General features: G+C 43.7%; 2 protein-coding genes and 1 pseudogene across 3 annotated transcripts in view; 1 reads left to right on the forward strand and 2 right to left on the reverse strand.

Annotated features, from left to right (window-relative positions):
• Positions 1–8,671: 8,671 nt before the first annotated feature.
• ypel2a (yippee-like 2a) lies at positions 8,672–63,686 on the reverse strand. Of its 2 annotated transcripts, XM_087977214.1 has the most exons (6): positions 63,550–63,667; positions 59,025–59,082; positions 53,693–54,084; positions 22,966–23,009; positions 15,650–15,758; positions 8,672–12,445 (listed from the first exon to the last, which is right to left on the reverse strand). In XM_087977214.1, exons 3-6 carry the CDS (start codon positions 53,807–53,809, stop codon positions 12,356–12,358), a joined length of 360 nt encoding a protein of 119 aa, XP_087833340.1. In that variant the 5' UTR covers positions 53,810–54,084; positions 59,025–59,082; positions 63,550–63,667; the 3' UTR covers positions 8,672–12,355. The 2 variants fall into 2 exon arrangements, with proteins under 2 accessions (XP_087833340.1, XP_087833339.1); XM_087977213.1 differs by lacking the exon at positions 59,025–59,082 and having other exon boundaries at positions 63,550–63,686.
• Positions 63,687–94,621: 30,935 nt separating this feature from the next.
• Positions 94,622–144,179, reverse strand: part of gdpd1 (glycerophosphodiester phosphodiesterase domain containing 1) — a 58,961-nt gene continuing 9,403 nt past the window's right edge. Inside the window, exons 3-11 of the mRNA XM_043718145.2 lie at positions 139,526–139,568; positions 114,010–114,145; positions 111,635–111,680; positions 110,270–110,391; positions 109,210–109,299; positions 108,209–108,342; positions 105,296–105,355; positions 104,574–104,625; positions 94,622–98,365 (exon numbers count right to left, since the gene is read on the reverse strand). Of these exons, the coding sequence (XP_043574080.1) occupies positions 98,234–98,365; positions 104,574–104,625; positions 105,296–105,355; positions 108,209–108,342; positions 109,210–109,299; positions 110,270–110,391; positions 111,635–111,680; positions 114,010–114,145; positions 139,526–139,568 (815 nt within the window). The 3' untranslated portion in view covers positions 94,622–98,233. The remainder of the gene's footprint in view (positions 98,366–104,573; positions 104,626–105,295; positions 105,356–108,208; positions 108,343–109,209; positions 109,300–110,269; positions 110,392–111,634; positions 111,681–114,009; positions 114,146–139,525; positions 139,569–144,179) is intronic.
• LOC122564242 (U2 spliceosomal RNA) lies at positions 121,320–121,494 on the forward strand (annotated as a pseudogene).

Below are 144,179 nucleotides of genomic sequence, written 5' to 3' on the forward strand. Positions count from 1 at the left end.
TCCCACTTCCTCCAGACCAAAGGGGTAGCCATGGGCACACGTATGGGCCCCAGCTATGCCTGTCTCTTTGTTGGCTACGTAGAACAGTCGATCTTCCATAATTACACCGGCACCACTCCCCACCTCTTCCTCTGCTACATTGATGACTGCATTGGCGCCACCTCGTGCTCCCGCGAGGAGGTTGAGCAATTCATCAACTTCACCAACACATTCCACCCTGACCTTAAATTTACCTGGACCATCTCTGACACATCCCTCCCCTTCCTGGACCTCTCCATCTCCATTAATGACAACCGACTTGACACTGACATTTTTTACAAACCCACCGACTCCCACAGCTTCCTGGATTACACCTCTTCCCACCCTACCTCCTGCAAAAATGCCATCCTGTATTCCCAATTTCTCCGCCTCCGCCGTATCTGCTCCCAGGAGGACCAGTTCCACCACAGAACACACCAGATGGCCTCCTTCTTTAGAGACCGCAATTTCCCTTCCCACGTGGTTAAAGATGCCTCCCAATGCATCTCGTCTACATCCCGCACCTTCGCCCTCAGACCCCACCCCTCCAACCGTAACAAGGACAGAACGCCCCTGGTGCTCACCTTCCACCCTACCAACCTTCGCATAAACCAAATCATCCGCCGACATTTCCGCCACCTCCAAAAAGACCCCACCAACAGGGATATCCCCACCTCATTCCGCCTTCCGCAAAGACCGTTCCCTCCCTGGTCAGGTCCACGTCCCCCTACAACCCACCCTCCCATCCTGGCACCTTCCCCTGCCACCGCAGGAACTGTAAAACCTGCGTCCACACCTCCTCCCTCACCTCTATCCAAGGCTCTAAAGGACCCTTCCACATCCATCAATGTTTTACTTGCACATCCATTAATATCATTTATTGTATCCGTTGCTCCCGATGCGGTCTCCTCTACATTGGGGAGACTGGGCGCCTCCTAGCAGAGCGCTTTAGGGAACATCTCCAGGACACCCGCACCAGTCAACCACACCGCCCCGTGGCCCAACATTTCAACTCCCCCTCCCACTCTGCCGAGGACATGGAGATCCTGGGCCTCTTTCACCGCTGCTCCCTCACCACCAGACGCCTGAAGGAAGAACGCCTCATCTTCCGCCTCGGAACACTTCAACCCCAGGGAATCAATGTGGACTTCAACAGTTTCCTCATTTCCCCTTCCCCCACCTCACCCTAGTTCTAAACTTCCAGCCTCAGCACTGTCCCCATGACTTGTCCGGACTTGTCCTACCTGCCTATCTCCTTTTCCACCTATCCACTCCACCCTCTCCTCCCTGACCTATCACCTTCATCCCCTCCCCCACTCACCCATTGTACTCAATGCTACTTTCTCCCCACCCCCACCCTCCTCTAGCTTATTTCTCCACGCTTCAGGCTCACTGCCTTTATTCCTGATGAAGGGCTTTTGCCCGAAACGTCAATTTCGCTGCTCCTTGGATGCTGCCTGAACTGCTGTGCTCTTCCAGCACCACTAATCCAGATAGAACATAGAACAATACAGCGCAGAACAGGCCCTTCAGCCCTTGATGTTGTGCCAACCTGTGAACTATTCTCAGCTCGTCCACCTACACTATCCCAAAATCATCCATGTGCTTACCTAAGGATTGTTTAAATCTCCCTAATGTGGCTGAGTTAACTATATTTTCAGAAAGCCAGTTTCTAATCCAAACTGCTAAATCACCCTCAATTCCACACCTCTGCATTTTCTCCATCAGCCTACCATGTGGAACCTTATCAAAAGCTTTACTGAAGTCCATGTATACCACGTCAACTGCCCTACCCTCATCTACATGCTTGGTCACCTTCTCAAAAAAACTCAAAGAGGTTTGTGAGACACAGCCTGACCTTGACGAAACCATGTTAACTATCTGAAATCAAATTGTTGCTTGCTAGATGATTATAAATCTTCTCTCTTATAATCCTTTCCAAAACCTTTCTTACAACAGAAGTAAGGCTCACTGGTCTATAATTACCTGGGTCATCTCTGCTGCCCTTCTTGAACAAGGGCACAACATTTGCAATCCTCCAGTCCTCAGGTACTAAACCTGTAGACAATGACAACTCAAATATCAAAGCCAAAGGCTCTGCTATCTCCTCCCTAGCTTCCCAGAGAATCCTCGGATAAATCCCATCCAGCCCAGGGCACTTGTCTACTTTCACTCCTTCTAGAATTGATAACACTTGTGCGTAACTAAACTCGATCCTTTCTAGTCTAATATCTCGTACCTCATTCTTCTCTACAATATTCTCCTTTTCCTGAGTGAACACCGATGAGAAATGTTCATTTAGTACCTCTCCGATCTCTACAGGGTCCACACTCAACTTCCGACTTCTGTCTTTGACTGGCCCTGTTCCTATCCTAATCATCCTTTTATTCCTCACATACCTACAGAAAGCTTTAGCTGATTTGCGGCCTGACTCCATATACCTGCCTTTGGTCTCTGTCCTTTAACAGCTTTGCTTAACAAAAATAATTTTAGATTTAAAATTAACAACTAATCTAACATCAATTACCATTTGTGGAAGATAGTTTCAAATATCTACCACCCTTTGTGTAGAAGTGCTTCCTAACTTCTTTCTTGAATGGTCTGGCCTTAAGTTTCAGACAACACCGTAGTTGTAGAATGTCCTATCAGAGGAAATAGTTTATGTTCATCTACTCTATCTTTTCCTCTTAATATATAGAGTCATAGAGATGTACAGCATGGAAACAGACCCTTTTGGTCCAACCCGTCCATGCTGACCAGATATCCCAACACAATCTAGTCCCTCCTGTCAGCACCCGGCCCATTTCCCTCCAAACCCTTTCTATTCGTATACCAAGCCAAATACCTCTTAAATGTTGCAATTGTACCAACCTCCACCACTTTCTCTGGCAGCTCACTCCATCTTGAAGGTCAGATTACCCCTTACCTTTCTACATTTTACAGAAAACAGGCCTCTTCTGTATAATCACCCCTCATAACTTAAATCCTGAAGTCCAGGTATCATTCTTATAAATATATGTTGCATTTCCTCCAAGTTCAATATATTTTTCCCAAGGAGTGGTGTCTAGATCTGCTGACAGTACTCCAACTATGACCTAACCAGGGTTTTATGCTTCTTACCTATTTTGGGGTGGTAGGCAAATAACACACATTAAATTGCCTTAAGGTTTTTGAAGGCAAGGAAGTGGGGAGAGGAACAGGTGGCAATAGAAGATAATTCCAAGGGAGCATTGAGGAAAGATATCTTTTGAATGTTCAATTGACTTGAACTCACTTCTTATTAATGTGCAGGATCTACTTGTGTTGTTCAGGCAGGTCAAAGTCAGTACTCAGCAATAAAACAGAGCCTGGCAGATATCACAGCTTCAACATAACCGTTCCTTCTGTGCAAATTCCACCAGAACAGTTCACAGAACTGAGCACAGCAAGAGAAAAAATGAATCAGATTCCCACATTCTCAAAGCTCCCGCTGGGGAAGATCTGACCTGCTAACCGATGTTACCAAACAGTTGACGGGGCAAGGGACATAGATTGATTGTGGTGGTTGGGGGGAGCTACAACCATTATTTAATTTTTGGTTGATATTTAATATCAGCTCTCTTCACCATTCCTTACGTCCCCCATTGCCTCCATCTCTCCAAATCACAAAAAGAAAGACAGATATTAGTCTCAATTTGACACATTGTAGTGTGTGCCTCATTACTCAATCAGAGTTTTCCAGCTGAGGGAGATGTATAACTCTGGAGTCTGGGTGGTTTGCCAATCTGTCTTCTCAAGGAGACATTTGTTGAACTCCACTCTGCTGTTCAGTTCTCAACTAATTTAATGACCTGTCCATTTGGAAAAAAATTGTAAGGTAGTACAAGGAAGTAACAGGAACAAGAGAATACCATTCAGCCCCTCCAATTTACTCAGTTGTTTGTGGAGATCAAGGCCTCTCTTACTGTATGGTCTCAACTTTATTTTCCTGTCTACTTCCCCCAACACCCCATACCCGCTCAGCACATAACTCTAGACTCCCTTGATGAGTAAGAAAACTAACCTTGTTTCCAATCCAAGAGGCATAATTTTAAAGTGAAAGGCAGGAGGTTTAGATGGGATTGGAAGGAAATTTTTTTCACTTGGAGGGTGCTGAGGGTTTGGAATGCATTACCTGAGAGTAGTTGAGGTGCAAAAACCTCATAACCTTTAAACATTACTTGGATGAACACTTGAAACATCAGAACATTCAAGGCTATGGGCCCAGTGTGGGAAACTGGGACTAGTGTGGATAGTAATCTATTTTTGGCAGTACACACTTGATGGACCAAAGGGCCTCTTCTGTACAGCATGATTCTATGACCTGTATTCAAAGACCCAGCCTTCACTGCTCACCAAGGAAAAAAACTCCACAGATTAACCACCTACTGACTGGAGAAATTCTCAGGAGCTATGGGATACAGGGAAATTTGGCTCTCTGGATTCAGAATTGGTTGGCTGACAGAAGACAGAGAGTGGTTGTGGATGGAAAGTAATCTGCCTGGAGATCAGTAGTGAATGGTGTCCTGCAGGGTTCTGTTCTTGGGCCTCTGCTCTTTGTAGTTTTTATAAATGACTTGGATGAGGAGATTGAAGGATGGGTTAGTAAATTTGCCGATGACACAAATGTTGATGTATCGTTGATAGTATCGAGGGCTGTTACAGGCTGCAGCACGACATTGACAGGATGCAGAGGTGAGCTAAGAAATGGTAGATGGAGTTCAACTTGGATAAATGTGAAGTGATGCACTTTGGAAGGTTGAACTTTATGCTGAAGACAGGATTCTTGGCAGTGTGGAGGAACAACAGGATCTTGGTGTTCAAGTGAGTAAATTCCTCAAAGTTGCCACCCAAGTGGATAGGATTGTTAAGAAAGCAGATGGTTTTTGGGCTTTCATTAACGGGGGATCCACTTTAAGAACAGCGAGGTTTTGCTACAACTCTACAAAACCCTGGTGAGACCACACTTGGAATATTGTCTCCAGTTCTGGTTACCCCATTATAGGAAAGATGTGGAGGCTTTGGAGAGGGTGCAAAGAAAGGTTTACCAGGATGGTGCCTGAACTGGAGGGCTTCTCTTATGAAGAGAGGTTGACTCAGCTCAGACTTTTCTCTCTGGAAAGGAGGAGGAAGACAGGTGACCTGATCGAGGTGTACCAGGTAAGGTGTATGGATAGAGTCGATAGCCAGAGACTTTTCCCCAGGGCAGGAATAACTGTCATAGTTTTGAGGTGTTAGGAGGAAGGTATAGAGATGTCAGAGCTAAGTTCTTTACACAAAAGTTCTGACCACATAGGATGAGTTGCCAGTGGTGGTGGAAGCAGTCATTAGGGACATTTAAGTGACTGCTGGACATGAACATGGACATAAGTGAATTGAGGGATGCGTAGGTTAGGTTATTTTATTTTAGATTAAGATTAATACTCGGCACAACATTGTGGGTGGAAGGGCCTGTTCTGTGCTGTACCTTTCTACGTCAGTGTTAAGTGGGAGACCCCTTCTTTTAGAACTGCATTCCCTCATTCTAGAATGCCCCAGAAGGAATCTTAGCATCCTATGTTCAGAGCCTTATATAGTTCAATTATCTCAAATGCCAATGGGATCTTAAGACAAGTCAGTGCAGTATTAAAGGGCTGAAAGACCTTTTCTGTGCTGTATGAGTCCAACATACCAAATTCAGGAATTTACCAGAATGATGTCAGGGACAGCAGACATCACTTTGCAGAAGCTGGTTTGCTGAAAAGAGAATTGGTAAAAGGAAGATTTAGCAGATGCACTCCAAATAATTGTGTTTGTGATACCACCTCCTTATTCACTCAGTCATGTTGGGAATTAGAGGATACAGATTTAAGGTAAATAGCAAAAGATGTAGAGTGGGGTTGGTTTTATTACCACATAGTGGTTGCAGAGGCCTGGAGTGCTCTGGTGAAACAAATTCAACAATATTTTCTGAAGGGAAATTAGATTAATGACAGTGAAGGAAAATGCAGGACAATGGAGGAAACAATAAGGGTAGTGTGACCAATTGCATTGCTCCAAAGATCTGTGGGCTGAATGGCTTTCCACTAAGTTTATGGTTCCAAACATGCAGCAGGACAAGTAGGTCACAGCATTGGATCCTTTGCAACAAAGGTTTGCAGATGAGAGACTCAGCCTGGCTCACAACTGGAGTTCCAACTATCTATTCTGCCATGACTGCACAAGCTCAAGGTCATATGGACTGTTCAGAAATGTACTGTTGAATAAAGAACGACAAACTTACTGCCACCGACATATAATCCTGAATGGACCTTGTCTTAGCAGCTAAATGATAATGCATCTTTGAAAAGTAGGCTTCAAACAAGGACACAACTGAACTGCAAGGTTGATTATGGCGCAGTGGTAGCATCCCTACCTCTGAGCCAGGAAGCCTGGGTTCAAATCCCACCTGCCCCAGAGGAGTGTCACAATGTGTCTGAACAGGTTGATTTAAAAATAACTCCAACACCTTGGCCTATGGCTGTAGTCTAAAATAGTCTGATCTTAGAAGATAAGCAGACTCAGATCTGGTCATTACTTGGATAGATTGCTTGGGAATACCAGGCACAGTAGGCTTTAGGGCTCTTATGTAGCAATGGTAATGTCTCTAACTTGGCTGCAGGTTTCAAGTCCCATCTCCTCTACAGGTATGTCATAATATCTCTGAACAGATTGATTAGGAAAATACCTGCAGCTAATTACCAGGGTGGTCTTGGGTTCAATCGTCCTTCTTTCCTGGAGTGCAACAAAAGGACAGGTTTATAGATGGAAAACTAAAGGCAAAACTAAAGGTCTCTGACCTCATCACTCACTATGTGAGACTGAAACTGTAGATGAAGCACAAGGACAGACTAAGAATGTTGGAGAAACTCAGCAGATCTGGCAGCATCTGTGGAGAGAGAAACAGAGTTATGTTTTGAGTCCAGTGACTCTTCTTCAGAACTGAGGACACACTTGTCCAAATACTGAATGGCTCACATTAAAGATGGTCATCGAAAACATGTGACAGACAGCAGCTGATGATGGTGACTCAGCATCCATGACAATAGAACCTAACAGATGATAAAAGATGGGAGATTTCAACTGATCTGCCTTTAGCTGAGGCCAACCTTTTACATTGCTTGGTGAGCTGAAAGCAAGAATGGGTATAACTAAATTGCACAGCTCTCCAGCTCCTATGACTAGTTTATGAGGATAGATTGAGGAACACATGCTAAAATCCAGAAGAGAGTGAGAGGTGATCTCAGTGATGCTTACACAATCTTTACAGGGCTTCTAAGGATGCGTCCCCTGACAGGGGCCTGTCTAAATCCCACAAGGCACTAGTCTCAGAATAAGGGAAGTCTGGAGAGAGATGCAGTAGTTTTTGAGGTTCGTCCTGAGCAGTTCTATGACGCAGGACTTTGTGCTCTACAGTTTATTCCCTGGGATGCACACAGAGACAAACATTGACTGCGCCTGGAGGACCATCAACTTGGTGAAAGATGCTCTTTGGTCTGCCCGAAACTTGTTCCTCTTCCAGAGCAAGGGGTGACCTTGACCAGTGGTTGCAAACTGGCACATTCCAAGATCCAGGACTTGAGGGACACACTAAAGCTTGGGGCACCTGCCACCAAGTTGCAGTGGGGAAAGACCACTATCTCAGGTTTTTCTGCAAAAGTTAAATGGGGGTCCATTCTGTTGTCAGACTCTCCTGGTGTCTCAAACTTACATAAATAAATTCTGTAAACTTATGTACGAGAAACACCTTGGGCTTGTTTGTCCTACATATATTAAGACTGTGTACAGAATCGAACTGCTCTAGTGACTCTACGTATGTAAACATATTTTTATGAATAAAGTATATTTTTGAAATTAAAAAAAAACTAAGTCATTTGAGACTGAGATGAGGAGGAATTTCTTCATTCTCTGTCCCAGAGGGTTGTGGAAACTCAATCATTGAGCATGTTCAAGACCGAGGCTGATAGATTTTTAAGAGATCAAATAAAGGGGGGATAGTGTGGGAAAATGGAATGGAGATAGAAGATCAGCTAATAATCTTACTGAGTGGCAGTGCTAGTTTGAAGGGTCGCAATTGTAGACTGAATCACAGAATAGTACATTACAGGTGGAGGTCTTTCATCCTGTGCTGTCTATGCCTGCTCTCTACAAGACAAATTTACCTAGCATCAATTCCCTACCCTACAATTTCTTTCCTCTTTCAGATAATGATCCAATCTTTTCTGAAAGACAAACTGGATCTACCTCTACCACATTCACAGGCAGCGCATTCCAGATCTTAACCCTTGCAGCATTTAAACAAGATATTCCTGAGGTAATGCTGACTCTTTTGCAAATTACCTTAAGTCAGCAATGACAAGGTTAGGTGACTGTGACTATCTGATCCTGAACAATCATTGACCCAATACTACCTTGAGAAATGGTGTTACTTTACAGTATCTGCTAATTCAGATCAGTATGGCACCCCAGATAAATACAGAATACAAAATGTAAAGAACAAGAATTGTTGCGTCTCTCCCCTTGATGAACTGAGATGAAACAAAAATATCCTAAAATGAAAAGAAAATATTTCAGCATAAATTAATACAAAACCGGAAAAAAGGTGCTCAGTCAAAGATATGGGTCAGACATTGTTGAATATATTTATTATAAAAAATTATTTTAAATACGAATATTTACAAGAGTACACAATATAAGACAAATTCTGTATATATTACCAATTTGTTGCTTAAATAGGGGGACAGTACATTATCACTTAAGGAGATGATCTAGCAGAGTGTACATCTTCTAGCCAATCGCAAGAGGCAATGTGACTGTATCAGGGAATTGGCAGTGGTCGCCAATGACTACTTCAGATCAAAGCGGAATCCAATTAGAAGCTAGCTTTGGCCGCGACAAAACAAAGGCTAATTGGCTGCTTGAACCAAAGGGCTTGTTGGATGTACAACAGGCCACTCAACCAAGAGGCTCTGTGACGTTGCTTTGGACGTATTATATTCCATGCGAGGGAAAACACAAACCATGATAACAAGTCAACCACCATGTTCATGATATAGCCACTAACCCGTAATGCAAAGTTCTGTTTTTACTCTCTCCCTGCAAGCATCTAAACTGACTGTGTTGTCAGCCACACCGTGCGTTTGGTCTTTGTGTTCCAGGATCTTATTCACTGCAGGCCCTGGCTCAAGCGGGGACCAAACGTCATTTCTGGACAACAATACTGATGATGCCCTGTGAGCGTTGGGCAATAGAGTTACTGCTGGGATATTTGTGGAATCCACATGAAGTGTTCACAATCTGACTACCAGCAAGAATTGAGGAAGTCCCACAAAATGACCAGATGGCAGGGGTTGTCCTTTCAAAGTTGATGTGTTTGGATGGAGCTTTTTTTAAAAAAAGCCAAACTCCAAACATTGATTTCGCTTGCTGAAGGCTTCAGATTATGGACATGACTGACACATAAAAGGGAGATCTCTGCACCAAGTAAAAGACAGTCCATTGACAGTTCATGGCTGATAACTACGGCTGGACTTGCTACCTGGCTCATGTGACTGTGCAAGTGGAGAGGTGCTTTGGTCGATATTTGGACATATTTGTTTGACTGGCTGCACTGTTGACTCACAAAAGCCCAGAGGTCTACTTACTGGTACCAAGGATTTTAGCAGCAATACCCAGCCTTGCATTTTGGTTACACTCTGGGTGTAGGTTGTACAGAGTTGCTGCAGTCTCTCTGTCACTGCAAAAATGGTAAAGTGAAGAAAGCCAACAAGTGTGACTTGATGACAAATCCGGTATGTGGGCTCTTTGTAACAGCCAGCAGGATGCAAATACACTTACCCCAGGAATAGGGGCTGGGGGGAATGGGGTTTAATTTAAATTCGGAGGCAACCTGCTGAGCTGCCTGAAGATTATTCCCAAATAATTACCCATCTTTACTGAATCAAAATAAAACGTTTCATTACAAGGTTCAGAGCTCCATCCTGCCCCAGCCTGAGGGCAACAGAAACATGTCACGTCTGGTTACTAATATGTCAAGTAGGTAAACAGGAACAGAAGGAGGCCATTCAACCATTGAGCTCATTTCATTGTTCACTTAGGTCACAGCCGATTTGTTAACTATCTCCCTGTCCTGATCCAACATCCCTGAACACTGTCGCCTGAGGGAAGAAACTCTATAAAGGTCAGTCTAAAATTTTCAATCAATCCTCATAGCATTTTGGTGCAGAGTTCCAGAATTCCAAGACTCCTTGAAATCCTTCACATCAGCACTCCTTTCCTGAATGGTCTTGCTCCAAGTTTTTAAGGTGTTGCCCCTTGTTTAAAACTTCCCTCACCAGAGAATATAGTCTATCTATCTATCCTTCAATTAACTTAATATTTAAACTTGATCACATGCATACAAAAGGATAGTCAAGTCTGAGTTAATTGTCCCTTATAATCTAACTCTTTCAGTCCCCAGGTCTTATTAATGAATCTCTGCTGCACCTCCTCCAAAATAAAATGCAGGCAATCGGGACTAGTTCAGTTTATGAAACCTGGTCAGCATGGATGAGTTGGACTGAAGGGTCTGCTTCCATGCTGTATGACTCTAAATACATTCTTTCTGAAGATGCAGTGTCCAGAAATGAGTCCCTTTTTCTAAATGGGGTCTAACCAGAGCTATGTTCAACTTTAGATTGGTAAACAACAGTCTCTGACATTTTCACAGTATTTCCCTCTTACTGATGAAACACCCTCCCATCCTGGTGTCCCTCGAGATTATAACTGTGTCTGAATGAGTAAGAGGGACCAGTGTCATCATTTGTCATTCACATGACCAACCTGGCAACTAGGCAATGTCTGCTTCTCCTTTGCTGACAGCTTTAGAAATGAAATTTGAGCATTTCTACTGGGGAGCTGAACTCTGCAGATTTAGGTAACCCTCACCCGTCCAGTCCCCAATCCCACCATCCATCCGTGTGAGGCTTTGTCCTCATCTTACCTCTCAGACTCAATGATACTGTTCATTCTACCTGGTCTGTAGTAGAAGCTTGAGTGCCCTTTCCTATTGTACCCTGGCAGGTTATCAAAGGGACACCGGTTCTGCCTTTCATCACTCACTGTCTCTTTGCCTGTCTCGTATGTGCAGTCTGTGTGCTGGCAACACTCCCATGAAAGTTAATGCTGAGCTACAATCAGCTGATCCATCACTCCCTCTCAAAACTGACTCATTTCCAGGCATCGTGCATCATCATTGTTTGAAAGGAACCTGTTGAAATGGACTTAGCTGACAAGAGCCTGCAATTCCAGGGATTACTTTGTCTGACCGGTGGCACTGCAGGGGATGGGGCCTCCTGGAAAAACCAATAATTTTCAACCTAGATTGTTGGAAAGACACACTTTCATATAGGCTCCCTGGAAGCATATTTTATCAGCATTTTAGTTGGATTGGGGCATTCCATTGGAGTGATATTAAAAGGGACAGGTGATTTTTAATTTCCTTTTAAAAATAACATGACCATGAGGCAACTGGGAGCCATCAAGGAAACTGGGATGGAGGGGGGCAGGAGGAGGCCCACCTGCTCCCAGTGCAAGACTGCATCCAAATTGAACACATGACCACCAGTATGGGTTATGCCAGATGCCAGGGTAGGGCTAAATGCCAACTCACAGCAGCAAGCTGGTAAGAGGCCGATTTCCTTCATCTGGGAAGGGAACATGCATCTCCTACAGGCCCTGCCTGCTTGTGGAGGGAAGTGTCTTTAACCTCCCATCAGCCAAAAGACCAACTGGGTTCCAAGTATCTTTTTTTTGGGGACAGTTTCACCTCTTGACCAGCCAAACAGATGAGGCACTGTGACACATCGAAGCACCACCTACCGTCAAGTGTCACGGCCTTCACTTTGAGCTCTCCGCCTGCATTTACTCTAAAACACAAAGAGTTGCCCTCCTTCACCTCCCCATCATCCTGAACAACGCTACTCTCCAACAGAATTCACGTCACTAGAACAGCTTTTCAGGTTAACCTAAGGAAGGGAAATTTCAGAAAAAAAGCAAACAAATATCCCCGAGCTTTGGTGCAGTTGTTCAGCCGCAACGACAACGGTGGAGAGCGGGAGCCAGGAGATGTCTGATTGCAGGAGGTGAAACAAAAAGATAATCGAGGATAAAAGACAATAAAGAGAAATGCAGAGGCAGATGGCTGGGAGGTGGAGCCTCTGGCAGCTCGGCTCCCCCCACAACACGTACAACCAAAGCCTTCAGTTACTCCTCTTTTTCCAGGATCAACAGCCCAGTGATCAGCTCCAGCAGGACTTTGTGTTCACTCCCAGCCATTGTCCTTAATCATATGAGCAAGTTCTATAATGTACTTCCCTTCTTTGTACTTTTGACTGCTCTCAAAGGCGTGTTCCTGTGGACAAACAGCAGCACTGAGCTCAACAGCAACAACAACAACTGCAACTTGCATTCATGTGGCACCTTTATTGTGGCACTTATGTCCAAAGGTGCTTTATTGGAGGTGCTATCAAACAAAAGTTGACATTGAGGCACATGAGATATTCCTGGGACCAAAGGTTATTGTGAGAGGAAAAGTTGGATAGGACCTATGTCTACTGGAGTTCTGACAAATGAAATGTGATCTTACTGAAACATATTCGACCAACGGAAATAGATATGGTTGATATTCAGAGGATATTTCCTTGTGAGTCATCTTTCAGTAAGAAACAAGGATGTCTTTTTCCTGTAATTATACAGGGCATTAGTGAGGCCTCACCTGGAATATTGGATTTGGTCTCTTTATCTGAGGAGGGATACTCTTGCGAAGGTTTACCAGACTGATTCCTGGGTTGGCAGGACTAGCATATGAACAGCGATTGAATAGGTTAGGATTATGTTCACTGGAGTTTAGAAGAATGAGGTGAGATCTCACAGAAACCCATACAATTCTAGACAGGTTAGTTATTTCCGATCGATGTGGAGTCCAGAACCAGGAGTCGTAGTTTAAGGATAAGATGTAAACCTTTTAGGACTGAGATGAGGAGAAATGTCCTCATCCAGAGAGTGGTGAGCCTGGTGAATTCACTACCACAGAAAGTGGTTGAGGACAGAACATCATGTGGTTTCAAGAAGGAGGCAGATCTAGTTCTTGTGGCTAAAGGAATCAAGGGAGATGGGGAAAGGTTGGAATTAGGGTGTTAAGCTCAATAATCGGCCAGATCACTTAGTCTCAGCTTCTATGTTGTGGGGGAGATTAGAACTAGGTAACACAGTTTAAGAATATAAGATGTCCCTTTTAGAATTAGAAGTGCTTTCTAACAGAGGAGCAACAAAGCATGGAATTCCCTTATCCAGGATGTAGCTGAAACTGGGTCTTTAAAAGCATTTAAGGCTGGATTATTTAGATTTTTCAAAGACAAGGGAATCAAGAATTATGGGAGGTGGCACAGACCGGAGAATGGAGTTGAGATCATCAACCAGAGCAGCCATGATCTTATGGAATAGTGGAGTGCAGTTTGATGGGATGAATGGCCTCCTCCTGTTCATGTGTTCCTATATTGCGATTGGTGGTGAAAACGTCAGTCGAAGAGATAGGTTTTAGGGAGCATTGTAAAGGGGAGTTAAGAGAAGTGAAGAAATGTGAAGAAGGAATTCTAAAACTGAAGCAGCCAATGGCGGAGAAATTAAAATCAAAAATGCACAACTGGAACTGGAAGAACGCAGATGTTAGAGTGTTGGGGCTGGATGTCTTTACAGAGATGAGGTGGGGTATGAATCAGGGTGATCATTGAGGGATTCAAAAAGAGCAATAGGAGCTTTTCATATTGAGGTGCTGCTGGACTAAGGGTCAATACAGTGAAGAGTACAAGAGCATTAGGAGAATGGGACTTGGTGCTTGATTAGCATACAGGAAAAGGGGGTTTAGCTTGAGTTCCGGCTTATAGTTAGGGAGGAGGGATCTAACAAAATGCAAGGTTGATGATTTTATCACTAATGGGCTGAAGAAGGGACAGAATTGGGCAAAGATTACAGAGGTGGCAACAGGCAGTGTATACAGGACAGATTACAGAAGGGCACAGGACAGATTATAGAAGGGCACAGGCAGATCAGCATCACCCCATCAACAAGCCCAGAGTCTATTCTTGATGTGTAAGAAACTGCATCTCCTTCTCAGGCTGACAGAATCCAGACTGGATTCCTGGCTTGTTCTGAGTTAGCTTGACTGAATGGGACTTAGCACACGTGCATCATAGTACATCCTGATATTCAATTTAACACATCATACCCACTAAAAAGTCCTTAGTCTTGAGTGCGCAGTAGGGATTATTTAATATAAAGAATCCAGAAGGACAGGACAGCAGATACACAGGAACATCACCATGTGCAAATTCCCCTCCAATTCATCATCCTGACTTGGAAATATTTTTGTTCCTTCAGCATCACTTGGTCAAAATCTTGGAATTCCCTCCCTAAGGGAATTGTGGATCTACAAGGACTGCAGTGGTTCATGATGGCAGCTCACCATCACCTTCTAAAGGGCAACTAGGGATGGGCAATAAATGCTGCCCTGCCACCAAGAACTACATCCTACAAACAATCTTAAATTACCTTCCCTCTGGTTGTGAAAGGGAAAGAAATTAATGAAAATAAAAAAAAACCTAACAATCAGGATTTTCAAGTGCTGCAAGGCCAGATCAGAACTGGGCTCAAATGTTAGAGTTTAAGACACCGAGTAAAAATTAATTTCCAGACATCCCACAGATGTGGGGAATATTGTGTGTTTGCTGTTTATCACTTACAAGCATTTGACTGTAAGTGTTCATATTTACATTCAGTTATGATTTGAGGCCTAGAATCACATAACATCTTGTTTTTGGTTAAGTGCAGTTCACTTTAAGTTCAGCAGATGGATCCCATTACTGCAGTGTTCTGGATTGAGGAGATTAGACCTGTATTCTCTAGTCTAGAAAATTATTTTAATTTTGAGGTGGTAGTGAGGATGTTGCAGTCTAAAACCAGAGGACAGAGTCTTGGGATCAGGAGAAGACCATTGAGGACTGAGAGGAAAAGGAATCTCTTCACTTAGAGGGTGGTGAATGTTTGGTATTCTCTACCTCAGAGGACTTTGGAGTCTCAGTCACTGATTAGGTACAAGACAGATATCAATAGGTTTCAATGACAGTTAAGACTTCGTGGGATATGAGATTAATGGAGAAAATGAGCCATGTTCAAACTAAATGGTGGAAGAGGCCTTAGAGGCTGAATGGTCTACTCCTGCTCCTAATTTCTATTTTTCAATGCAAATATAACTGAGTCTGCCTGCTGGAGGATTCCAGTGTCATAACTGAGGACACATACATATATGTAGCTTTATATGTTGGCTGGGGTGGGAGGAGGTGAATTGTCAAATCAGTGGGTAATAATGTTGCATGGAAATAACATCTATATAGTGCTTTTTATGTAGTAAGACATGTTAAGTATTACCAAACAAAATTTAACACATATGCACAGACACGTACAAAAAATATAAACACAACACAGGCAGAAACACAAGGAGATATCCATACATACAAGGAGGTACACAAACACATAGCAACACGCACAACCATCAACTTACGTATTTCCAGCCCAGTGTGGTTTTGCAGTTTTCACAGTAAATGTCGGCCACTGCATGCAGGCCAGTAAGTAAAACCCGCTCCTCAGCTGGTCCACAGCCCACATTAACTCTGCAAAGAGATTTCAGACAACACTAGCACTTAAACATAGAAAATAAAGACAGAATGTACATTTCTGTGGTATCTGTCACAACTTCAGCACATCTCAAAACACTTTACAGTCAAATTTGACTACTTGTGAAGTGTTAACATAAGTGATATAAGTGCAAGTTGTTGACCTGACTGAATATAAAAACAGACTTGAGGGTTTGAATGAGTTAAGATTAGAGTGGTGCTGGAAAAGCACAGCAGGTCAGGCAGCATCCGAGCAGCAGGAAAATCTTTGTTTAGGGCAGGAGCCCTTCATTCCAGATGAAGGGCTCCTGCCCGAAACAACGATTTTCCTGCTCTTCGGATGCTGCCTGACCTGCTGTGCTTTGCCAGCACCACTCTAATCTTGACTCTGACCTCCAGCATCTGCAGCCCTCATTTTCGCCTTGAGGGTTTGAATGGCCTACTCCTGTTCCTATGTTGCATCATGGAAAGATAAGGAAGCTCCAACCTAGTAGAAATATCATAGAGGGGGTGAGAGTCAAAGAAGAGGCAGAACCGAGTCTTTAGTGAATGGGGCAGCATATGGAAAGCTACAGGTAGAGAAGGCTAAAAGTGAAGATATCTCAAACAAGGCTTCTCGGGCAGCTCAGTGTTGTAAGGAAAGAGCCGGAGGCCACAGCTTCAATGATTGGATGTGCTGAACAGTACAAAGGGGGAATCAGAGGGGGAACAAAATACCCTATAGCCTGTAAAGGGACCAGGGAGAGAAGGGGAATACAGAGAGAGATGAAGAAAGAGAGAGAGAGGAGAAAGGAGGGGAAGAGAGACAGGGAAAAGACAGAGGGGGGAAGGGGGGTGGAAGAGAGATGGTGTTGGGGGGAGGAGACAGAGAGATAATGTGGGGAGAAGAGTGGAAGAGAGGTGTGGGGGTGGTGAAAGAGAGATAGTGTGAGGGGGGAGAAAGAGATACAGACGGGGGCAAGAGCGTGAGAGATTGACAGAGATAGGGAGAGAAAGAGAGAGGAGAAAGTGAGGTCTGCAGATGCTGGAGATCAAAGTTGAAACTTTATTGCTGGAACAGCACAGCAGGTCAGGCAGCATCCAGGGAACAGGAGATTCGACGTTTCGGGCACAGGCCCTTCCTCAGGAATGAGCAGAGAGTGTTCAGCAGGAGAAGATAAAAGGTAGGGAGGAGGGACTTGGAGGAGGGGCGTTGGAAATGTGATAGGTGGAAAGAGGTCAAGGTGAGGGTGATAGGTCGGAGTAGGATGGAGGCGGAGAGGTCAAGAAGAAGACTGCAGGTCAGGAAGGCGGTGCCGGGCTGGAGGGATTCGGCTGAGACAAGGTGGGGGGAGGGGGAATGAAGAAACTGGTGAAGTCCAAGTTCATCCCCTGTGGTTGGAGGGTTCCCAGTCGGAAGATAAGACGCTCCTCCTCCGACCGTCGCGTTGTTGTGGTTTGGTGGTGGATGAGTCCAATGACCTGCATATCCTCGGTGGAGTGGGAGGGGGAGTTGAAATGCTGTGCTACAGGGTGGTTGGGTTGGTTCGTCCGGGTGGCACAGAGGTGCTCTCTGAATCGCTCCGCAAGTAGGCGGCCTGTCTCCCCAATATAGAGGAGGCCACACCGGCTGCAGCGGATGCAGTAGATGATGTGGGTGGAGGTGCAGGTGAATCTGTGGCGGATATGGAAGTTTCCTTTGGGGCCTTGGAGAGAAGTGAGGGGGGAGGTGTGGGCCCAAGTGTTGCACCTCCTGCGGTTGCAAGGGAAGGTGCCGGGAGTGGAGGTTGGGTTGGTGGGGGGTGTGGATCTGACAAGGGAGTCGCGGAGGGAGTGGTCTCTACGGAAAGCTGATAGGGGAGGGGAGGGAAATATATCCTTGGTGCTGGGGTCTGTTTGGAGGTGGCGGAAGTGACAGCGGATGATGCGCTGTACATGGAGATTGGTGGGGTGGTAGGTGAGGACTAGTGGGGTTCTGTCCTGGTGGTGGTTGGAGGGGCGGGGCTCAAGGGCGGAGGAGCGGGAAGTGGAGGAGATGCGGTGGAGGGCACCGTCGACCACGTCGGGGGGGAAATTGCGGTCCTTGAAGAAGGAGGCCATCTGTGTTGTACGTATTTTGAACTGGTCCTCCTGGGAGCAGATGCGGCGGAGACGAAGGAATTGGGAGAATGGGATGGCGTTTTTACAGGGGACAGGATGGGAGGAGGTGTAGTCCAGGTAGCTGTGGGAGTCGGTTGGTTTGTAGTAGATGTCCGTGTTGATTCGGTCGCCTGAGATAGAAACAGAAAGGTCTAGGAAGGGGAGGGAGGAGTCCGAGACTGTCCAGGTGAATTTGAGGTCGGGGTGGAAGGTGTTAGTGTAGTGGATGAACTGTTCAACCTCCTCGTGGGAGCACGAGGTAGCGCCGATACAGTCATCAATGTAGCGAAGGAAAAGATGGGGGGTGGGGCCAGTGTAGTTGCGGAAGATGGATTGTTCCACATACCCTACGAAGAGGCAGGCATAGCTGGGGCCCATGCGGGTGCCCATGGCTACTCCTTTTGTTTGGAGAAAGTGGGAGGATTGGAAAGAAAAGTTGTTCAGGGTGAGGACCAGTTCGGTCAGTCGAAGTTAAGGGTGAGGACCAGTTCGGTCAGTCGAAGTCAGGGTGAGGACCAGTTCGGTCAGTCGAAGGTCATCCGCCGTCACTTCCGCCACCTCCAAACAGACCCCAGCACCAAGGATATATTTCCCTCCCCTCCCCTATCAGCTTTCCGTAGAGACCACTCCCTCCGCGACTCCCTTGTCAGATCCACACCCCCCACCAACCCAACCTCCACTCCCGGCACCTTCCCTTGCAACCGCAGGAGGTGCAACACTTGCGCCCACACCTCCCCCCTCACTTCTCTCCAAGGCCCCAAAGGAAACTTCCATATCCGCCACAGATTCACCTGCACCTCCACCCACATCATCTACTGCATCCGCTGCAGCCGGTGTGGCCTCCTCTAGATTGGGGAGACAGGCCGCCTACTTGCGGAGCGATTCAGAGAGCACCTCTGTGCCACCCGGACGAACCAACCCAACCACCCTGTAGCATAGCATTTCAACTCCCCCTCCCACTCCACCGAGGATATGCAGGTCATTGGACTCATCCACCGCCAAATCACAACAACGCGACGGTCGGAGGAGGAGCGTCTTATCTTCCGACTGGGAACCCTCCAACCACAGGGGATGAACTTGGACTTCACCAGTTTCTTCATTCCCCCTCCCCCCACCTGGTCTCAGCCGAATCCCTCCAGCCCGGCACCGCCTTCCTGACCTGCAGTCTTCTTCTTGACCTCTCCGCCTCCATCCTACTCCGACCTATCACCCTCACCTTGACCTCTTTCCACCTATCACATTTCCAACGCCCCTCCTCCAAGTCCCTCCTCCCTACCTTTTATCTTCTCCTGCTGAACACTCTCTGCTCATTCCTGAGGAAGGGCCTGTGCCCGAAACGTCGAATCTCCTGTTCCCTGGATGCTGCCTGACCTGCTGTGCTGTTCCAGCAATAAAGTTTCAAAAGAGAAAGAGAGAGACAGACAGAGATGGGGATTGAGTGAGGGGGGGAGAGAGAGAGAGAGAGAGAGAGACATGGGATAGACAGAGAGAAAGACGGGGGATAGAGAGAGGGAGAGAGATGTGGGATAGAGAAAGGGAGAGAGACGTGGGATAGAGAGAGAGAAAGATGGGGGATAGAGAGAGACCAGGAAAAGAGGGAGAGAGATGTGGGATAGAGAGAGAGAAAGATGGGGGATAGAGAGAGACTGGGAAAAGAGAAAGAGAGAGAGAGACATGGGATAGAGAGAGAGAAAGACGGGGGATAGAGAGAGAGACTGGGAAAAGAGAGAAAGAGAGACGGGAGGTAGAGAGAGATGGGAGTAGAGAGAGAGAGAGAGACACACGGGTGGGAGAGAGACACACGGGTGGGAGAGAGACACACGGGTGGGAGAGAGAGCGAAAGAGAGAGAGAGAGAGACGGGGTGGGCAGACAAAGAGAGTCTGGAGAGGAGGGGGAGAAAGAGAGAGAGAAGTGGGGTGATAGAGAGATGGGGAAAGACAGCGAGAGAAGGGAGCTCAGGAAAAGGGAAAAGAGAGGGAGGCAGCGTGAGAAGGGAGCAAGAGTAGTAAAGCAGAAGGGAGGAGAGAGAGAGAGAAAGAAAAGAATGAGAGAAAGAGGGAAAGGCTCGAGAGAGAGAGAAGGGGAGGAGTTTAAACTGACACAGCGGCCAGCAGACTGAAAAAGGTGTATCCAATGGCCCTTTAAACTGCAACTCTAGACTCAAAAACTCTCTGTAATCATGTAAAAGGCTGGCCTCTGGAATTAACTGCTACTCCGTGTAGCAAATACATGCAGACGTCACAGTGAAACTAATGGGTAGAGTGGTGGTTAACAGAAGGGGACTAGCTAAAAGCTCCAGTAACAGGGCAGGATGGCAATGGGAACAATAATAACAAGGGGGTAGGGGTATAGGGCCAAGGTGTAGAAAAGAAGAACCTTTTTTCAACCTTCACCTCACACAGTCTGTGAGTTGGTCGGTGAATTGTAAACAGACCCTCTTTCCGAAAGTTATAACAGGTGACAGTGAATGGAAAAAGCTTTTGACAAGTGATATAACAATATTTAAAGAACTGAGTTTATTGACTCGCTCCTGAGAGTAACAGCAACTGGTCTGAGGCAGCTGCCCTTACTGAAGAATAACTGCCCAACAACATGTCCCTATCTCCCACCTTCTGTCTGTGCACACACTCATTGGATAATGTTAACTCAAGAAACTCAACACCATCCAGGGCAAAGCAGCCCATTTCATTGGCACTCTACCCACCACCTTCAACATACACTCCCTCCACCACTGATGCTCAGTGGCAACAGTACCATCCATAAGATGCACTGCTGAAATTTCCCAGGCTCCTTCAACAACACTGCCTCAATCAGCTAAAAGGACAAGGCCAGCAGATAGATGGGAAAACCAGCTGCAAATTGTCCTGCAAGCTGCTTAACATCCTGACTTGTAAATATAATTGCTGTTTCTTCATTGTCACTGGTCAAAATCCTGGAACTCCTCCCATAAAAGCACTGTGAACCTACAGCCCATGGGCTGCAGTTGTTCAAGAGATCAATTTGACATCACCCTTTCCGAAGGCAATTAGCAATGGCTAATAAGCGCTGGACTTACCAGCAACATCCATATGTCCAGTAAATAGAACTCAGTGAATGTCAAATCATAGAATAGAATCCTTATGGTGTGGAAAGCAGGTCATTTGGCCCATCGAGTCAATAACAAACCTCTGAATAGCATCCCACCCACTCCCTATCCTATCCCTGTGACTCTGCATTTCTCATGGCTAATCGACCCAGCCTGCACATCCATGAACACTACAGGGCAATTTAGCATGGCCAATCCACCTAACTTACACATGTTTGGATTGTGGGAGGAAACCGGAGCACCTGGAATCCCACGCAGAAACGGAAGAAAGTGCAAATTCCCCACAGAAAATTGCCAGAAACTGGAATTGAGCACAGATCCCTGGTGGTGTGAGGCAGCAGTGCTAACCACTGAGCCACTGTGCACCGTAGACATCAGGCAGGGATACTGCTGTTCTACTGTCTGACCTTTCATTTAGACAATTACAGTCTTCAGCCTGAAGTACGTACAAGAATGTGCTGGTAGCAGATAATCCTCACCAGGTTTTTACTAAATTCTCCACTGACCTGATTCGCAACATAGAGTGAGACAGGACAACAGGATAAGGAAATGGGACAGTACAGATCTACATAGCTTACTAAAACTGAAGGAAAGTATTGTGGATGCTGGAGATCTGAAATAAAAATAGTAAGTGCGAGAGAAATTCAGTAAATCTGGGAGCATCAGATTAGACTCAAAACGTTAACTCTGTTTCTCTCTCCTCAAATGCTGTCAGGCTGCTGAGTTCCTCTAGCACTTTCTGGTTTTATTCGGTAAGCGACTATTAATCTATCTTGATCAGTCCGTCGGTGTAACATGGCAAGGGAGGGTGCACGATCAAACTGGTAAAAGAGCCAGTTTCAGTAGTGCTGTATAAAGGGAGGATCTGCATTTTCATAGCATCCTTTCATGATCTTTGCAAACAATAAGTGTAGTCACTGTACACAATGACTCTGCAAACAGCTCATCATCCTCTGCCATTTCCGCCATGTACAATCAGACCCCACCACCAGAGATATATTTCCCTCCCCACCCCTACATGCATTCCGCAGAGACTATTCCCTCTGTGACTCCCTTGTTAGGTCCATGCCATCCACCAACCCACCCTCCACTACCGACACCTTTCCTTGCTGCCGCAATAGATGCAAAACCTACGTCCACACCTCTGCCCAAGGTCCCAAAGGAACCTTCCACAACCGGCGGAGATTTTCCAGCACATGCTGCACATCTATTGTATCTATTGCTATCGATGTGGTCTCTTCTACATTGGGAAGACAGGATGCCAACTTGCGGAATGTTTCAGGGAACATCTCTGGGACACACGTACCAAACAACCCCACTGTCCTGTGGCCAACCACTTCAACTCCCCCTCCCACTCCACCAAGGACATGCCAGTACTGGGCCTCCTCCACCACCAAATCCAAGCCACTGACGCCCGCAGGAAGAATACATCATCTTCCACCTTGGGACCCTCTAACCACATGGCATCAAAATCAACTTCACCATTTACCTCATGTCCCCTCTGCCCTCATCTTATCCAACCCTCTACCTCGGCACCGCCCTCTTGAACTGTCCTACGATCTTCCTTCCCACCTATCTGCTCCACTCTCCCCTCTGACCTATCACCATCACCTCCCACCTGCATCTACCTATTGCCTTCCTAGCTACCTCGCCCTCAACTGCTAGTTATCTCTCAGCCCCGTTCCCTCCCCCACATTCCTGATGAAGGTCTTATGCCCGAAATGTCAATTCGCCTGCTCCTTGGATACTGTCTGACCTGCTGTGCTTTTCCAGCACCACATTTTTTCAACTCTGATCTCCAGCATCTGAAATCCTCACTTTCTGCTGGTATACAATGACCGGTCAAAGAGAAGAAACAGGAGGAAAGGACTGTGCAAATATTACAGAGTGAAGTAGGACAGGGAGAATGGGAGGGATAGGGAGTGAAGATAATTTTAAAGTGGACGGGCTAGGATGGAAGAAAGGAGCTACCTGATCTGGCTTTGTCCTGTGATACTCACACTGAGTTGAACAGGTAAGCACGACCTTGGCTCCCTTGAAAAGACTGAAAAGGAGAAAAGAGAATAAATCAATGCCAAACCTCGCACACATGTACAGTAATAGTGCCTGTGCCTGGAGGATGATCAACTTGGTGAAAGACACTCTTTGGTCTGTCCAAAACCTGTTGGTCTTCCTGAGCAAGGAGTTGACCGTGAATGAATGTTGCAGTCTGCATTCCAAGATCCAGAACTACATGCTGAGGGATGCAATAAAACTTGGGGAAGCTGCTGGGAGGGTGCAGTCAGGAAAGACCATTGTCCAAGGTCTTTCTGCTGAAGTTAAATGGGGGTCCGTTCAGTTACTGGACTCTCGTCATGCCTCAAATGCATATAAATATAACCTGGATCAAGTAAGAGATGCCTTTGGTTTCTTTGGACAGAGTCAAACTCCAATGTTTGCTTGCTTTCTTGATATGCTACTGTACAGCACTGAACGGAGTTTGTGACTATGTATATATAAAGATATTTTTTATGAATAATGTCTATTTTTAAATAAAAAACACTGATGCACACACACATACACTCCAAAGTAAATTAAAAAACACATGGACACTAACACACACATACATACACTATTATCCACAAACACAAACATAGACACAAACACGTACGGAATAAAACCATTAAGGAAAGATCTTGCAATTTTACATCATCTTCCACAACCTCAGGGCATCCTAAAGTACATTATGACCAACAAAACACTTTTAAAATTACAGTTACTAGTTTTATGGAAAGGAAGACGGAAGTCAATTTGCAAGGGGAAAACACCACAAACAGATCATTGCTCTTAGGAATAATCATTGACTAGGACACCAGGCAGAGAGCTCCTCAGCAAATTTGTGCTGTCAGATACACGGCTCCTCACCCCATGAGGGGGCAGACAAGGGGTTTTGGTTTAACCACCCACCCAGATAAGAGTGCAGGAGCAGCAAGGGGGAGCAGCACAAGGCTCAGGTTTCTGCAGTGTGAATAGAACACAAGGACCTTTTATCCCAGAGCGTTACCCTGTCTCAGCTCAGAATTTGCTGGGAGGTGCCAAAACAGTGGGTGGCCCTTTTGTGCCCATTTCTCACAGTTCACTGTCCAACCCTCCCACGATGATAGAGGCTTCAGAGCTGGTGGTGTCCCCACTTGAGTCATGTCGCCTCCCTCTGCACCTTGGAGGGGGCATCAGAAAGTACTTCTGACCCCAGCAAATGCCAGACTCATTCGTTGAGACTTCCCAACAGAGCAGGGCTGAGAGGAGAAGTATTACAGCTGGCCCACCAAGGCTGCCTCATACTCCAGATGGAGAATCATTGCAATTTTCTATCAGCCCCCACTTTCCTCACAGTACTACTGCCAAAAAAGCCTTATTACCATCCATAGGTGGAGGCAAAGCTAAAACAAAACCCAGTCCTGTTCTGGTGTGACTGACTCCTGCAGTGACTCCAAACCATGGTTTATCTTCAGTGACTTTAAACTCCTGCACTGAAACAGCACAGTGAGTGACCTAGCTATGTTCACAGTTCTGTCACCTCACCTGGGTTTCAGTGGGGGGCTATTTAATATGGGGTTGGCAGGGGAGCTGCTGACGGACTGTGACAAAGTTGGACTCATCGCATACTGCAACTCTGAAACAGCTTTCCTCAATGATGTCCTTTAAAAAGATCTATTTCTGTTCAATTGTATCATAGGTACATACCACTTGTACAGTATTATGTCTATTAAATTGTTTCATTCTGAACTTCATATCTTTCACAACTTTTAGGTTTAATGACTGGACTATTATTAAACTGAGCTATCATCTGAAATGCACAAAGGGCAACTGAAGTATGTTCAGTTAAAGCCATCAAAAGGGAACCGGAGAAGTACTTGCAAGGATATGAAGAAAGGATCTACAACTCACTGACTTCTTCTTCCAAAGAGCTAGAACAGGCACAATGGGATAAATGGTCTTCTTCTGTGCTATCCAAAATCTAAACTCACTAGACAGAGTGGATGAGAGAGATGTCCAACTGCAACACACCCTCTGAATTCCTCACCTACCCTGTGGGAGTGGTGCTAGGTAAAGTAAGTGGGGACGTTAAACACTTACAAACCTTTTAAAGATTTTGAGGTTTCCTGCCTCAACTACCCTCCCTCCCTGGCACTGCATTCAGAATTCCACCATCCTCTGGATGAAGTTATTTTTCCTCAAACACCCTTATGATTATATCCCTTCGTTGCAACAAGTTTCTGAGACTGAACCACACTTTTTTTTAATGGGCGAGGGTCAACAAAAGTACTGAAAAGATGTTGATTGGATCTCCCTCTCCACTCCTTAGTGATACTAGCAAACTGATCTCTACTTTCACATTGCATTGAGTAAGGAAGTGACTTAATTAAAAACAAAAGAGGGATCCTGTATCATTAATAAAATCAAACTGTGCACACATTTTTAAAAGTAATTTTGACACAATTCATTCACAAGTTTGGAAAAAAAGACAACCTTTGTGCTTCTCTGTGCTCAGTGTCTCTCTCTCCCTCTCTCTCATGTTAAACCCGACAGTAATTTTTTTCACTATTCCTGCTTGTTATTTCAGCAAATACCACTGGTGCTGATGCTATTTTTGTGAAACGCCTGAACAGCTTCTTTCACAGAAGGAGCTGTTTAAAGAAGGCAGGGGCTGGAAAATATTGGATAACGTATTCCATGTGGCTCACAAAGGTTACTTCAGGCAAGTAACAAAGACTCATTTAAGTGGAAGCTGGATAAGGGCAAGAGGGAGAAAAGATCTGCTGAGACAGATGAAGTCAAGTGGGAGGAGGCTGCTTGGTGTAGAGCAGAACTCCGAGCACAGACCAGATGGACCAAATGGTCTGGAAATTCACAGGACGCATTAACCATTTGAATGCCCTGCTTCTCCCAGAAGCTATGTGTTTTGAAAACCTGCAGTTCACCATGGGGCTGAACTCTTAATGATAGAAAAATTCCTTGCATATTGGTTTGGAGTCTCAGTCAAAAGATCCAAGCACTTTGCCACAGAGATCTCCTGTTGAAACAGAGCGCCCATGGCTGTTATCGAGTTAAGAATTCATCTCTGGATTCTCCCAATGATGTGACTGCGTAAATTATTTCTGGCTTGTCATCTTTATTCTACTTCAATCTTTTCTGTAACGAGCACCCGCTGAACACAATTAACCCCCAAGCTCTTGCATGCCAACTCTCTCTCATGCACACAGACTGCCACTCCTCTTCCTCAAACAGCACCACATTCAATCCAATTCTATCCTTCTTTTCAAACCCCTCCCCAACCTCTGCCTTGTTTGGCCTCATGTCCAGCCCCATGACCTCCCAGAATCTCTGCACTGCTCTAATTCATCCTCTTCGCTTGTCTGATTTTCTTCATAGCTGTCTTCAGTTACCTGGGCCCTAAACTGGAATCCTCTATATAAAAATCTCTCTCCACCTTTAAACTGCTCCATATTTCTCTGACCAAGGAGATGGCTATCTGACCTGCTTTTTTCTCACGTGGATCAGTGTCACATTATGCCCAGCTGCACTCCTGTTTAGGGCTGTGGAATATTTTACTGTGAGAAGGGTGATGTTTTGTGGATATGATTGCTAGTTCCTATTGGGTGACCTTTTTTTTAAATTGGCTCCCGAGGGGCTTCTGTAACCTGGGTTTGTATTTAAATGATTTGACATGTATCATTGAAATAAAAAGGCATTCCAAACCAGAAAATGAAGTTGCAAAGTAGGGTGAGGATCAGTCCTTCATCTATGGTGGCATTGAGAGAATGTTGGCCGATCTTCCAGGACTATTAAAAGCTATTGTGATTGTGCCAACTTTTCTCTCTGGCAACGCAGTGGAACACTGCACTGCAGTAACTCAGCCTGCTCTCTCCAAACAGACTCCAGCCGTCAGCACGTGGTGCACCTTTTCTCCACATCACTTTAACCTCTTGGAGTGGGGCACACCCAGCCCACTTCCTCCACCCCCACTCTCCCCAACACACACTTCATTTGAAAAATAACCTTCTGTTTAAAACAAAAGAAAACACCTTAATTGAATAGTACAGAGTTTAGAGGGGTATATAGAGAGAGAGATTAGGGAGGGCTAGACAGGGAGGCAGGTGGAGAGCACGGAGGGAGAAAAAATAGATATGGGGTAGAATGAGGGTAGAGAGTAGAGAAAGACAAAGACAGAGTAGAGAGAAAGTCTCCTCTGGCTTTCTAGAATTGGAACACAGCTAGTCTGAGTCCCTCCACCCTCTCCCTGTATGCCATGTTTTCTGTCCAGGTAACAACCCAAGTCCCTTTTGAAGGCCTCAACTGAATCTGTCACCAGAGCATTCTCAGGAATTGCACCCAGAACATCATAGAACACTTTTTAATCAATGATATTTTGGAGTGCAGACAGTCTTGTAATGTAGGAAACACATCAGCCAACTTATGCACTGCAAGATTCCGTAAACGCCTATGAGAGGATCATTTGCTTTTGAGATTTGTTGGGGGAAGACAACTCTCCTTTTCTTCCTTGAACAGGCCCATGAAATATTTTAGACCCACCCAAGAATGCAAAGGAGGCCAGTTCTGGCTTCACCAGGATGCTGGCAGCTCCAGCAGTACAGCGCTCCCAGAGTATTCCATTGGGCTGTTAGTCTGGATTATGTATCTGGGGTGGAATTGAAAACCACACCCAATTGCGAGAAGGGGTCAAAGCATTATCTACTGAGTCACAACTGACATGGAGGCCAGAGTCTATTCCAAGTTCAGATCAGATACACAGGTCAGAGTGTACAACAGTGTGCCCATGATGGTGAGTCTACACTGTCTTCTGCCCATTCCTGATGCCTTCAAGAAGGGGGTAGTGAGCCATCTTCTCCTTAAACCACTGCAGTCCACATGGGAGATGATGTTCCCATTAGCAGTGGAAATAGGCCATTTGATTCCTTGAGTCTGCTCCCCCATTCAATCACATCATGGCTGATCTAATAATCCTCAAACCCACTTTCATATCTCTTCTCTATCATCCTTGATTCCTTTGCTGATTAAAACTCTATCTCAGCCTTTAATACACTTCATGATGCAACCTCAACAGCCTTTTGTGGTAAAAGAAAATCCAGATTCATGACCCTCAGAGAAGAAATTCCTCCTTGTCTCTCTTGAATGTGTGACCCCCTTTTACCATTTGGTTCTAGACTCTCCCACAAAGGGGAATAACCTTTCTGCAACCAGCCTATCAGCTCATTTCTGACTCTACCAAGTTACCCTTAATGACATGGAAATTCACATTCCATAAATGTAAATATAGGTGACACCAGATTTGCCAATTGTGGATGGATATATTCCTAGAGATTTTATTACCCTGTCTCCTCATGCTCTCACAAGTGGTCACCTATCATGCCCCCATGACCTCCCACCTTCCCTTAATAAAGAAGGTATTTGTTTTCTGGTCATTATGTGATTAGATGACTTCATACTCAGTCCAACAGCATTTATTCCCCAAACCTAATAGTGTTAGAACAAGCAAGACAAGTGCACAAAAAAAAAATTCTCAAAGATGTATTTGTTACTTTCCTTTCATTGCTCCTTTTTGGTGGTGTCTTGTAAAATTGTTCATTAAGCCCTAGTGACTCCAGGCTGATGCTTGGGGTGGGGGTGGGGGTGGAGGTTGGCAACTACACACAAAGATTATACAAGGGAGGGAATTTCCATTTTGAGGTCAAAGAGTGATTTTCTCTCAGGGTTGCTGGACAGAGCAGTTAATGATAGAAGAGAGGCTCGTGTGATATGTTAGTGCATTGCGATGTTACATAGAGTTGGAAGGGGTGTGGATAGATTTCTGAACCTGGCAATTGCTGTCATATTATCACATCCTCTTCCTATACCATGCTGGAATGTTAGCAAGAAGCAGTCCCTTCCTGGCTGTCCATGCTGGTCATGGTAGGCTTAGTCTGGCTTTTAATTCAAGGTGGATGCCACATTCATACCAACTGTTGATTGCTATGGCAAGGGAGAGAGTAGAGTAGCTTTTTTGTTATTTCTACCATATACAACTGATATGGTAAATATGAGGACAGCATTCCTCCATTACCGAGGGTGCCATATTGACAGCACAAACTACACAACTGTACATGGCATAAAGTGCAAAACACGCAACTTACGGTGTAACAGGAAAATGATGAATGATAGATTTTTTCTAGCAGCAATTTGAAAGAATTTCAGATGGAAAGAGAGCCCAATTATCTGTGTTAAGGAACCCGATGGCTTGGGGGAAGAAATTGTTGCAGTCTGGCCACGAATGATCATACACTCTGGTATTTTCTGCCAGATGGCAGGAGGGAGAAGAGTTGGGGGGGTGGGGGGTAATATTGAATATTCCTCAATGCTCTTAGCCTTTTGGATGCAGCACGTGGAGTAAATATCTGCAATGGAGGGAAGAGAGCCCCGATGATCTTCACAGCTCTCCATTGTAGGGTCTTACGATCTGAGACCGTTTGACTCTCAAACCGGGCAGTGATGCAGCAGCTCAGGATACTCTGGAGCCTTCAGGAGGTGGTGTTGCCTCCTTGACTGTTACTGTGTTGAGCAGTGGATTCACTGACTACCAGTAACAGTTCATCTGTGACAACACAGTCCCTCCATAAACCAAAATCCCCTCCACACCGAAACAAATCATTCAATGTTGATAAACCCCCCTCCAATTATAAGTGTTTCACTGTTAATGAGAAACTCTGATTCATAAAATAAAAGGAGCCTATTCGGCCCATTGTGCTAGGCTTAAAATCATACAGCATAGAGTTAGACCCTTTAGTCCAAGTCTCCTATGCCGATCAAATTTCCCAAACTAAACTAGTCCCACTTGCCTGTGTTTGGTCTATCCTTCTAAACTTTTCCTATTCAAAGTGGAGCATGTTGGTTATCCATGATAGGCCATAGCTGGTAGGTACTGCACAGGTGGGAAAGGGTGCATCCTCACTCAACACAAGCTAAAGTTTCCTTTGTAATACAGAACTTTGTTACGTCACCTTTAAAAGGCATGTCACATTAAACTTAGGGTTCATTGTTTTAATTGATTAATCCAGTTTAAATAATGGGAGATTGTTTGATACAGTACCCCTGTAAGGGCCTGGCACCCGTTTCTATACTTTAATGCACTTTAATGAAAGTAGAATAAAGGGAGGCTGCTGGGACACTATTGGTAGAGAGCACATATGACACTGCATTTTGTAACTAAACCAAAATGGGTTGAAACTGGGCATTACCATCAGCAGCTGAGACATTCACACCAAAAGCATTTTTTGTTGTCATTGCTGCTTTAATACAATCATTTACAAAGAATACGTTAGTCATAAGATTTATCCAAAAATATCAAATATAAAAAGACAGACCATTACATTGAGGTAATATTTTATTTTCTCAGATATCATGGTGGCTCAGTGGTTAGCAGTCCTCACTTTCTCCTGGTTCAGTGGTTAGCACTGCTGCCTCAGTGCTGGGGATCTGGGTTTGATCCCAGCCTCAGGCAACTGTCTGTGCAGAGTATGCATATTCTCCCAGTGTCTGCATGGGTTTTCTCAGTCCATAGATGTGCAGGTTAGATGGACTAAATTGCCCATTGTATCCAGGGACATGAAGGTTAGATGGATCTGCGATGGGAAATGCAGGATTACAGAGATAGATTGGGGGGAGGGATGCTCTTCGGAAGATCACGGTGAACTCAATGGTCCAAATGGCCTGCTTCTGCACTGTAGGGATTCTATGATTCGACGATCCTTTCATCTAAGAACTTCAAATCATTTTAATCATGGGGCAAACAATCACTAGTTTATAACTGTTGTACAAAGTATCAGATTATCACCTCATGATCTCCAGAACAATTGAGGCTTTCGTCAACAGTCTGAAGAAAGCCATTGGAGATCAGCCTATTTTACACATCCTGTCACAACAATGAAGCCGATCCACTCAACTAATCAGTTCATGCGCTCAGTTCAGTCATGGCTGAGCTTTACCTACCCACAAGATGAAACAGCCTTTGACAGCCACATCGGAGTCCCCTCATTTACTTCTAAAGAGTCTCTTATTTGGTGAGACCACCTGCCTTCACTTACATGACACTGCCCATCTCTACCCTGGTCACAGAGCCATGCCCATACTCCTGTTAGCACTGGTATAACCTACTTCAGAGCTAGCATGACAATCTTCCCACCTCCAATATCTAAAACTCATCCAAAACTCTTCTGCCCATATTTTGTATGAATGTAGATGTCACTCGTCATTCTCGCATTTGGTGCTATCCCTAACTGCCCTAGAATGGTGTAACTTTCTAGGGTCATTTGGCACGAATACCAAGATAGGAGCAGGAGTAGGCCATTGACCCATTGAGACTGCTCTGCCATTCACTATGATCACGCTCACCAGTTGCCCCCCTCCCTCACATAGCTTGAACCCTTTAGCCACAAGAGTTATATCTAACTCCTTGAAAACACTACTTTGGCCTTTGGTAATTAATTTTCTGGCTCAATCAATTAATTTCTGGGTGAAGAAATTTCTCCTCATCTCAGTCCTAAAAGATTTACCACTCATCTTTAAACTATGACCCCTGGACTTACCACCCTTTGGGATCATCCTTTAATTTAACCTGTCTCCGTTGACGTGGATCTGGAATCACATGTAGGGCGGACTGGAGAAAGGTATCAGATTTCCTTCGCTAAAGGACACTTGTGAATCAGAGGATTCTACAGCAAATCAATGATTAAGGGTGATACAGAGACTGGTTTTCCAGATTTGAACCCCACCTAAAGTAATAGCCTGGGGCTCTGGATCACTCATCCAGTCACATTACCATCATTGCCTTAACTTATCTCCGCATACCTTGACACCGTCCTGTCCCCCTTAGTCAAAGACCTCCCCACCTACATTCGGGACACCACCCATGCCCTCCAGCTGCTCCATGATTTTCGCTTCCCCGGTCCCCAACACCTTATTTTCACCATGGACATCCAGTCCCTGTACACCTCCACCCCCCATCACGAAGGACTCAAAGCCCTCCGCTTCTTTCTTTCCCGCCGTACCGACCAGTACCCTTCCACTGACACCCTCCTTCGACTGACTGAACTGGTCCTCACCCTGAACAACTTCTCTTTCCAATCCTCCCACTTCCTCCAAACGAAAGGAGTAGCCATGGGCACCCGCATGGGCCCCAGCTATGCCTGCCTCTTCGTAGGATATGTGGAACAATCCATCTTCCGCAACTACACTGGCCCCACGCCCCACCTTTTCCTCCGCTACATCGATGACTGTATCGGTGCCGCCTCGTGCTCCCACGAGGAGGTTGAACAGTTCATCCACTTCACCAACACCTTCCACCCCGACCTCAAATTCACCTGGACAGTCTCAGATTCCTCCCTCCCCTTCCTCGACCTTTCTATTTCTATCTCAGGCGACCATATCAACACGGACATCTACTACAAACCGACCGACTCCCACAGCTACCTGGACTACACCTCCTCCCATTCAGCCCCCTGTAAAAACGCCATCCCATTCTCCCAATTCCTTCGACTCCGCCGCATCTGCTCCCAGGAGGACCAGTTCCAAAAACGCACATCCCAGATGGCCTCCTTCTTCAAGGACCGCAATTTCCCCCCCGACGTGGTCGACGATGCCCTCCACCGCATCTCTTCCACTTCCCGATCCTCCGCCCTTGAACCCCGCCCCTCCAACCGCCACCAGGACAGAACCCCACTGGTCCTCACCTACCACCCCACTAACCTCCATGTACAGCGCATCATCCGCCGTCATTTCCGCCACCTCCAAACGGACCCCACCACCAAGGATATATTTCCCTCCCCTCCCCTATCAGCATTCCGTAAAGACCACTCCCTCCGTGACTCCCTCGTCAGATCCACACCCCCCACCAACCCAACCTCCACTCCCGGCACCTTCCCCTGCAACCGCAGGAGATGCAAGACTTGCGCCCACACCTCCCCCCTCACCTCCCTCCAAGGCCCCAAAGGAAACTTCCATATCCGCCACAGATTCACCTGTACCTCCACACATCATCTATTGCATCCTTTGCACCCGATGTGGCCTCCTCTATATTGGGGAGACAGGCCGCCTACTTGCGGAGCGTTTCAGAGAACACCTCTGGGATACCCGGACCAACCAACCCAACCACCCTGTAGCTCAACATTTCAATTCCCCCTCCCACTCCACCAAGGATATGCAGGTCTTTGGATTCCTCCATCGTCAGACCACAGCGAAACGACGGTTGGAGGAAGAACGCCTCATCTTCCGGCTAGGAACCCTCCAACCACAAGGGATGAACTCGGATTTCACCAGTTTCCTCATTTCCCCTCCCCCCAGCCTGTCTCAGTCAAATCCATCAAATTCAGCACCGCCTTCCTAACCTGCAATCTTCTTCCCGACCTCTCCGCCCCCACCCCAGTCTGACCTATCACCCTCACCTTGACCTCTTTCCACCTATCACATTTCCGACGCCCCTCCCCCAAGTCCCTCCTCCCTACCTTTTATCTTAGCCTGCTGGACCACCTTTCCTCATTCCTGAAGAAGGGCTAATGCCCGAAACGTCGATTCTCCTGTTCCCTAGATGCTGCCTGACCTGCTGCGCTTTTCCAGCAACACATTTCCATCATTGCCTTAACTTATGCCAAACCCCATTCAATGACCTGCCAACATTGCTGTTCAAACTTCTACAGCAATCTCTACAATTTCAAGACCCACCATCCAAACTTCCTATAAATATAGCCCCTTGCCCATCCATAATGGGAGTCACCCCAATCACTGTTGGCTGTGTTTTCAGCTGGCTGAGCCTGAAGCTTTGGAATTCTGGAACAGATGCCACCACTTCTCTCATTCCTGCCTCTCCTTTAGATTAGATTAGATTACTTACAGTGTGGAAACAGGCCCTTCGGCCCAACAAGTCCGCACCGCCCCGCCGAAGCGCAACCCACCCATACCCCTACATTTACCCCTGACCTAACACTACAGGCAATTTAGCATGGCCAATTCACCTGACCTGCACATCTTTAGCCTGTGGGAGGAAACCGGAGCACCCGGGGGAAACCCACGCAGACACGAGGAGAACGTGCAAACTCCACAGTCAGTCGCCTGAGGCGGGAATTGAACCCGGGTCTCTGGCGCTGTGAGGCAGCAGTGCTAACCACTGTGCCGCCCACACTATCAAATCTCTGACCAAATGTTAGGCCACCCTATCTAATATCTCCTTGTGGCTTTGTGCTGAATTTTGAGATAATACTTCCAGAATGCACCTCTACTACCTTAAAAAGGCAGAACACAAAAGCAAAGTGTTGTTGTTGTGAGGATAGTTTTCCTTGACTGCACAGCTATCTAAAGCGTGCAAAGGGACAATTCCTGTAAGGACATGTAGGATTTGCCAGTGTATTCAGCTTAAGTGGAGCGTGAAAGCTGGCAGTGCCCAACAACTATCTGTGAGCACGAATCATCTACTTTAAAATAGACACACTTGGGTCAATGGACTGGATTGAGCAGGACCCACCCCAGCTTCCAGTAGACTTTCCAACTGGATTTCAAAGCTGGGTAGCCAACCAAACAATAGGTAAGCAAAAATAAAAAGCAATTATCAAACCACAAGTCCACAGCTAAACAAAAAGTAAATTTAAAGCAAAAGTTGCTATATTTTTGATTATCAGTGGTGTAAAGGTTTCTCTGTTTAGCGTAGGTAAAAGACATTGAAACAGTCAATCAGCCATGATTATATTAAGTGATGGAGCAGGTTTGATAGCCGAATTGCCTATTCAAGCTCCTATTTTCCTAATCTGGGACCAGGTGACAGTTTTTTTCTACATATTTTACAGTAGCAGTCGGATCAGAGGGATGCTCAGCTGGTACGTGGTTTGCAGTTGTGTAATGCTGAGGCACATTGGCTAGAGGGTCAGTTTCTGAGGAGTTTAAACAGTTTCACTGTATAAGCACAAGTGTTAGTGATGGTTCAGGAGATTGAATAAGAAAAATGGCTTTCACTGTATTGCTCTACAGAAAGCCAGCAGAGACTCGTCAGGTCAATTGATCACATCACTGCGATGACAAAAATCGGTTCAGGGTTAGGGCACCACATTGGCTGCAGCAAGCATCAGAATTTGCATCAGCAGGAAACAGATGTACAAATTGTCACACACAAATTAGATAAATAAACTCTTGTTGCATTGCACACAGGGTGTCACCAAGTAAAATCTTCCACTGACTCAGACTGAAAGGGACAAATAACTGCACCAGGTTGTGCAGAGGTAGCCCCATGGTAGTTGAAAGTTTCGCTGAAGACCCTCGGGAAAGATGTTACATGTCAGGTGCAGCTGTTACCAAGGCACAGTAGAGAAAGTTCACCGTTTAAGGTGTTTCTGCTGAAGTTAAATGGGGGTCCATTCAGTTATCAGACCCTCCTGATGCCTCAAATATGAAACAATCTCCAATAAAAAATGACTTTGGTTTATTTCCCTAAGAGTCAAACTCCAGTGTTTGTTTCTTCATATGCTATTGTACAAAACCAAACTGCTTTTCAGATTATATACTTAAAGGTATTTTTATGAATAAGTACATTTGAGATAAAGTCAGATGTAGCTCAGTTAGTAGCAGTGGTACCTCGGAGCCAGAAGGTTGCGGGTTCAAGCCCCACTCCACAGATTGGTGCACAGGGTCACACCCTACTAGCAGTGCTGAGGGAGTTCTGACAGTGTCAACAGTGCTGCCTGTTCACAGGCATAGTAAATACAAACAGGGGAAGGGGGGGGAAGTCACTGAACTACAACATGAGATTAGCATACAGCTGTAAAAGCAAGAGTGTTTTGTTTTTGGTCTCTCAGAGCTGCATATAGTGGAGTTTAGGCTCTGTCAGTGGTTGCATTAACAGCAGAAATAATCCTGGCTCACCACCCCACTGTGTGCATGCTTTACGTCAACAAAGAAGTGTTCTTTCTTTTCAGTCACAAGGCCTTATACAATCACCCTCTTTAAAAATGCACTAGCCCCCTTTGAAGATAGGGCAGCAATGTTTCTTTAGCAAGCTCTCTCCAATCAGCTGCTGTGCTCAGGCAATGATGCTCCAACGTTGAATAGGAGAGAGAGCTGGGAGGTGCAGGTGGGTGAGCAGGGTGGCTGAGTACAAGATGAGAAGTAGGAAAACAGATAATGATTCAATTTCATTCTCCAAAATAAAACTTCCCCTCTCCTCCCCACATCAAACCTTCTGGCGAAGTTTACAGGTGGTTCCTGGTAATGTAAGACCATTAGTGTGCGCATGTGAGGGGGTTAGGGTGCACATGTCTGTTCATATGCTTGCTCTCCTGCCAGAGGGGAATCAGAGCCCTTGAGCTACCTACCGCTCCCTTTCATCATCCATGGCTGTGTTCTGATCTAAATTCAGTAAAAAGGGGAAGCAGGGATATGCACGAGAGATGAATCTATGTCATACAGGCCAAGATGAGTGGGGGAGGTTTGAGCTGAGCTTATGCACCAGACTGGACTTGCTGAACCTGCTTCTGTTGTGTACTCTCCAAGGATAAAGTTTACTGTAGCAGTTAGGGCTGCCTGTATAACCAGGAGGTAAAAACAATGACTGCAGATGCTGGAAACCAGATTCTGGATTAGTGGTACTGGAAGAGCACTGCAGTTCAGGCAGCATCCAAGGAGCTTTGACATGGACGTTTCGGGCAAAAGCTATAAACAGAAGCCTATAGACAAGCAGAAGGCTGGGAGAATACAGTAAGCCAGACATCAGGAGGTGGAGAAGTCAATGTTTCAGGTGTAAGGGGAGCTGCAGAAAAGGGGGGGGGGGGCATGGGGTGGAGTGGCGAGGTAGGGAGAGGTGAACACAGGTGAAGGGTACGACTTGGTCTATTGATGGGAGGAAAGGATCCATTTGGTAGCTGTAAGGAAGGGCTGATCAGAAGAACTGAAGGGAGGGAGAAGGGCTGATAAGGGAATCGGGGAATGGGAAGGGAGATTATTTGAAATTGTAGAACTCCAGGGGGGTAGCTATGGGCACTTGGATAGGCCATAACTATACCTGACTCTTTGTTGGTTATGTCAAACCATCGTTCTTCAGTGGAGAAAGTGAGGTCTGCAGATGCTGGAGATCAGAGATGGAAATGTGTTGCTGGAAAAGCGCAGCAGGTCAGGCAGCATCTAGGGAACAGGAGAATCGACGTTTCGGGCATTAGCCCTTCTTCAGGAATGAGGAAAGTTGGTCCAGCAGGCTAAGATAAAAGATAGGGAGGAGGGACTTGGGGGAGGGGCGTCGGAAATGTGATAGGTGGAAAGAGGTCAAGGTGAGGGTGATAGGTCAGACTGGGGTGGGGGCGGAGAGGTCGGGAAGAAGATTGCAGGTTAGGAAGGCGGTGCTGAATTTGATGGATTTGACTGAGACAGGCTGGGGGGAGGGGAAATGAGGAAACTGGTGAAATCCGAGTTCATCCCTTGTGGTTGGAGGGTTCCTAGCCGGAAGATGAGGCGTTCTTCCTCCAACTGTCGTTTCGCTGTGGTCTGACGATGGAGGAGTCCAAAGACCTGCATATCCTTGGTGGAGTGGGAGGGGGAATTGAAATGTTGAGCTACAGGGTGGTTGGGTTGGTTGGTCCGGGTGTACCTACACAGGCACTATGCCCCAATTCTTCCACCATTACATCAATGACTGCATCGGTGCAGCATCTGCACCCAGGCTGAACTAGAGCAGTTCATCAACTTTGCCCACAATTTTCACCCTGCCCTCAAATTCACTTGGTCCATCTTGGACACCTCCCTCCCCTTTCTTGACCTCTCCATTTCTCTCTCCAGCGACAGTCTCCAGATGGACTTTTACTATAAACTCACAGACTCCCTTAACTAACTGGACAACACCTCCCACCCAGTATCCTGCAAGAACTACATCCAGTTCTCCCAATTCCTCTGCCGCATCTGCTCAGACAGGGAGACCTTCCACTCCCAAGCATCCCAAACATCCAAGTATTTTGAACAATGTGCTTTTCCCAGTCATCCAAGCAGCCCTCCAATGCACCTCCGCCATTTCCTGCTCCATTGTTCTAACCACCCCGCCCAACTCAACACATAGACAGGGTGCCTCTCCTCACCTACCACCCCACTAGTGTCCACATCCAACACATCCTTAAACATTTCCACCAATTAGACCCCTCCTCAATGTCTTCCACAAGTACCATTTCCTTTGCCAATCCTTGGTTCACACTGCTCTCCCCACCAACTCCCCCACCCCCAAACACCCAGGTACCCTCCCCTGTAACCATACAAGATGCAAACCCTGCCAGCACCACATCCCTCACCTCCATCCAGGACCCCAAACAGTCCTTCCAGGTGAGACAGAGGTTCACTGCCACTCCTCCAACCTCGACTACTGTATCCGATGCTCCCCATGTGGTCTTCTCTACACTGGGGAGAAGAAACGTAAACTCAGGACACATTTTGCCGAACATTCAGCCATGCCTGCAAGGGCCGACCTCACCACCCAGTCACTGCCCATTTTAAATTCCCCTTCCCACTCCTTTCCAACATCACCATCCTCGGTCTCCTCCATTGCCACAGCGAATCAGACTGCAAACTGGAGGAACACATCTTCCACCTGGGCAGCCAGAGGACTCATTCTCCAATTACAAATAACTTCCCCCTTCCATCCCCAGACTCCCTTCTAAGCACCACCCCCTCCCTTCCATTCCTCAAACTACCAGCCTGATTCTTCCCCCCGCCCCCCAATCAAGCAAGTTGTAACCCTCCACTTGTGTTCATCTATCCCTACCTCTCTCCCCACCCCCCTCTCCTCTATCTGCAGCTCCCCTTACACTCACCCCCAGTCCTGAAGGGTTACACCTGAAACGTTGACTTCACCTGATGCAGCCTGGCTTGCTCTGATCTTCCAGCCTTCTGATTGTCTACCCTGGAATCCAGCATCTGCAGATTTTTTGTCTTTTTGTACAAACAGAGGGACTGTCTTATCCTCAAGTGAGAGTTTGATGGCAAGTTCTAGCCTGACCTATGTTTGTTGTTTCCCCTCCAACACTTTTCTAACTTGTTTTGCCCTGAATCTGTGTCAAATCAGAAGGATATGCTCTGGGGCTCAGACAACGTTCTCATTCTGCACAGAATTATCTGAACACAGGCTCTTACTTTGACTGTAGTCAGCATTCACCCCTAGGTCCGAAAGAGGTTAGATAATTTCTATTAGTCGTTCCTCCAGCACCATCACCTCCAATTGACTTTTTCTTTTTAAGAGAAAAATACAGAGTGCACTGAACTGACATGTGGATGGTATTTTTGATCAGAGACTTCTCAAATACTCATTGCCTCAAGGACAGAGACTGACTGTATCCACAGAGGAAGACAGACACCATGTGCCGAAAAAGTTTTAAGTTTTAACACGAATGCTGCATCTGTATAGCACCTCAATGTAATAAAAACTACCTGAGGTAATTGAAAGCAGCTCTCAAACAGAAATCACTGACTGAGCCATGTAAAGGCTAAAGGGTCATTAACTAGTGGATAAATTTAAAAGGAATCAGCAAAAGCATCAGACTGGGACATAGGGAGGTAAAACACAGTCATGCAGCACTGAAACAGACCCTTTGATCCAATTTGTCCATGCGGACCAGGTTTCCCAAACTAAACTAGTCCCATTTGTCTGTGTCTGGCCCATATGCCTTTATTCATTTACCTATCCAAATGGTTTTGGAAAAATGTTGTAACTGTACCTGGATCTACCACTTCCACTGACAGTTCATTCCACATGAACCACTGTGTCTGAAGCTATCCCTCAGGTTCCTTTTAAATCTCTCTCCTCTCACCTTAAAAATACGCCCACTAATTATGAACTTGCCTATCCAGGGAAAAAAACCTTTGCTATTCACCTTATTTATGCTGCTCATGATTTTATAAACCTCTTTCATCCTCTCAACCTCCTACATTCTGGTGAAAAAGTCCCTGCCTATTCAGCCTCTCAAACTCGTGCCCTCCTGTTTTGATCTCACCCAGCCTCAGGAACGGGGAGCTACAAGATTTGTATATACAATATTACCAGAATTTCTCAAACCCTTAACTCCTCCATTTTGAATGAAGGCAACCTGAAGTTCAGGGTGTTTATTTTTCTGACATCCAGTTAAGCTGAGACTAGAAGTAGGTAATGCAGCCCTTTGGGCCTGTTGTGCTATTCAATATGATCACGTTTGCTGCTGAACCTGAATGCTATTCCTAATTTATTCCCCATATCCCTTGATGCCTTTACAATCTAAATATTTTTATATCCAAGAAAGCAATTACTCTGTGACCAGCCTCCACAGCTTTTATGGTAGAGAACTGTCCAGGTTAAGTCACTGAGTGAAAAAACCTTTCCTCATGTTGGTCCTAAATGACCTACTCAATATAGTGAGACGGTGCACCTTAGTCCAGGGATATCATCCTCCCTGCATTTAGTTTGCCCAGGCCTACTGGAGTTTTATACATTTCAATCAAATCCCTTCTCTTCTAAACTAGTGAACACAGGCGCAGTCAAACCAATCTCTCCTCACAGGACAGTCCTACCATTCTTGATGTGAGTTGAGGGAAGCTTTGTTGCACTTCAATAACAAGTGTATTCTTTCTTAGGTAAAGAGACCAAGACTGCGCACATTAATGCAGGTTCAGTCCTAAGAAGACTCTGAACAACTGCAGCAAGACATCCCTACTCTGAACTCAAATCCTCTTGCAATTAAGGACGACATACAAATTGCCTAATTACTTCCATTAACTAGTATGGAAGAACACCCAGACCCCTTCATATATTCACAATATAGCACCATTTTAATAATACTGCCTTTCTATTTTGCACATTCTATAACTTCACATTTATCCTCATCTGCACCTACATGCTTTTCCCCCCTCTGGAGGAGTGTTTACAAACAGATGCATTAGAAACATTCAAAAGGGAAAAGAATGTACAATACATGAAGGAAAATTACAGGGATATGGGAAAACAGATAGGAAAAGGAATGGACCAGAGTGCTCTCCAGAAGAGCTAAAGTAGGCTATGAGGGCCAAAAAGGCATCCCTACTGTCCTGTGCTGTATTGGATAATGAGGTGTTTTAGGACTACCAACCAAAAGCTTTAAAAACAAGCAAGACAGAAGCAATGGTGAAGTTTAGAGTGTGGGAATTCTAAAAAGCAAAATTCCAGGAAAGCTGCTGTTTTCCCTTAAAAGGCCGAAACATCACTGGGGTGAATTGTATAAATAAAAGATGTACAGCAATTATACATGCACAGCGGAGGCCTTTAGACTCTCTGTTTATAAAGGTGACAAATAATGTTTCACTCAAAAGATGCAGCAACAGATAATTGATCTTTTCTAGTAAGATTCTGCCTTTAGCTCCCATCCTCTTTGGTCAACTGGTCTGAGTGTCCCAGACCTACGGTACTGAATAACCTTTGCTCAGTATGTAGCATTTGCATCCGAAACAGGAAGTTATTGGCTCAGATCCTACTCCTAGTTCAGATCCTACTCCTAGCTGAGGAGTAAACAGTAATGAACGACTGCTGCACTGTTGGAAGTGCCATTTTTCAGATGGGGCGGTGAAATCAGGACCATCTGTCCCTCTGATAATTTTAAACCACCCCTTAACATTTTTCCAAATAAGCGAAGGTGTCTAGTCAATATTTCCCTCAAACCAACATCATAAAAACAGATTATCTACAAACAAGGGTAGGCCACGCAGTCTTTCAAGCCTGCTCCATCATCCAATAAAATAATGACTGTCTGATTTGAACTCAACTTTTTATTCCTACATATCACTGGTAACCTTTCAGCTTCTTGGTAATTCTCCCACAAGAGAAAACATCCATTCCACACCCAACCAGTCAAGTCCCCATGGGATCTTGCGTTCAAATAACTCATCTCTCATTCTTCCAAACTGTAGAGCATACAGGCCTCGCCTGTGTAGCCTTTCCATAAGACTCTAAGACATAAGAGCAGAAATTAGGCCATTAAGTCCAAGTCGGCTCCGCCATTCAATCATGGCTGATACGTTTCTCATTCCCATTCTCCCGCTTTCTCCCCATAACCCTTAATACTCAAGATCCTATCTCAGTCTTAAATATACTTAATGACCTGGCCTCCCCAGCCTTCTGTGGCAATGAATTCACTAGGAGGTAATCTGCTCATTCCAGGTATTAGACTGATAAAGAAGCCTAATCTAGGAGACTGGCACTAGATTAAAGAGTCACTTGTAGTGCAATAGGCCTAATGGTCTCCTTTTACACTGTAAAAACTTTGATTCTGTAAAATTTCTCAACTGCTTCCAATGCATTAACATCCTTCTGTAAGTAGTGACCAGTACTATATACAGTATTCCAGGGTTTCACTAATGCCAGTATAACTGAAACAACCTCCCTACGGTCTCATTTAATTCCCCTTGCAATAAACCATAACATTCCATTAACTTTCCTCACTGCTTACTAATCTGCCCATTATCACATTGGTATTTTTGGGAGCTTGCTGTGCGTAAACTGGTTTTTCTATTTCTCTCAACACTGAACTTCAAAAACTAACCAAACTATAAAGCACTTGGGACATCGAGATCATAAAGGACAATCTGGTTTCTCATTCTTCTGAAGAGTCATATCAGACTGAAAAGACCTGCTGCGTATCTCCAGCACTTTACTTTTACTCTTCATTCTTATCCACAAACTCACCCACATGCATGTAGAGTTTGGCCTCAGGTCTTCCTGGTATCCATAGTCTGATCTAGTTTCAGTTTAGCAATTTGCCATTCTGAATATACACTTGTGTTACTGGATGTAGTGTCAGAATCACAGGTCAGGAGCAAAGAATTACAACAAGGGATCAGCAAACAGGAGCTTAACAAGACAAAGGAAAATAATTGTGTTTTTTAAACTTTATATATAGAAAGATTGAAGGAGGTGGGGTGTCGCTTTAAGGGACGAATATAAACCAGAACCACACAGAGGAAAGGCCAAGTACTAACTGATACGTCATGTTCTGCTGTTATTGAGTTATTAATAGAGCAGAGATCAGAAGACAAATACTGGATATCCCAGTGTATCCATGTGTTTATTTTCTCTTACGAAGCTGGGCGTGCAAAGCTGGTAAAATCCTCTAGAACCACCTCTGACTCACCAACAAATAGACAGCAACAACAGTTTTATTGAAAGCTAGCTATTTTGGGTCATAAATTTGCAACCAGCAAATTTTTTAACCTGATGACTGAATGCAAAAGTTGCCAGAATGCTTAATATAACTTGCCAAACTTGTGGTTCAGTGGGTAGCATTTTCAAAGGGTTGTGGGATAAAGTCCTACTTCAGGCACTTAAACTCAAGTGCACTACCACAGCATCACCAGAACTCTCGGATGGATGTAAAAGATTGCACTTTGAAGAGCAGAGGGGTTCCCCTGGCCAAAGATTAATCCTCTAAAAACATTAAAGACATTTTCAAAGCAGCTTCTACAGAGTTATTACACATCTGTAGAATCAGAATCCCTACTGTGTGGAAACAGACCACACGGCCATCAAGCCCAGATCAACTCTCCAATGAACTCCTCACCCATGCCCCATATCTATCCCCATAACTCTACATTTCCCATGGATAATCCACCTAGCCTGCACACATTTAGACTGTGGAGAAAATCAGAGCACTTGGAGGAAACCCATGCAGACATGAGAACATGCAAAATCCACAGACAGTTGCCCAAGGCTGGAATCAAACCAGGTCCCTGGCACTGAGGCAGCAGTGCTAACCACTGTGCCAGCATGCCATTCTAGAGCATGAGAGACTTGAAGCTGGTCCTCCTGACTCAGAGGTAGAGACACTACCACTGCAACACAAGAAGTCTCAATAAGCAATTCAGTCATTGCTTTATAGCAGTTTTCTGTAAAAATTGACTGTGTTTCTGACATATGGACCAGTGGCTATAACTCCATTGTACCTAAAGGACAAACTAAATAGTCCCTTTCTAAAGGAAAGTGGATAATATTTTGAAGAGAAAGGATCTGCAGACCCTCTGGGCAATGGTATTAGAGTAAGATTAGCCAATTTGCACAGATCCCACAGGCTGAATGCCCAAAAGGAACTTTTGTCTTGCTCTGCCTAGAACCCCTCTGCCTCATGACTTGGTGCACTTAAACCTCTTTACCTCTTCCCTTCCCACTCTCTGCCCACCCCAAAAAGAAAACAATGCGGAGTTAGATCAGAGATATGACACAGGAAAGAATGTCTGGATGAGGGAAAGAAATGGGAGATAAAAAAGAAAAAAATGAGCAAAATATCACATTTCATAGTCGAGGAACAATTCACTGTCACATTTTCAACCTTTCTTTCTGGCCAGAGGGTTTTGTACAGTGACATGGACAATGTGTATTGTTCACATAGCATTGTTCATCCAGCATGTTCTGGCATGTTTCATTGTGAACAACTTCAAAGTTGGTCTTTTTTTTGTGATGTTTAATCAATTGGTTCAACCCTTTGTTCTTTACTTAAGCACATTACGACTAAAGCCTTGATAAAGCCCTGCCCACTGATGAGGCAGAATGGGGTAGAGTGTGCATGTGCACCAGAGTGGAGTGTGTACCAAGACAGAGACTGCAGTCACACCAGGAGTAAAAAGGTACAGGAGTGATCTGGGTGACCAGTCTCTCCCAAACAACCCTCACTCTGCTTTAATACCAGAGACCACCAGCCCCAACTCTAAACAACTTAGTGAATCTGGCTATTCAGTGTCTATAGCTCTTGCTGTTCAAACAATTGCAAATGCACAAACAAATATTCATAAGAACAAAATTAGACACTAGGTTCAAGTTATAGAGCCCAGGATCTATTTTCCACAGGTGTTTTATGCACTGGAGTGTCTTGAAGGTGACCAAAATAGGGTCATTTATTGACATGTGGGTTTGGGTTGAATGTTGTAGAGAACACTACTGTGTAGAAGAGTTGAGGCCTGGGTTAGGCACTTTCTTGAAGGCTGGTTAACACTAAAATGGACACAATTGCTCATCAAAAGAGGTTGCACTGGGTTTTGCAGGAGAACACTTGTCTGTCCAAAAGCAGCTCACTTTTTTGCCCCGAAAAGCATATTTCTTCTTTCATAATAGTCAATAAAATAGTTAACATTTTAACAATATTTCAGATTAAATCCTAGAATTTTGAATAACACTCATTGTCCCAATACAGCATATCCTGTCATATGATTGCAATCGTTTTGGTATTTACAAAATACATTCCATGTTTTGGATACAGCTCAGGGCAAGGTACAAAAATGTTAGATGTCAATTTCAAGCTCCTTATAAAAGGATGCTCCCCACTGCATGACCATTGCCAGTAAAACTGCAAAGATCTCTGAAGCGGAAGGAATATCAAGGACTGATTAGGGATAGTCAACATGGCTTTGTGCATGGGAAATCATGTCTCACAAACTTGATTGAGTTTTTTGAGGAAGTAACAAAGACGATTGATGAGGGCAGAGCGGTAGATGTGATCTGTATGGACTTCAGTAAGGCGTTTGATAAAGTTCCCCATGGGAGACTGATTAGCAGGGTTAGATCTCACGGAATACAGGGAGAACTAGCCATTTGGATACAGAACTGGCTCTAAGTTAGAAGACAGAGGGTGGTGGTGAAGGACTGTTTTTCAGATTGGAGGCCTGTGACCAGTGGAGTGCCACAAGGATCGGTGCTGGGTCCTCTACTTTTTGTCATTTACATAAATGATTTGGATGTGAGCATAAGAGGTAAGGTTAGTAAGTCTGCAGATGACACCAAAATTGGAGGTGTAGTGGACAGCGAAGAAGGTTACCTCAGATTACAACAGGATCTTGACCAGATTGGCCAATGGGCTGAGAAGTGGCAGATCAAGTTTAATTCAGATAAATGCGAGGTTCTGCATTTTGGGAAAGCAAATCTTAGCAGGACTTATATTCTTAATGGTAAGGTCCTTGGGAGTGTTGCAGAACAAACAGACCTTGCATAGCTTCTCGAAAGTGGAGTCGCAGATAGATAGGATAGTGAAGGCGGCGTTGGTATGCTTTCTTTTATTGGCCAGAGTATTGAGTACAGGAGTTGGGAAGTCATGTTGCGGCTGTACAAGACATTGGTTAGGCCACTATTGGAATATTGCATGCAATTCTGGTCTCTTTCCTATCGGAAAGTTGTTGTGAGACTTGAAAGGGTTCAGAAAAGATTTACAAGGATGTTGCCAGGGTTGGAGGATTTGAGCTATAGGGAGAGGCTGAACAGGCTAGAGCTGTTTTCCCTGGAGTGGCGGAGGCCTTCTAGAGGTTTACAAAATTATGAGGGGCATGGATAGGATAAATAAGCAAAGTCTTTTCCCTGGGGTCAGGGAATCCAGAACTAGAGGGCATAGGTTTAGGGTGAGGGGGGAAAAAGATATAAAAGAGACCTACGGGGGCAACATTTTCACAGAGGGTGGTACGTGTATGGAATGAACTGCCAGAGGAAGTGGTGGAAGTTGGTACAATTGTAACATTTAAGAGGCATTTGGGTGGGTATATGAATAGAAGGGTTTGGAGTGATATGGGCTGGGTGCTGGCAGGTGGGACTTGATTGGGTTGGGATATCTGGTCAGCATGGATGGGTGGGGCCGAAGGTCTGTTTCCATGCTGTACATCTCTATGACTATGAATATCATTATTCAATTTTAATTAATTACTCAGAGAAGACCATAGGGTTTAGGAACTTCTCTTCATGGACCCAGCCTCCTCCAAGAGCCAATAACAGATGCAACATCTTATCAGAGTCACCCAGGATAAGGGAAGTGTTTGATCATGGGCAAAAGCAAGTACCTTTCCCCCAATCTGCATGAGGGAAAAGGATAAGTCAGAAGGCCAAGCCATATGGGAAAAGACAGGACGGCAAGTTGGCAATCTTCCCCCTTTGTGGCAGAGGACACCTCTTCTCCTCCTCCACTTCCAATAAAGGTTACTTCAGAGAAACTTCAGCCGGAGCTATCCTATGTTTATGTATCTCTAATCAACAATTGAGTGGTAAACTTGCAGAGCTGATTCAGTACCTCTCGGCAAGTTCAGCTTGCGCTAATATATTTTGAACTTCAGAAAAGAGAACCATTAAACACCAGTTTTTATCTTTAGCCAAAAACATCTCCCACCCACCCTTCAATTTTTTTAAACTTATATTCTTTCTTGGCGTTATGGGGAGTGCAATCCAGCATTTGAAGTCCATCCCTACTGCCCTCAAATTGAGTGGCTCACTACATCATTTCAATCATATTGCTAAGAGTCTCGAGTCACACGTAGACCTGATCAGGCAAGGACGGCAGATTTCTTTCCATAAAAGACATTAGAGAACCACTTTAAAAAAACAGTGACTGTTTCCTATTCCAGATTTATTAACTGAACTGATTACAGATTCAGTTAATTTATCACAAAGCCACCATCTCGCTGATGTTGATTCCAGACAAATTTCCAAATTCACAACTTCTTAACATAAAATGTATGATTGAATCAAAATGTGACTGATTTTTATTTTTAAAAAAATCAAATTCCCTTGGTGATATCTATACAACACATTAAATCATGTTCAAAAGAAACTGTTTAAACACATGCAGGCAGACAAATGAGAGATATCGATCTGCCAACGTGGTCAGATGTTATTAACAAGAGGTTAAATCCCTCCTCCTCACTCCTTAGTTTTGGTACTCCTGACCCTGGGATAGGGGGAGCAGGGGATGTGCAAACAGTTGGTACCAGCTCAAAGTTCAGTTTGTAAAGTGTGTTTGAGCAGTCAGCAGCTGCAGGGAGGGACCGTGTGCTCGACCTCACACAAAAGCTCCTTTTTCTACCCAAACAAAGTGGTCTTTAGTTTCCTAAATGAAGACTTAGCTAGGGACGGGGTGTGGGATGAGACAGAGTGAGAGAACGAGGGCACGTAAGAGCATGAAAGAGCGTGAAAAGATACTAAGATACAATACATACACGTTCAATAGTCAAAACACGAACATTCAAGTTACTTCACTATTAACTTCAATACAAAGAGGTCTGAGATACAGGTTCACGTTTCACAATAGCAACCGGTGGAAATTAAATTCAATTAATAAAATTGGAATTGAAAGCTGGTCTACTGCATCATGATCAAGAAATGATTGTCAGAAAAACCCATTCGGTTAGCCAAGTTCCTTTGGGGAAGGAAATAACTCGGGAAGGCTTGATGAGCCGAATAGTCTCCTCCTGTTCCTATTTCTTGTGTTCATATGTTCAGTTATTGGAAAGTAACTGGTTATCTTCCTGGATGTCTACCCAATTTGGTCTACATTGGACTCCAGACCCACAGCAATGCAGCTGACATAACTGCCCCCTGAAACAACTAAGTGAGCCAGATCAAGGGCAATTAGGGATGATCACAAATATCAGCTATGGCAATGATGTCTACAATCCATTGAAGCAGCAAAAATAAAAAACTAAATTTCCCCAAGATGCTCCACAAGAGCATAGTTATACATCAAAATTCAACACCAAATCACACGAGATATTAAGGATGGTGGAAAACAGTATGATTGAATAGGTCGGTTGTAAGCAGAGTCTTAAAGGGGAAGAGGTAGAGGGTAAGGGGAAGGAGTTTCAATACCTAGGCAGCTTCCCATGTTGGAAGGAAGATAAAACAGAACTACAGGTGCTGGAAGGAGGGTCACCAGACTTGAAACATTAACTCTGCTTTTTCTCCATGGATTCTGCCAGACCTACTGAGTTTCTCCAGCAATCTGTTTTGGTTGGAGTGATAACTGATGACACAATAGGCAGAATTGGAGGAGCTCAAAGATTTAGAGAACTGAGAGAGGGAGGAGATTATAGAAATAGGGAATGAGGTCCAACACGAGAATGAGAATATTAAAAGTAAGACAGATAAGGTATTTAAAAGTAGGCATACACAAGAGGATACTCAAAACAGGAACAACATTTATTCCCCCCCCAAGATGGACCACAGTCTCAGCTCTACAGAAATATCTACAACTCTCCCAGATTTATATTAAAACAGCTTCTCTCAGACACATCTGGATAGCCATTAGAGACTGAATTTCCCAGTCTTTAATAATCAGCCTCAGCTGATCTGAACAGCTTTGCATAAACAAAGATTTTGCAAGATCACAACCGATGGAATGATCAGTAATGTAACACTATCAGAGTTCTTGTGGAAGTGGTAGTGTCCCTACATCTGAGCCAGGAGGCCTGGGTTCAAGTCTCACATGCTCCACAAGTGTGTAATAACACCTCTGATCACATGGCTTAGAAAATGTTAGTAACACTATCACCTCTTTCCAAATCCATTATGATTTAGCTCTCCTCCTCCCTCAATTTTGATGTTTTGCATTATCCCTAATGGGCATTCATATAAACTGAACAACTGGCAATGAGTGATGTAGTTAAAAAAAATTAAGGTTAGTGTTCAGGTGAGTTTTCCTGCTCATTGCTCCAAGATTGCAGCTTCTTCAGACCTCCTGATGACTCAGTGGCTACAACCATGCGATGGACCCAGACTCAGACTCATCTCCAGGGTCTGTTGTTTTAATAGCTTGGACCATAAACTCAAGGATGGAAACAAGGATCAAATGGAGAAGAGCTGCTGCTAACCAAACCAACACCATCATTCATCAGTGCAGCTAAGTGAGTGTAATTCCAATTGGAAGCAAGCAAGAACAAATCCACAAACAGGGGGAGAGAGGGAAGAAAGCAAAACAGAAATGGGGGAGGGGGAGATGGGGGGGGGGGGGGGGAGAGAAGAAGAAAGAGTTGGGAGAGAGAGTAAGAGGCAGACAGAAGGAGGAAGAGAGCTGGAGACAAGGTTTATGAAGGAAATTCCAGTTTTCAGATCCTATGAAAATACAGTTAAGATATGCCATAATATGGATGTTAATTTCAAAATGTTAAATTATGTTATAGCTGAACAACTTTCAGAAAAGCCAAAACAAAATGATTTCAATAAAGATTTACATCTTTTGGGAACCTGGAGACCCTGCTGCTGCAAATGACATTGCTGTATTCACTGTGGTTTACTCCAAGTCACCCACATTCCCTCAGAAGCCATTAGATCAGTTCCATTGCCATGTTTTGTCAGTGTGGAGACATGTGCCAACTGTAGAGCCAGGACTCAGGGAAAATCTCTCTCCAACTGGGAATTCCAGTATTGATTCTCTGGCTTGACATTAGTTCCTGCTCACCTGACTCAGTTTCACTGCTGTCAATTTCCTTTCTGTGTAGGGACTCAGCGTCCTCATACATATCAGAACACACAAACACAGCCCACAGCATAGGTCAGGCTCAGGGCACCAGCCTCCCCACTGCCCAGAATCTTTATCTCTAACAGCAAGGACACATGCTAGGGATCAACACTCAGCCAGATTTCAAATGCGGTAATTTAATCCACCATTTTGGCTCCCACTGTAAACTTCTGCAATGAGACAGCAGAACTCTGGAATCTGCCAGCACCATGGGGCAAAGGTAAGAACATTTAACTCTGAGCCTCTTCTGACACTTTGGATTAAAGTGATCCACACTTTAATTTCACACATCTGCCTTGGTTCCACATCCCTTTGTGAACAAAAATTAATCAAATTTTTAAAGTGGTCTCCTATTCACAAACATCAATTTGGTGTATTTTGGTGGGGGTGGGGGGTGGTAGAGAAACAATTGGGACCTGGTGATTTCACTGTTTCCATTTTGTCATGAAATGAAGGGTTGCTCCCCAAAACCTTGATGGTAATTTTATGCCTTTTTGTTCTGGGCCCACCCTTCACCAGAGGGTGGATATGATCTTCATATCCCTCAATGCTACTTGTCTGCAGGAACCTATCTACTTCTGTCTTTAACCTGCTCCAAGATTGAGCTTCTGCAGCTCCCTCCCTGGGATGGAGGAATTCCAAAGACCCACCCCCTTCTCTGGGTGAAGAAATTCCGCCTCAGTTCCAGCTGCAATGGCTTACCTCTTATACTGATATTACGACCCCAGTTCTGTCCAATGCATCAAGTTCTCAAAATTACCTTTAACTCATCAATTAAAAGTCAGCCAGGCAGTTTTCAAAACTCTGCCCATGCTACAATTCTCTTGACTACTCATCGTAGGAAGCTAATAGGAGTGAGGACTTAGCAGCTTGGCTTACTGGGATCTTCCTCATTCTCTTGAGCCAAAAATAAAAACAATCCTGCTTTTTGACACTGAATTGGAGTTCCCCATCTGCTTGTTCAGGTAGATCACTGGATCAAGGCAACTTCTCAGATTTCTGAACAATGCTCCTTCTCCCACCAGATGGCAGGGTGAAGTACTAATTAGTTGACATCTTTTTCTCATACCGCACCGCACAAAAATGGCTGCTGCTCAACCTACCTGAAACATGAGTGATTCATTGCAGGAACCCTGGAATGTTTCAGGTGTGATTCAATGAAGCCCTTTTTAAAATAAATATGCCCCTTATTTTATTAAAGATAAGCTTAAGATTAAAAAAATATCGATATGGCAGCATTACAACATTCACTCGTTAATTACTGCATCCCCTATCTACATAATTTACTGCAAATTCATCCTCAGGAGTCAGGCACACTCTGGGAGAGCAGAACAGGGTGCAGGAGGGATGACTGACTGCCTCATCGTGAAGCAAGTGAGCAGATCAATAACAATTGCAGGGAGCACAACGACAATTAAGTGGCTAATGGATCTTGGATATAGCGGGGTAGAAATCTGGGAGATGCTTATCTCCAGAGATTGAAATTAAGATAAAAATGCAGGTCCCCAGGTGAAACCTTGCACTTCCCAGACAGATGTATCATGTCATGTAAGAAATTCAGGAGATTCTTTGGAATCAAGAACTAGTGAAATCACTTAAGATAACATGGCACAGAAAGAGGACACAGCCTCACCAGTGTTAATGCTCCACTTGAGCCTCCACCCAGCTTTTTACATCTATCTTCACTGCAGAAACCATCTAACCCCTTCTCCCTCAACTGCTGGTACTAACTTCAATCTGGACGTGCATTGCAACAACACACTGGAAAAGATTGAGAGTCTTGAACCCACACTGGATTCAACAGAAGGAAGTGATGCTAGGACAGTAATGAAACAGATCCCAATTAGATCACAGAATTATATAAAAATTTACAGCACAAAGAGATTCATCCCATCACATCTATAGTGACCAAAGCAAAAAACGCTATCTGGCTTCATCCGACATTCTAGTTTTGGATTTCTCACTCTGACAGTATTTCATGAGCCAAGTGTTTCTTCTATTCAATGCGAAGTGACTTTCAGCCTCCATAATCCTTTCAGACAGGGAGTTGTAGAGATGGCCCTCTGAGCAAAACCTACATTTCAACACCCTTCTATCAACAACCACAAATCAAGATCCCAGTAATTATTGACTTCGAAAGGTGTTTCATACCCACTGTATTCATTATGTTAATTTTAGACTCCTCAATCTTAAGTGCCATGTGGAACTGCTAAGTATAATATGTTCAGTCCCAGAGGATCACTGGATTATTCTCTCATTATGAAGAGATGATTGGTGCTGTATAAACTGGAAAGTCACCACACGTCAGATTAATGGAAAAGTTGAGAAGGTAGAATCTTCATGGCAATCTCAAGTGTAATACATCCATAATCGCTGGACTATTGACTGACTTAATACAATGTGAACTTCAGGATAGGAGCAGAGGTATCTAATTTATTTCCAACATCAGTCAAAGACTTACTTCAAGCCCTAGTCCAACAGCATTCAACAAACTGACACTGTTCAAGTATCATGCTCAAGCTTGTGTCAACATTTGGGGGGGGGGGGGGGGAGGGAGAGAAGAAGGTAGAGGCATACAAAATATCTCAGGCAGCTGGATAGCTGGTTTATGATGATTTGGAGATGCCAGTATTGGACTGGGGTGTACAAAGTTAAAAATCACAAAAACAGGTTATAGTAGAACAGGTTTATTTGGAAGCACTAACTTTCGGAGCGCTGCTCCTTCATCAGGTGGTTGTGAACAATCACCTGATCAAGAAGTAGCGCTCAAAAAGCTAGTGCTTCCAAATAAACCTGTTGCACTATAATCTGGCGTTGTGTGGTTTGTGATGCAGAGTGATGCCAACAGTGTTGGTTCAGCTCCCAGGCTAAGTTTGCCTGAAGGTCCCACCTTCCCAACCTCTCCTGAAGCACAGTGACTCTCAGGTTAAAACACACCCGCTAGCTGTCTCTCTCTCTCCCCTCTCCTCATGAGAGCGCAGTCTTAAAGCTCCATCTTTAAGCATCAAATGCGTTCCACTCAGGGAAATTGTACTCTGTGAACATCCTTCCCTATTCAGTCACAAAGGAATCAAACACTTGCACCGACCATTCAACGCACGCTCATTTTTTTTTTGCCTTTCCGTTTCATCAACAAATCCACGAAAGTTCCCACGCACACATTGTACAAACATGACAAACATTCTGTTTACGACCAGCGGTCCTGGGAGCGATTGCTGGGCGGTTAACTTGTCACATGACACGATGGGAGCTCATGATTGGAGCTTTCAAACTTTTGGCGGGACACTTGCATGTGCGTACAGGGTAACGGTTTTCTGCAACGGCCTTTTCCACGAAATGGGGCATGAAACCTCCGAGGGGCCCTCCCGCACCCTCTACCCCGCAACACAAAAGAAACGAAGGAAAACGAAACAGCCAGTCCGGATGGAATCTGTACCTTGGAGATGAGCTCGTCGTGGTTGGCGAGGTGGGCTCGACAGTGGATGCAGCTGTACGTCCTGTGGCAGCTCGGTAGGTAGGCCTGGAAAGTCTTGGATCGCGTCATCTTCACCATGGGGGCCACCGGACGCAGCGCGAACTCCGGGCTGTTCCACGACGCGCCGAGGCAGGTCGGTTCACACGGGAAACACTGGAAGACGCAGGTGAAGGCCGTGGTGCGGCGGGCGGGTGGTGTGGCGGGGTTCCACACACTGCTGGACACCAGGGCGGCAGGGGTGGGGGAGGGAGAAGGGGCAAGGCCACTGGCCTTGAAGACGGGTGGGGGAAGGGGAGGGTGGTGGCGCTGGAGGGGGGAGCTGGCCAGAGGGACTGGCGTCTAGCTCAACGAACCTAGCACAGAGAAGAATCATTCGTTAGTGCTGTTAAAGACAGATACCAATCACGCTGGCCCTTAGCTCCTGCAAGAACACACGAAACAGGAATGGGACGCCATTCAGCCCCTCAAGCCCGTTTCACTATATGGCGACATTACACCTCATCTCCAAACTCGTTTCCTACTCCATTCATATGTCCCACAATTTTCTTGGCGTTGATCGTGACCTCAATTTAGCGACCAGCCTTCCTGCTAAGGAATTCCAAAGATTGACAATTCTTTCAGAGGAAATCTGTCCTCATCTCATTCCTACATGTCTGGGCCCTTATCCTGAACCTGCGACCTAATCCTGGTTCTCGACTCTCCAGCCAGAGGATGGGGAGCTCTCAGCCTTTCTCTGGTCAAACCGCGGAAGTTTGTGTACATATCAATCTCTCCTTTTTTTTCCAAAGCACGCGATCTCAGGACCAGTTACTAAAGGTAATATGGCTGAGATTCAACAGCAGTAGAAAATTCACTGAACTTAAATTTCAAACAGCACAACGTGCAGCTTCACTCCATACAGACACTAGTTGTATGACACTAGTGTTAAGGACTGATGGGCACAGACCATTCGCTGGTGACAGGATAAATTTAAAGGTAGCAAACAGTTCAAGTGGTTTGTGTGTAATTAATTTCGACTGATTTGGGGAGGGGGGGAAAGAGGTGGTGGTGATGAAAAAAAAGTCCAATGGGGCTAGGTGGTGTGGGGCTGTATTTGACCAAATAGCTCAGTTGGGAGAGAGTTACACTGAAAATCTAAGAAAAAAAGAGTTAATCAGGCAACAGGGAGCAGGAAGGTGAAAATAAATAAATGAAATGTGCTTGCAGAAAGGTTGAATGACTGGTTGAATGGCCTCCAGTGTATACAGTTCAGAGTTATACATGATGGATAAGAACAACAGGAATCTAATCTCAAAGTTTCAGAATAGCAGATGTTTTGTTTAGACAAATAGCACTTTTTAAATGGTGACCATTAGTAATACTGGATTTTTTGAATTCCAGAATTTTCCAAACCACCTAAATTGAAATACAGTACCCTCAACTACCAAAATGGAACTTTATTACAATTATAGAAGGTTTATGAGTCTTTAAACCAATGTTCTGCATCTTTAAACCAGTGACATAACCACTATGTTTCCCTTCCTCCTTTTATCCGTGCTTTTCTGGACCATTTCAGTGATGAACTGACAGCTCCCAGGATGCAAAAATTTTGTGTCCATTGCAACATATTTCACTACTTCCAATCCCAACAGGTAAAAATAATCCCCTAGAGCTGTTCAACTTTGTTGCACAAATTGAGGAAATACAAATCAGACGTGGATTCGAAGTACCCACTCTACACCTCCTGTAACTAGAATCAGAAACCCTACAGTGCAGAAGACAGCCATTTGGCCCATTAGGTCTGCACTGACCTTCTCAAAAGCATCGCACCAAGATCCAGACCCCACTGTAACCCTGAAACCCACACCTACTGTGGCTAATCATCCCTGAACACTATGGACAATTTCAATATGGCCAATCCACCTACCCTGCATATCTTTGGACTGTAGGAGGAAGCCAGAGCATATAGGAAACCCACGCAGACACAGGGAAAATATGCAAACTCCACATGGAGAACTGTCAAAGGCTAAAAATGAAACCAGGTTCCTGGTGCTGTGGTGAGGCAGCAGTGCTACCCCACCCTAAATCATGTTTTGTTTTAAAAGGAGGGCAGAGGAGACAAGCAAACATCTTCTGCAAATTAACAGTGTGATTCTTAAACAAAAGATACATCTGCTGTTGACTGAAGGAAAAATATTGGATTGGACACCAGATAGCACTCGCTTGATTCTCCGTTAAAAGTGCGTTAGGCTCTTTTACGCCCACCCAAGAGGGTAGATGGGAACTGGGTTTAATGCCTCATCTGAAAGACAGCACCTCCAACGATGCCATAGTCCTTCAGCACTGCACTGGAGGTGTCAGCCTGGATAAAGTGCCCAGTTCTCTGGTTAGGATCTGAAGCCATGACCATCTGACTTAAGCAGGATTGCCACCAGCTGAGGTAAAGCTAATACAGCTAATTAAGTCGTAAGCTGGAGACTACTTTCCCTGTAGGATATTTAGAATTTTTTTTGTAGTGCCTCTGAAATTGTAGTTAATTTTCACACAGTGAAACAGAGCACTCTCCCCAGCTTACCAATATTTTTAATCTTTGAAAAAGACCACCAACTTTTAAAAACTGAATTTTAAAATTTTTATGGGATGTACGTGTCACTAGTTGGGTCAGCATTTATTACCCAGAAGGTGGTAGTGGATGGCCCTCTGGAAACATAGTGTGGTGTAGGAACACCCACACTGTTATTCACGAGGACAGGCCAGTGTTTTGAAATTACAGTGAAGGAATAGCAATACATACTCAAGTCAGGATGGGGCAAGTTTTCAAGGGAACACGGGGTGGTAGTGCTGCTAAGTTTGTGCTTCACTTGTTCTTCCTGATAGTAGGGACTGTGGGTAAGAAGGATGCTATCAGAGGAGCCTTGGTGAATTTTTGCACTGCATCTTGTACCTACATACAGCTGTCACAGTGCATCAGTAAAACTGAAGCAAACATAGGCCTCAAGTTAAAAACTAACCAGTACATCGATGTTGAAACTTGAAGTTGCTAATTTTTAAAAACCATCCCAGCTAGATTATCATACCTCCAATAAATTTTATAAATTATATCATAATCTTGCTAATTCAAAATAATGATCCAGGGAAAAGGCAAGGAAATAGGGGGAGAACAGCTAATTCTATTTGAAGACACAGGCTGAATGATTGTCTTCTGTGCTGAAGACTTAGACTAAAACCAGATATTAAAAGCTCTTCTGGCACAGTGCTATGTCCCTGTCTCTGAACTGAGGCCTGGGTTTTGAGACCTACCTGTTTCAGGGGTGTGATAACATATCCAATCAGGTTGATTCGGAAAATACTTAAAACCAGATTTGTGAAGGTTTGTAGCTCAGGTTGAAGTTTACTCGCTGAGCTGTAGGTTTGATATCCAGACGTTTCATTACCTGGCTAGGTAACATCATCAGTGGCGACCTCCAAGTCGCTCAGCGAGCAAACCTACACCCTAAACTTAAAACCAGACTTTGAGTGCCAATTCTTACATATAGTACAAGATTTATCGTTTACCATATGTACATCTGTCAGAATGCTGTAATTGTTTGGTAAGTACAACATTGTGGGGTCGGGGGGCACAAGGGTGTTAATAAACGTTTCTGGCGAAAGCCCTTCATCAGGACTGGTGAAGGGCTTTTGCCCGAAATGTCGATCTTCCTGCTCCTCGGATGCTGCCTGACCAGCTGTGCTTTTCCAACACCACTCTAATCTAAACTGATTTCCAGCATCTGCAGTCCTCACTTTTGCCTACAAGGGTGTCAACATCAGGGTATTAGTGAGATACATGTTCTGCGTAATAGAGAACGAGGGAGCTAGGTGAAAACCTTCGCTAAGTTGTCTCAACCAGGAAGTTGTGTTTTCAACTCCTACTCCAGGACTTGAACACATTAACTTATCCAACACTATATGATGCTGAGTGTGCGCCAACACATTGGAGGTGTCAAATATCTTGGATAAGATGAAATGTTAAATCCATCTGCCCTCAGGCAGACATAAAAACATTCCATGGAGATTTTTTTTTGAGGTAGAGCAAAGGAGTTCTCATTAAGTGTCGCAACCAGTCAACACCTTGAGAAAAACTTTGTGGGGCCTTGCTGCTTACATATTTGGCTACCATAGTTCCTGACATTATAACAGTGGCTACACTAACAAAAGAGAGACAAAGGATTGTAGAAATTTGGAACTCTTCCCTCACCAAAATAAGTTTGAGATTTTGGGAGAGATCAATCTACTATTTCAAAGCTGAAGAGCTGGATCATTAAGTACATTTAAGGCTAAGATGGACAGATTTTTAGCAAGGGAATCGACAGTTATGGAAAAAAAGGTGCCATAAAAATCACAGTCTTTCCTTCCAAAGCATTGGAGTTGCAATGCAATAATTGAAGCCAGACATTGTGTTTCATTGGTGTTACATCCTCAACATGTGTCAATTACTAGACTTGCTGCTTAGCGATCAACATTTGAATCCTCAAAAGAGGATAGGGAACATAAAAGTACTTTAGTGAAAAAACCTATGAGAGATCCCACTCACTGGTTGTTTAATGACATGAATCAGTGGCAAATGGACGTGACCTCAAAGCGAAAGGGAGCCTCAGCATGACTCCACTTCCCTACAGAACAGGATTTTTGAATTAATATAAAGCAGACAAGGTTGGGAAATCTACTTTTAATTGGAATGATGCACGTGTTTCCCCTGGACAAGGCAGGACTGGATGGCAGTGGGAAAATAACAGAAGCCAACACAGGCTAACCTTAAAATTATAGCCAGCAATTTAGGGTAATATCAGATCACAATATTGCAAGGAATCATGGAAATCTGGAACGCTCATCACATGTCCAAAGACCGGTTACTTCAGTTGGGGTTGGGGAATGGTCAATCAACTAGCTCCACAGGCTAGGTCAGTAATTTTATTCAATTATAATCAGGAAGTCAAGGATTTTAGAGAAAGGCCAGGAAAGTGGGGTCAGGGATCATCAAATCAGCTGAGATATAATTGAATGGCAGGGCAGACTCGGGCTTTCCTGATGAAGGGCTTATGCCCAAAATGTCAATTCTCCCACTCCTCAGATGCTGTCTGACCTGCTGTGCTTTTCCAGCACCACAGTCTTGACAGCCTACTTCTGCTTCTATGGTAGAAATTGCCTCCAGCTGTTTGCATATCACCGGGCTCCTAGGATATGCTGAGGATTCCGTATCACAGGTGGTCATGTCATTGCATTACTACTCCAGAAGCCTGGTCTACAAACAGTGCAACATCAATTCAGTCCCCACCTTTGCATTCCCCCATCCCAGCTGTAGCTTAGAGAATTTGATTGCAGTTTTTCAACATCTGGGAACAAACATGAAAGATTCAGCAACAGCAAGTGCAACACTGTCAAGACTATTGTCAACATAACTGAATCACTAATGTCCTTTAAGGGAGGAAAATGCACTGACATGAGGGGGCAGAGGAGTGTAATGCAAAGCCCATTTATAGTGAGGTCACTTTTTAATGAGGACACAAGGAACTTCAGATAAAACCTGTCTCCCACATTACTACAATTGAGAAAAGCAGAAACAGAAGGATCACAATGCAATGGCCACCATATTTCTCTTTCAGAACACAGGAATATTCCTGATTAAGAATTCAGTCAGTCAGTCATTGGCCCTTCACTTCTACAAAGAACACTGGTGCAAACCAAAACCCCAGATTTATGTTATGTGAAAGAAAACTAGAAAAGAAGAAACTCAGCAGGTCTGGCAGCATGTGCAGAGAGAGAAACAGAATCAACGTACAGTCTAATATGACTTTTCTTCAGAGAACAATGTTCTGGGGACATGGATTTGAAACCCACCAAGGCAGATGGTGAAACTTGAATTCAGTAAAATTTGGAAATGTTTAGTTATTCCTCCATACCCGTGAGAATTCTGTTCCTGAGAACCCCTATGAAAGTTGACATTTGAAGTCAATAATCAGACAACACCAGGTTTATAGTCCAACAGGTTTATTTGAAACCACAAGCTTTTGGAGCCCACACTCATTTGCGAGTGCATAGCTAATTAAAAATAGGTTACAATGGTTAAAAATATCACTGATGTGATTTTTGCTGTGGATGTTTTTTGTTGTTCCTTAATTTTTTTTAGTGTCGATAGACAAATTCACAATTCATTATTTTGACGACAGAAGATTTATTCTAAGTAGTTAGCCTGATGGTAACCATGTAACCATCGTCTAATGTTATAAAAACCCACATGGTTCACTAACGTCATTTAGGAAAGGAAATCTGCTGTCCTTACCTGGTCTGATCTACATGTAATTCCAAACCCACTGCAAAGTGGTTGACTATTAACTGCCATTTCTGTAATTAGGCATGGGCAATAAATGCTGATCTAGCCAGTGTAACATATATCCAATGTTAGAACGATTAAAAAACCTCCCTGGAAGTTCCTGTCCAAATTCATTATTCAGAACACCATCAGTAACCAGGAGCTGCAGTTTAAAAAAAAATAACTTCCGCCACCAGCTTCCCAGGGCCATGAAGTGTAGAGGATCACGGCTAACCTTTTCACCAAGACTCTTATTCCCCAGATGTACATGATCAATGCAGGAGAAAATGGCGGGGGGGGGGGGGGGGGGGGGAATGGGGAGGTGGGTGGAAAGAGAGAAACGGAAGAGAGAGAGATGAAACATGGAAGGTGACAGCATATTGGACCAGAAAAAAAATTATTCAGCCAGGTCACTGCTGGTCTACATCCAACTCTTTGCATTCCTCCCAAACCCCTGCCATACCAAAAAAACAAAACAGATTTCAAATTTGTGATTATCGTTGACTCAATGAAATCATGGGTGATCTGATAATCCTTAACTCCACTTTTTCACCATATACTAATAATCCTCAATTCCTTACAGACTGAATATGCTTAACGACCCAGCCTCAAAAGCCCTCAGCAGTAAATAATTGCTGCGATTGACTATCCTGAACAAATTCCTTCTCATCTGTCTGAAACATGCAACCTCTGACTGAGATTATGCTCTTTGGTCCTAGTCTGTCCTAACAAGCAGTCATTCTCTATCTATGATGTCAAGTCTTAGAACAATTTTACATATTTCAATAAAGATCACCTCTTATTATTCTAAACTTAATGAGTGCAGGCCAAGCATACTCAACATTTGAAGAGAAGCCCTCCATGTCCAGGATCAACCTAGGTAATCCTTCTCTGGACAGCATCCAATGACAGTACCTCCTTCCCTTAGACAAGGAAAAGAAAACTATTCAAGACTTTCCTATTTTCATATTCTGTTCCTTTTGAAATAAAGGGCCTACATTCCATTTGCTTTTAGAGTTATATGCTGAATTTGCATGCTAGCTTTTTTGGGCTTCATGCATAAATTATTTGTGCTGTAGCTTTCTGCAGTCTTTTTCCATTCAAGTAATATTCAGCATCTCTTTTTCCTGTCAAAGTACATAATTTCGCATTTTGCAAAAGGTATATTTCATCTAACAAGATTTCCCCCACTTGTTTAACTTACCTATATCCCTCTATAGACTTTGCCACGATGCGCCTTACCATCTACTTTTGCATCATGTGCAAATTTGGCAATAAAATTATACCGTGAAATAATTATGGACCCAGCAATCCACTAGTTGATGTATCTAGACAGATACATGAATGGGCAAGGAGCAAAGGGATACAGATCCTTAGAAAATAAGTAGCAGGTCAAGAGAGAGGATCTGGATTGGCACACGCTTGGAGGGCTAAAGGGCATGTTCCTGTCCTTTGTTCTTAGTTCTTATAGTGCTACAGAGATCATATATAAAGACTGCTGTTAACATTTTTCACACGTTATAAACATCAAATGATGCAAAGTTAGCCTGGGAAAATGGTACTGAATTCGTGGTCAGTCCTTATCTCAAATCAAAAGGCTCCTACTCTTCGAGTTTCATTTAATCTTCTATTCTCAAGCCTCATCTACACAATCAGTCCTCAAATTAACCCTTAAAGCCACACGGCATAGCCCAAATTCTGACAGCATAGTTGACGTGAACATTGTCAAAATCGCACAATTTTTTTTAAAAAAGGGACTGTTAAGCCTTTCAATTTATTTATTTAAAAGGGGAAATGTTGCATTGTTGAAACTCCTTGCTAATCAGCTATACTGCTTTTAAATAGAAAATGCCCAGATTGCAGTAGAGTTTTTTTAAAAATATAAAGCTGATGTCAACAGAGTGATGGCGATTGGGCTCCTGCTACTTACTCTCGAATGCACCAGATCCTGACGTGGTGCGAACTTGCTCCCGGAGTGATTGACAGCTCCCAGGCCAGATGCCCCACCTCCCCCTCCGTCTGCAGTGTTGGTAAACACGAGTCATGTGACCTCCTGACGTCACGTCCAGGGGAATGAGACACAATTTTGCCTATTTTTTTTAAAAAAGGCCCTTTCACAGAGCAAGGGCAGAGGATGGGACTGCAAGGAACTAGACTAGGACAGTGTCCTGTCGTGGGTGGGGGCAGCGGACTAGAACCACGGGAGGGAATAATTGTGAGGAAAGGGGGTTGGGTACAATCCAACTGACTGGGACCCCAGGAGGAAATGGGGAGCAAGGGCAATCCACCTGATCAAGAATACACTAAGGATTACGGGGGGAGAGGACGATTAAAAAAATCCAGCTGACCAGGAGCCCGGGAGGTAATGTGCGGGTAATCCAGCCTTTCATTTTTTGGGGGCGCAGCAGGGGTGGAGAGCAACAGCATTAAATCTTCAAAATATTTAAGTCATTTTCCTTTATACTCTGTTAAAGAACCGTCACCACCACACTTATTTTCTTCATCCAAGCAGACCCATTTAAAATAATCCTACTTTGTATTTCTGTAAATGTATTACAATGTTTCAAAAGTCCTGACTGCACATCTGATTGAAATATGAAGCCCTTGTAACCCGCAGATCACTGATAACTTCTCCAAAACTACGCAAATCAATTAAAATATATTAGAACGCAGTTCGATAAAATCGTGTGGAGAAGTTCAGATACAAACGCTTTCATTTTCTTTGTTCTGATCACTCTCCCTGTAGGAAGGGAAAAACTGTTGCATCTGGAGAGAGCGTGTCAAGAGAAACAAAAGAACTCAGGATCAAAAGATAAACTAGCCAATAGAAAAACGGGTTCAAGTAATTATAGCCATCACCCAAGCCAGACCACAGGTTGGTTTCAAACAGAACAATAATGTCAGTTTAGAAAGCAGGGTAGACCACTGCAGCAACCAAATGATCCCTTACCAGAGAGAAAAATAATTTAAACGTTATTAAATCAAGTTGACTTGCCAATTAAATCTGATTATCCTTGAGGGAGGCTTTGTGTCGTTTTTTTAAAAGCCCCTAATATTCTTTCGGGGGGTGGGGGAAATGAGTAAAAATATTCATAAGAAAAGGCTAAACCTCTTCACCCCCACCCCTCCCCAATTAAAGCTTTGCCACTGCATCGGCTCAGAGCGAGAAAACAAAACACAAAAAACCATGAAGCAGGCACGTTGCTATTCCAATGCACCAAGTGCCAACGACCACTGCCTCCTGCCAACACCACCCCCCCCCCCCTCAACAGTAAAAAAACAACGCAGCCCCTGACACACATGGTATTATTATTTTGCATCACTGCAACATTGCAGTCTGGAGTTCCTCTTGCATCTAGCACAAAATTAAACCGCAAACATCCTGTTTCAACCCAAACAAAAAGCAATCTGGAGAAAAAGCAACAATAGGAAATATTGCATTTTTGTTTAAGCGAAATGTCAAGTGCATTTTTGTTTAAAATCATCTTACCTTAAAATATAAAATTATACACTCCTCTATTATTTGTATCTATCAAATCGTCTCTTCCCCCTCCCCACAACACGGGCTGTCTTGCTTACTATTTTCCTTTGAAAAAAAGGTTATGTTTATAATCTACTTCCCCCCGCCCCCCCCAACTTCCCTCTCTGACTGTCTTCAGCTGAAGAATGGCAACAGCTGGGAGCCCAGCACTTTTATAGACTCTGGTACATCCGACCCTGCTGCCCAGTGATTGATAGCGCCCCTGACTAATCAAATGAAGATCGGCACCCAGCAACACAGTTGCTATTGGCCGGGCCTCCAGTAAAGCGACCTAGCAGCCGCGGCCAATCAGAGTACAGCCGGGGGCGGATCCAAGGGAGGTTCAAGGTAGATTGCGGCGCGGGAGGCCCCATCGGCCAATCACTGCATAGCAGGCGTGCAGCCAAGGTGGGGGTTAGAGTTTTTGGAGCTGGATCAAGATACAGGGATAATGGCAGGAAATTCCACTTCTGGGAGCAAAATGCAGACTTGCTTTCGTTTGTAAACTATATAATCCCTTTTCTTCAACCCCCATCTTAAAGTGCTGCAATGCTGTATTTTGCAAACAAAGAAATTTGCTTTCATTTTCAAACTATATAATCCCATTCCTTAAAATACCCATCTCAAAAAAATGCAGCAGTTTCTTACGTTCTGTAAAAAAATACAAATTTGTTTTAATTTCCAAACTATATTATCCCTCTTCTTTAACCCTCATCTTACAACAAATACTGTAATGGCCCTCACAATTTACAAGAAAAATACAAATATGCTTTTATTTGCGAACTATATAATCGCCCTCCTTCAACCCCAGCTCAATAAATGCTGCAATGCCCTTAAATTTGCAAAAGAAATACAGTCTACCCCTTACAATTTGCAAAGAAGTATGGACTTGCTTTCATTTTACAATTTATATAATTGATCTCTGGAGACTGTCTCAAAGTAAATGGTGCAGTGTCCTTACATTTGTAAAGTAAAAAAAAATGCTTTCATTTCTAAACTGTATAACCCATTTCCTCTAACCCCATCGCAGAACAAATGCTGTAATGCCCTTACATTTTGCTAAATTTCAAACTATATCAACCTTCTCTCCAACCCCATCTCAATATTAATTTAAGACTTTCAGCAATACCACATTTAGGGACTGTAAATTGTAAAACCAGACTGTATGCCTGACAAAGAATGTACAGTGTAAATATCCAGAGCATCAAAGTTGTATTATGGCACCTCAGAATGGCAAAATGTTGACTTTTATTGCATTTTCTCTTGATCCATTTGAAATGTTTTGTCCTTGGGCTCTATCTCTGACAACGAATGTACTTTCGGGGAATGTAGCAATTTAAGAAGGCAGTTCACCACCACCTTCTAAAGGGCAGTTAGTGATAGCCAATAAATATTTGCCCAGTAAGCGATGCCCACACCCCATGAGTGAATAAAGAAATATCAGGCATATAGAAGTTGTATTGATGCACCTCAGAGTGGAGTATGCTGTATAGAGAAAAGTTTAATTTTATTGAATTTTCTGTAGTATTCTAGTTTAAATGTTTTGCCCTGGGGTAGTATTCTTGACATGCAATGTATTTTGTAAGCATCAAAAGTACACAATTGTACTGAGGTACCTCAGAGTGGAACATGAGAAAGGGAGAAAAGTTTAACGTTGTTGCATTTTCTGTAATTTTAACGTTGAAATACTTTGCAATGTAGTTTTACACTTTTTAAGGGCGAGTGATTGGAGTTTTATGTGCTCTTGCTGACTCCCCAGATTTGCCTGTCCACATTCCTGGCACAGTCTCTCGATGGGGTCTGTCTTTTCTCCAGTGCTGAAAAGAGTGGACCATTTCCCATATCTCGGCAGCCTCCATCTGACAAAAGCAGACATACACAATACAATTTATCATCATCTTCAATGTGCCAGTTTAGTCTCTAGCTGGCTGAGGAAAAGAATTTTTGAGAACCAGGGTGTAAAATCTGGGATAAAAAGCAAGATGCAGGAGATCTGAATTTTTTTGAAAAAGCAGAAGGTGCAGTAGAAACTCAGCAGGTCTGGCAGCATATGTGCAGAGAGAAATAGAGTTAACCTTTTGAATCTGACATGGCTGTTCTGAAGATCAATTAAATTGGGCACAGTCATGTTGGACTCTAAAGTTTAACTCTATTTCAATCTTGATAGGTACTGCCAAACCTGTTTCTGTCTCCATGTTTTCATCTCAAACCTGAAGCAAAGGTCAAGGCTTACCAAGCAGCACTGCCTTTATATAATATCTTTGCATTCACAGAGCACTTTTATCAACAAAAACCTCTATTTACATGATTTGGAAGTGCCGGTGTTGGATTGGGGTGTACAAAGTTAAAAATCACACAACACCAGGTTATAGTCCAACGGGTTTATTTGGAAGCACTAGCTTTCGGAGCGCTGCTCCTTCAGGTGATTGTAGGAGCAGCGCTCTGAAAGCTAGTGCTTCCAAATAAACCCGTTGGATTATAACCTGGTGTTGTGTGATTTTTAACTCTATTGATGTGAATTCACATAGTTCATTTGAGAACTTGAACTTAAATAGCATCTTTTGCAACAACAACTTGCATTTCTACAGATTATTTAATAACAACTTGCATTTGCTTAGCGCCTTGTACAACAACATGTATGGAAGTGGCACTTATAATGCTGTAAAATATTTCAAGGTACTTCTCAGGAGTGTAATCAAACATTATTTGGCACCAATCCACCTAAAGAGATTTGGGAAGAGGCCCAGCAAAGAGATAGGTTTTTATTTAGGATTGTAAGGTGATTAGAGAAGTTGTAATGTTTAGGGAGGGATTTCCAGATATCAGGCTCAGCAGATGAATGGTTGCATTTTAATAATTGTGTACCAACCTTTTGTCTATTGATTGACAACTAAAACTAAGAAATGTGGATGCTGCAAATTTGAAACAAAAGCAGAAATTGCTGGAGAAACTCAGCAGTCTGCCTACATCTGTGGAGAGTTGAAGAGTGTGATGGTGGAAAAGCACAGTTTGTCAGGCAGCATCCAAGGAACAGGAGAATCGACGTTTAAGGGCTTATGCCTGAAACATTGATTCTCCTGCTCCTTGGATGCTGCCTGATCGGCTGTGCTTTTGCAGTGCCACACTCTTCAATGCTGATCTCCAGCATCTGCAGTCCTCACTTTCTCCTCGTTGATTACATCTGTGGCGAGAAAGCAGAGTTAACGTTTCGGATCCAGTGACCCTACTTCAGAACAGAAGTCATTCTGGATCTGAAACTTTAACTCTGCTTTCTCTCCCCAGATGCAGCCAGACCTGCTAAGCTTCTCCAGCAACTTCAGTTTTTGTTATAGATTGAGAACAGTTTGACAATTCAGAAATATTCCAGTCTTGAACAACTAGCATCTCGGGTAGGAAAGGATAAATCAGCCCAAATTCTTTTTCGTTCTAATCTTTCTGTGATGAACCCTGCTGGAAACTATGTGTTGGTGGCTGTCAGGTCAGGACGTGCTCAGACTCCAGGCTGATCTTCCTTGCCAAAGCTCCTGAAGGTTGACCATTTGGGCAAATTGAAGGTCAGATGCGGTGATAACCTCTAAAATGCCCATAGGAAATCACAAATTAATCTCAGTTTGTTGAGTATGAGTTCCCTTGGTAACAGACAATGGCCTACCCAGCTTGTGACGAAGGGTTGAACCCGAAACGTCGACTCTCTTGCTCCTCATACTGCCTGACCTGCTGTGCTTTTTCCAGCACCACACTTTATCGACCCTGACTTCTCCAAATTGCAGTCCCCACTATCTCCTATTCATCACCTTTTACAAAGTTGACCCAGGGGCCCTCTGCGTGCAGTGGTAGTGTCCCAACCCCTGGATCTGGAGGTCCGGATTCAAGTTCCACTTGCCCCACAGGCGTGTAATAATTTCTCTGAACAGGTTGACTAGGAAAAATAGGTTAAATAAAATATAAGCAGAACCCCAATGACCAAAATGGGTTTTACAACTGCATTTTACTGGTGGCAGTTGATAGTTAAAAATAAAAAAATACACAATGATTTGTTGGTGAAAACGTCGTTCAGTTGTATGCGATATCACTTCTGGATATAAAAAAAAGCAGACCCAGAGGGCTTTGTGTAGTTGTAGTGTCCCTTCCTATGAGCCAGGAGGCTAGGATTCAGGTCTCACCTTCTCCAAAGGTGTGTAATACTATCTCTGTGACAGAGCTGAAAATGTGTTGCTGGAAAAGCGCAGCAGGTCAAGCAGCATCCAAGGAGCAGGAGAATCGACGTTTCGGGCATAAGCCCTTCTTCAGGAATGAGGAAAGTGTGTCCAGCAGGCTAAGATAAAAGGTAGGGAGGAGGGACTTGGGGAGGGGCGTTGGAAATGCGATAGGTGGAATGAGGTCAAGAAGGGGGTGGGGGCGGAGAGGGCAGGAAGAAGATTGCAGGTTAGGAAGGCGGTGCTGAGTTCGAGGGATTTGACTGAGACAAGGTGGGGGGGAAGGGAAATGAGGAAACTGGAGAAATCTGAGTTCATCCCTTGTGGTTGGAGGGTTCCTAGGCGGAAGATGAGGCGCTTTTCCTCCAACCGTCGTGTTGCTATGGTCTGGCGATGGAGGAATCCAAGGACCTGCATGTCCTTGGTGGAGTGGAAGGGGGAGTTGAAGTGTTGAGCCACGGGGTGGTTGGGTTGGTTGGTCCGTGTGTCCCAGAGGTGTTCTCTGAAACGTTCTGCAAGAAGGCGGCCTGTCTCCCCAAAATAGAGGAGGCCACATCGGGTGCAGCGGATGCAATAAATGATGTGAGTGGAGGTGCAGGTGAATTTGTGGCGGATATGGAAGGATCCCTTGGGGCCTTGGAGCGAATTAAGGGGGGAGGGTGTGGGCGCAAGTTTTGCATTTCTTGCGGTTGCAGGGGTAGGTGCCGGGAGTGGAGGTTGGGTTGGTGGGGGGGTGTGGACCTGATGAGGGAGTCACGGAGGGAGTGGTCTTTTCGGAACGCTGATAGGGGAGGGGAGGGAAATATATCCCTGGTGGTGGGGTCCGTTTGGAGGTGGCGGAAATGGCGGCGGATGATACGCTGTTTATGGAGGTTGGTGGGGTGGTAGATGAGGACCAGTGGGGTTCTGTCCTGGTGGCGGTTGGAGGGGCGGGGCTCAAGGGCGGAGGAGCGGGAAGTGGAGGAGATGCGGAGGAGGGCATATCGGCACTGCCTTGTGCTCCCACGAGGAAGTTGAACAGTTCATCCACTTTACCAACACCTTCCACCACAACCTCAAATTCATTGGATGCTGCCTGACCGGCTGTGCTTTTCTAGCACCACACTCTTCGACTCTGATGTCCAGCATCCGCAATCCTCATTTTCTCCCTAATCACTCCATGTCACTATTCAAGGAGTGAAGAACACACCCACTCTGCAGGGCCACAATTTATTTGTCATTGCAATAGTTTTGTGTTTCCAATAAACATCATTGGCTGTGACTTGCATTGAGACATCCAATGGTTGGGGATGGTGATATGTAAATGAAAATCTCTTGTTAACTAGTGCTCCAAAATGGCTACCACATCATAGAACTGGGAACAAACAAAGAACAAAGATCAAAGAAAATTACAGCACAGGAACAGGCCCTTCAGCCCTCCAAGCCTGCACTGATCCAGTTCCTCTGTCTAAACCTGTTGCCTACTTTCTAAGGATCTAAATTCCTCTGCTCCCTGCCCATTTATACTTCTGTCTAGATGCATCTTAAATGACAATGTCATGCCTGCCTCTACCACCTCTGCTGGCAATGCGTTCCAGGCACCCACCATCCTCTGTGTAAATAACGTTCCACGCATATCTCCCTTAAACTTTTCCCCTCTCACCTTGAACTTGTGACCCCTAGTAATTGGAGACCCAATCTGGGAAAAAAGCTCCTTGCTATCCACCCTGTGTATATCTCTCATGATTTTGTAGACCTCAATCAGGTCTCCCTCTGTCTTTCTAATGAAAATAATCTAATCTACTCAATCTCACTTCATAGCTAGCGCATTACTTACATCCTGGTGAACTTTCTCTGCACCCTCTCCAAAGCATCCACATCCTTGTGGTAATGTGGTGACCAGAACTGTATGCAGTATTCCATATGTGGCCCAAGCAAAGGCCTATACAACTGTAACATAACCTGCCAACTCTTGTACGCAATGCCCCATCCGATGAAGGAAAGCATCCTGTATGCTTTCTTGACCACTCTATCGACCTGCGTTGCCATGTTCAGGGTACAATGGACCTGAACACCAAGGTCTCTCTGTCCATCAATTTTCCTCAGGGCTTTTCCATTTACCTTATAGTTCGCTTTTGAATTGAATCTTCCAAAATCATCTCGCATTTGCCTGGATTGAACTCCATCTGCCATTTCTCTGCCCAACTCTAAAATCTACCTATATTCTGCTGTATTTTCTGACAGTCCCTTTCACTATTTGCTACTCCACCAATCTTAGCGTCATCTGCAAACTTCCTAGTCAGACCACCTACACCTTCCCCGAGATCATTTATGTATATCACAAACAGTGGTCCCAACACAGATCCCAATGGAACACCACTGGTCACAGTTCTTCATTTTGAGAAACTCTCTTCCACTACTATTCTCTGCTGCTGCCCAGCCAGTTGTCTATCCATCCTGCTAGTACACCTTCGCGCAACTTCACTTTCTCCATCAGCCTACCGTGGGGAACCTTATCAGTAAATGCCTTACTGAAGTCCATGTATATGACATCTACAGCCCTTCCCTCATCAATCAACTTTGTCACTTCCTCAAAGAATTCTATTAAGTTGGTTAGACATGACCTTCCCTGCACAAAACCATGTTGTCTATCACTGATAAGCCCATTTCCTTCCAAATGTAGATAGATCTTATCCGTCAGTACCTTCTCCAGCAGCTTCCTTAACACTGACTACAGTCTCATCAGTCTGTAATTATCTGGATTATCCTTGCTTAAACAAAGGGACAACATTTGCAATTCTCCAGTCCTCCAGGACCTCACCAATGTTCAAGGATGCTGCAAAGATATCTGTTAAGACCGCAGCTATTTCCTCTCTTGCTTCCCTCAGTAACCTGGGATAGATTGCATCTGGACCTGGGGACTTGTCCACCTTAATGCCTTTAATAATACTCAACACTTCCTCCCTCCTGATGCTGACTTGACCGAGAGTAATCAAACATCTATCCCTAACCTCAATATCTGTCATGTCCCTCTCCTCAGTGAATACCATTGCAAAGTACTCATTAAGAATCTCACCCATTTTCTTTAACTCCATGCATAACTTTCCTCCTTTGTTCTTGAGCGGGCCAACCGTTTCTCTAGTGACCCTCTTGCTCCTTATATACAAATAAAAGGCTTTGGGATTTTTCCTAACCATAGCCCTCTTAATTCTTCGTTTCAAATTGGTCCTACTTTCCCAATATTCTTCCAAATCTTCATATGTTTTCAGTCGCCCAGACCTTATGTATGTTTCCTTTTTCCTTTTAGCTAGTCTCAGAATTTCACTGTTATCCATGATTCCCTAATCTTGTCATTTCTATCCTTCATTTTCACAGGGACATGTCTGTCCTGCACTCTAATCAACCTCTCTTTAAAAGCCTCCCACATATCAAATGTGGATTTACCCTCAAACAGCTGCTCCAATCCACATTTTCCCAGCTACTACTGAATTTTGCTATAGTTGGTCTTCCCCCAATTTAGCACTCTTCCTTTAGGACCACTCTTTGTCCATGAATATTTGAAAACTTGTGGAATTGTGATCACTATTCCCAAAGTAAGCCCCTACTGAAACTTCAATCATCTGGCTGGGCTCATTCCCCAACACCAGGTCCAGTATGGCCCCTTCCTGAATTGGACTATTTACATACTGTTCTATAAAACCCACCTGGATGCTTCTACCAAATTCTGCTCCATCTAGACCTCTAACAGGAAGTGAATCCCAGTCAATGTTGGGAAAATTGAAATCTCCTATCACTACCACCCTGTTGTTCCTACATCTTTCTGTAATCTGTTTACATATTTGTACCGCTATCTCATGCTCACTGTTGGGAGGCCTGTAGTACAGCCCCAACATTGTTATCACACCCATCCTATTTCTGAGCTCTGCCCATATTGCCTCACTGCTTGAGTCCTCCATAGATCCCTCCTTCAGCACTGCTGTGATATCACATGGGATATAAAAGCAAACCATTATTTAAATAATACAACTTGCACTTACAAGGCACCTTTATGGCATAGTAAAGTGTCCAAAAATGCTTTGCAGGAAACAAGCAGAAAGTTGGCACTGAGTCACATTGAAGATGTTAGGACTGGTGACCAAAAGATAAGTTTTAAGAGTGCACTGAAGGAGGAGACAAAGACAGTTAAGAAAAGAACTCAAAAGTTTACAAAGGCTGTTGAAAGTAATGCTGGACAGAATAAATTTGGAAGTTGCACAAGAGACCAGAATTGGAGAAGTTCTGAGATCTGGAAGGGTGGTAAAGCTGGAGGAGTTTACAGAGCTAGGGTGGATACAAATAGAGAAACAGTACAAGGCCATGTGTGTTTTGAAAAAAATACTTCCTGTACAGTTAAGAGTGCGTCAGAAATTATGGTATTCGTTCCAAGTTCCCGATAAGGACCTGCAATCTCAAGCAAAACTGTTAACTGTTACTCAGGAAAATGGCAACTTTGAGATCAGCAGGAAGTTTCTTAGTTCCGCTATTTGTGATGAATTTTAGCTTTTGATATTGGAAGGACATGTCTACAGACAATAGTCAGACCATTTCTAGGAAATGTATGATTAAGGAATAGCAGGGTGCTATAACAGGCAGATGGTGCCATTGGCATTCTGGAAGGAGGTGATCCAATGGGCCAAATCTGATCTCATTGTGTTTAGAATTGAAGATGCAAAGCCACAGCTCAGAAAGGTTGCATCTGCCACTGTTTTGTGTTACTCAGCGACTTTTATTTATACTGAAATAACAGATCAATTTAGGACAATCCTTGCCATCTGTTCCATCTGGATCAGTGCACAAATTAATCCTTCACCCCATAAACACTCCAGAGAGCAATAACCTCTCACGCTGGCTTGTAGCATGGTCTGAATGAAGAGTTTGAAACAGTTATGTGACTAACCCATGGACTCAGTTTATCAATGCACTGCCCAGTGTTGCACTGTGTTATGTGTCTCTACAATTCAGTCACAAGTACAGGCTTCATTTTATTGCCCATTGTAAACCGCCCTTGTAAATACAAACACGATATTCGGTCTCACATTGACACTAGCGACAACCTCATCCCCATCTCATTTGACCCCTCCACTGTCTCTGATTTGTCACATTGCTTGCCTGACATCCAATATCAGATGAGCAGAAACTTGCTGCTATGAAGAATTGTGAAGACTGAAGGCATTGTCTTTAGTTTGATACATTAACTCAATTGTCACTGACCTTCCCACCCCTCTCCATTTAACTGTTTGAGGCTGAACCAGGCTATTCACAGCCTTGGCGATACATATGACACTGCAATATCTGTGTGGCTCTGATAATGCCACTTTTGTGCATCTCAGTCCTAATTGCTTTACCTTCAATTGTTTGGGCTCCAAGCTCTGGGAGCCCTCTCTATGCCCATCTGCCTCTCTACCTCACTTGTATCTTCTATGACACTTTTTTACAACCTGCTACTTTGACTAAGCTATTGGTCATCCTACCTAATATCTCCCTAATTGGCTCAGCATCATGCTTTTGCCAACATAGAAACCTAGAAAATAAGAGTTGGAGTAGGCTATTTGGCCCACAAGCCTGCTCCACATTCAATATGATCGTGGATGATCCAAATTAATTGAAACCCATCCTTCATAGTTTTGTCCATTCAATTAATCAAGCAATATCTCTTTGTAATTTTATGCTTCTTCCTCTATGCTGCTTTCAATGCCGTCCATCTTGGTGTCAATGAAAAAGTGTCTTCCTATCCCATGAGCCTCCTGGTAGCTCAGTTGGCTAGTTTGTGATGCAGAATGACACCAACAGCATGGGTTAAATACCCACGCTGGCTGACGTTACCATGAAGGACTCTCCTTCTCAACCTCTCCCCTCGCCAGAGTCATATTGACCCTCAGATTAAAACACCACCATTCTTTTCTCTCTAATGAGAGGGCAGTGGTATGATATGGTAGGACTGGACTTTACTGATGTGGAGTTTCATAACACTATCGATTCTTAGGCTTAGCACTGGATCTACTCTGAGGCATCTCTTTTCAGAGTCTCTCCATCATCACATGATCTAACTCATTACGTAACCTCACTATTTTCTAAATGGAGAGAAAATTCACACATCTGAAGTGCAAAGAGACTCGTGAGTTTTTAGATTAGATTAGATTACTGACAGTGTGGAAACAGGCCCTTCGGCCCAACAAGTCCACACCGCCCCGCCGAAGCGCAACCCACCCATACCCCTACATTTACCCCTTACCTAACACTACGGGCAATTTAGCATGGCCAATTCACCTGACCTGCACATCTTTGGACTGTGGGAGGAAACCGGAGCACCCGGAGGAAACCCACGCAGACACGGGGAGAACGTGCAAACTCCACACAGTCAGTCGCCTGAGGCGGGAATTGAACCCGGGTCTCTGGCGCTGTGAGGCAGCAGTGCTAACCACTGTGCCGCACACAAAGGCAATGGTGGGATTCGAACACACGCCCCTTTCGAGACTGGAACCTGGATCGAGCACCTTAGACCGCTCGGCCACACTACCAGGCCAGGATTCTCTCAAGGTAAATTTGCAGGTTGACTTGGGAAGGCAAATGCGATTTGCCATTTATATTTAGAGGACTTGAATATAAAAGCATGGATGTACTTCTGAGGTTCTATAAGACTCTGGTCAGACCACATTTAGAGTATTGTGCGCAGTTTTGGGCCCTATATCTCAGGAAGGATATATTGACCTGGGAGTGGGTTCAGAGGAGGTTCACAAGAATGTTCCCAGGAATGAAAAGCTTAATATATGAAGAATGTTTGAGGACTCTGGGACTACACTTGATGGAGTATAGAGGATGAGGGGACACTTACAGAATACTGAATGGCCTGGACAGAGAGGATGTTGGGAAGATTTTTCCATTGGTAGAAGAGACTTGGACATGAGGGCACAGCCTTAGATTAAAGGGAAGATTTTTTAGAATGGAGATAAGGAGAAACTTCTTCAGCCAGAAAGTGGTGAATCTATGGAATTCACTGCCATGGAGGTAGATAGGTTTTTAATTGTCAAGGGGATCAAGGGTTACAGGGAGAAAGCGAGAGAATGGGGTTGAGAAACTTATCAGTCATGATTGAATGGTAGAGCAGACATGATGGGCTGAATGGCCTAATTTCTGCTCCTATGTCTTACGGTCACTATTTACTTGTACAGTTATCAGCCTGTAAATTCCTACAATACTTTAAATGCAGGTGGCATCTGATCACCCATCCTGCAAAAAGCAATGCAAACCATTGTAGTATATTTTCCGTCAGCATGACCAATCCAATGGAAGCCTATGGTTGCCATTGTCCTCCTTGGGCATGTAGGAGGAGTAATTGAGACTTCAACACAGATCCTTGCAAGACACCATGAACTGATGAAGGGCTTTTGCCCGAAACATCGATTTCTAAGCTCCTTGGATGCTGCCTGAACTGCTGTGCTCTTCCAGCACCACTAATCCAGAATCTGGTTTCCAGCATCTGCAGTCATTGTTTTTACCATGAACTGTACCCTGCTAATTTGAGTACCTCCCTTTATATCCTGTTTGTCAGTCTGTTTCTTAGTCAGCTCAATAATGTGCCTTCAATTTCTTTGACTTCAGTTTAAGCCAACAGTCTCTTATGAGGAACTTTATTAGATGTCTTCTCGAGGTCCATATAAATAATATCCATTGACACTCCCCAACCATTAGTCGTTTCTTCATAGAAAAAAAATTAGTTTTATTTTTCAGGTATGACAATATATTCCAGGCTGCCACTTCAGCGGCAATATAGTAGGAGCTTGCACTGTTTAAGGTGCTATCTCTTGTACAAGACTGCCTGTTCTCTCAGATGGATTTATTTGGCCATTAGTTGAAGAAGTGGTGGGGTATTCTCTCCAACCTACTAAATGATATGTATTACTCAATCAATATCACTGAGAACGGATGATTATCTGGGTTCATTAGCTCATTGTTATTTATGGGACACCAGACGCTCCTGAAGTCACTGCTCCACTCGGATCTGAATAGCAGCAGGAGATTCCTGCAAAGCTGGGAGAATGCTTCAAGAATGTCCTGCGGAACAGCCTCCATAAAGAGGTTAGATGTCCCCTACTGACTGATGGGAAATATTTCAGTTTGTGACCCTCCAAAAAGGAAAAAGCTCAGTTGCAGTTTGTGCACTGAACTCATCAAGACATCTCCAAACTCATTGAACTGGAGTGGAAGCAAATCATTCTTGAATGCGAGGGGCTATCTATATGAAGAGAAGCTTTATGGAATTTTAATGTATGCAAATTAATTGCCTCATTACATTACAACAGTGACTGCACTTAATTAGGTGCAAAGTGCTTTGGAATGCATAGTCACAATAGTCCCTGAGGGCTGCTCTCTCTTTTGACTGGAAAACAACTGCTGTTGAGATTAACCTTGAGTTACTACACCTCAGGTGAAGAATAAAGTTAAGGCAGGACTTTCACAAATAACTTCAGCTAGATGGAGAAATTGAACCCATATTGTTGGTGTTACTCCACATCAGAAGCCAGCCATCCAGCTAAATGGACATACCAAAGCCCTGACAGACTACTGACTGATTCCTGCTTCTATTCCTGTGTTCTTATGTCCTCCACTTTAGGATGTTTTGAGACCGTGAATGGCACTAAATAAAAACAACTCCCCCTTCCTCAGAGAACAGCACTTTTCTTTGTATTTCCCGTGTCATCAGATCATTGCTTCCCTCTTCCTGTGCATTTTTCTTTCCCTTAGCACCCTTAGCACCACCCTTGCATTCAACCAATTTTTAGTCCCTGTGCCTAGCAATAGAACTCATTCGCCTCTAACCCAACCTTACTTCACTGTTCAAGGTCTCATTTACACTGCTAATCAACTCAGTCTCCAGCATTCTGAATCTTATCACTATAGCTCAATTTTCAGGTTGCACAGAAACTCCTTCATGTTTTAAATGCCCTTTAGACGAATGTAATCCTTTATTTGACTACTTTGTTATTTAATTCCATATCAGTAAACAACTTAATCTGCTCACTTGATTCCACATTGTTCAATTTCAGATCATTTTTCTGCCAACTCCACATTTTTTCTGATTATCTGCTGATTTGGTGAATGTATTTTTGAGCTATTTTCCAAAGTCGCCCTGTTAATCTCCTCAAATATCACCTGTAAACTGCAATTGGAGTCAATTATGGACCAGCATTCCTTCACTTATTGATCCCTAATTAATTTTGATGCCAACCCTTAAAGACCCTTAAAGTTCTCTCATCATGAACTCAGAATTCATGTTGAGGGGACTGGGTTATTCAACTCATATCTCATCTGATCTTCCAACCATTTTATTAACTCATTATCAATGTCAGTCATTCCAAATCAAGATCCCAATGGGTCCCTTGCTTTGTCATCAATGGTATTCAGGATAAGTGCTGAGCTCCTGTTCTTTCTGATTTCAAAGTTCACCCAACATGGGCATAAATAGATGCATAGAAAATAGAAGCAGGACCAGACTATTCAGCCCTTCGAGGCTGCTTCACCATTTCAATACTATCATCGCTCATCATCCATACTCAGTAGACTGCTCCTGCTTCCCCCCATACCTTTTGATCCCTTTATTCAATTCCATTTTGAAATTATGTAGTGTTTAGGCTTTGACTGCTTTCTATGGTAGTGAATTCTACAAGCTCACCACTGAAGAAATTTCTCCTCCCCTCAGTCCTAAATGGTTTACCCAATGGCACACACATCAGAGACACAGCCTGAAGCCTCTATAGTTTCCAGTCTCTTGGTGCTCCATGGTTCAAGGTCTTACAAGATGATTTTTGTCCATTGCACTTGCCCCAAGCTTCAGTGCATCTCTCAGCACATAGTCTTGGGCCTGGGAATGCTGCGACATGCATTTGTTGACACCTGTTTGTGTTTGCATTGAAAAACCAGCAAGTTTCAGGCAGAGCGTCTTTCACCCAGTTGATGGTTCTCCAGATCCAGTTGATGTTTGTCTCTCTGCGTGTTTCTGGGAACAGCTGGAGAGTCCCTGTTTCATGGAGCTGTTCGGGATAAATCTTGACAAAAATCACTGCATTTTGCTCCAGAACCTCTTTGCAAAGGCACTTTCCAGAAGGAGGTGGATAAGGACAGTATCCTGCTAGCCATATTTAATCAGTTCTCCTATTACTTCAGGACTCTATTGATACACAGAGGTCCCTCTGTACGAATTCACTTCTCAATATCCAAATACCAAGGCTCTCCGAGATACATGGCCATTGGAGAGACCGCATATAAGAGGAACATAACAATTTGTGATAGAAATGGAGAAGCTTCAGAATGACAACAATTTGACTTGTGTGTTAAGTGGAAATTGACAGCCTTCTTTTCATTCACATATGTGATTGAAAAGAAAGATCAATTCTACAACAAAGGAAGCTTGAACTCTTTGTGGAATGACTGAATAAAATTTATGTATTGCATACTGTAGTTAAAAATTATCTGAAAGACAAGATGAATGGGTTAAATACAAAGATGAGCAACTTGAAATAAAACAGACTCACTGCCACCTTGTGACGTTTACAATAAACTGCAGAGGAGCGCACAAATATTTTACCTAATTGACATCCAGGAAAGGTGGAACTTGAATCCAGCTATCTCGCTCAGAGGTAGGGACACTACCTGCACCGCAAGAGCCTCCAGTGGAGGCTCCCTTAAACATCTCAGATCACAGAGACACCTAGCATCACGTAGCCTATTTATCACAACTAAACTCTCAGCTATGATACAGCAACTGTGGCCCACCTGGGAATTATTGGGGTTGAACAACTTGCATAAAAGGTAAATAAAATGAATGTTTAGTTCACAGTAGAGCTACCCTCTTGGTACAGTGGAAATGTGTCATTGTGGTAATGCCCCTACAAGAGTAATCCTGAGCTAAAGCTCGAGGGACACAGTTCAAATCTTACCAGCTAGTGAAATCTAATGAGTAAAACACAAGTTAAAAGCTATTCTCAGTGATATTACCATGAACCATTGACCGTTGTAAAAACCTATCTTGTTCCTTAATGCTCTTGTGGGAATGAAATCTGCCAAACTGGCCTACCATATCATACTGTAGGAGGTTGACTTTAAAAATGATCTACCTCTTCTTATATTATCTCTGTCATCTTCCATTCCTCTTTGCTGTCATGATACTGTTTTAACATGTTTGTGTGACATGAATATTGAATCTTACAATGCAGAAAGAGGCCATTTGGCCTATCGCATCTGTAAAAATCTTCCAAAGAGCATCCCACTCTGACCCAACACAACCACTCCCCACCTTTGTAATTTACCATGACTAATCCACCTAGACTGCACATCTCTGGACATCTAACCTGCATATCTTTGACTGTGAGAGGAAACTGGAGCACCCAGCAGACATAGGGAGAATGTGAAAATTCCACACAGTCAGCTAAGGCTGGACTTGAATCTGGTCTCTAGTGCTATGAGGCATCAGTGCTAACTGCTGTGCCACCATACCAGCCAATATGTTTCTTTTTCTTATGATCTGGAGTATTATCAATCGGTGACCCTCCAAACCCCTTTGTGTGGAACACATAACTTCATCTTGGAAAGTAACATTAAATCTCCCACTTGAAACATTTATCTGTAGAATCTTTGTCTGTCCAATCTTTCAATTTTGCCTGTGAAACAGTTAAATACTTTTGTGCTGCTTTACATGCTTTTGTGAGATTTTCTAGAAATATGGACATTGAGAATTCATCTTTTTATCTCAAGAGCTTTTCCCTATTTAATTTTAATAGATCTCTTTTCTGTTATAATATCTTATCCTCTTACCTCATGGCCACGGCTATAGATTAATTCAAATGGAATAAGTCCAGCAGATTCATTTGGGAAACTTTGGTGGCAAACAGTAATACATCTAATCCTTTGCCCCAATGTTGTGGGTATTTGAGACAGTATGCCTTAATCATGGTTTTGAGAGTTGGGTGGTATTTCTCCAAACTCGCTGTGTTTGCAGATTGTATACAGTTGATTTAAATTGTTTTAAACCCAAAATGCTGAAGGCCTCCTGGAAAACCTTTGACACGAAGTTAGAACTTTGATCAGATTGTATTTCAGTTGGTAAGCCATAATGAGTAAAAAGAACCGAGTTAATATTTTCTCTACCTGAGCTATAATTGTCCTTAAAGAATTAGCTTCCAGAAATCAGGTTATTGCATCCATAACTGTAAAGATAGAACATATAACAGTACAGCACAGAACAGGCCCTTCAGCCCACAATGTTGTGCCGACCACTGATCCTCATGTATGCACCCTCAAATTTCTGTGACCATATGCATGTCCTATATTCTTTCCTATAATAGGGCGACCAGAACTGGACGCAGCATTCCAAGTACGGTCTAACCAAAGTTTTATAGAGCTGCAACAAGACCTCACAACTCTTAAACTCAATCCCCCTGTTAATGAAAGCCATTACTGATGTCCTGCTGTTCAGGCTTCAGGGTTTACTGCACACAGCCACAGGCCACAAATTATATACAGTTTGTAAGAATGTTGTTCTTGTTCGTTACCACATGTGGTTTGAATTTAACTTGCTGAGGGATATTGTGGGCCTTTCTTCCCTGAGGCCATTCAACAATTTATTTTCTTTTTCAAATGTATTTATTCATTCACAGGATGTGGTCGTCATTGGCAAGGTGAGCTGCGTTGAGCTACCTTCTTAGCCACTGCAGTCAACATGATGTATGCCATTGGTGCCATGATGCTATTAGGGAGAGATTTTCACAATATTGATCCAACAACACTGAAGAAACAGCGATTTAGTTTGGAATTGGGATGGTGAGTGTCTTGGAGGTAAACATGCAAGGGATGGTGTTCCCATGCATCAGCTCCTTTTGTCCTTATAGATGGTAAATGTCACAGGTTTGGACTCTGCTGTTGAATTGCTTGTAGATAGTACACATTGCTGTTATTTTGATGTGTTTTAAGGTGCTGAATTGGCTACTGCTCAAGCAAGCTGCTTTGTCCTGGTTCATGCCTACCTTCTTGAGTGTTATTGGAGCTATAATCAACAAGAAGAGTGGGGAGTATTCCATCACACTGCTGACTTGTGCTTTGTAGATGGTGGACTGGCTTTGGGGAATCAGGAGATGAGTTACACATTGGATATTCCAAGCCTCTGAACTGCTGTTGTATCCACAGTATTTATATGGCTAGTCCAGTTCAATTTCATGTTATTGGAAACTCCCAGGATACTGATAGTGGGGTATTCAGTGATGGTAACACTATTAAGTATCAAGAATAAGTAGTTCATTTTTTTCTTATGAAAGATGGTCATTGCCTGACACGTGTACTGTGAATGTTACTTGCCACTTATCAATCTAAACCTGCATATTGTCCAGGTGTCTTGCTGTATGTAAGTGTGGACTGCTTCAATATTTGAGAAGTTGCAAATGGAACTGAATACATTCCAACTGACAGTGCACATCCCAATTAGGAGAGATGGAAAATCCTTCAGATAAAAGTTTAAGTCTTCCCTGTAACAATGAACGTACTCAATGAATGGCAAGACACTAGGATGTTCAGAGGAAGAGGGATCTTGGGGTGCTTGTGCACAGATCCCTGAAGGTGACAGGACAGGTTAATAGGGTAGTTAAAAAGGCATATGGACACTTGCCTTTATCAGTCATGGCATAGATTATAAGAGCAAGGAGGTCATGTTCGAGCTGTACAGAACTTTGGTTTGGCCCCAGCTGATGAAGGGCTTTTGCCTGAAACGTCGATTTTCCTGCTCCATGGATGCTGCCTGAGCTGCTGTGCTTTTCCAGCATCACACTCTCGACTCTAGCATCTGCAGTCCTCACTTTCGCACAGCTGGAGTACTGTGTGTAGTTCTGGTCACCATACTGTGGAAAAGGGATCTGATTGCACTGGAGGAGGGAGTGCAGAGAAAATCCACCAAGGTGTTATTGGCGGGGTGGAGTATTTCAGATATGAAGAGAAGCTAGATAAACTTGGATTATTTTCTTTTGAACAGAGAAGGTTGATCTGGTGGAGGTCTAAGGTTATGAGGGATATAGACAAGGTGAATAGAAAGCAGCTGTTCCCCTTGATTGAAGAGTCAATAGCCAAGGGGTATAATTTTAAAGTGAAAGGTAGAAAGCTGAGAGGGGATTTGAGGATTTTTTTAGCCAGAAGCTTGTGGGGATCTGAAATGCACTGCTAGGGAAGATAGCTGAGATGAGAAACCTCACAACCTTCAAAAAGTACTTGAACCGTGGTAACATTGAAGGTTATGGGGCTAGTGTGGGTGGGACAACTGTACATGGTAATGTATATTTGTTGCACAGACTTGACAGGCTGAAGGGCTTCTTCTGTACTGTATGATTCTTTGATTATTTTGGGCCAGTCATTGCTTCAGTGTTTGGCACTTGCTGCATTAGTCAAAAGATGGTGACATTAACCACATTCCAACCTCTTTCAGACACACAATTTACACTATACATACAGACGTATTACCTGCACATTTTATCCCAGTAAAATAATTTGAATAATTATACATATAGCATTCTTGAACATGAGAAGCAATACTTGTAGTTATATGTTAAGACATCTTGAAGGGGTTACATTCAATGAATTACTGAGAATGATCACTATTGTAATTATGAATAATAGTGTAGAAGGAATCTATACAGTGATGTTCCAGGGCTTTGATAAAACTAGTCAATGAATCCCATTCAATTGCTCTTCCCTAAGTATTTATCTAAAAATTTATTTGAAGATCACTATTGAATCATCTTCCATTGACTTTTCAGACAATATGCCCCTGATCCTAACTCAGTGTGTCAAATATCAGAGTATTTTCATATCCTCATCGTCCTCTGCTACTTTTGTCAATCACCTTAAGTCTATTTCCCTCTGGTTACCAATCATTTACTCATTTGAAATAGTTTCTCCTTACTTATTCTAGCAAAACCCTTCATGAAGTTAAACAACTCGTTTAAAGAAAACCTCTAAATGTGGGGATATGGTAGTGTATTGAGATTAGTAAACCTGAGGTCTTTTGAGGAGACACCGGTTCAAATCCTACTTGAACATCTGATTGAATTTAAAATCAATTTTTTGGGGAGGAAGATAAAGAGTGTTTGAGGACTCTGGGTCTGTACATGATGGAGTTTTGATGGATGAGGGGTTTCTTATGGAATAATATATAAATACTGTGGCTATAACAACAGGTCAGAGATTGGGAATACTGCAGGAAATAATTCACCACCTGTTTCCCCAAAGCTTGTCCATCCTCTCTAGGGTCCTGAAGAGGAGCCAAACTGGACATGAAACGTTAATTCTGTATCTCTCTCTCTCTCACCAAGGATGCCATAAAACCTGCTGAGTTTCTCCAGCATTCTATGTGTTTTTTCAGATTTTCAGCAACCACAGTGTTTTGCTTTTAATTCATTCTAACCTGCTTGTGCGAAGACCCAGAAAAATCCATCCTCTCTGGTGACATTAGCATCACCTATTGGCAACTGATTGTTACCACACTTTTGGCCCAGATCCACATAGACAATCGCCTGAGGCAGGAATCGAACCCAGGTCCCTGGCGCTGTGAGGCAGCAGTGCTAGCCACTGAGCCACTGTTTATGTGGGTAAAGACTTGTACAGTATTTACATAGCACCTGTCTCAACCTCAGGTCACCTCAAAGCATCTTACAGTCAATTATGTACTGTTTGAAGTGCACTCATTGTTGTAGTGTAGGAAATGCAGCAGCGAATTTGCACACAGCCAGCTCCCATGAGTAGCAATGTGATAATGACCAAATATAACTGGGTTGATAGTGAGAAATTTCCATTGGATCCTTCCTACACATACAGAGTCTCACATCCTCTGCAAATCGCCCACAACAGATTGTCACCCAACTCCTTGAGGCATGTACCTTTGCAACGGTGTGGAGAAAGATGCAATCGTTTTTGTCAAGGTTCACCCTTAGCAGCTCTGTGAAGCATGACTCTCTTCTACCAGCTGTTCACCAGTGTGCATGTTAAAACAAATATTAACTGTGCCTGGAGGACAGTCAACGTGGTGAAAGGCACTCTTTGATCTGCCCAAAACTTGCTGATCACTCTCAACTGAAAGCGACACATTGCAGGATCCAGGACTACAGTGAGTCCACGCTGAGTGATGCATTAAATCTTGGGCCAGCACTACAGAGGGAACTTGTCACTGACTGTATAAAAGCTTTTAGCCATTAAAACTGTGTAGGGCCCCTCAGACTGTACACCTGGCAGGGAATGTACACTGATTATTGAGACTGTATTGAAATTGCATTGAGGCACCTCAAAGCAGAACATGTTGCAGGCAGAAAAGCTTATTTCTATTGCACTTTTTATGATTTTCAATTTGAAAAATGTTTTGCCTTTGGGCTGAATGCCTGACAGTGAAAGAATATTGTAAGTATTAGCTGCAACTGTGAATTTAGTAAGTAACGCACAATATTGGAAGAGACGGAATTGTTTCGTACTTTATAAACAGGTAGTTCTTCTATAATGCCACAGCTGCTTTCCAGCAAAACCTCATGTAATAGAAAATGCTTAATATAAATAATGAGGCCTATGGGAAAAATGGTTAGGGGCAGACCAGCAAAAAACACCATTCATGATCACTCAAAAATCACACAAAAGTCTAACACAAAGTATAGCACAGCCTGAATGAAGGTATAAGTCATATTTATCAATTAAGCTAAGATAAATTTAACACCGTACATTTGAAAACTATTGTTAATGCATGGACAGAGGATCATCATGGTGCGTAGGTAGACTTCATTCCTGTTGAACGAGCTATATCACATATTCTCTCCTTACACTGAAAATGCTTTATAATATCTATCTTCTCTTCCAGTGTTATTGCCTTTCTTATGCGTTCACCACTCACAATTTTATCATCAGGACGCTTCTTGCTAACATGTTTGTCACTATTCGCCTCCATCTTTTCAAAAAAAGGGATAATCTAGAAGTATACCTTTCACAAGAAGTTGCTCAATGTATCTCTGTCAGAAAGCTGCTCTCTGTACAGTACCTCTCGCAGAAAGCTGCTCTGTTGGCAGCTGACATCGGCGCATGCACAGAACGGTACGAAGACTGGCGCATGCACAGAACAAACGCGTGAAATGATCACCCTTGGAATCACGGTGTTGAGAACATAGATAAGCGTTCTCAAAAATACTGTTCCTTAATTCCTCAGCGACGTTCTAAGCAAATCGCGCTCCCGGAACGCAAATTATCTGAGAACTACCTACAATGTCAATTTTGCACAGCTCTGTAATGTACCTTTATAAATTTTTAGAACAAATTACATATTTGGGGAAAAAATAGTGACCTTACAAGGGGTGAATGTGTTTCTGTAGATGCCAGTTAAATAACTGTATCCATTCTGTTCACAGATTCATTGGAACAGAGGTTGTTGTACAAGTAGGTGTTCAGTCCCATGAGCCTGCTCTATCATTCACTCTCCTTCACTCCTTTGTTGATCAAAAATCTATCCACTCAGTCTCCGGCCTCCACTACCTTTTGGGGAAGACAATACTACACACTGATTGTCCTCTGAAAAATAAATTCTCATCTCTATCTTACATACAAATTAGAAGGAGTAGGCCATTCAGCCCCATGGCCCTGATCCAATATGAGAGGAGACATTCAAGTCATATAAAGCCAAATATTGCAGATGCTAGAAATCTGAAACAAACACCGAGAATACTGGAGAATATGTGTGGGAATTTTATTATAATGCTTTCGACAGAGGCTCCAACATCTTTCAGGTCTGAAGTAGTCACACCATACTCAAAATGTTAGCTGTGTTTCTCTGTCCACAGATGTTGCCAGAACTGTTGAGTTTCTCCAGCATTCTTTGGATTCATAAGTCATGGCAGATCTGATTATTCCACATTCCCTTGATGACCTTTCTCATCAAGAATCTAGCTACCTCTATGTTAGAAATATTTAGATGCTCTGCTTCCACTGCCTTTGAGAGTGTCCCAAAGACCTATAAGGCTCTGAGAAAATTTGCCTTCATGTCTTAATGGGTGATCCCATATTTTTAAATATAGACCCACAGCTGTAGATTCTCCCACAAGAAGAAACACCCTCTCCACATCCCTCTGTCCAGATCCCCCCAGGATCTTGTATTTTGCAATGGAATCCCCTCTTATTGTTCTAAACTCCAGCAGAACAAGACACCAGGTATTGGTATAGAACCAAATTGTGAGTGGCACGGTGGCACAGTGGTTAGCACTGCTGCCTCACAGCGCCAGAGACCCGGGTTCAATTCCCGCCTCAGGCGACTGACTGTGTGGAGTTTGCACGTTCTCCCCGTGTCTGCGTGGGTTTCCTCTGGGTGCTCCGGTTTCCTCCCACAGTCCAAAAATGTGCAGGTCAGGTGAATTGGCCATGTTAAATTGCCCGTAGTGTTAGGTAAGGGGTAAATGTAGGGGTATGGGTGGGTTGCGCTTCGGCGGGGCGGTGTGGACTTGTTGGGCCGAAGGGCCTGTTTCCACACTGTAAGTAATCTAATCTAATCTAATCTAAAAAACCATCTCAGAACCCCTTCTAACATGTTTATATCCTTCCTTAAATAAGAAGACTAAAATGATACTCCTGATGTGATCTCATCAATGGCATATACAGTGAAAGCACAATCTCCCTACTTTTGTGTTAAATTCTCACAATAAACGATCACATTCTATTAGCTTTCCTAATTATTTGCTGTACCAGCATACTAACCTTTTATCGAGAGTGTGATGCTGGAAAAGCACAGCCAGTCAGGCAGCATTCAAGGAGTAGGACAATCGATGTTTTGGGCATAAGCCCTTCATCAGGAATGAGACTTGTGGGTCAGGGCTGAGAGATAAATGGGAGGGGGGGAGGTGGTTGGGGGGAGTTAGGTGGAAAAGCAATAGGTGAATGAAGGTGAGGGAGAAGGTGATAGGTTAGACGGAGCAGTGATTGAAGCGTCTGGAGGACGGTGCAGAGTTGGAGGCTTAGACTAGGAAAATGTGGGGGAGGGGGGGAATTAGGAAGCTGTTGAAATCCACATTTATCCCATGTGTTTGGAGGGTCCTAAGGTGGAATATGAGAAGTTCCTCCTCCAGATGTTGGGTGGTAATGGTTTGACGGTGGAGGAGGCCCAGGACCTGCATGTCCTTGATGGAGTGGGAGGGGGAGTTGAAGTGTTCAGCTAGGGGGGGCGATAGGGCTGGTGGGTGCAGGTCTCCCAGAGATGTTCTCTGAAACGATCTGCAAGAAGGCGTCCTGTCTCCCAGATGTAGAGGAGACCACACTGGGTGCAACGGATGCATAGATGACATTGGGACAGGTGCAGGTGAATTTCTGACGTTTGTGGAAGGATCCCTTGGGGCATTGGACAGAGGTGAGGGGATGGTGTGGGTGCATGTTTTGCACTTCCTGTGCTGGCAGGGAAAGGTGCCAGGGGGTGTGGTGTGGGCTGGTGGGGGTTGTGGACCTGACGAGGGAATGGTCTTTTTGGAACGCTGATAGGGGTGGGGAGGGAAATATATCTCTGGTGGTGGGGTCTGTTTGGAGATGACAGATGTGGCGGAGGATGATACATTGTATGTGGAGATTGATGGGATGGAAGGTGAGGACCAGAGGGATTTTGTCCTTGCGTTCGGAGGGATGGGGTTCAAGGGCAGCAGTGTGTGAAATGGAGGAAGGGCGTTGGAGGGCATTGTCAACCACGTGGGAAGGGAAATTGCAATCATGGAAGAAGGAGGCCATCTGGGACTTTCTGAGGTGGAATTGGTCATCCTGGGAACAGATGAGGTGGAGGCGGAGGAATTGGGAACAAGGGATGGCATTTTTACAGGAGGTAGGGTGGGAGTCGGTGGGCTTGTAGTATACGTCTGTGGTTAGTCATCAGAGACGGTGATGGAGAGGTTCAGGAAGGGGAGGGAGTTGCTGAGATGGTCCAGGTGAATTTGAGGTCGGGTAGAAGGTGTTGGTAAAGTTGATGAACTGTTCAACCTCCTCGGCACATGAGGCAGTGGTGATACAGTCATCGATGTAGTGGAGGAACAGGTGGGAGGGGTGGTGCTGGTGTAACTGCAGAAGATGGACTGTTCCACATATCTGACAAACAGGCAGGCATGACTGGGTCCCATGCGGGTGCCCATGGCTACCCCTTTGGTTTGAAAGAAGTGGGAGGATTGGAAGGAGAAGTTGTTGAGGGTGAGGACCAGTTCAGCCAGGCAGATGAGGGTGCTGGTGGAAGGGTATGGGTTGGGATGGCGTGAGAGGAAGAAACTGAGGGCTCGGAGACCTTTGTCATGGCAGATTGATGTGTACGAGGACTGGATGTCCATGGTGAAGATGAGACATCAGAGGCCAGGGAAATGAAAATCTTGGAGGAGCTGAAGGACATGGATGATGTCACAAATGTAGGTAGGGAGTTCCTGGATGAAGGGGGACAGGACAGTGTTGAGGTAGGAAGAGATGAGTTCAGCAGTCCTCACTTTCTCCTACTAACCTTTTATGTTTCATCCACTGGTTCAGCCAGATTCCTTTCCATTCGTTCATAAGATATAGGGGCTGAATTAGGCCATTTGGCCTATCGAGTCTGCTCAGCCATTCGATCATGGCTGATATGCTCCTCAGACCCATTTTTCTGCCTTTTCCCAATATCCCTTCAACTCATTACCAATTACCATTTTAAAGCTATGCAATTGCTTACCATTTATATACTATGCTTTTTAAAAACTTTCCTGCCCAAATGGACAATTTCAGTGTTTTTCACATTATAGTCTATTTGCCAGATCTTTGACGACTCAGTAAACCTCTCAATATTCCTATGTAGCCTCCTTTGTCCTCCTTACAATTTAGATTCCTATCCAAATTGGTGTGATCAGCAAATTTAGCTTTGGTCCCTTCAAGCAAATCATTTATATAAATTGTAAAAATTGAGGTTCCAGCACGGATCCCTGTAGTACACCACTCATTATACCCTGCCAAACAGAAAATGACTCATTTCTGCTGATTTGCTGTTTCCTGTTAGCCAATCTTCTCATCTTGCCAATCGACAGTGTTATCAATCAGCACTTCAAAGAAATTGTCTGCACAGTTTGGATTCTGCCAGAACTCTGCTTGTGACTTCATTTCAGCTTTCGTCAGTAAGGCGTTCGACAAGGTTCCCCATGGGAGACTGGTGAGCAAGGTTAGATCTCACGGAATACAGGGAGAACTAGCCATTTGGATACAGAACTGGCTCAAACGTAGAAGACAGAGGGTGGTGGTGGAGGGTTGTTTTTCAAACTGGAGGCCTGTGACCAGTGGAGTGCCACAAGGATCGGTGCTGGGTCCACTACTTTTCGTCATTTATATAAATGATTTGGATGTGAGCATAACAGGTATAGTTAGTAAGTTTGCAGATGACACCAAAATTGGAGGTGTCGTGGACAGTGAAGAAGGTTACTTCATATTACAACAGGATCTTGATCAGATGGGCCAATGGGCTGAGAAGTGGCAGATTGAGTTTAATTCAGATAAATGCAAGATGCTGCACTTTGAGAAAGCAAATCTCAGTGGGACTTATACACTTAATGGTAAGGTTCTGGGGAGTGTTGCTGAATAAAGAGACTTGAGTGCAGATTCATAGCTTCTTGAAAGTGGAGTCACAGGTAGATAGGACAGTGAAGAAGGCGTTTGGTATGCTTTATTGGTCAGAGTATTGAGTACAGGAGTTGGGAGGTCATATGGATGGGTTGGACCGAAGGGTCTGTTTCCATGCCGTACACCTCTATGACTCTATGCATACGATCTATATGGACTTCAGTAAGGTGTTCAACAAGGTTCCCCATGGGAGACTGGTTAGCAAGGTTAGATCTCATGGAATACAATATTGGCTCGAAGGTAGAAGGCAGAGGGTGGTGTTGGAGGGTTGTCTTTCAGACTGGAAGCCTGTGACCAGTAGAGTGCCACAAGGATTTGGATATGATCATAGGAGGTACAGATAATAAGTTTGTAGATGACACCAAAATTGGAGGTGTAGTAGACAGCGAAGAAGGTTACCTCAGATTACAACGGGATCTTGATCTGATGGACAAAGGGGCCGAGGAGTGGCAGATGGAGTTTAGATAAATGAGAGGTGCTGCATTTTGGGAAAGCAAACCTTAGCGGGACTTATACATTTAATGGTAAGGTCCTAGGAAGTGTTGCTCAGCAAAGAGACTTTGGAATGCAGGTTCATACCTCCTTGAAAGTAGAGTTGCATTTAGATAGGATAGTGAAGCAGGTGTTTGGTATGCTTTCCTTTATTGGTCAGAGCACTGAGTATAGGAGTTGAGAGGTCATGTTGCAGCTGTACAGGACATTGGTTAGGCTACTTTTGGAATATTGCTTGCAATTCTGGTTTCCTTCCTATCAGAAGGATGTTGTGAAACTTGAAGGGTTCAGAAAAGATATACAAGGATGTTGCTAGGGTTGGAGGATTTGAGCTATGGGGAGAGGCTGAAGAGGCTGGGACTGTTTTCCCTGGAGCGTCAAAGGCTGAGGGGTGACCTCATAGAGGTTTATAAAATCATGAGGGGCATGGATAGGATAAATAGACAAAGTCTTTTCGCTGGGTGGGTGGTTCAGAACTGGAGGGCATTAGCATGGGTATATGAATAGGAAGGGTTTAGAGAGATATGGGCCAAGTGCTGGCAAATGGGATGAGATTAGGTTGGGCTATGTGGTTGGCATAGACGAGTTGGACTGAAGGGTCTGTTTCCCTTTAGGGTGAGAGGGGAAAGATATAAAAGGGACCTACAGGGCAACTTTTTCACACTGAAGTGGTGCATGTATGGAATGAGACTGGTACAATTGTAACATTTAAAAGGCATCTGGAAGGATATATGAAATGGAAGGGTTTAGAGGGATTTGCCAAGTGCTGGCAAATGGGACTAGATTAAGTTGGGATATCTAGAGGCATGGACAAGTCGGACTGAAGGGCCTGTTTCCATGCTGTACATCTCTATGCCACTCCTACACGATGAGCTTTTATTTTCTACAATAATTTTTGGTGTAGTACTTAATCAACTCCCTTCTGGAAATCTAAGTACAGTGCATCCATTGGTTTTTCTTTATCCACAGCACATTACTTCCACAAAGAACTTGAATGAATTGAATAAGTGTGATTGTCCTTTCACAAAACCATGTTGATTTTACCCAATTACTGTGAACTTATTTAATGTCCAGCTATTAACACTTTTTAATAATAGATTGAAATATATTTCCTATGGCAGGCCTGCAGTTTCCTGCTTTGTCTCCATTTTTGAATAAAGGAGATATATTCGCTGATTTTGGTCTAATGGAACCTTCCATGCACCTAGGAAATTTTGGAAAATTAGAACTAATGCACCATCTCCCTAGGTTTTTTTTTTAAAAGACTCTTGGATGACATCCATCAGGACCTGGGCACCAACAATTGGCTTAGTATTGCTTCCCTGATGATTGACAGTTTCTGATTTCTTCCCTCCCTTTCAATTTCTGGTTTACAACTATTCCTGGGATGTTACTTGTACGCTCTGTAATGACACAAAACATCTGTTCATCTGCCATTTCCTTATTTTCCATTATTAATGTCCAAGACTTACTTCCTATAGGACCAATTGTCATGTCACAAAAAACAGATTGCTGGCAAAACTCAACAGGTCTGGCACTATCTGTGGGGTCAGAGTTAACATTTAAAGTTCAGCAACTTTTTGACAACTGCAATGTTGTTAACTCTTTTCTTTGTAAAGTATCTGTAGATTCCCTTATGATCCTTTTTATATTTCTAGCTAGCTTTCTCTCATACTCTTAACTTTTCTCTTATTAGATTTTAGCAGTGATTTGCTGTTCTTTATTTTATGTCCAGTCTTCTGACCTATCACCCATTTTTGTGTAGGTAGACACCCTCATAACATTTAAGAAGTATTTAGATGTACCTATTTGTAATGCCAAGTTCGGGGAAATGGGATTAGAATAGTTAGTTGGCTGTTCTTGACCAGTTAAGACTTGATGAACCAAAGTGCCTTTTTCTGTGATATAGACCTCTACGACTGTTTTAAGAAGAGAGAGATTTGGGAGACTGGATCTGTATCCTCTGGAATTTTGATGAATGGGAAGTGACAATATTGAAACTTAAAATTCCAACAGGGTATGACACAGTAGATGTAAATGGGACATTTCTCTAGGGTGACGATTCTAGAACCATGGGACATTATCTCAAGCTAAGAGGCAAGCCAACTTTAGGACCGAGATAAGGATGAATTTCTTCACACATAGGTTGGTGAATCTTCGTAATTATGCAGCCCAGAGGGCTGTGGAAGCTCAGTTACGGAGTGCATTCAAGATAGAAATCAATAATGATATTTAAGTGGAAGAGAAATAGTATAGGAAAATGGCACTGAGATGATCAGCTATAGTGGGGCAGACTCAATGAGCTGAATGGTCTAAACTTGTTCCTACTGTATCACGACTGACCTACCCCTTTACTTAATTTGCCAGTTCATTTTTGATACCTTTGCTTTCACGCCTTTTTTAAACTTTAAACCACTAATCTTAGATCCATTCCTCTCAGTCTCAAACTGGATGTAAAATGCAACCATAATATGGTTGTTGCTATGTCTGAGGTAATTAATTAATTCAACCTCGTTCCACAATACCAGCTCCAGCCTGCTTTTTGATTGGTTCCAGAATGTGCTGCTCTAAGGACTTATCCCAGAAACAGTGTATCATTGTGGTTACCTTTGTCTATTTGAACTTTCCAATCTATATGGAAATTAAAATTCCCCATAATTTTCAATGTATCTTCCTCACCACTTCCTATTCTTATTTCTTTTATATGCCACCGAATCCTGTTACGTTTTGGTAGCCTGTCCAAACTCCCACAAGTGACTTCTTGTTTTTATCATCTCTAGATCATCCTTCACCATTGCATATTAACTTCTACAGTGCAAATAGAAATGAAAAATATTGTCTCATAACCTTCATAGAAATATTGCAGTATAATGACACAGATTGTGACTTAAGTATTGAAGTGTACATGAGACTGAGGTCGGACATGTAGATAGGCAAAGGTTGAGGGATGGCTCTGTTAGTTAGTAATGTTATTACCACAATAGAAAGGGAATTAGTATTGGAAGTATATTCATAGACAGGGCCTTGGGTTTTATCCTCTTACTCTTTGTAATCTCTAGCCTGATGTGTTGATTTAATCTTACATTTGTATACACCAACCCTTCCCATTCATCATTTCCAATAACAATACCTCTTACTTCATCACTACTTTTTGATTTAACCAGATCTTCACAAATTTGATCCTTTCCCTCTACTATTCAGTTTAAAACCTACTTCCCTTGTTACACAGCTCCCTAGAAGACTGGTCCCAAAACTGTTCGTGTAAAGACTGCCTTAGTGGTACAGTGTCCACTTTCCCCAACAGTGGAGAGGGAAACCTCAATATTAAGCAATGCCCCTAGCTTTAGTCTCCACCACAAGAGAAACATCCTGTGATTATCCACATGATCCAGTCTCAAGTTCTTATATGTTTCATTAAGTTCATTGCTTATTCTTCTAAACTCCAACAAGTTGAATTGTTGTAGCATAACAAGGGTAATACAGAGAGAAAGAGACACAGCAATCATTAAACTATTGACATCTTCTGGAAGCCGATACTGTATACAGCACTACCCCAAAAAGGTACAATATCTTGGGGCCAGAGTTTCTTGTTTGAGGCCCAGTTGAGAAATTGCACTCTTTGCCTTCCACTTAAAGAATCCAATAATTTTCATTGACAAAAATCACATGCACAACTTTCTATCACAGCAGATTTGGACCCTGTATTAGAGTTTAATTTGTTTGAATTCTCTATAGGGATGGATGTATTTGCGCAGTAACCTGGTAATTTTATTAATGGCTAAAAATGAGTTTATTCGTGATATTTCAGTTTTGGTGTTAAAGATTTAAAATTGTTGATAATCTATAGGTGGTTCCCAATTTACAAAGTCCAACTTATGCTTGTACCTACAACTGATACAAGATAATTTTAACGATCTGACTTGTGAAAATTTCTTCACATATATGAATGGCTGTTTTATATTGTACACAAGTTGGACACTATGCGATATAAGTCAACTTCTAAACGTATTCAAAAATGGAACTCAATCATAACCTGGGGAATGCCTGTTTGTATTAACAAAAATATATATAGAACCATTTAAATATTATTGGTGCACTCTAGCCAGTTTTTTAAACAACAACATGCCAGCTACTGCTTGTGCGCCTCAGAAAATGAACACAATTTGCATAGGTTTCCTGAGTTGAAGGTAGAGGGGGACACACAGCCAGATTTCTGAGCAGGGCCTGATCCAGACAGGGAGACAGTGAGGTCTACAGATGCTGGAGATCAGAGTTGAGTGTGTGTTGCTGGAAAAGCACTGCATGTCAGGCAGCATCTGAGGAGCCCTACCCCCTAGGCTCCCAGTCTCATTCCTGGTGAAGGACTCCGGCCCAATACGTTGATTTTCCTGCTCCTCGGATGCTGCCTGACCTGCTGTACTTTTCCAGCAACACACTCTCAACCCTGATCCAGACTGTCCTGTTAAACTGGTGTGATACAACATAACTTGTTTTAAATTCGCCAACCTTTCTTGCTCCCATCTAGTTGATTATAACCAATGTAATCTGGATATCATGAGTGGTGGCTTGACTGTCTCGACTGCAAAGAGTAGGAGTCTGTGCATAACTCCAGGAGGGGACCAGACAGACAAGGGTAAGGTACCACACATTTCGCACTTTGTAAATAAATCACAACAGACACTAAAACAGGCAAGTATATTAAAGATTTTAAAAAACATTAACACTAATAAATCACAACATTTTAATTACATTAATGATTGTTAACTTACGCACAGCGTTTAGACCAACACAAAATACATCCAAGTTGAATTATTACAGTGGAAAACCCCATTTTGTCCATGAATCCATTTCAGCAGCAAGTAGGACATTTAACAAATAAGTAAAAATAAAACCCAAACATTTGATGACCAGCAAATGTTAATACAATCATTCTTTTAAAAAAGCTACAATAAAACATTGAAACAATCCCAACACTGCACTTAAATTGAAGAGGTGCCTGTTCTAATGCATCAGGAAAGTACAGTCTATCACTACCATCTGAACTCAGATACTGTGCCTTGGAAAGGTTTGGAGTGGAGGTCTTTCATCTGCATTACCTGAATTAAAAGAGTTCTCATCAGTTCAATGAAATTTTGATACATGGGGCAGAATGGTACTATTTTAGGAGGCCCCATGCTCATGCTGAGGAGACATGGGTCCAAATCCCATCAGGGCAGCTTTAGTACAATTCATGACGCTGGAACAGAAGGCAAATTGAACAGTGATCCTGACAATGACTGCTGGTAATAAGCCATGTGGCCTACATGTGACTCCAAACTCATAACTATCCTAAAATAGCTGAGCAAGCCTGTCAGTTTTTAAGGTAAAACAGAACTGCAGATGCTGGAAATCTTAAACCAAAACAAAGCTCTGGAGAAACTCAGCAGCTCTGATACTATCGGTGGAGAGATAAACAAAGTGAACTGGGCTTCAATACAATGGAAAAATAGCTGAAGGGAATCACTTGGATTAAGGTCATTGCTGGGTACCCTGTCCCAGTAAACTCTATCCCAGTCAGAGTCCACATTTGAAAACAGCAACAGGCAGGATATCAATCAAAAAGCATTCAAATGGAGTGTGCTCTCCTGGTCATAGGAGGCATAGTTAATAAGTTTGCAGATGACACCAAAATTGGTGTGGTGCAGTGAAGGCTATCTAAGATTACAAAGAAATCATGATCAATTGGATCAAAGGGCTGAGGCGTGGCAAATGGATTTTAATTTGGATAAATATAAGTATTGAGTGTAGGAGGGTGAGGGATGACCTTATTGACATTTAATAAAATCAAGGGGGGCATGGATGAGCAAGGTGATTAGCAAGGGTCTTTTTCCCTTGGGTGGGGGAAGTTCAAAACTAGGGGGCATACTTTTAAAGTGAGAGGAGGACACATGGGGCAACTTTTTTTAAAACAGTTCATTGTGTGTGGAATGAATTGCCAGAGTAAGTGGTGAATGCAGGTACAGTTACAATATTTAAAATACATTTGGATAAGTTCATGAATAGGAAAGGTTTGGAGGGACATGGACCAAGCACAGGCAGGTAGGACTAGTTTAGTGGATTATGATCAGCATGGACTGGTTGGATCAAAGGGTCGGTTTCTATGTGCTGTATGACTCTATGACTATGTATTGTATATTCAAACAAATCCTGCTCAATCCCCACACACTGAATTTGCTGACCTATCCTGGCACCCAGACGAGCAACGTTTTGATTTTAAAAGTGTTGTCCTTGCTTTCATAACCCTCACTTCTCCTTATCAGTTTAATCTCATGCTACCCTATGATCCTCTGAGACCTCTATGCTCCTCCAATTCTGGCCTCTTGCGCATTTCCAATTTGTCTCTGGCAACAGTGCATGCAGTCATCTGGATCCTAAACTTTGGAATTGCCTCCTTAAACTCATCTGTCTCTCTTCCTTTCCTCCAAGCCATTCTTTAAATCAAACAATCCTTCCTTTGAGCAATTTGTTGTCCACTGTTATCTTCTAATGTGACTCTGCCTCTCATTTTGTTATGCATCTGTGAAGAGCCTTGGGACATGTTACAACATTAAAAGGTGCTATGTAAAAGCAAATTGTTGATGCAAATGAATAAGGAGAGATTCATAAACCATAAAAGAATATAATTTATTACCTTGTGATTAAGACTTGGACCTCTCGGAGTTAATTCAATGGGAGCACGTCTCCTTACTCATTGAAGCCTGGCAAGATTTTATTCATCTACCCTCCCCAGTTTGGGTGGAGAGAGATGCTGTTTTTAATCAACTTCTCAAAACTAGAAGCATTTACTTCTTCCACCTCACCTACCCCTCTCCCCAAAATCACAATGCTCAAAAGCAGAGTCAGAAGTAGTTGAGGCCTGATTTTGAAGCTACAAACTGAACCACATACAAAGTAGGAAATCCCCATCTGCTTCCTCTTTCAATCCTGCAATACTAACAAAAATCACTTCCTTTTACTGATTCTTGTATTTAAGAAAATAAAAATGGAAAACAATGGTGATACAGGTCTCTGCTGTCTGAAGAGAGAGACAGTTAACACCCCCTACTGCTGAAGAGAGGAACATGGTGAAGTTCTTTTTTGCCTTGCAGTCTTCAACACAATTGCAAGAATGTCAAATTTCTAACAAGCAAAACTGCTTATATTACAAAGAAATGGAATACCAATTGGTTGGAAAGGCTGACTCTGATCAACTGAGGCATTGCTGTGGCAGAAGCAACAGGGAACTACAGGCTCCTCAAGCTCTTGGACAATTAGAAAATGACTCATTTATTCTTGTCATAAGCAGCCAACATTCATACAAACAAACAGTCTCTGCATTATTCACAAACAAAAGTAATCTTGAGCCTTTATTTTTGCAAAGCCTATAGTTCCCCATGTTTTTCTTCCTCCATGATGGTGCCTCAGCTGGAACTGACTTTCAAGAAATCCGCATCCTTTTTCTCTTTTTGGTATAATTAGCTGTGACTAACTGAAATTTGGCATTTTTGCACTTATCCTGATGAGAGAAGGATGCAAAACATCAACCACATTCAGCACACTGCCATGCCATATTCCAGGTATGGATTCTTTGTTGATATATCACAACCCTCTCCACCTAAACCTCTTTTAGGCCAACAGTGAGCATACACTCTAAGCACATCGACAAAAATTGACTTTCCACAGGTCACTAGCCTAAACATTTCCAGAATGCGGTATTCAAATGCTTAATGCGTGGTGGGAGTAGATTCCAATCAACACTTTCAAAAATTAACAGGATTAATAATCAAAAAAGTTTGGGTTTTGGGACTAAATGGATATCTCATGCAGTGAGCCAGTACCGGTATGGGCTGAATGGTCTCATGTGCAGTAAGATTCTGTGATTCAATGGTTTCAACTATATCATCTTAATATAAATCCATTAGGTTGCTTTATATACAAACTTACATGAGTCAGTAACAAAAGATAAACGTGTCATATTCCTGACCAAGGAGAAGGGTGTTGCCCTCAAATAACTAGACTCAGTTCTTGTAGATGCTTCAAACAAAATTATTAACGTTAAAAGATGAACGTTTTCTGCACCCAAAATTAGTGTTAACCGACAATGAACAAGCCTGAATGATTGGGAACTGCTCTGCTCTTGCTGCAGTGAACGTAATGGGTGCTTGTATTACAAGAATACTGAATTGACAGGCCAAAGCTGGTATCATAAGCTGAAGGGTTTTCTTTGGCCTCTTTCCCCTCTCTGTCACCCACCTTCACCCATGCCCTTCCCATCTCCATTCCTACTGATCTCTGCAAGGATAGTGTTCCAGAAACTTCTTCAACTGGGATGGATAGTCTGTCATGACACCAGTCGCTCCCAAATCAAAGGCCCTCTTGAAGTCTTGTTCATCATTTAAGACCCATATGTAAATCTATAGGTGAAAAGAACAGGGAAGCTGATTACAGGTAGGGAACAAGTTATAGGTCAACAAACTACAGGTCATTCTGGTGTAATGAGTGTTGTGTTAACACAAATCGGCTATAATGTAATGAATTAGGGATGTTGCTTGGATAACGCAAATTTTCTACTGAGCAGGTAGTGATTTTCTATAGCAATCTTCTACAGTGTAATTTTCTACTGTGTTTTCCAATAATGCGGTTTTCTATAGTGAGAGTTTGCAGAGGTATGCAACTGTCCTGTTCTAGCAGAATGACCTGTAATCCCCTCCTCCACACTTGTTCCCCCTCCCCCATCAACAATGTAAAACACACTCAGCCTGAGCCCCCACTGCACCCTGACGAGATACTGAGATGCTTGTGAATTTCTTACAATATCCCCTCCTTCCCCTTAAGACCCCAAAAACTACATCATTGCTTTAACCCACTTGAGAAGTTAAATCCTCCTGTAAGGTTTGAAACATGCAGTTCTCATGCCATGTGGGAATTTTAGAAGGCTACATGTCTAGGAAGCTTTGAACTCAGTGCGATTTGGGTGTGCTGTTGAGCATCAGAACACAGTTTTCTTGTTATAGTTTTCAGAATGTAGCTGCCCTGTGAGCACTTAAGTTTAAGGATGTTAGATGGATGTGCATTCACAAGTGATGGGCCTTTGGGGTGTCTGCTTTTAGGGGTAGACAAGGGAGCCTGTAACTTATTCTAAATCTTGCATGTTCTGCTTAAGGTTTGGAAGTGAAGGACAATGCCCTGCAGAATGACCTACATGCAGCAACCAGTGAGCCTGTATGACAAAAACAGGCAGGTTTTAACTAAACTTAGGATTTTTAGGAGCGGAGGTGGAAGCTTTGAAATAAAGGGCCGGTAAGGTGATGTAAATTATTCCCATCAGTCAGTGAATGGAAGATAGGAGAAATGAGGATTTTTAGTATGGTTTAGGAGGACTTCCTAATCCTGATATTAAGAATTTCTTTCATTGCCTCTTGACTGAGATCAATGTGATTTGCAGAAAGTTCATTATTGGTTGAAAAAGTCAAAGTATATACAGTAAGGAGGGGCAAAGTGTTCTTAATATAAGCAAGCTGCTAGAAATACCAACTCTGGTTTTGAGAAGGATTCTGGATATTCCAAGATGGAGGACGGGAAAAATTTCACAGCTGCTCCTTTTTGAGGTATTTTAGGTGCTGGAGTGATTTCCTCAAATCCCAGGAGCAACAATTACTGTTTTATGTGCTGTTGCATTGTTTTGGAAATTTGGGGAAAAAAAAAGTCAAAACAACAGCAGTTTTAAAAAGGGAGAAGAACAGACAAAGGAAGCACATGGTGAGGTCAGTTCAGGAGAAAGAGAGAGAGAAGTGGGGGAGGGGGAGACAGAGAGAGAGAGAAACTGACACTGCCTTTGCTGTTTGAATTCATGTATCGCTGGACATCAGAGTGCATCTGGGAAAATTAACAAAGTGAAATTCACAACTGATCTTGGAGAAACTGTTGGACCAAGTTCACAGCACAGAATCAGATAAGTTAATTGTTGTTTTAAGTGTGGCCTACAGAAAGTCTGCAGTAGTGAGTAGAGTTGGTTCTTTCTTGATTATATATTTTTGGAGATATGTCTCTTGATTAAACTTAAAATATAAGCCATAACTATTAATTTAACCTGGGGCAGTGTTTGTAGAGGAATAGGATGGTGTTATTTTCTGGGTCTGTAGATTGTGAAGGAACAAAAAATGACCTTTAGTAGAGTGCTATGTACTTCTTGTCAGATGTGGGAGTTTAAAGAGAGTTGAAGGGTTATTGCGGATTACATTTGCCATAAATGCTGTTGCTTGCGAATCTTATCAGATCAAATGGATCGGTTGGAGAGAGAGTTAGAAGCAATGAGGAATTTGCAACAGCAACAGTATGTGATGGATGGCAGTTATAGGAAAGGGGGAATAGTCTCAAATACAGCCACATAGATGGGTTAATCCCAGGAAAGGTAAGACGTCGGCAGCTAGTGCAGGAGTCTTTTCTGGATATACCCATTTCAAACAGGTATGCTGTTTTGGAAAATGTAGGGGGTGATGGATTCTCAGGGGAATGTAGCACGAACAGCCAAGTTTCTGGTATTGAGACTGGCTCCAATGCAACGAGGGGTACGTCTGGTTCCAAGAGATCAATTGTGTTAGGGGATTCTCTGGTCCGAGGTAGAGACAGACGGTTTTGTGGCCAGCAGCAAAAAAGCAGAATGGTGTGTTGCTTCCCTGGTGCCAGGATCAAGGATGTCTCAGAGAGGGTGCAGAATGTTCTCATGGGGGAGAGGGACCAGCAAGAGGTCATTGTCCCCAAATGGAACCAACACTATGGGAAGGGAAAAGGTTGAGATTCTGAAGGGAGATAACAGAGAGTAAGGCAGAAATTTTCAAAGGAGGTCCTTGAGAGTAGTACTATCTGGATTACTCCCAGTGCTACGAGCTAGTGTGGGCAGGAATAGGAGGATAGAGCAGATGAATGCCTGGCTGAGGAGTGATGTATGGGAGAAGGATTCACATTTTTGGAACATTGGAATCTCTTTTGGGGTAGAAGGGATCTGTACAAGAAGGATAGATTGCAACTAAATTGGAAGGGGACTAATATACTGGCAGGGAGATTTGCTAGAGCTGCTTGGGAGGATTTAAACTAGTACGGTGGGGGGGTGAGCCCAGGGAGATAGTGAGGAAAGGGATCAATCTGAGACTGGTATAGTTGAGAACAGAAGCGAGTCAAACAGTCAGGGCAGGCAGGGACAAGGTAGGACTAATAAATTAAACTGCATTTATTTCAATGCAAGACGCCTAAAAGGGAAGGCATATGAACTCAGGGCATGGTTAGGAACATGGGATTGGGATATCATAGCAATTACAGAAACATGGCACAGGGATGGGCAGGACTGGCGGCTTAACGTTCCAGGAAGATAGAAAGTGAGGCAAGAGAGGAGGGGGAGTGGCATTTTTGATAAGGAATAGCATTACAGCTGTACTTAGGGAGGGTATTCCTGGAAATACATCCAGGGAAGTTACTTGGGTGGAACTGAGAAATAAGAAAGGGATGATCACCTTATTGGGATTGTATTATTGACCCCCGAATAGTCAGAGGGAAATTGAGAAACAAACTTGTAAGGAGATCTCAGCTATTTGTAAGAATAATAGGGTGGTTATGGTAGGGGATTTTAACTTTCCAAACATAAACTGGGACTGCCATAGTGTTAAAGGTTTAGATGGAGAGGAATTTAAGTGTACATAAGACAATTTTCTGACTCAATATGTGATGTACCTATGAGAGAAGATGCAAAACTTGATCTACTCTTGGGAAAGAAGGCAGGGCAGGTGACTGAGGTGTCAGTGGGGGAGCACTTTGGGACCAGCGACCATAATTCAATTAGTTTTAAAATAGTGATGGAAAAAGATAGACCAGATCTAAAAGTTGAAGTTCTAAATTGGAGAAAGGCCCATTTTGACGGTATTAGGCAAGAACTTTCGAAAGCTGATTGGGGACAGATGTTCGCAGGTAAAGGGACGGCTGGAAAATGGGAAGCCTTCAGAAATGAGATAAGGAGAATCCAGAGAAAATATATTCCTGTTAGGAAGAAAGGAAAGGCTGGTAGGTATAAGGAATGCTGGATGACTTAAGAAATTGAGGGTTTGGTTAAGAAACAGAAGGAAGCATATGTCAGGTATAGACAGGATAGATCGAGTGAATCCTTAGAAGAGTATAAAGAAAGTAGGAGTATACGTAAGAGGGAAATCAGGAGGGCAAAAAGAGGACATGAGATAGCTTTGGAAAATAGGGTTAAGGAGAATCCAAAGAGTTTTTACAAATACATTAAGAACAAAAGAGTAACAAGGGAGAAAATAGGGCCTCTCAAAGATCAGCAAGGCGGCCTTTGTGTGGAGCCGCAGAAAATGGGGGAGATACTAAATGAGTATTTTACATCAGTATTTACGATGCAAAAGAATATGGAAGATATAGACCATAAGGAAATAGATGGTGACATCTTGCAAAATGTCCATATCACAGAGGAGGCAGTGCTGGATGTCTTGAAATGCGTAAAGGTGGATAAATCCCCAGGACCTGATCAGGTGCACCCGAGAACTCTGTGGGAAGCTAGAGAAGTGATTGCTGGGTCTCTTGCTGAGATATTTGTATCATCGATAGTCACAGGTGAGGTGCTGGAAGACTGGAGGTTGGCTAATGTGGTGCCACTATTTAAGAAGGGTGGTAAGGACAAACCAGGGAACTACAGGCCAGTGAGCCTGACGTCGGTGATGAGCAAATTGTTGGAGGGAATCCCAAGGGACAGGACGTACATATATTTGGAAAGGCAAGGACTGATTAGGGATAGTCAACATGGCTTTGCGTGTGGAAAATCATGTCACACAAACTTGATTGAGTTTTTTGAGGAAGTAACAAAGAGTGTTGATGAGGGCAGAGTAATAGATGTGATCTCCAGGGACTTCAGTCAGGCGTTCAACAAGATTCCCCAGGGAAGACTGATTAGCAAGGTTAGATCTCACGGAATACAGGGAGACCTAGCCATTTGGATACAGAACTGGCTCAAAGGTAGAAGATAGAGGGTGGTGGTGGAGGGTTGTTTTTCAGACTGGAGGCCTGTGACCAGTGGAGTGCCACAAGGATCGGTGCTGGGTCCTCTACTTTTTGTAATTTACATGAACGATTTGGATGCGAGCATAAGAGGTACAGTTAGTAAGTTTGCAGATGACACCAAAATTGGAGGTGTCGTGGACAGCGAAGAGGGTTACCTCAAATTACAACAGGATCTTGACCAGATGGGCCAATGGGCTGAGAAGTGGCAGATGGAGTTTAATTCAGATAAATGTGAGTTGCTGCATTTTGGGAAAGCAAATCTTAGCAGGACCTATACACTTAATGGTAAGGTCCTAGGGAGTGTTGCTGAACAAAGAGACCTTGGAGTGCAGGTTCATAGCTCCTTGAAAGCGGAGTCGCAGGTAGATAAGATAGTGAAGGCAGCGTTTGGTATGCTTTTCTTTATTGGTCAGAGTATTGAGTATTGGAGTTGGGAGGTCATGTTGCGGCTGTACAGGACATTGGTTAGGCCACTGTTGGAATATTGCGTGCAATTCTGGTCTCCTTCCTATCGGAAAGATGTTGTGAAACTTGAAAGAGTTCAGAAAAGATTTACTAGGATGTTGCCAGGGTTGGAGGATCTGAGCTACAGGGAGAGGCTGAATAGGCTGGGGCTGTTTTCCCTGGAGCGTCGGAGGCTGAGGGGTGATCTTATAGAGGTTTACAAACTCATGAGGAGCATGGAGAGGATAAACAGACAAAGTCTTTTCCCTGGAGTTGGGGAGTCCAGAACTAGAGGGCATAGGCTTAGGACGGGGGGGTGGGGGAAGAGAGATATAAAAGAGACCTACGGGGCAACCTTTTCACACAGAGGGTGGTACGAGTATGGAATGAGCTGCCAGAGGAAGTGGTGCAGGCTGGTACAATTGCAATATTTAAGAGGCAATTGGATGGGTATATGAATAAGGAGGGTTTGGAGGGATATGGGCCAGGTGTTGGCAGGTGGGACTAGATTGGGTTGGGATATCTGGTCGGCATGGACGGGTTGGATCAAAGGGTGTGTTACATGCTGTACATCTCTATGACTGCTGAAAGAAGACTGGAAAACAAAGGAAATATTGGATGCTCTATCAAACAAAGATGAGTAAACCTTGGAAAGGACATTATTCTTCCAAACCGGAGTTTTGTACATATGGCTCTATGGCTCCCCGAGACACATACCATGATGAACATCACTGTGCCTGAAGGACCATGAACCCGGTGAAAGATGCCCTTTGGCCTGCCCAAAATTTGTTGGTCTTCCAGACCTAGGAGTTGGCCTTGACAGAGTGTTGCAGACTGGCACATTCCAAGGTCAAGGACTTTGTACTGAGGGATGCACTAAAACTTAGGGCAACTGCTGCTGAGGTCCAGTGGTGAAAGACCACAGTCTAAGGTCTTTCTGCCAAAGTATAATGTGAGATGTTTTAGTTATCAAATCCTCTCATGCCTCAATGTAGATAGTGTCCTGATAAGAAAGAAATGCCTTGGGTTTCTTTTAAAACTGGAGGACAAACAGTCTTCTTCCACAAGGATCTCAGATGTTGAAGTCACACAGGCATTACACAATAAAAGTGCACATTTTACCTGAATGCCTCGTGCTTTCAGATGCTCAAACAGCGATGTCCTCATTAGCAAACTGAGTGGAAATGAGAAATAGCACAATTAACTTTGGGATTCACATTCCCAACAAAGCTGAATTTACTCTTGTGCAGCGGTTCAAGGGTTTTCACAAAGAGCAATTGGAGACACAGCTTCACTTTACCCTGGTACTCTGGCTGAACTAAAGGAGCTGCCTCACTGTCTCCCAGCCACAGCACAGGCCCATGTAATACCCAGCTCATGTGAGGATGCCCTGTCCCTCCAACTCCATTAAGGGTTAACATGCATCTCTGCAGACCTCAAGAACTTGCTGTGTGAATGCAAGACTGAGGCAACCCACATTCCCCTAAAAGCTGAGTTTCCCCAATTTCCCCAGCCTGTAGTCACAGGGAAATTGAGAAGTTCATTTCCCCGTAGAGGAGGACATGGAGAGTATAACAGCAAGACAGAGAGAGACGGAGAGAGAAATAGATGGGAACAAAGGAAATAAGTGCGAAAAGACGGCATTCAGCCCATTGACCCTGCTGTCATTCAGAAAGATCACAGCTGATCATCTCTCTCTCTTTTCCCACCATTCCCAGTACCTTTGTATCCAGAGAGGAGGAAAGAGAAACAGAGAGAGAGAGAGAGTGAGGGATGGGGATGAGGATGGGACAGACAAATAGAGGAACAAGCAACTCAATGTCCATTCCATTGCAAGGACTCACGTGTCAGCGAGCCAAATCATAAACCGGTAAATCCTTGAGATCTTCTTTGAGTCTTTTAACCTGGATATGAAGCAAAAATACATTATTTGGTGGGGTAGGAAATGTAGCATTAATTTCCTGTTAATGCCTTGCCTGCATCACCTGTAACAGGGACTTGTGACACTTCCAACACTGAAAACACCAAGTGGCAGAATTATAGACCTTTCCAAATGTGGCACATCTCTGGAGAGAGCAGCTAAAACATAATACATCTGGTGAAATGGTGCAGATTGGAGTCTGTTAGATAGGATAGGTTGAGGTGGTTACACAAACTGAAGATCAACCTCAGGAAAAAGAATGTGATGTCCAAACTTCTGAAAGTTAAATTTTAGGCTATGTAATATTGGCCATGTGGGTGTGAAATCAGACAGCAATGTCTCACACAGAGGGTACAATTAGAAATACGTGACCCAAAAAGCTGTGGAAGCTAGCGGGGTCAAGTGAAATTCTCCAAGGAGAAAGTGAGGGCTGCAGGAGATCAGAGTCGACAGTGTAGTGCTGGAAAAGCATAGCAGGTCAGGCAGCATCCGAACAGGAGAATCGACATTTCGGGCACAAGCCTTTCATCAGGAATATGCCCGAAACGTCAATTCTCTTGTTCCTCAGATGCTGTCTGACCTGCTGTGCTTTGTCAGCACTACACTCCTGACACAAATTCACCAAGACCAAGATTAATAGACTTTGTAAATGAGACTGAATGCAGGTGGGATGACTGCTTTGCAGTATATCTCTGCTCTTTCGACAAGAATGAGCCACTCCTTGCTCCCATACTCTCACTTCTGTTGTTGGTCTGCTTGTTTTCCAATGAAGCCCAAAGCCACTTAGAGAAGCAGTCCTCACTTTTCATTTAGGCACTTTGCAGCCTTCGAGGCTCAACATCAGGTTCAACAACTTCAGAGCATGAACTATGAAAACTCTAACCTCCATTTTGTATCCCCTGCCTCCTCTCCTCATATCTCTATACCACCACACCTCTCCATTTCTTGATTGGTTTCTCAGTTTGCTTTTAATAGAACTGACTCATGTTCTGCAATTAACACCTACTTGCGGATCTAAATCCCTTCCCTACAATCTTTACAATCCTCAAAAGAACTCAATAAGGCTTGTGGGCATGATTTGCCCCTTACAAAGCCATGCTGACTATGTTTTTCCAAATAGTCATAAATCCTGTCTCTCAGAATATTTTTCAGTATCTTGCTTATCACAGATGTAAGATTGACTGGTCTGTAATTCCCTGGGATTTCCCTATTCGCCTCCCTCCAATCATCCGGTACTACCCCTGTAGAGAATTAGGATGCAAAATCACCACCAGAGGTGCACAAATCTCATACCTTGCTTCCCGTAGTAACCTTGGATATATCCGGTCCAGCCCTGAGGACTTATCTATCTTTATGCTTACCAGAATTTCCAGCACATCCACTTTCTTAATATCAATCTGTTCAAGCCTAATAACCTGGTCCACTGTGTTCTCACTATCAACAAGGTCTCTCTCTCTCTAGCGAAGACCATAGCAAAAAACTCAATTAGGGCCTTCCCTACAGGCACAAGTTTCCTCCACCATCCCTCATCGGCCCTACCCTCCCTCTCTGATCATTTTCTTATTTTTCACACAAGTGTAGAATGCTTTAGGGTTTTCCCTAATCCTTTTCGCTTTTCCGTGTCCCCTCCCATCTCTCCTCAGTCAATTTTTGAATTCTTTCCTAGCTATCCTGTAATCCTCTAAAGCTGTGCAAGATCCTTGCTTCCTCAACCTTAAGTGAGCTTCTTCCTCCCTCTTGACGAAAAGCTTCCCTTCTTGTCATACAAAGCTCCTTCACCTTACCATTCCTTGCCTGTCTCAGTGGGACTAAGTTATCCAACACTCACAACGAGTGCTCCTTAAACAGCGTTCACAATTCTATTGTGCATTTCCCGTAGAACAATTGTTCCAATTTGTACTCCACAGCTCCAGTCTAATAGAAGTATAATTTCCCCTCCCCCAATTAAATATCTTCCCATACTGTCTGTCCTATCCCTCTCCGTGGTTATGGTAAAGGTCAGGCAGTTGTGGTCACCGTCACTGAAGATCACATTCTCTTCTGTTCAATTTGCTCTTTCTCACCTTTATTACAGAAAAATACCAATCACTTTTCAACCTTTTTTCCAATTTCAAAGATTCAGCAATTGCAGCATTTTGCTTTTGTTACTAGAGTTTTGCTTGGTCATAGTACCAATTGAGATGAAACAATGGCAAGTAAAATAAAATGGCAAAGCAGGCTTGAAGGGCTGAATGGCATATTCCTGTTTCTATGTTCCTTTACTAATTCTCTTAAATTCCGCTTTATCGACATACCTGTTACAAAGCTGATGTTCTGAAGATAGACTAAAGGAGAAATGGGGTTAGTGGGTTTAGTGAAGTGCCATGAAGAACTCCAAAAATGCTGCTGACAGGGTGGCAAAATTCAAGCAGGATTGCACTCCATGGCACTGTCCATCATGCCTGCTGTCGTTGGGATGTGGGGTATCAATATGATTATACAATGATGCCAGATAACTGAAGGCTGAACAGGTGGCTTACCTAGTCCACAGTTTACATTAATGTGGAAAGCACCCATGCAAACCCATAGCGCAAATGTGGGGGGGGGGGGGCGTTAATGACATCTAATGGGGAGTAAAGCAAACAGAGGGCACGACAAGAATTAGCCCTGCCACCAATATAAAAGGTATCAATTCACCATCCATGACATGACCAATCCTTCCAATAGATCTGCCATGACAATGCTAATCTGCTCCACCCTGTTTATTTACCCTTAAAATGCCAATCCACCCAACAGTGTTATTATGGCAACTGTAATCTACACAATGACATTGCAGACAGCAGAAGAGTTCACTTACTTCAGCATAATGGAGGGCATGGGTATCTCCAGGAACTGCTCCCGAATTGGGAAGAAAGGCAGGAGCCCAGTGTAAAACAACCCCAGTATAAGAAGCACTCGCTGCAGACTGAACAAGATTGGAATGTTCGGATTCTGTCAAGGAAAGAAAGAGAAAGTCCTTTAGACAAGGATTGACAAGTTACAAAGCTTGTTGTAAATAACACAGCCAGTCTTTACCTGTATGAACATACAAATTAGGAGAAGACAGGCATTCTATCCTTCAATCCTGCTTTGCCATTCAATAAAATCAACAGTTTGTGTTTCAAATTCCACATTCCTAGCTACTCCTGATAGCTTTTGATTCTCTTCTGCCCAGCAATATTCTATCTACCTCTATATTAAAAAATATTCAATGTCAGAAATTCGACCAAGACCCCTTAGACAGCATCTTCCAAACTCTCAACCACTTCCATCAAGAAGGGGAAGAGCAGCAGATACATGTGCAAGTTCCTCCCCAAGCCATTCACCATCCTGACTTGGAAATGTATTGCTATTCCTTCACTGTCTCTGGATCAAAGTCCTGGAATTCCCTCCCCAAAGATATTGTACGTCAACCTACAGCATGTTGACTGCAGCAGTTAAAGATGGCAGCTCACCAGCATCTCAAGGGCAACTAGTAATAGACAGTACATGTTGGCCCAGTCATATGCCATGAAAATAAAATCTACATTTGGCCATGCAGCCACTGTTGTACAAACAACATGGCTGTTTCTATGCGAACCATCTTTGATCTGAAAGATTAATTAATTCATACCCCTTAGCATCAAAGGGTAGATATATTAGCAAACAACCAGGAGGACAACTTGCTCTTCCAACAGTGTAGTGAATCTTTAATATCCATTGGTAGCCTAGTTTAGTGAGGCTAAACTTTTAACACTTTTACCACTCTGATTAAAAAGATTTCTTCCGAATTCCCTATTGGATCTCTTGGTGTATCTCCCATATTGCAGTAAACCTTACCGTCTTGTAACATTTCTTCACAATATTGTCACTGGTGTTGCCCCAGACAGTGATGTCCTGTCGATTAAACTCCTTCACCAAATCTGATACCTGCCAGACAACAGACACACCAAACCTGGTGAAGTTAGAACATTCAGAAAACCCAGAGACATTAAGCAGTTTCATTACACAGCTTTCTACTTTGTGACATCAAGACTTTGTTAAACATCAAAAATGAAATCACACTTTGTGATGATCCTTCAATGGCATTGATGTTGCCATGACCTTACTCCTCCTCATCTCCATGATCACCTTAAGATTCTCACCTACAGGCACCTTGTGCACTATCCAGTTTGATGGAGCCATCATTGGTTGTTGTGCCTATCGCTGGGCTTTTCTCTTTATTCTCTCGAGTTGTGGACACAAGATGAACATTTGTTGCCCGCCCCTCATTACTCTTGAGTATTTTGGCTTGCTCAGCCATTTCAGAAGACAGTTAAGAGTCAATCACATTAATGTGGATCTGGAATCACAGTAGGCCAGACCAGATAAGGACAGCAGATTTTCTTTCATTTAAAGGACGAGAGAACATCAGTTGATTGTCTAACAATACTCGACCCTAATTTCATGGTCACCATTTCTAGTTTTATTCTAACTTTACCAGCTATCATGGTGAGATTTGAACCCATGACCCCAAAGCATTAGCCTGGGCATTTGGTTCACAAGTTCAGTGACATTACCACTACAGCAAGGTCATCTCCACTGTGGGATGCTGGAAATTGTTAACTAAAGAGAGAACATTTCTGGGCCAAAGTTTGGGCTATGAGAGAAGATTGAACAGTTCTTGCAAAAATGGGCTGAATTCACTGAATCCATGCTGGAAACCTCAGATCAGAGTGTGTCTGTAAAAGAGAGTTAATGCTCCATAATAGGATAATCATGTCAGGAGCAATTCTGATATTGGTCATCAACCTTAAAATGTGAGCCTGTTGCTGTCCCTCCAGAGACTGTTTGCACTACTGGGTGTTTGTGAATATTTCTTCATTTTATATCTTAAGTTTATTTTTCTCCTTTTTGCTACCTTTTCAATGAGGGCATCATTGTTGACCTTGATGTCAATGTTGATGGGAATCTTTGGAAAGGCTTCAAGTACTTCCCGCAGGAGAGGGATCTTTCTGTCCTCTCCTCCCACACAGAAGCAATCTAAAACAAAAGGACCAACAATCAGTTACAGGATAAATGGTAGCTCTGGACCGGTTGCACAAAGACATACTGCACCATAGTGCCTACAGGTCAGAGTTACCAAGGTATGCCATCTGGCAGAATGGGCTTGGAACTGATTTTTCTGCTTGTGACATTCAGATTTCTGCACATCACAGTGCCTTCCCCAACAGAGGCACAGCACCTTGAAACCAATCCCCACTTCTCTCCCACAAACACACATTCCCACTCCTTTCAATATCAGTCCTAACCTGGTCTTTTGTATATCACATCACCCTGTATCCTTTGCTCCTCCATTAGTGGCCTTGTCTTCAACTGCCTGGGTCCCAAACTCTGGAATTACTTTAAGGTGCTCTTCCATACCATTGAAGTCACTCCCTTAAACTCACCTTTTTGAGTGAGTTCATTTTCCTAATATGTGAACAATTAATTGGGAGTGGGCCAGTCCATTCAGTTTGTTGAACTTGCCCAGTCATTCAAGATGATCACAGTTGGTCTGATTACTTGACGTTCCTCTCTCTCTCTCGCTCTCTAATCACGGGAAATCACTATTACACTCAACAGGAAATTCAAAAGAAATTGTTTTACCCAGAAAATGGCAAGTGGAGATTTTGCTACCACAGGGCGAAGTTGATATGAATAACATCTTTGGGCATTAATAATTTCAAAAGGAAACTGGGTGGAAATTGACACAGCTAAACCCTATATGCAAAATCCACCTACTGTTCTCCCACTTTGAACTCCATCCCACTTCTTATACATATTCAGCTGAACACCACCTAAAAGACTGAGAACTTTTTGAAGCAGAGGGGCTTGTGGGTACTTTAGTCACTATTATTGACTAATTATGAGAAGAAATGATCCATTAGGAAACCAATGACACAATGGGACAATTTAAATTGAAGTTCACATGCTGAAATCTACTGGAATACAATTCAACTATCCGTAGGTCACAATGTTGGCGCTGTACCTCAAAGTACACACTCTCTCTCATGTCACACAGAATTCTTACATTCTTACTGCTGAGATTAGCTAATATTACTGCATAGAACATTACAGCAGAGATTCTCAGCCAAAATGGTTTCAGCATTAGGTGAGGTGGCACAAGCTGCCCATGTGAGCACATAGTGGGGACAGAGTTGGAGAACTAGAGAACGATTGCTTTCCAGAGACACTACATCCTTAGGCTGCTTCACTAGCTCAAGCAATTTGTGGATCTTCTCACCTTTCTTGAAAGAGACATGCAGCCTGCAATGGTAAGGTGGGAGCTCCTAAAAGAGGTTGGCAGCAGGCAGGGAATGGGAGAGAAAAAAAGAAAACATTACATGTGTACATTGATTATTCCAGCCTTGACATGGAGTACGCATTTGATACCTCAACACTTTCTCGCTTCAAAAATAGAAGTCAACAGTTACAGGAGTCACAACCGCGCAAAAGACAAGTCCAATGTACAAACACAAAGTGACTCACTCAATGCAAAGTTAATTCTTTTGCAGAAGGGCGGACAAGGATAGACAAAAGATCCTAGGGAAACTCTGGAACAAGAAGCAATCATTCCTCCTACCGCATATCTGTTCTGTACCTTACAACCACAGCTGTCAATATGTTTTAAAGCTTTCATATGACCTCAACTGGCTTCAATTAAGACCATAAATTAAGCTTCAGGCATTGGTAGCTCAACAATCCATCTGATCTTGTCCTTCACAAATTTAATGTCCTCTTGGACTGCAACCCCTCTGATTGACCCAGGAAGCAAAATATGCCCTAGGGTACAATCTAGTCCGGGCTCATCTAACAATAAGCATCTGATAAATAAAGTTGTTCCTGCAGCATTAAGGATTCCAGTAGTTGTGACTGCCTTTTTTTAAACCAATTGCCTTTTCTAAAAAAACCAATTCACACAGAAGATGACTGATCAGGTAGATGATAACAGGAAAGAGGTTGTAAGTCACAAGATGGAATGTTCTGAAATTAATCTAGCCAGGATTAGGAACACTGCTGCTTCGCTATCAGATTGTTCTTCATGAGCTTTTGAACACTTTTGAGTTGTCCCAGGGTTGTGCAAGTTGCTACAGAAATGCAAAGTCTTTCTTTTCTGCAAACAGAGGGGGTCCTCCCTTCTCACCTGCAGTCCCCTGACAGCACTCCCCTAGTTCTGCACTGAGACTAGAATCAGCTGTGGGTTAGGAGCTCAACTCCGGAATTGGGGTTTGGACCTTCAAATATAAGGTGCAGGTCTGCTACTAACATGCTACAAGACTTGGCTGGTGACGGCAGTCAGGAAACACTTGGATATTATCCAACCCAAATTGTCATTCCAAGAATTTCAGCTATTTCAGACTGTTGTCAGGAATCAATATGACAGGACAGACTGAGTCAGACAGATAGAGTCTGTCTCCTTGTCTCAACCCTCCCATCTTGGCACTTACCCAACTGATAATCTTCATCTCTGTGCCTATCCTGAATTTGCCCTTTGCAGCTTTGAACTTATGGCCATTTCTTCCTGTTGCACTGATGTTTTCCAAATGTTGAAATCTTAACCCAAACCTTTACACAAGAATAAAAACTGTAAGAACTGCAGATGCACACTAAGGTTGCAGGAAAAATACATGAGAGAGCAGACCTGCATTGGTTGACAAAGAAATATAGGATAGCACACATGGAAAACTTTTAGAAACAAAATTCAAAAGTTGCTGAAAGAACTTAGCAGGCCTGGCAGCATCTGAGAAAGGGTCACTGAACCTGAAATGTTAACTTTGATTTCTGTTCAGATGCTGCCAGATTGGCTGACCTTTACTCAAGAATGTACGGTTTGATGATTAAACATTATACAATAGTTCAATAGGACATAGAACAGCAGCTGGGGGACTGGGGTTTTATAAATTCCAGTCACAACAAAGTGTACATCAGGCCATTATTACAGGTGTGAATTCTATCTGGAGAAACTTGGCATTTAGCTTGCTTTTTTTTTTCTGTTTGCATGGGTTTCACAGCACTGGGGAGCCACAGACACCCTGCATCAGCTCAGTAATCATCACGGAATCAGAATGTGGGGTTCTAGACTCACTCCAGAACATGTGCAGGTAATACATGCCAGCGTACAACCATATACACTATGCTGTTGGAAGGTCAGCGCTGGGGGACTGCCACAAGGCAATATTGGAGGGTCAGTACTGAGGCAGTGCTGCACTTACAGAAAACTGGACTGCCGGCATCGTGCCATCAGAGGGACAGCGCTCAGGGATCGGCAGCACTAAGGGGCAGCATCGTTGCAACATTATATAATGCTGCCTATGCCTTTTACTTACGGGGATCGGAGAGATGCCCTGCTACTGTTCAGCCAAGAGCTAAAAAGGTTCTCCATGCGTGCTATCCTATATTTCTTCCTCAGCCAATTCAGATCTGCGCTCTCATTATTATTCCTGCAACCTTGCTGTGCACAATATGGATTATTACATTTAATGAAAGACAATTCACCATACATGACAAAGATGCTGGGCAAGTTAAATGAAATTATGTGCCAAGCACTGCAAAGTGACAAAACCAATTTAAGGAAAATTAAGAGCTACTTAAAATAGCTTTCAAAAGTTTGTCACTTACTGAGAATGTGAGGTCAGCTATGTCCACATCCATCCCTGTGGTTCTTTTCAAATTGTCATCATGTGACACAACTACTTGGCCATCTTTGGTCATGTGACAATCAAGCTCCAGCATCTCTGTTCCCAACTGCACAGCACTGAAAGAGTTAAACAGCACTCCCATTACAAATTGCAAGGAGACCAGTCCAACTGTAAATTACTATTTTAATAAATTTTAGATGCAGGTGTTAAAAATGGTAGCACTGCCACCCCAAATGCTAACTTCCTGGACAGCTTTAGTTCTAATATTGATAATTTGAAGTTTAACAGTCTCAATGTTTATTACCTGCTCTGTCCTGTCCCAAGAGTTTATGCTGTATCTACTCTGTGCACCAAAACCATGTCAACAATACTCAAATTTCTCTTGCTCTCACTCTGTACTCATGCAGCAATGCTTAATTTTTAAAATGAATTTATTTATCGTACTAGTTTCACCAAAAAAATGAATGTGTCTTAGAATAAGGACACAGGTGGAGACCATTCAGCCCACCAAATTCATGCTCGCAGTCCATCAAAGCGTTTCACGCTGACATAAAAACATCTACTAAATCTAGTCAGTCTCCTCTGTCCCCAAAAAAGTGGGTTTCTTCACCCAAGGAGAGGACTGTAATATAACGTAGGAGAAATCTTTCTTTAAATTATATACAGCTTGAGGAGATGACATTCAGAGTAGTTTTGGTCTCAATATCTGAAGAAGGGTACATTTGCAAGAGAGGGGCAGTGACAAAGGTTCACTAGGTGCAGTCCTGGAATGCAAAGGCTATCTTCAGAGGAAGAATAGAATAGAATGGGTCTACAATCTCTGAAGTTAGAAAATGAGAGGTGACCTCATTTATTAGAGAGAGTCAGGTAAAAAGACAAAAATCAGACCAGCATCCGAGCAACAGTGATCCCGATTCCAGTTCAATTCATCAAAACTTAACTGTTCAGAAATTCACACCCCATCTCAATTCTTATATTAGGTTGATCTTTTCAGAGACGTTATTACACACCTCTGGAGCAGATGAGGTTTGAATCTGGGTCTCCTACATGAGAGTTCCCACACCTAATTTTCAATTACTTTATTGCTTTGTTTGTAAATAACCTCAATAATGGAACATATGCTAAATTGGGTTGCAATGGGCTTGAGACCTGGCATCAACTTTTGTTCAGTTGCACTCCTGTGAAATCCCTTGTGATGTAAAGGTCTATGTAAATGCAAGTCACTACAGTAACCTAACATACAGGAGCAAAAATACCATGAACATCTTAGAATTGTTATCTGAAATAATAGTTGACATTATAGCTTTCAAATGTAACCACTCCATGTTGCTAAGTATTAATGTGGTTTCAATTGGACTCACTTTCCCTATAAAATAGGGTCAATGAGTCTGGAATCTGCTTCTCATTGATATTGCGGACCTTTGGAGATAAAAAGCCTCCAGTCAAAATGTTTCCTTAGTGCTATCCATGGCTCAGTGGATAGCAGTTTTCTCAGAGAATGCTAATGGCTCAAATTCGACTCAGAGCTGAAACAGAATCCATCTGTTTCCATGCGGTACAGAGGGAGTGCAGTGTCATTAGGGCTAATATCTTTTGGACAAGAATTTAAACTGAGGCCCCACCTGCACTCTTGGGCACTTTTTCCAAAAAGCAGAGAAATTCTCTTCAGTGTCTCGACTAATATTTTCTTCTCAATAAACCAATGATCTGGTCACCTTACTGCATTACCATTGTCCAGGATCGTTCTGTTCATAATGTTGCTGCCAATCTCCCAGTTATCTCATTACTACTGGGAGATCATGGGAAAGAAAATGGATATTGAAATGAACTGTACAAAATTATAGGATCTCCTGGCATGGACAGAGGCCATTAAACCTATTGTGCCTGTGCTGCTTCATTGAAAGAGCTATCCAATTAGTCCTACGTTCTCTCCCCATAATTCTGGGGATGTTTTATTTTCCATTATTTTTCCCAAATTTCTTTCAAAACCCCCTACTCTACTTGCTTCCAACATTTTCGGGCAGTGTATTCCAGATCTTAAATCTTAGCACAGATTAATAATTTCCCCTCTGGCTCTTCTGCCAATTATCCCAAACAGCGTTGCTGCCAGCCTTTCAATGAGTGGAAACAATTTCCCTCTGCCTACTCAATCAATGCCCTTTATGGTTTTGAACTTGTCCATTAAAGGGCAATTTCTCCCATCTCTTCACACAAAGTATTTCATCCCTGGTATTGTTCTAGTAAGTCTCTTCTGTATTCTATCCAGTGGAAGCCTTGTGCTGCAGTGGGTAGCATCCCTTTCCATGGCTCAGAAGCTTTAGTTTCAAGTTCCAGTCCAGGGTTTGATGACCATGGAAGATGCATTCACAGCTTGGCGACAAACAGGTTGAGTAAAGTCACTACAGTTGTACCAAATTAAACAAACTGCTCTTTCATTACAGCAGTTTAACTTGAGGGTCACCACGCCTCAGACAAGAGATGAGGTTGAGAAGGCGTGTCCTTCATGGTAACCTCAGCTGGTGTGGTAACTGAACTCACACTGTTGGCATCACAAACTGGCCATCCAACCAACTGAGCAACCATCGAGTAACAACCTGCAAATCCTTCCAAAAAAGTACCGGAGGGTGGATAAGAGCCACATGATGGAAAGTAATTATTGCTTTCATCATCATTAGCCATAGTGCCAGGTTATCATGTGCATTTAAACGTGGGTGCTGCCACAGCAACTCAGAAACCTCACTTGGCAGCAGTGCTGGGGGTATTGCAGGAGAAAGTGAGGTCTGCAGACGCTGGAGATCAAAGCTGAAACTTTATTGCTGGAACAGCACAGCAGGTCAGGCAGCATCTAGGGAACAGAAGATTCGACGTTTCGGGCACATGCCCTTCCTCAGGAATGAGCAGAGAGTGTTCAGCAGGAGAAGATAAAAGGTAGGGAGGAGGGACTTGGAGGAGGGGCGTTGGAAATGTGATAGGTGGAAAGAGGTCAAGGTGAAGGTGATAGGTTGGAGTAGGGTGGAGGCGGAGAGGTCAAGAAGACGACTGCAGGTCAGGAAGGCGGTGCCGGGCTGGAGGGATTCGGCTGAGACAAGGTGGGGGGAGGGGGGATGAAGAAACTGGTGAAGTCCAAGTTCATCCCCTGTGTTTGGAGGGTTCCCAGTCGGAAGATAAGACGCTCCTCCTCCGACCGTCGCGTTGTTGTGGTTTGGCGGTGGATGAGTCCAATGACCTGCATATCCTCGGTGGAGTGGGAGGGGGAGTTGAAATGCTGTGCTACAGGGTGATTGGGTTGGTTCGTCCGGGTGGCCCAGAGGTGCTCTCTGAATCGCTCCGCAAGTAGGCGGCCTGTCTCGCCAATATAGACAGTATTGCAGGGGGTATTGCAGACAGTTGGATGACTAGTGCCAATGCTGTGGAGTACAATTCTTGTCCGAGCTAGGGTGGATTCAGGAATAGCCTCTTTGCCCCATTGGAGGTCATAGCGCTGTGGGTCATAAAGCTGTAGAGCATGGAAACAGACCAGTCGGTCCAACTTGGCTATGCGACTAAATACTCTAAATTAATTTAGTCCCATTACCAGCATTTGGCCCGTATCTCTCTAAACCCTTCTTATTCACATACCATTCCAAATGCCTTTTAAAGACTGTAATTGTACTAGACTTCACCACTTCCTCTGGTAGCTTATTCCATAAAAGCACCACCCTCTGAGAAAAGGTTGACCCTTAGGTCCCTTTTAAATCTTTCCCCTCTTACCCTAAACCTATGCAGTCTAGTTTCAGATTCCCCCACCCCAGGGAACAGAACTTGGCTATTCATCCTATCCATGCCCCTCATGATTTTATAAAACTCTAAAAAGGTCACGTCTCAGCCTCCAACGTTCCAGGGAAAAACAGCCCCAGTCTATTCAGCCTCTCCCTATAGTTCAAACACTTTAACCCTGGCAACATCCTTGTAAATCTTTTCTGAAACCTTTCAAGTTTCACAAAATTCTTCCTATAGCAGGAAGACCAGAACTGAACACAGTATTCCAAAAGTTGCTTAACCAATCTCCTGTACAGCCACAGCATGACATCCCAACTCCTATACTCAATGCACTGAACAATAAAGGCAAACATACAAACACCTGCTTCACTATCCAGTCGACCTGGGACCCAACTTTCAAGTAATTATGAACCTGCTTCCAAGGTCTCTTTGCAGACCTACCTTTGAACAGAGAACCCAAGGAGAAGATACCCCCAATTTTTTGATCTCCTTCCTGAAATGCAGCATCCAGAACTGAACACAGTTCTCCAGTTGGGACTGGTTGTTGAGAACTTAAATCCTGCTGACAGGAGAAACATAGTGCTGAAGCTTTTCATTGTGCACTCATCAGGACAAATGCAACAAAGTTGATTGGTTGTCAACCCAACCCTGAGTAGCTGAGGGGTTGCCATGAAGAACTAAATGGGAGGAGAAAGTGAGGTCTGCAGATGCTGGAGATCAAAGTTGAAACTTTATTGCTGGAACAGCACAGCAGGTCAGGCAGCATCCACGGAACAGGAGATTCGACGTTTCGGGCACAGGCCCTTCTTCAGGAAGAAGGGCCTGTGCCCGAAACGTCGAATCTCCTGTTCCCTGGATGCTGCCTGACCTGCTGTGCTGTTCCAGCAATAAAGAACTAAATGGGTACTAATATGCTCCCTGTAATTCAAAACAGTTCAAGTCTTGAAAGTGAATGGGTTGACTTGCCAATCATCAGCAGCCTTTTCTTCTGCAGTAGAAATTGTTGATATTATATGAAATTTATATTCTTGCATTTGTCCTGACTTAGGAAAGATAGAGTAGAACTGTCTTGCTACATTTCAGCTCTTATAAGGATGTGAAAGGTGAATTTAAGGGGGAAAAAAAAGAGGAAATGAACATGCTTGGATCCAATTTGTTCTTGGATACAATTTACATTAAACTTTAATGCGTTCCAGTTGAGCATTAAGACTTAATGGGGTTTCTTCAATTCACTCCCGGTTGGAGGAACCAATCTATGCTTCTCTCATCTTAAGAGGCCAAAGCAGTGATTAAGACATTACGTTAATTACACAGCTGATACCATCACAGCTATTTGTTCCTATATTCCTGTTCAAATGCCGCCCTTGCCCTCTTTTCCTGAAGGCAATGACTCATTCTGCAGCACCGCTTCATATCCTTTCTATACCTCACAGGAGGCCTTTTGTTAATCATGCAGGTTGATAGCCCACGTGAGATGCTAGGGGTCGCCACAAACAACATTTCAGCAGCACCTTTGCGGAAGTCAAATTTTGTGGCCATTTCTTCCTTAAAAAAGTAGAGACACTGTGAAGAAAAGGTGCATTTTTAAAATGTTGGCTTTTAACACTAGGGTACATTCACCCAAGTTTTATTTCTTTCAGGTTAAAATTTGTTAATCACTAGCTTTGACTATATTCAAATATAATGTTTCAGTGGTCTCCGACATTCCATCCTCTGCAAACTTATAGTCATCCAAATTCTGCTGTCCACATCTAAGATCACATCAAGCACCTTTTCCACTGCATCCCTATATTGACTGCTAGTTAAGCAACATCTTGACTTAAAAAATTTTCATCCTCATTTTAAATCCTGTTATCACCGCATCCCTCCCTATTGACATAATCTCCTCCAGCCCATGATCCCAAAATCTCTGCAGCCTTTTTCGTTCCAGCCTCTGGCACATAATTGACTTTGATTACCCCACCACCAAGTTTGGGAATCCTCCAGCAATCTTTCTGCCCTACTCTCCAGGCTTAAAACTATCCTTGATTACCTGTTATAAATTCACCAACTGTCTCAGGATCAAAGTTGGTTTCATAGTCAGGTCTACAAAACAGAACAAAGGCCCTTTGGACCATTGTGACCACCCCGGTCAAAAACATCAACTAATTATTCTAATCCCATTTCCCAGCATTTAGTCTTGAATGCTTTAACATCAATTGCACATGTAAATCATTCTTAAGGATTGAGGGTTTCTGTCTCTACCACCCACACAGGCAGCAAGTTCCAGACTCCCACCAACTTCTGGGTGAAAAGGATTTGCCTCACATCTCCTCTAAACCTTCTGCCCCTTATCTTAAAATCTATGTCCCTCTGGTCATTGACCTCTCCATCATGGGGAAAACAATCTCTTCCTGTCTACCCTATGCCCCTCAATTTTATTTGTCTCAATCAAATTCTCCCATCAGTCTCCTTTGCTTCAAGGAAAACTACCTCCAGTTTTGCCTATAACTGAAGCCTAGACAACATCCTGGTACATTTTGTAGTAGCGTTTGCAGAACAGATGTTTCACTGCATAAAGGCACTAAATGAATGCAAGTTGTCTCTGTTGACCACGTTTTTGAGGAGCGAGCAAGGACCCCATTGAGAATTGAATCATTTTGTCATTCCACATGCAACCACTTGCTAACATGAAACGGAGGCACAAACATTAAATCAACAGCAAGTATAGACCTGCATCTTTTACTGAGAGCAAGAATCTCTCAGATCTATGATCATCCTGAGGTAAACATATGTTAACATCCTTTCAATATCAAATTCCTTGAAATCACTGCCCAACACCTGGAGAGAAAGCAGTATAAGTGCCAAGTATTCCAGCAAAGAAAGCAGCGGAGGCCACAATGGACAGTCAGTAAGTGACAGTGTCACTCATATCTTATGAATAAATTTTTTTTAAAATGCCAGGGCGGTTTGCCAAAGGTACAAAGTACTGCTGTTGAAAGGTCTGGCTCGTAACCTAATCAATGATTCATCACAAGGTCAGGTTTCAGGTTCTGCACATTATCAATGCAGAATGATTGTACAGACTGGCCTCTTAAAGAGATAAGAACGAAGTGACCTGACAGGGGTCCGAGACACACGACAGGTGTTTGATAGGATAGACAAAGATGTTTCTATGTGTGGCATCTACATCTAGGAGCCATGAATATAGTACTGTCATAAATACAAGTCCACGGAATTCTGAACAGGCTAGATAAACTCCTGAATGTGGATCTCCAGGGTGGGGTTGAGACAATAAAAGAAAGACAAATTTGCATCTCAGTGTCTTTCACAAACACAGGGTGTCCAAAAGCTCTTTACAAACAATTATATACTTTTGAATTCATGTTCTAATGTAGGATATAGCAGCCAATTTGCATACAGCCAAGTTAGTGGATGGGGCCTAGCATACTGTTTCAGCTCAAGACCAGCAGACAGTGTAGGGCTCCCTCAGTACTCCATTCGAGCAACAGTCCACATACATGCACTCACTCCTGGAGTGGGACTCTAAACATCTCTCCACTCATATGTAGTTCTGTTCTTGTCAGTTTTAATATCTGATATGTCCCTGACTAAGGGACTGAATATTAATCTGATTTTTGCAGGAAGGAGTCGTGTTAGGAGCTTGCTCCACTAACTTCACACATCGTCCCAGTATTGCAGTGCTTCTCGGCCTTTTGGCTCGGAATATGTGTAGTCCCCGAGGACCAGAGGAAGACATTCTGCTCGAGTGCTGTCGGTTCGACGCAGCGGACGGGTGCTGGTGGGGGAGAAACCACGGGGATCGTGTTGCGAGTCGTCGGAGCTGCTGGAGACCATCGCTGGATCGTGATTGGACGTTGGAGGATCGTTTGGTTGTGCTGACCTGCTCTTGGTGGATCTTTATGCTGGCTTCGGCCTAACGCCAATTCAGGTACCAGCCAACCTCAGAGCTATGGCCTCAGCAGCCGCTCGCAGCCCTGGCCAGGGCATTCGCAACACAGTCAGGGTGACTGTGAAGAAGGTGGAGGAGCACACACCGGTCGATCGGACGGTGTTTGTGAAGAAGATTTTGCTGGAGTGCTGTGGGTTTGAAGCTGCAGAGGTGTACTGCCTGCTCACATACACTCGCTATCTCACACAGGAACAAATTTGGCTCGGAATATGTGTAGTTCCTGAGGACCAGAGGAAGAGATTCTGCTCGAGTGCTGTCGGTTCGAAGCAGTGGACGTGTGCTGGCGGGGGAAAAAACCGCAGGGATCGTGTTATGAGTCGTCGGAGCTGCTGGAGACCATTGCTGTATCGTGATTGGACGTTGGAGGATCGTTTGGTTGTGCTGACCTGCTCTTGGTGGATCTTTATGCTGGCTTCGGCCTAACGCCAATTCAGGTACCAGCCAACCTCAGAGCTATGGCCTCAGCAGCCGCTCGCAGCCCTGGCCAGGGCATTCGCAACACAGTCAGGGTGACTGTGAAGAAGGTGGAGGAGCGCACACCGGTCGATCGGATGGTGTTTGTGAAGAAGATTTTGCTGGAGTGCTGCGGGTTCGAAGCAGCGGACGTGTACTGCCTGCAGGATTTCCCTGCGGCAGGCTATTTCGATGTGACCTTCAGGAGCGTGAAGAATTGTGAGCAACTCCTGAAGGTCTTCAAGGAGAAGGAAGGGGAACCTCTGTTCTCCATCTTGTCGGCGGTCCCGTTGTGTGTGCTTCCTGCGCAGAGGAGTCGGGTTGTAACAATCCAGATGTACAACCCTCACGTCCCAGCAGCAGATGTCCTGACCTTCTTGAGAAGATAGTCCAGGTCGAGGGAGAGAGTACCGATGTGGTTGATCCTTTCGGGATCCGGACCAGCAAACGACAGGTCAGGGTAACCCTGAGGGTCGATGCCAGTGGGAACATCCTCCACCCACCCTCCAGCTTTGCCATCGGAGGAAGCAGAGGTTACCTGACATACGCAGGGCAGCCAAAAGTGTGCCGAACCTGCGGGAGGTCAGGCCACATGGCGGCGGATTGCAAGCCGAAATTGCAAGCAGGAAGGCCACCCGACCAAGGAATGTAAGGAGGCCAAGAACTGTAATCTGTGCGGAGAGGCAGGCCACATGTACAAGGCCTGCACAAGACGAGGGGCCGCCACCTACGCACAGATGGCCGGAGGTGGCAACACGAGCCGTGGACCGCCCAAGACCAGCAAGGTACCACAAAACAGCACGGAAACGGTGTCTGGAGGCAACCAGAAGGAAGGGCGGGCTGTAGCGGAGCAGACGGCAGACAGCGGGGAGGTGCAGCAGCCGATCCAAGCTCCTGCAAGACAGACGGAGGAAATGGAAGAGAAGGGACCAAAGAAAGCAGAGGATTGGATTACTGTGAAAAGCAGGAAGAGGAAACCTCCCAAAGCCACCCAGCGAGGGGGAAGCGACACCTACGCGACAAGGACACATGCAGCTCTTCCGACAGTGAGGATGGGCGCAAGGCGGGTCGTCACCAGAGGAAGAGACAGAGCGCTGCGGGGAAAAAGGAGGGCAGCACCGCCCAAGCAGGAAAAGACGATCCCTCTGAGGGGATGGGTAAAGCCCTCCCCCCACCCGGTGAGAACCAAGAGGTACCCACCGGCCCACAGCTCCAGGTAACTGGGAGCAGTGGTCCTGTGACAGCCCCACTGTCAGATGGAGAACTGAACCATGCGGACCCTGGGCCCGACCCAAAGACACCAGAGCGGGGAAATGGCTCCAGCCTGGAGCCGGACAGCTACCTCAGCCCTGGGATGGTCCAGCAGTTTGCCGTCACCACGGGAATACACACAGCTACCCCAGAGGGGCAAGACCAGCAGCAAATGGACACTGTTAACCTTGTAAACTATTAAAATGGGGATAAGAGTTGCCAGCATCAATGTGCGTAGCATCAAATCGGCTACGCGATGTGTTTCTACGATGGCCTTCCTGGCCAACGTTAAAGCCGACGTCCTGTTCCTGCAGGAGTGTGGGATACCACACCTCAGCAGCTACAGGAGATGGTCGAGCTTATGGGCCCATGGGCCGTCAGTTTGGTTGGGGGGCAATGATAGCCGCGCCTCCGGCCTGGGTATCCTATTGAGAGGAGGCAACTTCACCATCTCAGAGGTTAAGGAGGTGGTGGGCGGGCGCCTCCTCGTCGCTGACATCATGTACAGGAATGCTCCCCTGAGACTGATTAATGTGTACGCCCCAGTGGGTAAGAGTGAACGGTTGGCCGTCCTGCAGCAGCTTCCACTGTTGCTGGCTACGTCCAGGCCGGTCATTCTGGCCGGACACTTCAACTGTATCATTGATTCAAATGGACGATCCGGCGGGAGGGACAGTAAACTGGACACCACGTCCAGAGCCCTGATGGACATGGTAAAAGATGCCAAGCTGCACGACGTCTTCAGCGCCCCTGCAGACGGAGCGCAGCATAGATACACCTGGTCACAGGCAGATGGGTCTATCCGCTCAAGGATAGATTACCTGTTTGTGTCCCGAACGCTCTCGGTCAGATCCACCAACGTCAAGCCGGTGTTCTTCTCTGACCACTGCCTCCTGCTGGCCGACTGTCACCTACAGGACGAGCAGCGGGCTGGTAAGGGAACGTGGAAGCTGAACACCAAGTTGCTGACCCCGGGAAACATTGAGGAGCTCAAGAGGGACTACGCAGGTTGGAGAACCGTGAAGCCCCTCTTTGAGTCCCCAGCGGACTGGTGGGAAACAGTAAAAGGGAACATCAAGAGGTTCTTCATCCTCAAAGGTGTTCAGAAGGCGAGAGAGAGAGGCGGGGAAAACTGTCCCAGCTCCAGGAAAGTATGCAGAACCTGCTCCTGCTGCAGACAATGGGGGTGGATGTCACGGAGGACCTCAAGGAGGTGAAGGGCCAGCAAGCCTCGCTCTTTGCTTCGGAGGCCTCCAAGATAATCTTCCGGTCCAGGGTCCGCTCGGTGGAGCAGGACGAGATGTGCTCACGTTTCTTCTTCCAGAAGGTGCACAAAGGGAGCTCTGTGCTCAGCAGCCTGAAGGAAGAAGATGGCTCGCTAACGTCATCTCAGGCTGACGTCATGAGGATCAGTAAATTCTTCTACGCCAGTCTGTATGACGCGAAGCCGACCGACAGCACGGCCTCGCAGTCGTTCCTGTCCTCTATCACGGAGGTCTTAGACGACAGAACACGGGAGAGGCTAGACTAGCCGCTATCTCTGGACGAGCTGACCAAGGCCCTCGAGTCCTTCGAAAAGAATAAAACTCCCGGAAGCGGCGGCTTACCGGTCGAGCTCTATTCCGCTCTGTGGGACTTGATTGGCCAGGACCTGCTGGAGGTGTATGTCAGTATGCTTCGCGCAGGTACCATGAGTGAATCCATGAGGAAAGGCATCATCACCCTAGTCTACAAGCGGAAGGGGGAAGAGGGAGGAACTCAAATTGGAGACCAATCTCACTGTTGAATGAAGATTACAAAATTCTGTCAAAGGTAATCGCCAACCGGGTCAGGTCTGCTCTAGGGTCGGTGATTCACCCTGACCAAACCTGTGCTGTGCCGGGCAGGAAGATCGCTGAGAGTCTCGCACTCCTCATAGATACGATCGCCTACGTGCAGGACGGGGTTGGACACCTGCCTGATCAGCCTGGACCAGGAGAAAGCCTTTGACAGGATATCACACACGTGTATGAGAGATGTTCTCTCCAAAATGGGCTTTGGGGAGGGAATCTGCAATTGGATCAGACTGCTCTACACCAACATTGTCAGTGCAGTCTCAATCAATGGGTGGGAATCAGATAGCTTCCCAGTCAGATCTGGAGTCAGGCAGGGCTGCCCCCTCTCTCCTGCCTTGTTTGTGTGCTGCATAGAGCCATTTGCCGAGTCCATCAGGAAGGATGCGAGCCTGAGAGGGGTGACTATTCCTGGCAGCGGGGGCCTGCAGGCTAAGGCCTCCCTGTGCATGGATGACGTCGCCGGTTTCTACTCGGATCCGCTCTCCGTGCGCAGACTCATGTGCATTTGTGACCAGTTCGAACGGGCCTCGGGGGCCAAGGTAAACCGAGGCAAGAGCGAGGCCATGCTCTTCGGGAACTGGGCCGACCAATCCTCGATCCCCTTCACCGTCAGGACCGACCACCTGAAGGTGCTGGGTATTTGGTTCGGAGGGGCTGGGGCGTGCGCCAAGTCTTGGGAGGAGTGTATCAGCAAAGTGAGGCAGAAACTGGGCAGATGGAAGCTACGGTCGCTCTCCATCGCGGGAAAAAACCTGGTCATCAGGTGTGAGGCACTGTCATTGCTATTATACGTGGCACAGGTCTGGCCTATTCCCAGGACCTGTGCCGCTGCAGTCACCCGGGCCATTTTCCAGTTTATATGGAGGTCAAAGATGGACCGGGTCCGAAGGGACTCACTGTATAAAGATCTGGGCAACGGGGGAAAAAATACACCCAATGCCACCCTCACCCTGATGGCCACCTTTGTGTGTGGCTGCATCAAGCTGTGCGTGGATCCCCGGTACGCAAACACCAAGTGTCACTACGTACTGAAGTTCTACCTGTCCCCGGTGTTGCGAAGGATGGGCCTGGCCTCGCTGCCGCGGAACGCTCCGAGTAGTTGGACCATTCCGTATCACCTGTCCTTCGTGGAGAAGTTTATGAAGAAAAACACCTTTGACCACAAGTCCATCAGGAAGTGGTCAGCACGTAGTGTCCTTGAGACCCTTTGGGAAAAGGAGGGCGGATCCTATCGAGCGGTTCCCTGAGCAGACTGTCAAAGCCATTTGGCAGAATGCCTCATCGCCAGAACTTTCCAACAAGCACCAAGACATGGCTTGGCTGGTGTTGAGAAGGGCTCTGCCAGTGAGATCCTTTATGTACGCCCGGACTCTCTGCCGCACCGCACGCTGCCCTCGCAGCGGCTGCGGGGGGGACGAGACTGTCACACACCTCCTTCTGGAATGTGCCTATGCAGAGGAAGTCTGGAGAGGAATGCAGTGGTGTCTGTCGGGGTTCGTCCCGAGCAGCGCCGTGACGTGGCACTCCGTGCTGTACGGCCTGTTCCCCGGGACGTACACTGAGACGAACATCAACTGTGCCTGGAGGATCAACTTGGTGAAGGACGCTCTCTGGGTGGTCCGAAACCTGCTGATCTTCCAGCTGAAGTAGTTGACCCCGACTGAGTGTTGCAGACTGGCACATTCAAAGGTCCAGGACTACGTGTTGAGGGACGCGCTGAAGCTTGGGGCGGCTGCCGCCAAGGCGCGGTGGGGAAAGACCACGGTGTAACATCTGCCTGCCTAACAAAGAACAGGAGGCCCATGCAGTCATTTGGGCTCTGCTGATGCCTCAGCTAATTATATGGGCATATGACTGAAAAATGTACAGACCTGTGAAAAAATGATAAATTCTGATCTCTGTATGTACATGTTTACATATGTATGGCATGACCAACTGTACAGACCATCAAATTATTTTATGAATAAAGTATATTTTTGAAATAAAAAAAAATCTCTCCACTCAGAGCTACCACCTAAAATACTCCCGTTAGAAAGCACAGATGCATATAAAGGGAAGTTATATAAGCACAGGAGGGAGAAAGAAAAATAGACGATCCAGCTAGGTTGATAAGAAAAACCTGGATACAGCTCATGGACCAAATGGCCTGCTAACGTTTTCCTGAGCAGTACATTCTACATTAGCAGATGTTGTAAATGGGATGGCGCAAGTTGCAGCAAATGATCAGGATCAGGACAATGGACAGAACTGCACTGTTCTTCTTGGAAAGAGTGCCATGGGATCTCTCACATTCAAAAAGATCAGATAGAGGGTCAGTTTAATATCTTATCCCAAAGACAGCATATCATAACATGCAGCTTGGGTCTCTCTTGGTACTGACGTGTTGGCCTTCAAGAGGATGGGTTCTAGTCTTAGAATCAGAGGTTGAACCAAGATTCCAACTGGCCTGAACTGAAATCATGGCACCCCTTTAACATTCCACTAAAGTCCTAGCCCAATGAATGATCTCCCAAAGCATGGGTCTCATAGCACGGATTATATGCAATTAAGCCACTGGTTGGGAAACACATGACCCAAGAAGTGTTTTAATCTTTAAGGTGAATTTGGTGAGAGCAATGCTAAACAGCCCAGTCTACACTTCCAGACAAGATCAAGGTCCTACAGCAAATTTCACCCCCATTAAAGTCCAGTTAGTTGTCAATGTTTCCAATTTCCACTAAGCAAGGAAATTCTGGGTTAAATCATAATACAGCAGGAATCAGCCTGCAGGCCTAAATTCAGGAACGAGGTGTGGCAAACAGGGAGAACATTTAACAAACAAGACACAGTGACTGTCATTCCTAAGAAACATTTTAAATAATTCCTGCACACAATTAATCCACATCTAATGTGGGATGCATATCCCATATGATACATTTCTCTAGGTTTAAGGGATTTCATGTTGATAAGGATAGCCTCAGACTACAAGAGAATGTAGACAGACTGGTCAGATGGAGCAGATCAGCAGCAAATGGAATTCAATCTAGCTACGTGGGAGGTGATGCACATGAGCAGGACAAACAAGGCGAGGGAATACATGAAGAATGGTAGGATCCTGAGAACTACCAAGTATCTGAGTGATCTTAGTGTATATGTTCACCAGCCCCTTAAGGTATCAGGACAGGTTGATAAAGTGGTTAAGGCGGCATATGGCATTTCTGCCTTTATTAGTCAAGGCATAGGCTAACGAGGGCCTTTTTCTATGCTGTAGATTGCTATGGTTTATGGTGGATGATGGTGGTGTAGTGATCATATCACTGGAGCAGCAATCCAGACTAAATCTATCAGGGATACTGGTTCAAATTCCACCACAACCATTGCTGATGGAATTAAAATTCAATTGATAAAAGATGGTCTCATGAATGTGAGTTTGAATCACTACCTTAAAAAACTCCTCCTTCAGGGAAGGGAATCCTTACTCATCCTGGCCTACATGTAACGCCACACCCACAGCAATGTGGGTGACTCCTAACTCTTCCTCTGAACAGGCCAGGAAAGCCAGTCAAATTCCGCCAATTAGGCATGGGCAACTAATGCTGGTCTAGTCAGTGATTTCCACATTCCACAAAAATTAAATGAATTGAAATTACCTCTGATTTTTTAAATATTAATGTGGATTTGCAAGAACAACACTAAACAACTCTGCCCATTTCTACAGTCTCATGCTCCCAATATTCTATTCCAAATCATTTACAAAGGGGAAACCTGGTTTGTTCAGTGGCAATGAATAGACAAAATGATCTACTAATAACACATTACATGGCTTCAAGTGAATGGAGGTAACTGCCCTGCAGCAAGGGGATTCTTTTGTGTCACAGTTATTTCTCAACACTTGCAATATTTCATATCTTCTCCAGATAATAATCAGAACATTTAGAATGAAGCTAGCAGTTAGCAAAGCAAACAGTGAGCATTTAATGCAAATTTCCATCAGTGAAGGGGGCCACAGTGGAATTCAGAAATTGGTCTTGTCTTCAAAAACAACTGATAGGGAAAACAGAGGGAAAAAAAAAATGTATTTTTCTTCAAACTCTTTCACTGTCCTTTCACCCAGACCAATTATGACCAACCACTGCCACTCATGAGGAAATACAGGTCTGATTCTGCTGAGAAAAGTGCAGAAATAAAATTGACAAAAGTGATAATCCAATATTTTCACCCATTTGTGAATGCACATGTTACAGGCAAGGCCAGCATTGGTTTGTTGTCCAGCCCGAATTTCCTTGAAGATGGTGAAGAGCCAACTCCTTGAACCACTGCAGTTCCCACAGTTCGACCTCTCAATAGTGGTTTGGTACAAAATTGTGGTTTGTTTGGCCATTTCAGAGGGGGGTTAGGAGTCACCTGCATTGCTGTGGGTCTGGAGTGACATGTAGGCCAGACTGGATAAGGACAGAGACAAAAGAAAACTGCAGATGCTGGAATCCAAAGTAGTTCTTCCAGCCTCCTGTCTGTCAAGACTGGGTAAGGACAGCAGATTTCCTTCCCTAAAATCCACATCACCAGGTGGATTTCCACAATAATTGATGAATCCCAATCACAGAGATGGGTTTTTAATTCAAGAATTATTAATTGCATTTACAGGAGCTGATGGCACAGCAGTAATGTGATTGGGCTCATATTCCAGAGGTGCAGACTCTGGGGAAAAGATCAAATCCTACCATTCAGCTAGTGGAATTTAAGGTCAGTTGACAAACTATTTCACCACGGTCTCCCTTATTACCAACAGAACAAGAACCGAAAAAGTGATGATTATAGACTGATCAGGCCGGTGCGGTTGTTTGCTCTTTCACCTTTCAGAAAGCAAGGTTTTGGGCTCATGTCCCACTTCAGAGACTCAAGCACAGGTTCTTGGTCAACGGCCCAGTGCAGTGCCCAACAGGCACAGTGAGAGATGCTCTTGACTGAGGTTGAGCCTGCCCTTTCTGATGACTGCACAATATCTAGTGAGAGTGGGGAGGGGGGCGGAGAAACAGGGCTGACTTTTATCGGTTTGGTGTTACTTCATTAAAACAGGATTGTCCAATCACTTACCTATATCAGGGTTTGTGGGCTCATGGGGGAAAAAGTCTTCTTTCAAATAGGTTTTGTTTTTTGTTTTGTTTTGTTTTTTCTACTTAGGAATAGTTTTTAATTGTGTTGATTTAAATATTTCAAAGAATTTTTGTATTTGCGAATTTTCTATGGTCTTTATTCAATGTCTTTTGGGTGGGGTTCTTCCTCCTGGGGGTGGGGGTGCGGTCTCAGGCTTGCCTGGAGGATTATGGCTAGCCATTCGCTTAGATGGTGCACCTGGAATATCAACTGGAGTAATTCACCAATCAAAAGGAAAAAGATATTATCAAGTCTTAAAAGAGAAGGGGTTAATGTAGTTCTCTGACAGGAGACACATCTATTTGATAAAGAACACTTAAAGCTACAACAGGGTGGATTTGGTCAGGCTTTTTTTTCATGTTTCAGCTCAAACAGCAGGGGAGTGGCCATTCTAATTCGGAAGAATCTTCCTTTCCAAATGTTAAGCCAAATAAAAGAGGAGTCTGGACGGTATATATTGATCAAAGCCCTAACACATGGAGAGGGATATGGAATCTTGAATCTTTATTGTCCCCCGGCACAACTTTTCAAATTTGTAACGGCTGCGTTCTCTAAGTCAATGGCTTTCAGGGTCCGCCGAACAATTATAGGGGGAGATTTTAACTGTATTATTGACCCAGAGAGATATAGGATACCTAGAAGCACTACGGGTATATCTCTGAGATCTGGACAACTGGGAGATCTGAATAAAGAGCTCGGACTAGCAGGTGTATGGAGAGGTCTCCATCCCCAAGGTAGAGACTTCATTTTCTATTCTAACCCACACAAGTGCCATCCCAAAATTGATGTGTCCGTTGCCCCCTCGACCCTTCTGAATTTGATACTGTCCTGTAAAATAGGTAATATAGCTATTTCTGATCATGCCACAGTATATATGGAAGTCAAGACTAGGGATGATGGGATAGGCCCCCGACATTGGCATTTCAATCCTTTATTGAAGGATAGCAAATTTATAAAGTATTTTTTGCAAGAATTCAAATCCTTAAGGGAAATTAATTCAGGTATGGCTAGTAACCCTTCGATGATGTGGAAAACCACAAAGGCATATCCATGAGGCTTGGTCATCTCATATTCCGCAACCCAGAAAAGACAAAAGGGAGAGCAACAGCGCCTGCTTGACGCTCACCTGAAGGCGGCTGAGACAGTGTACGTTGACAGGCCCTCCGTTACTAAGCTACAAAAGATCACAGCCCTTAGGGCAGCCTAGAATACCGCACTTATCCAAACAGCAATGAGGGAAATATTATTTGCAAAGCAGAGATTATTTGAATACCTTGCCAGAAAGAAAAAAGCTCCCCAAGCCATTACATCCATGAGAGAAAGTGCTGGTACCTTGACTTGTGACTGTAAAAAGATCAATACAGCCTTTAGAAAGTTCTATTTTGAACTGTGTAAGTTGCAGGACTGTTGAGGATAGAACTAGGAAGATGAAATCCTTCTTTAAAAATTTGGATCTTCCAGGCCTAACCTCGGAGCAGGTGTCGATCTTGAATGCCCCATTGACAACTGAAGCGGTTAGGCAGCTTCAGAGTGGCAAAGCGCCTGTGCCAGGTGGATTCCAGGTTGAGTTCTATAAAGAATTTATAGGGGAACTGGCCGAGCCACTCAAATACGTATAATTACTCACACAGTCATGGCCGCCTCCCGCCTTCATTGAGAGAAGCAAACATTTCTCTCATTCTCAAGAAGGGAAAGCCCCAGAAGATTGGTCTTCATATAGACCCATATCCTAGTTAAATGTGGATTTCAAAATTCTTTCAAAACTATTAGCATTAAGACTGGAGAGGGTCTTACCATACATTATAAAAGAGGACCAGACGGTGTTTATAAAGGGTCGCAGATCAACTAATAATATTAGAAAGGTCTTAAATATGATACAAGCACATCAACATACTGGGTTTAGTGTCTCCCTAGAGGCAGAGAAGACATTTGATCGGGTAGAACGGCCATATCTTTTTTATATGCTAGAAAGGTTAGTGTCAGAGAGGTATTTACTAAATGGGTTTCAGTATTATATAATGATCCCAAAGCAGCGGTGATCAACAGTTTAGGCTCGGATAGCTTTAGTGTCGGCAGGGACTGTCGTAAGGCATGTCCTCTTTCACCACTATTATTCACGCTAGCGATTGAACCACTAGCAGAGGCTATACGAACTGACCCTGATATAACTGCTCAGAGGGTTGGATCAGGCAAGCACAAAATTACTCTATGCGGTTGATGTCCTCCTTTTCTTAAGTGATCCTTTGATATCCGTGCCTCGCTTAATTCAAGTGGTCAATCTATTTGCTATGTTCTCAGGTTACAAAATCAATTTTATGAAATCAGAAGCCATGCCATTGGGAGGTCTTGCCAGTATATCTGACTTACCGGACAGATCTCGTTTTCCCTTTCGGTGGTCACTAGAGGATTTTCTATACTTAGGTATCTTTATCACTCCAGTATTTGATTAGTTGTATCAAGCCAATTATGTACACTTACTGGAGAAAATGAGGCAGGACTTCAACGCTGGGGATATCTCCCAATATCCTCATTAGGTCGAGTAGCCTTAGTCAAAATGAATATCCTACCTAGTCTTCTATATCCGATAAGAATGCTCCCCTTGATGATGCCGAGACAGGCGTTGCATAAGCTCTACGGCTGGCTCTGCTCCTTTATTTGGAATCATAAACAGCCTCTTATCAAATTAGAAAAGCTGCAGCTCCAACAAGTAAGGGGAGGACTGGACTTTCCCGATTTCAGGAGGTACCAATTGAGGTCCTTATTATCTTATGTAGCTGACTGAGTCTCTTGTGACCTACAATCAGTCTGGTTAGATATGGAGACCTCCCAAGCAAAATGTCCCCTCATCAATCTTTTATTTATGGACAAGATGAGAGCGATCATGGACTATTGTATAAACTTTATTGTATTAAATACAATTAAAGCTTGGAGGATAATGCGACAAGATTAAGGTAACCCGCAAAAAACCTCCCCTTATAACCCCTATTGGGATTCCAGCCAGGGCTTACAGATGCTACATTTAAAACTTGGAAGTCCAGAGGCATCTCCTGCTTGGGAAACCTGTTCAATGGGGAGGTTATGATGTCCTTTGAGCAGTTGCACCAGAAGTTTGGACTGCCTAACAGGGACCTTTTTTGGTATTTTCAAATAGGAGACATTATACAAAAGACCACACCGATAGTCAATCCCTACAAATCGGATAGGGAAAGGAGAATGCTATGGCCGATGGGGCCACCCTCAGTCAGTACTCTATCACTCACTCTGCAATAAAGGTATCGAAGGACATAGAACGATTATATAAAACCTGGAACGAAGAATTAAAGTTGGAAATCTCTTTAGAAATGTGGGAGGACATCTGGAAAAATGTCAGAAAGATCTCTATCTGTAATAGAACTCAGGCTATTCAATTAAAGATACTTCACAGGGCTCATATAGCACCTGAACAACACTCAAAATTCAAGGCAGGAGCATCCCCAATGTGTCCTAATGTAAAATAGAAGTTGGCACTCTCACGCATTGTGAAAGCCACAAGATCCGTAGGTATTGGGATAGAGTAGCAAATGCCTTGACAGAGATCTTGGGTACGGAGGTTGGATTGGATCCAATCCAGTATCCCTGCTTTTGGGCTCTTCAGATTTCCCCTCCCTGGATGTGCACGAGAGGAAATTATTTACCATCCTCTCCTTTTGTGCAAGGAAAAATATTTTAGTGAATTGGGTAGCTGAAGACCCCCTAGGACTTTCAAATTGGCACAGGATAGTCATGGAATATATCCCCCTTTGACTTCCTCACAAATATAGGGCACAAAAAAAATGGAATTATTTTATAAAATATGGCAGCCCTTTTTGAACTATATCGACATATATCTCAGCCATATTGTCCAGGGCTTTGTTTAGCTGTGGTAATGGTTCTGGCTGGCTCTGGGGTCTCCCGGGAGGAGGAATCCCATACAAATACGGGTTTTTATGACGACTTGATGTAAATCTATTGAGCATGTATCTAGTTATTTAATTACTTTGTTTACTGTTAGTAATGTAGGATATCCTATTTTATGTTTTGGCTGTTTGTACAACAGATTAGCGGTTAGTTGTGTTTTCTTTTTCCTTTTTGTTTTATTATTTTTAATTTTATTTGTTTATTTAATTTTATATTGGTGCTTATTACTTTTATAATTTTGTAAAAAAATCTTTAAAATGTGTCCTTTTTTGCAATAAAAATAGGTATTATAAAAAAAACAATGCAGGACAAGCAAGTCCTAGCACAAGAAAAGAGGAAGCGCAGTGTTGCCATGGAAATTTAGAAGGCCTGTCTTAGAACCTCATTCACGTTTGTTATTGAAAGACTGTGTTAAGGACAGTCCAGGGTGCGTAGAAAAGCAAAAGAACTGCCAAATCCCACATTATGTTCGATGTTTGTGGTAGCAGCGAGGTCAGAGTTGACACACATCATATGACTAACTTGATAGTCCCTTTTTTTTGGAAGTGCTGCTTTGCGGGAGAGCTCTGTTAAAAGTAATTATAGCCAAGTGTCTAGCTTCCATTTTTGCATCACGGGAGCAGATAACAATGCCTTTTGGAAAATTAAGGAAACAAACTCAGATGAGTTGAAGCTGACAGGCGATTGTGAATTTAGTTTCTGTAACAGAGTTAGTTCTGAGAATGTGAGGGACAAGTTGATAACACTGTTAGAAAAGTATTAATTTTTCCTTAATTGACAGCTAGAGTACAAAAGGAGATAAGTTATGTTAACTTTTCTATAAATCACTGATTAGGATTCTAAACATCACTCATTAGAAAATATGTGAAGGCCTTGGAGAGATTGTACAAGAAATTCACTAGAAAGGGGCTAGAGACGAGGGATCTCAGCTAAGTGTAGTAACTACAGAAGCTAAGATTACTCTCCTTGAAACAGAGAAGGTCAAGGGGAAATTTAATAAAATCATATACACAGTAATACGGGGGGGGGGGGCGGGGAGAGAGAGAAGACAGTCAAATCTCTATCTTACATTCATCAAGAAAATTCGCTAAATTGTCAAAGCACGCTGATAGATTGACTGGTGCAGGCAATTCCATAGAGGATACACCAGTTAGATCACTGACAGTTAACTGCCAAATGTTAACCAGGTTGGTTGATTGATATGGCAATGCCTTGACTGGATAAATGAATGGCTGTCACCTATTTGATGCATTGATACAGTCGGTGTTCTTTCGGTCTGCAAAGAACAGAGCTGTTTTAGTGTATCAGATGAGTCTACTTGCCATTAATTCAGCACTCTCCTTTCATACAGTATTGACGTTATCATTACATTGGTACTCTTGCTAAAAGTCCTGATACTGCAAGACAATTGATCCTGTAAAAATATAGGATTAAAGGAGGCCTTTCAGCCCGTTGAATTTTCAACAAATCTAGTTAACCACATTCCTCAGTCTGTGCATCCTGGTAATTTTTGCTTCTTCTGATATTTATACAAATCCCTTTGAAGGCTATCCACTGAAATTCTATCCAGCACCTGATCAGGCTCCGCATTCGAAATTAGAGCCACTTGTTTGAGTAAAGATTTATTCTTGTGTCAGGTCCGATTCTTTTCCAAATCACCTTCAAGCTGTAAGCTTGAAAGAAAGATGGAATTCCAAAGGATAGATGCCAATTGTTACTTGTCCCAATTTATCTTGAACGGAGAGGTTTGCTCAGTCATTTCAGAGGGCAGCAGTTAACAGTCAATGCATCTGTAAGTCTAGAGTCACATGTAGGCAAGGATGGCAGATTTTCCTTCCCTAAAACGCACAAGTAAACAAGATGGTGTTTTGTTTACAATAACTGATTCAGCTGTCATCACTGATACAAGATTTATATCCCAGATTTATTCATTGAATTCAGCTGCTATAGTGGTATTTGAACCCATGACCCCAGAGTATTGATCTAGGCCTCTAATTACCAGTCCAGTGTCAAAACCATTATGCCACCATCTTTTTTTTTAATAAATCCTTCAGCTAAAGAAAACAGCCTCACCTATTTAACACATCCAGCACTTTCATGTTTTAAATATCTTTCAGATTACCTTTTCAGCTCAAAAGGAGTTCAAAACATTTGGAAGTTGTCAGAGGCAAAAGGGGGAGACTGTTTTCACTGGCAGGAGGGTCTGTACTAAAGGACACAGGGAAGATGAGATTATACTTCATGCAAAATAAAAGAAGAAATAGTCTAGCCCGCTGAACCTATCATTCAATAAGATTAATGACTGGCCTTATTATCATCTGATATTCAGTGCCTTAGGCTCCACTTTAGGGGAACACCATTCTACAAACAAAGTGACCCTCTGACAGAAGATATTTCTTCCCAGCTCAGTCTTAAATGGGAGATCCCTTATTTTGCAACTTTGCTCAGGGGAAACATCTTCACAGTATCTCTCCAGTCAATGCCCCTCAGAATGTTGTCTATTATTCAATCAGATCACCTCTCATTTTTCCCCCCAAACCACAGGCTGAGACCCAAGTGGGGCATAGGATGAAAAACTGGGGTTGAAAAGTCAGACCATATTGACAGAGCAAATGCCAACTCTGACAGATTACAATCCCCACTCGGGCAATTTCCACTGATTTGAGACATCAACGGAGCTGGCTCCATTCTGGTGCCTCAAATTTGAGCCAGTGACAATCACAAGTTGGCCCTCAGGAGGGAGGTGGCGAACAGGGTGAGGGGACAATGCTTTCATTACAGGCACCTCTATTTTATGCTGAAGTCTGAATTCTAACCACCCATTCTCTGGGAATGCATTATTTATCAGGTATAATACACAAGAAAACATGCAGTCTGAGCTATAGTCTTATGACAAATATATCACACACTATGGGTCAATTTGAATAAAAGTTTTTAAATCACTGGATGTAACCTTAACCCCCATGACTGGTTCTTCCAACTCTGCAGTCATGTTGATTCAAAAACACCTGAAATGGTGTCAGAGAGAGAAACTGTTTGAAAAACAATGATCTGAACTTGACAATTGTCACAGCCATTCAGTCCATTCTGCCTGTACCAGTTCTATTACGTGCTGCCAATCTCCTGCCTTTTCCTCACAGCCCTGCACACCAAATCAACTAATGCCCCTCTTCAATGCCTCAAATGAACCCGTCTCCACCACAATTTCAAGGAGTGCATTCTCGACCCTAATTCCTTGCTGAGTGAGAAGATTTTTTTCCCCCTCATCACTGGTACAAAACAAGTTACAATTTGGCATGTGCAGCCTGCTTTGGTGGTGAAAACTGATTCCAATTGCAATTTCAACAGGAAATATTTGTAAACGAATTAAAATTGCATAATTGCATGGCAAGTGGGACTAATTAGATAACTCCTTCAAAGAGTCAACATGGATGGGATAGGCTGAATAGTCTCATCTGGCACCCTCAGATTCTAACCACAACTTTTGAACAGAGTGCACGTCCAGCTAGAAGACACATATTGACAATACTGCTCAAGGGGACTGGCTCTCTTTACCTACCTCCGTGTGCAAATATTACTTTTGAACCCACAGTAAACTGTTCTGCCCTTCAAATTAATCCGAGGGGCACAAGAGAAGCATCAATTGGCATGATGCAGGAATCATTCAGGCGCCTAAAGTCTGAAGGTTCCCAGACACTCATTTCACTTGCTTTCTACAAAAGCATTCATTTACCTTGCAGTCCCGAGAGACCAGTTTATACAAATACACTAAAGCAGAGGGCAAGATTACACATGCTTTCAAATGGAATCCTACAAGGCCAGCCCAGGCAGTGATGCAGGAAACTGGGTTGTGTTAACTCTTCTGCTTGTGGCTGGTGACTGCAACTCTCCCTGATCTGTGGCCAGCTTCTCTTCTCCTTGTGTAGGAATGGAGCTGCCTGAAAGGGTGGGGAATGGAGAGAAGAACCCAGGAATAGGATCTGGTCAGTTTCCAACAACTTGGGTCTGGATCACTGGGAGGAAGTGTTTTGGGGGGGGGGGGGGGGGGGGGAGGAGGCGTGGAGAGTCGGGGATTTTTATTTTTGCTTTCTTTTAAACTAAAGCATTGCGTGGTCAGGTGTCACAGAACCTTACATGTGGGACAAACAGAGGGCTGGAGAAACTCAGCACGTCTAGCAGCATCTGTGAAGAAAGAGAGTATGTTAATGTTTCAAATCCAGTAACTATAGGTTGTTCTGCTATACTGCGCATTTCGCTAACTCTTATTCACTAATGTGATTGATGAATTGGGAACACTTTCTAAAGTATGAACTTTTAATACGTGTGCTGGCTGTAATGTGATTACTTCGCCAACACTAAGTGCTGTTTCTAAAGCACAATTTTTCTATAATTGGGGTTGCACAAGAACACAACCATTGCATTATAGAAGAATTATCTGCACTCCTCATAAATAGATTGGGGGAATCTCCTCAAGGGCCAGTGCTGCCAGAGTATGGCTTCAAATAAAAAAATCAAAAGAAAACAAAGAACAGAAAAATTGTTGGAAAAGCCCAGCAGGTCGGACAACATCTGTGGAGAAAAATCAGTTAATGTTTCAGGTCCCATGACCCTTCCTCAGAACTGGAAGCAAGTTTATCCTCAGTATGAAGCCTAAACTAAGCCAGCGCCTCAAAATTTGGCTTGTGTCCTGATCGTGCCCAATTCCAACTGCCATCTGGAGGTCCGGTCTGGTCTCCACAAGCTCAGACCTGTCAGCTGAAGAGTAACATTGGTAGAGGGCCCAATACAGGGTTCCTTATTCCCTCTCACCATCTTCAAAATAACTTCAGTTTAATGATCTCCAGGCACAATTTTGCCAGCACTGGATCTTACCAAGCTGTGGTTAACCATTATCGATTTCTGACTTGACACAAACATTGCCTGTCAGTAGTTGACCCTGAACTCCCAGCATGTCAGAGACAAACCCTGTGATCCTGAACCCATCCACCAATTCCACCTGCGTTGTGATCTCAATCTCACTTGATACTTTGTGCTATGCCTCCCTGCTTGCATCTATCACTCAGATAAAAGCCTTTCCCCAAGTACCAGATGTTAAGGTGAAGTCACTTCAGTGTCCCATTACACTATCAATTCAAATTACAGAATGAAAGACCCAGCATGGAGCTGGTGTTGCTTACTGCCTGAAGGCCGCCATTGTGTTTTCCAGGTTCTCTCCTGCACCTGTTGAAAGGGAAAATGGAGACACTTCAACATTCAGAGCTGAGCATTAGCTTTCATTGAAGATAACAGTTTGGTCACTGATGGCTTATGGCTGGTCAAAACAACCCTACCAGGTCACTCCCGACAAAACAAGCCACTGCCCTTCAAAGCTGGAACACAGTTTTAATTTAAACCATTGCATGCTCACCCTGAGCCAGGTTTGATCCGCAAATTAGACACTTGAACACAAACCCACGTCCAACAGTCTGGTACAGCACTGAGGGTGTGCTACACTGTTAGTGATGCTGCCTTTATAATGAGATGTAAAGTAGAGGCTGACTGGCTGGCCTCTTGGGTGATCTTAAAAGAGCCCTTGGCACAGTCAGGCAGAAAAGCAGGAAAATCCTGGCCAAGATTTACACCTCCATCAATATCACTACAAGCAAGGTGATTAATTATTGCATTGGAGTCTGCGGAAGCTGTGGGCAAATTGGTTTTCCTACACTTAAGGATTTCAGTGGCTGTTACACATCTTAGGACATGATCATATTGAATGGTGGTGCAGGCTTGAAGGGCAGAATGGCCTACTCCTGCACCTATTGTCTATTAACATCACCTTCTTTGGGGTCTTATCTATGCAGCACAGCAGACAATGTTAAGTGATGCAGTTTGTATTGTTGGCTTCCTTGGCAGGTTTTGTTTTCTTTCCCAGGGTGTGGTTGCTGCCTGGAGAAGGAGAAATGGTGTAAATATGGGAGTGAGCAAGTGTGCACCTGTATCCAGCCTCTCCAGAAAATGAAACTGAAAGATAACTGTAATAACACATGAAACCCAACTGGAAAGGAAAACCTTTCTTTTGAATATGATAACAGAGCTACTACTTGTGGCATACATAGGATAATGTTTATTTTAATGTATCTGTTTTTAATCAATTTTTTCCAGATATTAATACAGCCCTGAAGTAGGTGGGACTTGAACACAGGTCACCTAGCTCAGGGATTGCAACACTACCACTATGCCACAAGAATCCTTGGTCTGCTTTAAAGACATTTACAAATCAACCTGCTCAGAGGTGGTGTCACACACTGTTGGAGTAGGTGGGACATGAACCCAGGCCTTCTGGAAGAAAGGTAGGGACACTACCACTGAACCTCAAGAGCCTTTGGGTCTGCTTTATAGATGTTTTCCAATAAACCTGCTCAGAGAAATGTTATCACTGGAGCAAGTGGGACATGAACCTGAGCCTTCTGGCTTAGTTAAAACACTCCATGCTCCACAAAACTTTTGGTTTTACGTTATGGAGGGCAAAGGTGATGAGTTCTGTATGGACAGGCCATTGCCCGTATCCAAGGGTCTTCATAGTCAAACTCCATATTAATTTGAGATTCCCAACGGGTCTTGCAGGGGTCATCTCAATAATGGAATTTTGTTGTTCATGGGATGTGTCAGCATTTATTATCCAATCCCAATTGCCTCAGAAGGTGCTCATGAGCTGCCTTCTCAAACTACTACAGACCTTGGGGTGTAGGTAGACCCACATTACCATTGGGAAGGGAATGCCAGGATTTCGAAGCAATGACACTGAGGACAGATAATACAGTTTGAAGTCAGGATGGGGAAGTTGCAGGTGGTGGTGTTTGAAAAAAGAAACATCCTGGGGAAAAATTAAAAACAACTGTCACCAAAATGACTGAAAAAGTTACAACTGGTTTCAAGCAGTATTCACTGCTGAAATATGACACTTTGGTATAGAATTGCAATGCCTGGTCCATTTAGCAACACAAGCAAAATCAGTGTTTAAATCACAAAACAACCAGTTACATGACCACTGGCTGCACAGGGGAGAGTTAACTTACCAAGGCAATGACAAATGAAGATAAAAGTTGTCATCAATCTCATGAAGCTGGGAAGACATACAAAATCAGCAAACGAATAAGGCAGCAACTGGGGTATTTCCAAACATTCACCAGAGCACCACAGACCAGTCTGCAAATGTTTTGCTCTGGGAACCCTTACCATCTGTTCCACTTGTTAAAAAGTGGGAAATAGTTTCATCAGAAAAGCCATTACTTTTCCAGCAAACTTCATGCCCAAAGTAGACTTGAGACAGATGCTGCCATATCTAGTGAGTTTCTCCAGCACTTGGTTTGCATTTCAGAATTCCAGTATCTGCAGTACATTGCTTTTATTGAATTTGTTTAAAATAATTGGTTCTTTTTGGGATGTGTCCTTCTCTAATTGCCCTCAAGCAGGTCTGGTTAGTTACCTTCTTGAACCACTGCAGTCTTTTTTCTGATAAGACCATAAGAAATTCAGAACAGAAATAAGCCATTCAGCCCCTCAAGTCTATTCCACATTCATAAAAGGATCATGACTGATCTGACATCGCATTCATTTTCCTATCCCTTCCCCATAACCCATTATTCCAGAATCTCAGCTTTAAGTATACACACAAATATTATACCCCCCCAAACCACCAGTAATTTCTCCAAGAAATTCCTCTTCTTATCATTCGTAAATTGGTGCCCCTCTTACTGAAACTAAGTCCTCTGGTCATAGGCTCTCTCAGGAGGGAAAACATCCTCTTAGCATTTACCCTGTCAAGCCCCTTGAGAATCCTCTACGCTTTAATGAGATCACCTCTCATTCTTCTCAATTCTCGTGAGTAGAGTCCCAACCTGTTTAGCCTTTGACCATATCAGAGTGAACTTTCTCTGAACTGTCTCCAATGAAATCACATTTTCCTTAAGGGAACCTTTCAATTTTAATTCGAGATTTTTAAAAATTGAATTCAAATTTCACTATCTGCTATTGTCTGCAACAGTTTCACATGATTATGAGGGCAGTTAAGAACCAAACTTATTGCTATGGGTTTAGGATCCCTGAAAGTCATCAGTAAACTTAGGTTTTTAAGTGACCGCCTGGCAGTTTCCTACACATTATTTGAGACTAGCTTTTATGCTGTAATACAAACAGAAAACTCAGGAAAAACTGAGCAGGAAAAAGGGGGAACAAAATCTGATTTTTTCTTGCAGGACTCTTTCAAAAGAGGGGTCATATTATACTCAATGCTCACTTTAAAAACATTTTACATGGAACTTGGGCATTACAGGCAAGGTCAGCAACTTTGTCCACCCCTAATTGTTCTTGAAGCAATTGGCTTTTAAATGTACTCAAGGCTGAGTGTCTGGAGTCATATGGGGGACACAGTGGCTAAGGATGGCAGATTTCCTTCCCAAAAAGGACACTGGTGAACCAGATGGATTTTTACAATTATTGCCGATGGTACACGATCACCATTAGAGTAGTTTTTAAATTCCAAATGTTTGGTTAATTTCAATTCAATAATCTACCATGATGGTATTCAAACCCATGGCCTCAGAGCATTAGTCTGAGTTTCTGGATCATGGGTCCAGTGATATTATGACTGTGATACCACCTCTCCCCAAAACTACTTTCACAGGTGCTGCCAGATCTGCTGAGCTTTTCCAGCAATTTCCATTTGTGTTTCTGCTGAGTTTCTCAAGCAATCTCCTTTATTATTTCTGAGATTCAACTTCAGCAGTTTTTATTTTAGCGTTTACATCAGAATTAATTATTGGAGTTTAAACTTCAGCTACTATGGTAGGATTTTTACTCATTTGCCAGGATTCCAGCATGGGCCTTTGGTTTACCAGTAAAGGTCAGCCCTCTCCTACTATGCACTGTACAAGGGTAGAAAGACAAAATCAACTCATGCTAGCAGCATACTTGCATATCTCCAGCTTTCTTTCTCTTACTGGCTTCTCAATACATTTTAAGTTTAGAGGGTTGGTAACAGATTAAAGACCCTTGCAGTTTTAGATGCTTTAAACAGCAAATTGAAATTTATTTTTCAACTTTGAAGGGGTGCAGCAACAGAGCTTCGCTGAAGTCCGGGTCAATATTTCACCCACATTAGCATCATTAAAACACATTATCTGGTTGCGTGTAAACTAGCTGATGAGTTTCTGATGTTACGACAGTGACTACACTTGAAAAAAAAAGTACTTCACTGCTTGTAAAGAGCTTTGGGAAGTCCTAAAGATTCAATATAAAACCAAGTTCTAATGTTTCTCCCCAGAGCTTCCATTGCTGGTCCTGAGCAGAGGTAATTAATTCTTCAATTGAACTTGGGGATGTTCATAGTTTGCAGGATTCAAGATTTAACACGTTACATCTCATGGCTTTTTTGAAATATATCCTTGACCACATTCTGCTGATCTTTCTCAAGAATGAGGATTTCAGCATTGTGACCACACATTCCCACTCTCCCATGCTGTCTCATTGTCCACCTCCCCCAAACACACCCTCACTCATACATTCACAGTTGTGTAACAGCACAAATGAGAAAATAAATGTTCTATTACTATCTCTCTGCACACTTCCCATAATCAGACACTGATCAATCTGTTAGGTGAATCCAGCTACAGTTGGATGACTGACGGAAAGCAAAGTAAACAAAATTCTTGCTCCTGATCATATAACAATGATATAAACATGGATCTGTGATGAGTAAAGCATTTACAGGGCTTTTCTTGATTTGTTGGCAGCCAGCCTGCCCTATCACCATCCACATCTTTCTTTGACACAATAACACCTGGATTAGCCATT

Source organism: Chiloscyllium plagiosum, unplaced genomic scaffold (assembly GCF_037043375.1).
Source record: "Chiloscyllium plagiosum isolate Xiang-an unplaced genomic scaffold, Cpla_swu_hap1 HiC_scaffold_31, whole genome shotgun sequence".
In the NCBI taxonomy this organism is placed as follows: domain Eukaryota; kingdom Metazoa; phylum Chordata; class Chondrichthyes; order Orectolobiformes; family Hemiscylliidae; genus Chiloscyllium; species Chiloscyllium plagiosum.

What these genes read in the sequence shown, in the direction of transcription:
- ypel2a (XM_087977213.1), bottom strand. Translation starts at nt 53,809, where the DNA reads ATGGTGAAGATGACGCGATCCAAGACTTTCCAGGCCTACCTACCGAGC. An exon ending in ACGACGAGCTCATCTCCAAG is followed by an intron (nt 23,010 to 53,692) that starts GTACAGATTCCA and finishes TCTCCTTTTCAG; the next exon opens with TCTTTTCAAGGGAGCCAAGG. An exon ending in GCTTACCTGTTCAACTCAGT is followed by an intron (nt 15,759 to 22,965) that starts GTGAGTATCACA and finishes ATCTCTTTGCAG; the next exon opens with AGTTAATGTGGGCTGTGGAC.